The 127577-nt window shown below is 39.8% G+C and overlaps 1 protein-coding gene across 1 annotated transcript; it reads left to right on the forward strand.

Annotated features, from left to right (window-relative positions):
- Positions 1 to 68415: 68415 nt before the first annotated feature.
- Positions 68416 to 121644, forward strand: RNF19A (ring finger protein 19A, RBR E3 ubiquitin protein ligase). Its single transcript, XM_068983348.1, has 10 exons — positions 68416 to 68604; positions 93053 to 93818; positions 104787 to 104995; positions 106672 to 106816; positions 107615 to 107777; positions 110738 to 110852; positions 111335 to 111496; positions 117136 to 117349; positions 118473 to 118616; positions 119495 to 121644. Exons 2-10 carry the CDS (start codon positions 93145 to 93147, stop codon positions 120183 to 120185), a joined length of 2517 nt encoding a protein of 838 aa, XP_068839449.1. The 5' UTR covers positions 68416 to 68604; positions 93053 to 93144; the 3' UTR covers positions 120186 to 121644.
- Positions 121645 to 127577: the final 5933 nt, after the last annotated feature.

Below are 127577 nucleotides of genomic sequence, written 5' to 3' on the forward strand. Positions count from 1 at the left end.
GTGAATGAGAGTCCAAGTACTCTAGAACAAGACTTTGGGGCTCTCTCCTGGAAGCACTGCTGGGTTTCAAGTCAGAAGGCTAGGATTCAAGTCTTGGCTCCTGAGACACCTAGCTGTGTGATCGTGAGTCTGCTCTTAAACTCTCTGGCTTCTTGGTTTCTTCCTCTGTGAGGGGTAATAATACCTGCCTGCCTCCTACCTAGTCAACAGGTATCTGCAGCATACAATTACACTCCAGGTACCAAGCTAGATGCCTGGAGTAAGCAGCCTCTGATAGCTTATGCTCTACTTTGAAATTGGATGTGAATAAGTAACTGTAAATGTGACATTGTCACCGTGGAAAACCTCTGGGACTTATGGGCACATTCGCCAGGGCACCTAACCTAGGCTGGGTGGTTGAGGGTGGGGTGGGGAGGGGAGTCTTCCTTGGGCAAGCAGTTTGAGCTGAGATGCAAAGGATGAATAGCAGTCAGACAGATGGAGCTAGAAGGTGAGACCTGGTCACAGGAAAGAAATAGTGGTAAGAAGGTTCAGGTAGGGAGAATGTTACCTGTTGGACCAAGAAGATGGCAGAGAAACCGGGAGTGCAGAGCTACATGGGGAATGGAAAAGACGGTGCTTAGCCTCGTGGGCTGTAGTAGATGGATTCTAAGGGAGACAAAATGACATGTTAATGAAGTGCTAACATTTCTTGAGCCAGGTACTCTGGTCATCACCTTATGTGTGTCAGCTTATTATTTCCCCCAGCAGCCCCAAGGTCACTATTAAATGGTGCAGACAGAATTCAAACTCAAACTCCTGGCCCCTTCCCACTATAATGTGCCTACATAAAAGCTCTGCAGACTCCAAGGCAGTATGCCAATGTCACATACGGAGAGTTTAGACCCATAAGGATTCGTTTCTCCCTAATCTCTTTTGGATATTTCTATTTTTGAGGAAGGTGTTTCCCAAGGCCACAGAGAATGTGGGGGGAAAAAATGAAATCAGCTTCTGTTTAAAGAAACTTCTTTTAAAGGAACAAATGACTCTTGGTCAGGCTGTTTCTCTCTGGTCAACATCCTGGCAGGAAACTTCCAAGCACAAGAGACTTGAGAAGGAAGGAATGTTTTCTTTGCCTCTAATTTGACTTCCTGTTTTTGCTTTCAAAAATTTGCATAGATTTTCTTAAATGCTTTTAGGGAAAAGTGGGTTGTTTTTTCATCGTTTCCATGAGACGAGATTTTTGTTGGTAGAGATCAGCCATAGAAATTGCACGGGACCAGCCAGCTTGAGTTGCCTGGATGTAAACTCTGCCAGCTCCTCTCTGAAGGCTATTCTGTGCCCCTCCCTCCACCTGTTCACTTGGAAATACTCCTACCTCTGTGGTCTCACTCAAGCCCCACATATTCCTGAGGCACATGGTCAAGCTTATTTGTTGATATGCCTGTTGTTCTACCAACTGTCAGCTCCTTGGAGGCAGGAACTATCTGACTCATCTGTCCATACCAGTGCTTACCTGGTGCATGGCACATAGCAGCCACGTCATAGCTGCTTATGGAGTGAAAGAGCAAACGATGACTGCTTGAAGGGTCGCAGCCTTGATGTAGTTAGTGCCTACTCTGGACAAGCGCTGTGCCCGTGGGTTGCATACATCATCTCATTAAAGTCCTACAAGCCTGCCATGCAGTTTCTCTTACTCCCCACCTTTCAGATAAGGCAAACCGGGGCTCAGGAAGCTAACAGTGGTGCCAGGATCCAGCTCGGGTGTTCTTTCCCATCACATCTCTTAGCCTCCTCCCTTAAAGTGGCAGATGGAGGAAGTCAGCAGCTCAGAGCGTTTGCTGATCCTAGCTAGTATGGGCGAGTGTTTAGAAGCTGTCTCTTATTTTGCTTTGAGGAAACTCCAGCAGGATGAAGTCATAGAGACAATAACTGCCTTAACTGTCTGCGATCTCTCCTAGGTGAGGCAGTGTGGAGTCAGGGAAGGAAGGAGGCTGCAGGTCCACCGGGCCAGGGTTTGAATCCTGGCTCTGTCACTGCCTGTGTGGCTCTGGCAAGGTGTTCAACAGCTCTGTGTCTCTTACAGAGGGATAACCACACCTCCCGCATGGGAGCGAAGAGTGCATCAGAAGTTTCAGGTAGAGGGGTCAGGGCCCGATGAGTGCTGTGTGTGTATGGCAGCTGTCTTTAATCTGAAGATGCTGGAGAGTGCTGATGTCACCGCATCGGTGGCCGTGGCTGACCCTGTCCTCTGGCTTTAGCAAGCACAGGGCATCAGGTCAGCTCATTCCCCCGGCCTGCAACACCCTTGCCCTCACTCACTCAGATGGCTTGCTCCTCCATGAGACATCTTCTCTTACCTCCTTTAACCCAGTTGCATGGTTTGGTTGCTGTTTGTTTGTTTGGTGATTGATTGGTTGTTGGTTGGTTTGGTTGACTGGTATAAGGGGGATCTTGGAATCTTGACATAAACCAGGGGTTGACAAATTAGAATATGTAGAACAAATTTATCCCTCCCTCTGTTTTTGGCCACTAAATAACAAAGATTTTTACATTTTTAAATGGTTGAAAACATTTTTTAAGAGGATATAATTCGGGAATTTCCCTGGGGACCCGGTGGTTAAGACTCCACACTTCCAGTACAAGACGTGTGGGTTCAATCCCTGAGCGGGGAACTAAGATCCCACATGGCACACGGCACAGCCAAAAACAATTTTTTTAAAGAGGAAAAAAAGATTAAAAGAATACCATTTTATGAAAATCACATAAAGTTCGAACTTCAATGTCCATAAAGTTTTATTGGACACAGCCATGCTCATTTGCTTACATTTTGTCTACATTTTGTTTTCTCGTTACAACAGCAGAGGTGAGTAGTTGCAACAGAGACTGTATGTACCCTAAAGCCTAAAATATTCCTATCTGGCCCTTCTTAAAAAAAAAAAAAAGTTTACCCATCTCTGGTATAAGCAAACAGCAGCAGAAATACCCTACCAAACTTCATCCCCTTCCCCGTCTCCACCCTATCCCCCATACAGCCTCAGGTCAGAAATCCTTCCCCATTAACAAACTGCAAATACTCCCTGAGAACTTTACAGAGTGCACGCCATTCTTCACACATTAATTTTACTGGACAGAATCACACCTGAGCTCAGTGCAGAGGAGAGAAAAAGAAGGTAGATGTAAATGAGGAAGAGAAAGGGAGATAAAGAAGTGAAAGTGAGGGCAGTGAGACTGGTAAGCAGATTTATAAAGAAATATGTTCCACACAAGAAAACCCATAAAAAGCCAGGGAAAGGGAAAGGGTTAACAGATATGTGTAAATTCCCCTACTTTCTCTGCAATTGACACAATCCTATCATCTCTTCTTCAACAAGTTTTGACAAGATGGCAGCAAGAGGCAATAACATCAGTTAGAGAAAATGACTAATTGAGAGACTGTTGTTGACATAATCTGGTATTTATTCAACTAAGGAACTGACCAGCTGACAAAGATGAACTCAAAACTCCTAGTAAAATTTTGCTGTTGCAGTAAATGAGCTAAGGAGTCAGGTGTCTACCAGAAGTTACTGAATCCCACAAAGAAATAGTAGCAACTTCAGCAGTAAAACCTTAATGTTAAAAGATTATAATAACCAACAAGAAAAGCCTATAAAGAATAATAAGACAAGGATATTATTTTTAAAAATAGAAATTAAAAAGTCTACACATTCACTTGATTAACATAATTCTTATTTTGTTGATAGAAAGATAACCCCCAGTGGCTCAGATATGCAGATGACACCACCCTTATGGCAGAAAGTGAAGAGGAGCTAAAAAGCCTCTTGATGAAAGTGAAAGAAGAGAGTGAAAAAGTTGGCTTAAAGCTCAACATTCAGAAAACAAAGATCATGGCATCTGGTCCCATCACTTCATGGGAAATATATGGGGAAACAGTAGAAACAGTGTCAGACTTTATTTTTTTGGGCTCCAAAATCACTGCAGATGGTGACTGCAGCCATGAAATTAAAAGACGCTTACTCCTTGGAAGAAAAGTTATGACCAACCTAGATAGCATATTCAAAAGCAGAGACATTACTTTGCCAACAAGGATCCGTCTAGTCAAGGCTATGGTTTTTCCAGTAGTCACGTATGGATGTGAGAGTTGGACTGTGAAGCAGGCTGAGTGCCGAAGAATTGATGCTTTTGAACTGTGGTGCTGGAGAAGACTCTTGAAAGTCCCTGGGACTGCAAGGAGATCCAACCAGTCCATTCTGAAGGAGATCAACCCTGGGATTTCTTTGGAAGGAATGATGCTAAAGCTGAAGCTCCAGTACTTTGGACACCTCATGCGAAGAATTGACTCATTGGAAAAGACTCTGATGCTGGGAGAAATTCGGAGCAGGAGGAGAAGGGAACGACCGAGGATGAGATGGCTGGGTGGCATCACAGACTCGATGGACGTGAGTCTGAGTGAATTCCGGGAGATGGTGATGGACAGGGAGGCCTGGCGTGCTGCGATTCATGGGGTTGCAAAGAGTCGGACACGACTGAGTGATTGAACTGAACTGAACTGAACTGATGGTAACACAAAAGAAGATCTGGTTTCATCCCTGGAGCTTATGGAACTCATGGCAAGATTTCTAGACACAGACATGTGCGTGCATGCATGCTAAGCCGCTTCAGTCATGTCCAACTCTTTGCTACCCTATGAACTGTAACCCATCAGGCTCCTCTGTCAATGGGATTCTCCAGGCAAGAATACTGGAGTGGGTTGCTGTGCCCTTCTCCAGAGGATCTTCCCAACCCAGGAACTGAATACATGTCTCTTACATCTACCTATAATGACAGGTGGGTTCTTTACCACTAGTGCCACCTGAAAAGCCCAAGCACACATAGGGATTGTTAAAAAGCAGAATAAGTATAGCAAGACATTTCTACTTTTTAAGACAAAGACCAGAGATAAAGACCCTAAAAGCACAAGTGTTTGCCAAAGTCAAGTCCCTGTGGGCTTTGTTTTTTTCCAAGTATGCACTTGATACAGAGGAGAGATTTAATCTAAATAGAATTCACTGAGGGATGAGGAAAGCTAAAAAAGGCTCATTTTCTCACCTTCAAGGAACTTGCTAGTAATAAAAGAAGATAAAAAGGAGAAAGCAGAAAAGCAAAGCAGTACAAGCAAGAAGATCCATGCACTCCAGTGTTTACCGCAGCACTATTTATATACCCAGGACATGGAAGCAACCTAAATGTCCATCAACAGATGAATGGATAAAGAAAGAGTGGTACATATATCCCACAGAATATTATTCAGCCATTCCGAAGAACAGAATAATACCATTTGCAGCAACAAGACAGACCGAGAAGTTGTCGTGCTGAGTGAAGTAACTCAGACAAAGAAAGACAAATATCATATGATATCACTTATATGTGGAATATAAAAAATGGTACAAATGAACTTATCTACAAAATAGAAATAGAGGTGTAGAAAACAAACTTACAGTTACCAGGGAGTAAGCAGGGAAGGAGGGATAAATTGGAAGCTTGGGATTGACACATACTTATTACTGTGTATAAAATAGATAACTAATAAGCACCAATTGTAGAGCACAGGGAACACCACTCAGTACTCTGTAATGGCCCATACGGGAAAAGAATCAGAGTATATATAGAAACTAATTCACTTTGCAGTACATCTAAAACTAACACAGCATTGTAAATCAACTGTACCTCAGTAAAAATTATTTTTTAAAAAGGCAATACAAGCAAAAAGACAAGTACACTGCTTGCAACCCTGTGCATGCCCCGGTTCATTCAGCACGTGCTTATGCTCAGGCTCTCCCGACCCAGAGGTCCGTCATCTCCCATTTAGAAGCGTTTCTTCACAAGTTTATGCAAGACCTGTAAAAGGCACCCCAGTGGTTGATTTCTACCAATTAGATAGCAAAAGGGGGAAGAGGAAAATTAAACCCTTTCTAATCAGCACTTCTCCAAACTGCCAAGGTCACACAAAAAGAACAAGCTAGTCCGAGAAACTGTCACAGCCGTGAGAAGCTCAAGAAGCCACAATAACTAAATGTATCACCGTGTCATGGATGGGGTCCTGGAATGGAAACAGGATATTGGGTAAAAACAAAAGAAATGCAATTAAAGTATGAACTTTGACTAATAGCGTATTAATATTGGTTGACGGTGACGAATTTATCACAGTAACAGAAGATGCTAATACAGAAGAAAACTGCGCAGAATCTACGGGGGCTCTGTGTGCCGGCTTCACAACTGTTCTGTAAATCTAAAACTGATCTGAAAAGTAAGGCTCATTTTCCCAAAGAAGGAATTATTCATTCAGTGAACATTTAGAAAATGACTCTGAGTCAGGCACTCTGCCATGCATCTCACTTGAAGCCTGGAGTTCTGGTGAATTTGCATCCTCCAAACTTTCCGATTGTCTCATCACAGGAAAGGTTAAAGGAGTCATCTGTCCCCTTGACCTTGCAATAACCAATGTCAGTGTTTTACAGAAGACGATTAATTCACTGTGAGATTTAATGGGTGTTGCAGAGGGGGGAGGGGCAAGAGGGGTAGTCTTTGGTTCAACAAATTTCAGAAAAATTGTTGTTTAGTCACTAAGTCAAATCTGACTCTTATGCGACCCCATGAACTGTATAGCCCGCCAGGCTCCTCCATCCAAGGGATTTTCCAGGCAAGAATACTGGAGTGGGTTGCCATTTCCTTCTCCTAGATATCTTCCTGACCCAGGGATTGAACCCTTGTCTCCTTCATTGGCAGGCCAATTCTTTATTACTGAGCTATGTGGGAAACTCTCAGAAAAATTAGATTAAAGCAAATAAACACATTTGTTTATAGAACCTCTCAGAGCCTTGATTTTGCTTATACATATTGTAACTATCCCCCCAAAATCTATATAGTGCAGCATGTCCCCAGCTTATTTGTGGTGAAACTTTCTTATTGCAGAACCCTTTTGGGGACTAACTTCCTCCTGATCATATTTTGGAAAGCACTGTGCAACCTAAAAAGAAGATTGCAATAGCTGAAAACTGCTGAAGGAGAGGCTTGGCACCATGAGTTTAGAACAAACACAATGAAAATGACCTCACCAGTCATTACTGATTCTTAATTGGTTGCCTCAGGGATCTCAAGAGCCAAAAATTTTGCCAAACTAATTGCTGAAAATTCTTTGTTGTATGCTCAAGGCCTTAAACAAGAGCCTAATGGACTGTGTATCTTGTTAAATGTAACTGCACGAGGAAACTGTTAACATTAGACTCAGTTGATGTCCTCCGTGGCTAAACAAAAGGCATTTGTAACTCAATTCTTTGAAAAGTTACACAAATTTGAGTGGGCAATGAATATTTGGTCTAGATTAGTTAATGCTGAAATGAGTAAATCCTCCCTGTTTTGGGGAACAAAGACAATTCGGTCGCATATAGCTGCAGACACTCTAATGTACCTTGGACAGCTAGAATCTTCAGAACTCATATATGGAAACTGGACATCCTGTTCCTTTAGACATGCAACTTTCTGAATCTCAATTACGTTTTAATTTAACCAGTTTGGGCAGTTGTATCTCTTCTGCAGAGATTAAAATAATAATAGGCTCAGACCTGGCAGAGTTTTCTTGCAGATTTGTTTCAGAATAGATGACAGGCAATAAGACTTGAAACTTGACAACCCGGGCTTTGTTATGGGATACAGATGTAGCATTTTTACCAACCCCTGACTACTTTTAGCACAGTCCTTGAAGAACTGAAAAAATCTTGCTTGAGATGCATAAAAGTGGCAGAAAAGTAACTGTTAAGGAAACAGAAAAACTGTGGTAGTAGAATAAAGTAAGGAATCAGAACTCAGCAGAAAGAGTGATAGAGATGGAGGGTGGAAGAGATCGATTTGAATCCTAGGTCCATCCCATTGAAGCTGAGTTATCTTGGACAAGTGAATTTTGGAACTGCAGCTTCCTTATCAGAAACATGGGAACAATAATGTCACCTTTGCACAGTTCTTGTAAATAACAGAGATAGCGTCTGCAAAGTGCCATACCCTTGGTAAATGTTAATTCTAATAAGAAAATTCTGTGCTCAATCTTAAACAGCAGAGGGTTTAGCAAGGATTCAGGCGAGTACTGGAGCATCACCACAAAATAACTGGAAACCACATTTATAAGAAGAGGAGGGAAAATTTTTTAGGCCAGCTAAAAATGAATGCTGTATGGAAAGAACAGCTTGATTTGCATCAGCAGAGGTTTTTTGGAAGGCAGGCAAGACATAAACTTTTAGCCTTTTGGCATATCTGAACTCAATTACAGTGGTTCTGCTTAAGTCAGGTTTGTCAAATGGGCTTCTCTGTACAAAACCTTCTAAAACCAGTACTTTCCTAGACTCAAACAAGAAAACCATTGGATCCTCAAAAATGAGACAATGAAAGGGAAGCAAGAAAATGTTTGCATATTCAAATCAGCAAAGCATTATCCTTTTCTTGGCTAACAGGGGAGCTTCTCACAGTACCGCTGAGATGACTCCCTCCTTCCCTGATGCCAAAGCTGCCCAAATGTAAATACAATGATGAATAGCAGTTCCTGCAGATATAGCACCAAATGAGAGAAAGGGTGAATTTTATGGTACATGAATTATGGTATTGAATTGTAGCTCAATAAAGATGTTACTAAAAAAATATTCAGAGAATCATAAGTAGTAGATCTGCCACAATTAAGTAAAAGTAGGTTTTTCAATAACAGTTTATATATATTGAGTGCTTATTAAGGACCAGAATTTTTCTAAGTATTCTCCATCTATTAATTCATATGATCCTTGCAATTACCCTGTAAGGTAAGCACTCTTAGCCCCCACAGATAAACTGGCTTGCTTCATATCACACACTAGTAAACGGCAGAACTGGGGTCAGAACTCGGGCCATCTAAATCCAGAGCCCTATTTCTTAACCAACTCGCCACTTATGATCTTAACCACCATACATACTACACCATGCTGCTTTCTTGAATATATGGAGTCCATTATTAGAACAGAATTGCTTGGAATCCAATTCAAATACTACTATATATTCTAACAAAGAACTGCTGGGTAAGAGGAAATTAATATTTAACTCCATATAGCTGTATATTTGGTAGAACTAAATAATATAATCAAGAATAATCAGCCTACAGTCAAAGCCTGGTTTGACAAAATATGAGAGGTTATAAAATAGAGCAAGTCATTACAGACAATAATCTCTTCCTCCCCGGGCTGATAGATGTTTGTCATTCTGCTGTATGCCCAGTTAAATTTTTATCAAGAAGAAAAATGATGCAATCAGAGAAGATGATAAATTACACATCTTGTAAACATTTAGTAGCCTAAACAAAGTGATTTGGCATCAAAATAAAATATAAATATCTTCAATAACCACTGATGTGTAACTGCCATTAGAATTTCATCATGTGAAAAAAAAGGACCTTTTTCCTTTGCTTCTGTTTAGTTAGTTAGCTAATTTAGTGGGGAAAATTGAAGTCTAAAGGAGAAATGAAGGAAGATTTCAATAGCATTTATTTTTTGTCTTCACAAAAGTAAAGGCATATCATCTGTTAAATGGGACACAAAAGAATAAGGTAGTAACCATTCATGCTTTATAGTAATGGTGACATTTCTTTGCTCTTTTGTTTTAAAATTAAGTTCAAGCGTCCTGCTCGACTAACAGTCACAAACCTAATGTTTTGTGCCTTATAGGCTGCATGAAGCATAGTCTTTTCAGAGATTGATGGTGCTGTTTATCCTAAAAGTTTCCTACATACAAGGACATATTATCACTTTCACCCTGTGCCAAGGTTTCATAGGCTACTGGGACAGCAGAGTGGAGTAAAAACTACATCAGAAGAACAGGCTAGCTGGCTTGGAGGTATACCTGGATTAGAATTCACATTATAAACAAGAGCAGTATGCCTGTGAACTTCTCTCAAGGACATGGAAAAGAAGAAATATGGCAACAAGCTACTTACTGATTGAACTTCTTCCATTGCTTTCCTCCAAATCTCTGTTATCCAAAACCCCGGGCTCCATCTCCAGCGAGATGCATTTCTGATGCCTTCTGACATCTGTTCTACACTTCAGCACCTCTGAGCCTTGGTCCAAGCTGCCCAGACCCATGGAGAACTCGTCGTCTTTCTACTAAGCCCCATCTCCCCATCACCACCCTCAACACATACACACAGGCACATTCTGTGCTTTTTCTTCTTCACCTCACCACTGAACTCACTTAATTCCAGGAATTTATTATTAGCTATCTTTCTCATTCATTTATTTGATAATTTTGTTCAACCAAAATCCTCTCATTTAGAACAAGAACTATGTGCCAAACATTTTGAAAGCAACCTTTAAATGACATTTCTTCCAAGCAGTTTGGCAACTACCATGGCGAACGTGCCCATTTATATGATAACTCTGTCACACTCTCTGTCCTGGAACTAGATAGATAGAGGCTTGCAGGATCGTTGTATCCTCAAGCCCTCTGGACTCTGGTGCACAACTGGTAATAAATTCGAGTTAACCTATGAAAAGACCGGTGCTGCCAAGAGCAGCTATTCTAGCTACACATCACAGCAAGAGAAAGTAAATGCACTTTGTCTCACATTTCTGAGCCATGCTGATCCAGCTGACTTTTGACTCATACTCCTCACCCAAACAAACATGGAACATTTATTCCCAACACACAACCACATACCCCACTCAACTTCGGCCAAAAAGAGGAACCCTGAAGTCCAGAATGCTAGTTTGTCATTTAATGCACTTCTCGTTAATTGTGAATTAAAATAACATCTTAGAACATAGAGACAAGGAGACAGGTTTCGAGTCCCAGATCTGCCAAAAATCAGCGGTGATACCCTGGGCTAGCCACAGCTTTTTGGATCTAATGTCCTCATCTTTAAGATGAAAATGTTTTCAGAGGCTTCTTGAAACCATGAAATAAGGGGCCGCTGTAAGAAAGTGCTTGGAAAATGACAGAGGTCTCCAGAAATGTTGACAAACCTCTTACTGCCGTTCGAAAAACCCACAGCATCTTTTAAACCTGATTCCATGTTGATGATTCTGACCTTTAGTCTTTGCCTATCGGCACTAGAATTTAAAATCAAACTTCACAAAAGACAATCATGGCTGATCTTCATTGCAGTCACTCCTGCCTCAACCCCCCTGCAATCGGCCTTCCATTCTCATGCAGCTGTACCCTGCCAAGGCAGCCACAAACTTAACTGGCCAAGTCTGAGAACTTTTTTCCTTGCGCATCTACTGGTCACTTAATGCTTTCAGTCAATTTCTCTTTCTCCACCTCAGAGACACGACAACAGGGTGCTTTTCTTGGACTTCTCAGATTCACCTGCTCAAGTCTTCGTCTGCGTTGTTTTTCTCCTTCCACCTCGAGTCTGTGGCAGCCTTCCATGTCCTGATGGCCATTCACCTCGTAGCCTGCCCACTCTCTCTGCACGGCCTCACCCACCGTCACGGCTTCAGTGACCACAGTCTAAGCAAGTGACCCGCATTCATTCATAGCGTCAGTCCTGATAGCCTTCCATGGCTGCTGGATGCTTCCACATGGATGGCCTACCAACCCCTTGACCTTGTCACATCTAAACCAGAACTTACTCGTTCTCCCCTGTACTGACTCTTCTTTCTGCTTTCTCTCTCCCTTATCCCTCATGTGAAGTTTAATCCCTTGATTCTGGCAGTTCTTTCCAAATACCTTGGGCACATCCTAGTTGCTTCCTGGGCAGAGTTCTGCATCTGTCTTGTCCCCAGAGTGGGCTGTCCTTATTGACAAAAGGGGGAAGTACACTTTTGATTTGTGACCTGGTTTAATTACATACTGGCTTTTAAAATTTCTGAGAAAAAAATCTTCTAGGTGACAAATTTCCACTAAACATGCTTTTATCCATTGTCTTAGGTGCTAGATTTGAATTTATTATGATGATTGAGAGTAAAAAGAGAGACCAAAAGATTATATAATATGTGGTTTTCATATCAGCAGACTGGGGATGATAATGTTTTTCCCCGAGGTATTCATGGCAAAGGTTTTCCAGTTTTGTAAACTTTTGTGCTGTGCTTAGTCACTCGGTTGTGTCTGACTCTTTGTGACCCCCTGTCCTATAGCCCACCAGGCTCCTCTGTCCATGGAGATTCTCCAGGCAAGAATACTAGAGTGGGTTGGCCTGCCCTCCTCCAAGGGATCTTCCCAACCCAGGGATGGAACCCAGGTTTCCCGCATTGCACACGGATTCTTTACCGTCTGAGTCACCAGGGAAGCCTTTGTAAATTTCTACTCAGTCCAAATTGACGCCTACTTCAAGTGGGGCTCCAGAGTCCAGGTCTTACAGATGGGGGTCTGTTTTACTCCTAGCTGTCTAGGGACCCAGTATCCCCCATAAAATTCATACCCAGCCGCCCACCTCAGTGTCCCTGCCTAATGAACACACCAACCCCAGTGAAACGTTTCTTTTTTCTGCCATATGCAACCCACCCATCTGCTCTCTTGTATTTCTGGAACACCTTCCAGGTGTCTCTGCTACCATCAAACCCCTGCCTTCTGCCCCAGAGAAAAGGAACATGCCTGTAGTTCTATTCAAGAACCAGAACTTCAGATGCCCCCAAAGAATGCATGAGGGTTTGATAGGGTCATTTTGAATATGGCATTTGATGCTATTCACATTTTAACATTTGCCCCCCATTTTGTAACCCTAAAAGGTAAATCATATAACTTTCAGCCCCTCTTGATTACTAAACCATGTGCACCTTGTTTCACTTCTCCTGAAGGAGAAATTTTGGCCCACAGACCATCTCCTGCTTCCTTCTCTCCCTCCAGCTCTTCTCCCAGAGGATCTCTCCAAGCTTAATGAATAAACTCAGCCCCAGAACATTTGCCCCCTCTTTTTTAGAGTCTCTCATTACAGCTGCCTTTCACCTAAACTTTCACAACAACAACAAAATGTCGCGATACTCCAATTCATTTGCTCCCAGGAACTCTGTCCAGCAAACTGACACTGCTGAATTAACTGAAGATGCGTGTCTCTCTAATGTGTATTCTCGGACTGTTGGTCCATCACTGTCAATTCCTTTGTGCTAGATTTTTATTCAGAATTGTAGGCATCACTGAGATATAGTTTATCTGCCAACAACAAAGGAGGCTCATAGGCAAGGAGGACAGACAATCAGGAAACAGAAAAGTCCCTGTGCCGAGGTCCAGCCTCAGCGGAGTCCAGGGATATCCTCAGGATGGACGACGTCGGCGAATAAAGAAAGATAGAGAAAGAGATAAGGAAAGAAGGACACGAGGTGACCAAGCTTCAGTGAGCGAGGCCCGTTTACTTTATTTTCCTCAGGGCTTTTATACCCTGAGTTATACATACAGCAAGGTGAAAAATGCAGAGTCAACTCAACATTCCATCAGTAATAACTTTTATCGATACCAGGTTCCTTCCTGCAAGAGTCTTATTTTTTGTACATTATCTTCTGGCCCGGAGGCCTGTTGATATTTTATGACCTCTTTTTGATAAAGGTTGGTCAGCCAGAACAATAATTTTCTCTAAAAGTGTTTCTTCTTAAATTCCTAGCCTGCATCACCCTTAAAGTACAGAGTTACATTTTTATGGAGCAAAGATTCAGCGGGTTACAGCAAAGAAAGAACTTATTAACTCAAAGTCTAATGTTGCTAATGCTGCTGCTGCTGCTGCTAAGTCGCTTCAGTCATGTCCGACTCTGTGCGACCCCATAGACGGCAGCCCACCAGGCTCTGCCGTCCCTGGGATTCTCCAGGCAAGAACACTGGAGTGGGTTGCCATTTGCTTCTCCATGCATGAAAGTGAAAAGTGAAAGTGAAGTCACTGAGTCATGTCCAACTCTCAGCAACCCCATGGACTGCAGCACACCAGGCTCCTCCGTCCATGCGATTTTCCAGGCAAGAGTACTGGAGTGGGATGCCATTGCCTTCTCCTTGCTAATGCTAAGGCTATTACTTGTTTCTACCATATCCTGACTATATGCACTCCCAGGAACACAACAGATAAGGGATGTGAGAACTTGGCAGCAAGCATAGGCTCAACAATGTTGCAAGAGTCTGGATAAACCTCCCAAGTAAACTAGAATGCTAACAGGGGGTTTGAAACACTCCTTTCATGCCTAGGAGAATTATCTAATAGAGCCCTAAATTAACTCTTTGGTCAGGGACAGCCCCCTGCTAATGTCAGAAGAGTTGATGAAAGTCATGAAAAAACAGATTCTGGTTTTGGGGTAGATGCTCGAGAAGGGGGGCCCCTCGAGGCCTGATCTCACCTTTGTCCATCAGGCCTCTTCCTCATGACCTTTACCATGGGCGGGATTCTCCACCCTGGCTCCTGGCATCCCTGGATAGACTTGCTTCCCACCTGGAGAACAGCCTGAGTCAGGACAGACAATCACAAGCGGGTTAACTGGGGCACCAGGGGGATGGATCTCCTTCCATACTAATTCACAAAGATGTTTATGCCCCAGTTACCATGGGAAACATTTACTAATTTTTTTGACCTGGTTTTCAGTTTACCTTTTCTACCTGGTCTATAGCCTCCATATTCAAAAGCTCAGGGAAATTCCACTTTATTCAGGACAAGGAATGATTTTTCAGGACTACTCCTAGATGAGAGTCAGGAGCGGTGGGGAGAGTTCTCCTTTTTCCTCTCTCATCTCCCCACTCTTCCCCACACATCCCTGGGGTCCTCCTGACTGAAGTCGAATTATCCTATCAGCTCTTCAGCCTTGAGCATGGTCAGATAGGTTTTGCACTATGTTAAAATTGAAACATCATGAGAAGAGATACACATTAAATCTTATTAACTAGTCATTTACATTTTGATTAAAAAAATATTTGATTGTATTTCTTTTCTTCTTTCCCACAGAGCAAGTTTTGAGGAAAAAGAGCAAACGGATCATAAACACTGAGGAAGAACAAGTGTCATGGAAGAATCTAGAGTCCAAGTGCCTACATTACAATCTAACCAAAAGCAGGATCACAAGGGGTTCCTTTTTTCCAGTTCTGCCACATCCCCTTGGTCCCATTTGGTCCCCAAAGGACAAATAGCTCACTGCTCTCATCACAATCTAAGACATGGGAGGAAGACAACGTAAGTGGATTGCAAGTGGGGAACCAAAAAGAGATCAAGTCAGAGGTTTGGGCTGAAGCGCAATTCCCTAAGTGTAACCTTATTTTCTTATTAGTCAATAATCTGGTGCAAGTTCATGTTTTCAACCAGTTTTTGTTGTCAGAGTTACAGAAACCAAGTGATGTACAACAAACGCACAGTGGTTCTTGGGGTGAGAAGGGGAAGGAGGAAGTAGCCCAGGGGCCATCATCTTGGGACATTGAGTTTTATTTTTGATTAAAACTTGGCATAGAGATTTCTGAAATGTGAATAGAAAAACAGCCATTTCAGGACTGCAGGCAGGTTTCAGCCTTATGAACAAGGAGATCTACAGGCGAAAATCAGGGCAGGCTATATAATGTGTAGGGCCCAGTGCAAACTCAAAGTGCAGGACCATTGTTCATCAATTTGTAAAAATTCCAAAATGGTGACAGCAGAGCATTAAAACAAACACTCCTTCTAAGTACAGGCCCCTGTGGAATTGCACAAGGGACAGTTACATGGGGCCGATTCATTATTCAAATGTGGAATGTAGAACCTCTTCTCATGTGGAAATAGTTGCAGCATGATTCCAAGTAGCTAAACTATTGTCTGTAAGCATATGACTTTCACAAAGGCAGCAAGCTAGACTATTTGACTTAACCACCACATCTGTGAATACAGAGTAGGTGCTCACTAAATATTTGTTGGAGGAGGGGGGAAATGAGCAAACAAACACAAAATAATTTGTGTGCAGTAAGTAGCTGCATCATTACAGATTTGCGTCTGCTTTCAACTTTCCTCTGCAAGAAACTGACCCATTCATTTCAGTTCAGTCACTCAGTTGTGTCTGACTCTTTGCAGCCCCATAGACTGCAGGATGCCAGGCCTCCCTGTCCATCATTAACTCCCAGAGTTTACTCAAGCCCATGTCCATTGTGTCAGTGATGCCATCCAGCCATCTCATCCTCTGTCATCCCCTCCTTCTCCCACCTTCAATCTTTCCCAGCATCAGGGTCTTCTCAAATGAGTCAGTTCTTTGCATCAGGTGGCCTAAGTATTGGAGTTTCAGCTTCAGCATCAGTCCTTCCAGTGAATATTCAGGACTGATTTCCTTTAGGATGGACTGGTTGGATCTCCTTACAGTCCAGGGGACTCTCAAGAGTCTTCTCCAACACCACAATTCAAAAGCATCAATTCTTTGGTGCTCAGCCTTCTTTATAGTCCAGCTCTCACATTCATACATGACTACAGGAAAAACCATAACTTTGACTAGACAGACCTTTGTTGGCAAAGTAATGTCTCTACTTTTTAATACGCTATCTAGGTTAGTCATAGCTTTTCTTCCACGGAGCAAGCACCTTCCAATTTCATGGCTGCAGTGACCATCTGCAGTGATTTTGGACCCCCCAAAAGCAAAGTCTGTCATTGTTTTCATTGTTTCTCCATCTATGTGCCATGAAGTGATGGGACCAGATGCCATGATCTTAGTTTTCTGAATGTTGAGCTTTAAGCCAACTTTTTTACTTTCCTCTTTCACTTTCATCAAGAGGCTCTTTAGTTCTTTGCTTTCTGCCATAAGGGTGGTGTCATCTTCATATCTGAGGTTATTGATATTTCTCCTGGCAATCTTGATTCCAGCTTGTGCTTCTTCCAGCCCAGCGTTTATCATGATGTACTCTGCATATAAGTTAAATAAGCAGGGTGACAATAAACTGTTGCTTCCTGACCTGCCTACAGGTTTCTCAAGAGGCAGGTCAGGTGGTCTGGTATTCCCATCTCTTTCAGAATTTTCCACAGTTTATTGTGATCCACACAGTCAAAGGCTTTGGCATAATCAATAAAGCAGAAATAGATGTTTTTCTAGAACTCTCGTGCTTTTTTAATGATCCAGCAGATGTTTACAATTTGATCGATCTCTGGTTCCTCTGCCTTTCCTAAATCCAGCTTGAACATCTGGAAGTTCATGGTTCACATACTGTTGAAGCCTGGCTTGGAGAATTTTGAGCATTACTTTACTACCCATAAGTACAAATATTGCCCATGCTTATGGATATTCTTTAGGACACATTTACTCAAGAAAACCAAATAACTGTTCATGTTAAAGGGTTTGAGATAATCTGAGCACAGGTGGTTCTCTGGAGTTGAGAGTGTAGCCCCAGTTGGGAGCAGGCTCTTCTTATAACTCCTGAAAGGAACCCAGAGCCTTTTGTTCATCTCAACTGTTAGAAGACTCAGGAGTGGGTCTTGGGACATTAGTACAGTAACAGGCTTAAGATGATGGGCACTGCAGTCAGGCTAGCTTCATTATTACCTTATAGGGCAGGTTACTTAATCTTTCGGTACCTCAGCTTTCTAGGGCATAAAATGGAGGGATAGTAGACTGCTGTCTTCACAAGTCTGCTTAAAGTATCAAAGAAGTGTTATGTGTCAAGCCCTTAGAACAGTGCCTGGAACATGGTGAGTGCTATTTAAGTATTTGCTGCTTGCTATAAAGTGAAAAAGGAGAGTGAAAAAGTTGGCTTAAAGCTCAACATTCAGAAAACTAAGATCATGGCATCTGGTCTCATCACTTCATGGCAAATAGATGGGGGAAACAGTGGAAACAGTGTCAGACTTTATTTTTTGGGGCTCCAAAATCACTGCAGATGGTCACTGCAGCCATGAAATTAAAAGACACTTACTCCTTGAAAGGAAAGTTATGACCAACCTAGATAGTATATTCAAAAGCAGAGACATTACTTTGCCAACAAATGTCCATCTAGTCAAGGCTATGGTTTTTCCAGTGGTCATGTATGGATGTGAGAGTTGGACTGTGAAGAAAGCTGAGTGCCAAAGAATTGATGCTTTTGAACTGTGGTGTTGGAGAAGACTCTTGAGAGTCCTTGAACTGCAAGGAGATCCAACCAGTCCATTCTAAAGGAGATCAGTCCTGGGTGTGCTTTGGAAGGAATGATGCTGAAGCTGAAACTCCAGTACTTTGGCCACCTCATGCGAAGAGTTGACTCATTGGAAAAGACTCTGATCCTGGGATGGATTGGGGGCAGGAGGAGAAGGGGATGACAGAGGAAGAGATGGCTGGATGGCATCACCAACTCAATGGATGTGAGTTTGGGTGAACTCCGGGAGTTGGTGATGGACAGGGAGGCCTGGTGTGCTGCGATTCATGGGGTCGCAAAGAGTCGGACACGACTGAGTGACTGAACTGAACTGAACTGATAACCCTCTTTGGAAGGACACCATCACCTACGGCAATAGTGAGGCCCCTTCACTTTGGGAAGGTCATGTACCAACTGCTATATTTAAAATGGATAACCAACAAAAACCTATTGTATAGCACATGGAACTCTGCTCAGTGTTATGTGCCAGCCTGGATGAGGGCTTGAGGGGAATAGAGGAGAAGCAATAAATATGTTTGTGTGGCTGAGTCCCTTCACTGTTCACCTGAAACTATCACAACATTGTTAATCGGCTATATCCTAATACAAAATGTTTCTGGTATATAAAAAAAAAAATTAAAATTAAAAAAAGCATAGTGAGGCCCCTTCAAGTACCTTTTCCCAGACAGTAAACATTGATGAAGGGAGCAGGCTGAAGAGAGGCAGCAAGCTGGACGCTGCCAACTGGCAAGTGTGAATACTTCCATACCCCTCCCCCTACCTTAATGAATTGCCCTAGATTGCCAGAGAAGGAGGGTTCTTTACTTGGTGGGGTCTTGGGGTAAGGGGATATTGCAGGGGTTGACAGACTGCAGGCACAGGAACTTCAGGCCCCAGTGCTATAATGGGACTTGTATGTTTTTTATTAAAGGCAGAGTTATACAGTGGAGTCACCTCAGGTTGATGATCATAAGCAAGGGTTCTGGAGTCAAAATGAATTCAAGTCCTAGTCTACCACAGGGGTCAAAGCTAATCTGACGCTGTGATTAGAACCCAGCCCTGGATCATTATCCTTTCAAAAGCCCAACGTTGAACTGTGCATTCCATATCCTCCTAATTTTCCCCAGAAGTCCAAGTCCATGTTTGAATAACCAGGAAAGTCTTCCATTTCTTGAGGCTGAGAAGTCTCAAGATGGAACTTTACTCCCAATACATCCACTTTTCAGGAGCCCTTGTTCAGTATATAATCGTTTTTAAAAATAATTTATTATTTTTTTAATCTTTGGCTGCGCTGGGTCTTCATGGCTGTGTAGGCTTTTCTCGAGTTGCAGCAAGTGGGGTCTACCCTCTAGTTGCAGTGGCTTCTCACTGTGGTGGCTCCTCTTGCTGTGGAGCGTGGACTCTAGGGCGTGTGGTCTTCAGTAGTGGTGGGACATAGGTTCAGTAGCCGCAGCTCCCAGGCTCTAGAGCACAGGCTCAATGGTTGTGGCCCAAAGGCTTAGTTGCTCCAGGGTGTGTGGGATCTTCCCAGACCAGGGAATGGATCTGTGTCTCCTGCATTGACAGGCGTATTCTTTACCACTGAGCCACCAGGGAAACCCAGCACATAACCTTAACACATAGACTCTGAACACAGCTAACCAATGTAGTTACTATTTTAATTTGCAGGAAAAAAAAAAAAAAAAAAACTTGGGAGAAAATGTCATTTAATTAAAAAATAACAAAGTCTATGGATTTTACAGAAATTTTTGGAGCTATTCAAGAGCAGGAAGACTGAATGCTAAAAGCTGGGACTGGTCTTACTCTCCTAAGAGAATTAAGATCCTAAGAAGAAAACAAAATAAATGATGGTTCTTAGATGGAAGTGTTCAATTATTTCTCTGTCATTTCAAAATAAGGAGAAAGCAGATAAAATATCTTCTATATATAATTTACATATAGCTACAAGGTATAATGAAAGCATTAGTAAGAGATGTGAAAATGTTGGATTAGGAGAGGAGAAATGATTTAAAATTTTCAGTTACCACCAGTTGTGTGCGTTTTTCTGGCGTGTATTCTCCTGTGATCTAGAACAGTCCTATCAAGAATGCTTCCCAAGGCTGGGGATTTCTCTCCCTGGTAGTATGGAAGGCTGAGGGCTGGACCAAGTGAGGATGCAGGTGCTTTAGTTTGCATTCTAGCACCAATCACCTGGACTGCCTGGAATACACGTCTTTTCATTCTCCATGTGGGAAACTCCTACACATCTCTCAGTACTCAGCTCAACGGCTGCCTCCTCTGGGAAGCCTTCAAGGAAAGACCCCCAGGGAAAGTCTCTGAGTTCTCATTTACTTCACTTATATCTCTTTTATAGTATTTTTGCTGTTTCATAATTTTGGTTTTTCATACACGGTTTTCTGACTAAAGTATAAGTTTATTGAAGGCGAGCGGACCTGCTATCTTTATTTCTCGGGCACCTAGCACAGTATTTGACTGATTAAATGATTAAATTGAATGAAGAAGCTATGTCACCATAGGCAACTAAGTACTTCTTGGTATTGCATTTTCTTCATCTGTAAAAGGAAGGCATTTGTCTTTTTTCTCAAATTCCCATTCAGTTCCAATGCTCCTTGAATGTAAATATATTTAGTTACAGATGTTCCATCCAGCCCTTTTCTAGGGGGTAGGGCAGACAGAGTCACCTCTGTGATCTGCCATCTCCCCTTTGTACCCTCTCCACGCATCTGATTCCCCTACACATCCCAGATATGACTCCTTTTCTACAGACCCTTGCACACAGCTGCTTATCGATAGCGTCAAGGTTAAGAGCATAGATCCTGGAGACAGACTGAGAAGTGAAAGTGAAAGTCGCTCAGTCGTGTCCGACTCTTTGCAACCCCATAGACTACACAGTCCATGGAATTCTCCAGGCCAGAATACTGGAGTGGATAGCCTTTCCCTTCTCCAGGGGAATCTTCCCAACCCAGGGATTGAACCCAGGTCTCCCGCATTGCAGGCAGATCCTTTACCAGCTGAGCCACAAGACAGCCTGTCTGAGTTCAAATACTGGCTCTAGCCACTTATTAACTATATGACCCTGGAAATGTTATTCAACCTCTCAGTTTCCTAATTTTAAAATAGAGATCATGATGATGATGGTGATGACAATAATAAATGACATCTACCTCACAGGGTGTCTAGGACAGCTTCTGATCAATCAGAATGGATGCCAGCCTTAAACAACCAGCACAGCTATGCTGGGACATGGGACTTCACCCCCGCCGGAGTCTGTCGTGGCTGTTGACTTGTTTTAGAGAATGGGATGGGGGGAGTGCAGCTTTTAGTAAAAGGTACTACTGTTGATATTTTCAATAAGGCAGAGGGGGAGGCGTGATTCAAGTCAAGTCCAGGCCCTAGAACCCTAACCCCAAGACAGATTTCCAAGCACTGTTGATTTCACAGGCAATAAATAATGAGATTAGGCTGTTCTTTCTGGTTTGTGAGCAGAATATATGTCTATTTTTTATTACAAAATAATATTAGGTGATTTCTCAAGAGTTATGTTTCTCTGATTATATCTGAAACTTAAGAAATTGTTATTTTAAATAAAAGATACTTAATAATAGAGTAACCTTCTCTATATTTTTTCCTATAAATTATTTCTTAAGATTCTCATAAGCCTGTGAGGTACATAGAGAAGTTATTATCTGTTCCATTAAAATAGTGATCACTAATCTATTGCATATAAGAGCATTAAACATGTAAGATTTTTGGCAATTCTTTGGAAACTTACATGGACATTGATGAAACAGTAATATTCTCTGGAAAGGTAAGACAGTAACTCAGATTCTCCATCAGTTTCCTGGAATTTAATTGTAAATCTCGGATGATTTTAGAGTCTAATAACTTATATTAAATGGAGCCATAGCTTAGAAATTGCTGCTGTCACAAATAATCTATTACTTCACTTACTCCAAGAATATGAGGTAAGTGACTTTTTAAATTCATAGAGCAAAGTAGAAATAGACATGCCAAGTTCATAGATTAGATATAAAATGATATAGCAGCATCCCTTTGAAATACAAAGCTATTAAGAGCTCTGTAGACCATCTCTCCTATATGGAAATGAACATGATGCTCAGTCACAAATTAGAATTCCACTTAACAGAATACATGGTGCAGAATGAATAATCTTCACTCAAGCAGTCGACAATTATACTCTCAATCCTCTCTCACTGTTCATTATATTACTACAGACTTGACTTTCAAGGGGAATGCTTGACAACAGTTAAAACTACTATCTTAAAAATGTGAATTTGGGTACAGATAGAGATCTATGGGATAGATATTAATAGATAATAACTGGATCTCCTGTCTTGTATTCTAGCTAAGTGTTTATTTGCTGGTGATCTTATTTGACAAGTCCAGTGAAACAGAATCATATCAACTCATCACTAAATGCAGTTCTTGTGATGCTTTTTTATTCCTGAGAGCAAATGAGGTAAGCAAGCTTTTTTTACTGAACAGATTGATGGAATAACATTTTGGAAAAATTATAGGAAGTAAACAGATGGGAAATGGGGGAAAAGTCACATGGGTAAGAAAAGCCACAAGTTTTCACCACAAAACTATAAGACATAAAGGACAGTTCTTTGGGGAACTCCATAGGTCACTTGATTCAACAACAGTGATGCATTTTCGTTCCAGCAAAGGTTCCAAACTTTGGGAGTACAGGGAGTTTTATGACATATGGTTCTCGGTACCAGCTGTGACAGAGAAAAAGGGCTGTTGACAGAATAAGTCTGACTAAGATAATGAGATCCTTAGCTGGCTGCATCTAATAGCCTCACAGGAAATTCTAAGGTGGAAGTCAGCCAACAAGCCCATCTTCATTTGCCCTTCCCTTTGAGTTGGCACATACAGGAGACACTTACTTATTTCTCTGAAAAATTAATTCCTTTAAAAATGTTTAATGGGAGCATTTCACATGATAGTCCAGCCCGTATTTCAAATTAGGTAAAAGCTTTAAAATAACGCCTTATCTTGCTGGCTTATTACCTCCCCTGCTTATCCTCATTATCTCATGCATAGCATTATGTCATGACGACGAAACGTAGAGGGAACATTTAAGAACAGAAACCATTTGTGACGGGAGTGCAGGAGAGAAATGCCCCACAGGGAACTCTGAGTTCACATAGAGAATGATGGTTAAGTGGCTAGGATCAAGCCACAGATGGTCTCTCATCAGGAGTGTCAGGGATTGAATCATTGTGCCCTCTCCAAATCTACGGATTGAAGTCCCAACTGCCAACATGATGGAGGTGGAGCCTTTGGGAGATAATCAGGCCACTGTCGTTTGAGTCTCCATAAATAGGATCAGTGCCCTTACAAAAGAAGCCAAGAAAACACTCTTGCCACTTCCTCTATGTGAGGTTACAGGGAAAAGGCTGCCCTTAAGGAGACAATTGGGCTTCCCAGGTGATGCAGTGGTTAAGAATCCGCCCGCCAAAGCAGGAGATGCAGGATCCCTGGGTCAGGAAGATCCCCTGGAGGAGGGCATGGCAACCCACTCCAGTGTTCTTGCCTGGAGAATTCCTTGGACAGAGGAGCCTGGCCGGCTACAGTCCCTGGAGTCACAAAGAGCCAGAGACGACCGAGAAAATTAAAAATGAGACAATGAGCTCTTGAAAGTGAAAGCGTTAGTTGCTCAGTCTTTTCCGACTCTTTGCGACCCCGTGGACTGTGGTCTGTCAGGCTCCTCTGTCCATGGGATTTCCCAGGCAAGAATACTGGCGTGAGTAGCCTTTCCCTTCTCCAGGGGAATCTTCCCAACCCAGGAATAGAACCCAGGTCTCCTGCATTGCTTTCTTATCCATTCATCTGCTGATGGACATCTAGGTTGCTTCCATGTCCTGGCTATTATAAACAGTGCTGTGATGAACATTGGGGTACACGTATCTCTTTCAGTTCTGGTTTCCTCGATGTGAGGTGGATGAAACTGGAGCTGATTATACAGAGTGAAGTAAGCCAGAAAGAAAAATACCAATACAGTATACTAACACATATATATGGAATTTAGAAAGATGGTAACGATAACCCTGTACGCGAGACAGCAAAAGAGACACAGAGGTACAGAACAGTCTTTTGGACTCTGTGGGAGAGGGAGAGGGTGGGATGATTTGGGAGAATGGCATTGAAACATGTATAATATCATATAAGAAATGAATCGCCAGTCTAGGTTCAATGCAGGATACAGGATGCTTGGGGCTGGTGCACTGGGATGACCCAGAGAGATGGTATGGGGAGGGAGGTGGAAGAGGGGGTTCAGGATTGGGAACACATGTACACCCGTGGCAGATTCATGTTGATGTATGGCAAAACCAATACAGTATTGTAAAGTAAAAAAAAAAAAAAAAAAGTCACCTTGATGACAATGTGGAGGACAGACTGGAAGGGAAAGACAATGGACTTTGTGATATTACATGGAAGATTCAGGAGATAGGCTGAGGGGATAGGAGTACCGGGGAAATAGATTCAGGACTAGTCCTCAGATCTTGCTCTGTCTGTCTCTGAAGTCAATATCTACCAGGTTAGTCAAATGTCTCAATCATGTCCTTTAGGGCAGTTTGCTTTCCTCCGGCCCAGGAACCAGTCCAGGATCACCTATTGTATCTGGTTACTGTCCCTTTAGTCTCCTTTAATCTTGGAAACATTTGTCACCTTTCCTTACCTTTCATAACACTGGCAGTTTTGAAAAGGCCTGTACTTTTATGGACGGTTCCCTGGTTTGCGTTTGTCTGATGTTTGCTCGTGATTAGATTCAAGCCGCGCGTTTCCAGCTGGACTAGCATGAGTGCCATGTCATGGCCTCCGCAGAGTCACATCTGGAGGCCACAGGACGTCTGCCTGCTCCTCGCTGGTTGTTATTCGTCTTGATCGCCTGGTCAGGGTGTCGTCTGGTTACTCTGTTGTACAGTTACTACCTCCCTTTGTGACCAATAAGCAATTTGTGGGGAAATACTTTATGAGCGTAAAAATGCTCTGCTGTGCAGCAAATGTCCCTCACTGGATTTAGATTCTCTGATTATTCTTGTCCAGATCTATTTTCACCATGTTGGTTGCCAAATGGTCATTTTTCCAAAAGCTCCTTTTTTAAACTAGACATAGTGCTGCCTGAAATCTATATATATGAATATGAAATATATATATATGATATATAGCTGTGGTTTTGTGACTAAATTCTCACAGAACTGCTCTGTGGGACTTTCAGAAGTCTCCTTAAAGCACAGGTGTCAGGGGTGGGGGGTGGTAGATGTTCCTCCATTGTCCTTCCTGATGCCTGTAACACAAACATGATAGCTGGAGGCCTGTCAGTCAGCTTAAACCACCTTGTGTCTTGCAAATAAAATCCTCAAACAGAGGATGCCAGAGCAGAAAGAAATTTGAGTCCCAGTTGATACCGTGAAGCTTCCAACTAGCCCTGGACTGGCTATCTCCAAACTTCTGCCTTATTTAAGCCATTATTTGGGAGGATCTCTGTTATAGATGAGCAAAAGTTTCTAGCTAGGTATGTACCTAGTAGTTGAATCTTTCAGAAATATGAGCTTTAAGCTTAGATGACCTTTCTGTGAACCTTGCTAGAAAAGGAATAGAAGCAGGTTATAACTAACGCTAAGACAATATATTGAGAGCAGAGATAAACCGTCTGGTTCATTTCGGTTCTCCAGCAGTTAATGGATGTTGGCACATAGTAAACAGTGAATAAATATTAGCTGAATGCAAACTACATAGAAAAAGTCCCTTCCCTAAGAAACCTCACAATCAGGTAAATAAGTAAATAAATAAGGTAGGAAGCATGGTGAAGGAATTGTTTGGGGTTTTTTTAGGGTATGCTTTTTTTTTTTTTCAGGTTTATTGTATTAGGTGTACAGCTCTATGTGTTTTGACAAATAATATACAATCATGAGTCAACCATAATATGGAATATTTCCATCACCTCAAAAAGTTGTCTTGTGTCCCCTCTCCCTAGCCCTAGTCCTTAGGAACTACTGATCTGACTACTGTCCCACTAACTCTGACTTAATCAGAATATCAAGTAAATCAGGATCCTTTCATATCTGGCTTACGTCATTTAGTTTGATGCCTCTGAGAGTCATCTATGTTGTTGCATGCTTTAGAACTTCATTCCTTTTTATTCCTTTTATCGGTCCACTGTAAAGATATACCACAATTTGTCCCATCTATTTCTTAGTTGATGAATATTGGATTACTTCTAGTTTGAGGCAATTATAAATTGAAATGCTGTAAATATTTGCATACACCGAGGCCACAGCAATTTAAACCCTACTGAAAGTGCATGAAGATTCCTTTTTTCCCTAATTCTCAGCAATACTTGTCATTTGTTGTCTTCTTGATAATAGTCATTCTGACAGGTGTGAGGTAATATCTTACTGGGGTTTTGACTGGTATTTCCCTGGTGATTAGTTCTGTTGAGCACCTCTTCATGTACCTGTTGACCATTTGTATGTCTTCTTCGGGAAGATGTCTTTTCAGCCCCCCATCCATATATTAATTGAATTGTTTGTGTTTTTATTTGTTTGCTTCACTATTGAATTTTATGAGTTCTTTCTATATTTTGGAAATTAATCTCTTAATCAGATACATGACTTGCAAGTATTTTCTCCCATTCAGTAAGTTACCTCTTCATTTTGCTGATCGTTTCTTTTGCTGTGTGGGAGTTTAATATACTCCCATTTATTAATTTTTGCTTCCATTGTTTGTACAAATTTTGGTGTCATATTTAAAAGCTTTTTGCTGTGATCGTTATCAAGAAGTTATTGCCCTATGCTTTCAACTAGGAGTTTTATGGTTGGAGGCTTTGTGTTTAAGTCTTTAATCCACTTTGAGTTAATTTTTGTGAGTGATATAAGATACAATTCAATTTCGTCCTTCTGAATATGGTTGTCCTGTTTTCCCAACACCATTTATTGATGAGACTATCCTTTCCCCATTGAATATTTCTGGCTCTCTTGTCAAATGTTAGTTGATCATATATGTACAGGTTTATTTCTGGGCTCTCGGTTCTGTTCTATTGATCTATGAGTCTATTTTTCTGCCAGTTCTGCAATGATTACTACTGGTTTGCAGCATAGTTCGAAATCAGGAAGTGTAAAATTCCTCCAGCTGTGTTCTTCTTGCTCAGGACAGCTTTGGTCTAATAAGTTTTCTTTGGTTCCATACAGATTTTAGTATTGTTTTTAATATTTTTGTGGAAAATGCCATTGGAATTTTGTTAGCGGTTCCATTAAATCTATGGGTGGCTTTGGTTAGTGTGAACATTTTTACAATATTAATTCTTCTAATCTACGCACATGAGATACTTTCCCAATTATCTGTGACTTTTTCCATTTCTTTCATCGAACTGATAGTCTTCCATGAACAGATCTCATCTTTTTGGTTAAATTTATTCCTAAGTATTTTATTGTTTTTGATACAACTGTATATGGAATTATTTCTTTTTCAGAGAGTTTATTGTTCGTGTAGTATAGAAATGCAACTGATTTCTCTATGTAAATTTTGTATCCTGAAACTTTACTGAATTCATTCATTAGGTCTAATAGTTTTTTTGGTGGAGTCTTTAGGGCTTCCCTGGTGGTGCAGAGGTTAAAGTGTCTGCTTGCAACAATGTGGGAGACCTGGGTTCAATCCCTGGGTTGGGAAGATCCCCTGGAGAAGGAAATGGCAACCCACTCCAGTATTCTTGCCTGGAGAATCCCATGGATGGAGGAGCTTTGTGGGCTACAGTCCACGGGTCGCAAAGAGTCGGACACGACTGAGCGATTTCACTTTAGGGTTTTCTTATATATAAGATTATATCATCTACAAACAAAGACAGTTTTGCTTTTTCCTTTCCAGTTTAGATGCCTTTTACTTATTTTCTTTGCCTGCTTGTTCTGGTCGGGACTTCTTATGTTGAATAAGAGTGGTGAGAGGGGGCACCCTGTCTTCTGCCTGATGAAAGAGGAAAAACTTTCCATCTTTCACTGTTGAGTATAGTGTTAACTGAGGGCTTGTGATATATGGTCTTTTATTATGTTGAGGTATGTTCTCATTCTGCCCACTTTGTTGAGTTTTTATCAGAAATGGTTATTGAATTTTGCCAAATGTTTTCCTTCATCTACTGACAAGATTCTATGATTTTTATCTTCCATTTTGTTAATGCAGTGTATTCCATTGACTGATTTGTGAATATTGAACTATCTTTGCATCCCCGAAATAAATCTAACTTGATCACAGTGTATGATCCTTTTAATTATTATTGAATTTGGTTTGTTAATATTTTGTTGAGGATTTTTCATCTGTGTTCATAAGGTATATTGGCCTTTAATTTTCCTTTTTCTCTTCCTTAGTTTTAGTGTCTTTTTTTTTTAGGATCTTTTTTTTTTCTTTTACTTTACAATATTGTATTTGTTTTGCCACACGTCAACATGAATCCGCCACAAGTATACACGTGTTCCCCATCCTGAACCCCCCTCCCACCTTCCTCCCCATACCATCTCTCTGGGTCATCCCAGTGCACCAGCCCAAAGCATCCAGTATCATGCATCGAACTTGGACTGGCGATTCGTTTCATATATGATATTATACATGTTTCAGTGCCATTCTCCCAAATCATCCCACCCTCTCCCTCTCCCACAGAGTCCAAAAGACTGTTCTATACATCTGTGTCTCTTTTGCTATCTCACATACAGGGCTATCGTTACCATCTTTCTAAATTCCATATATATGCATTAGTATACTGTATTGGTGTTTTTCTTTCTGGCTTACTTCACTCTGTATAATAGGCTCCAGTTTCATCCACCTCTTTAGAACTGATTCAGATGTATTCTTTTTAATGGCTGAGTAATACTCCATTGTGTATATGGACCACAGCTTTCTTATCCTGATGGACATCTAGGTTGTTTCCAGCACCCTGAACGCACCCGATCTTGGCTCATCTCAGAAGTTTTAGTGTCTGTATCTGGTTTTGTTATCCTATTGGACTTGTAGGATGATTTTGCAAGTGTTTCTACCTTTTGGAATAGTTTGAGAAGCATAGGTATTAACTTGCCTTTAAGTGTTTTGTGGCGTTCTTCTGTGAATTTATTTGGTCTGGACTTTACTTTGTTGGGAGCATTTTGATTGTGTATTCAATTTCATTAGTAGCGATTGATCTATTCAGATTTTCTATTAATATTTATTCCTGATTTACCATTGTAAGATTGTATGTTTCCAGGAATTTATTCATTTATTCTAGATTGTCCAGTGTGTTAGTGTATAAATATTTGTAATAGTTTATCATTTGTATTTCTGTGGTGTCAAGTTGTAATTTCTCTTTCATTTTTGACTTTATTTATTTGGACCCTCTCTTTTTCTTTGTGAGTTTGACTAAAGATGTCCATTTTGTTTATCTTATCCAAGAACCAGCTATTAGTTTCATTGATCTTTTCTATTGTTATTTTAGTCTCAATTTCATTTATTTCCACTCTGATCTTTGTTATTTCCTTCCTTCTACTAACTTTGCACTTTGTTCTTTTTCTGCTTCCTTCAGCTATAAGGTTAGATTGTTTATTTGAAATTTTTCTTGTTTCCTGAGGTCAGCCTGTATTGCTATAAACATCTCTTTTAAAACTGTTTTTGCTATATTGATAGGTTTTAGAATATTGTATTTCCATTGAATATGCCTCAAGGTATTTTTCATGCCCTCTTCAACTCATTTGTTGGCCTACCATTTGTTTACTAACATGTTGTTTAACCTCCATGTGTTTGTGTTTTTCCAGTTTTCTTCTTGTGATTGACTTCTGGTTTCAGACTGTTGTGGTCAAAAAAGATGCTTGATATGAGTTCAGTTCTTCTTAAATTTATTAAGACTTATTTTGTGACCTAACATGTGATCTGTCTTGAAGAATGTTCCATGTGTACTTGAAGAAAATGTGTGTTCTGCTGTTTGTAGGTGGAATATTATATGTATGTATTATATGTATGTATTATATGTATGTATAAATGTCATCTGATCTAAGGTGTCACATAAGGCCAATGTTTCTTTTTTGATTTTCTGTCTGGATGAGCTATTCATTGATGTAAGCGAGGTGTTAAAGTCCTCTACCATTATTGTATTACACCAATTTCTCCCTTTAATATTTAGTTGTTCCTATATAGGGTGCACTGATACTTATAAGCATTATATCCACTTGTTGGATTGACCCCTCTATCATTATGCAATGCCCTTCTTTTTTTTTAACAGACTTTATTTTAAAGTCTATTTGTCTCATATAAGTATTGCTACCCCAGCTTTCTTTTAGTTCCTATTTGCATGAAATGTTGTTTTCCATCCCTCAACATTCAGTCTGTTTGTCTCTAGATCTGAAGTGAGTCTCTTTTAGGTGTCAAATATATGAGACATGTTTTGTTTTCTTTTGTTTAATCTGTTCAGCCACCCTATTTATGTCTTTTGATTGGAGCATTTTTTTCTATTTCTATTCAAAGTAATTATTGATAGGTGTGTGCTTATTGCCATTTTGTTCATTGTTTTCTGGTTGTTTTTGTAGTTCTTCCTTACTCCTTTTTTCTTCTCTTCTCGTCTTCCCTTGTGATCTGATGACTTTCTTTAGTGTTATGTTTGGATTCTTTTCTTTTTTGTGTGTGTCTATCTATCATAGTTTCTTGGTTTTTGGTTACCATAAGGTTCATATTTAACAATCTGTGTACATAGCAGTCTATTTTAACTGGATGGTCACTTAAGTTTAAGCACATTCTAAAAGCAGTACATGTTTACTCCCTTCATTTTATGTTTTTTGACATCATACTTTACATTTTTATTTCATGTAACAGTTATTTTAGATATATATGATTTTACTACTTTTATATTTTAACCTTTATACTGGCTTTACAGTGATTGGTAAATCCCCTACTTTTACTACTCATTTGCCTTTACCAATGAGATTTTTTTTTCTTTCATAATTTTCTTGTATCTATTTTTGGCCTTTTCTTTTTCATTTAAAGAAGCGTCTTTAAAATTTTCTGTAAGGCTAGTTTGCTGCTAAGTCGCTTCAGTCGTGTCCGACCCTGTGCAACCCCAGAGATGGCAGCCCACCAGGCTCTGCCATCCCTGGGATTCTCCAGGCAAGAACACTGGAATGGGTTGCCATTTCCTTCTCCAATGCATGAAAGTGAAAAGTGAAAGATGTCTCTCAGTCATGTCCAACTCTTTGCAACCCCATGGACTGCAGCCTACCAGGCTCCTCCATCCATGGGATTTTCCAGGCAAGAGTATTGGAGTGGGGTGCCATTGCCTTCTCCAAGGCTAGTTTAGTGATGATTAATTCCTTTAGCTTTTGCTTGTCAGGGAAACTCTTTATCTTTCCTTCAATCCTGAACAATAACCTTGCTGGGTAGAGTTGTTAAGTTTTTTCCTTTCAGTGCTTTGAATATATCATACCAGTTCCTTCTGGCCTGTAAAGTTTCTGCTGAGAAATCAGCTTACAACCTTACGGGGGTTCTCTTGTATGTAAGTAGATGTTTCTCTTTTGCAGATTTTAAGATTCTCCATATCTAACATTTTAATTATAATGTGTCTTGGTGTGGGTTTCTTTGGGTTCATCTTTTTTGAGACTCTGTTTCCATGGCTTAGAATGTCTCCCCTTCACCACCTTAAAGAAGATTTTATCCATTATTTATTCAAATAGTTGTTTCTGTCCCTTTCTTTCTCCTACTTCTAGATGAGAATATTAATATGCTTGATGTTGTCCCAGGGGTCCCTTAAATTATCCTCCCTTTTAAAATTCTTCTTTATTTTTGCTGTTCCAATTAGGTGATTCCCTCTGCCCTATCTTTGATCCATTCTTTTCCATCCCCTAGCATGTTGTTGACTCCTTCTTGTGTATTTTTCATTTCAGTTACTGTATTCTTCAAGTCTGATTTTTTTATATATTCTATCTCTTTGTTGCAGTTCTAAGTTCATCCATTCTTCTCTTGAGTTTGATGAGCATTTTTATGGCTATTAATTTGATACCTTTATCTGGTAAATTTATCTGATATCTTTATCTGCTTATCTTTGTTTCATTTAGTTATTTTTCTAGGGTTTTATCTTGTTCTTTCTTTTTGGAAGATATTTGTTTCCTAATTTTGCCTAACTCTCTGCATTTTTTTTCCCCTATGTATCATGTATATCATCTATATCTCCCAGACTGGAAAGAGTTGGCCTTATGTAGAAGGTGTCCTGTGGAGACCACTGGTGCATGTCCCCTGTAGAGGCTGTGTGAGCCTTTCTGTTGTGTTTGGGCCACAACTTCTACCCTGCAGGTGGACTGGTAGGTGGGGCTGGCCCCCAGTGTGACCAGCTGTGAGGCCCAGCCACAACTTTTGTGAGCATGCTAGTGTACAGGGCTGAGGCAGGAGACACTTGGGAGGTTGCCAGTGTCAGCCAAGGCCACCCACCAGGTGAAGTGGGGCTCACCTCCCAGGGTGGGAGCCACATTGGAGGGGCACTGATGCCAGCTAGGGATGCCCATCAGGTGAGGCAGAGTGAGAGTCATGTTGGAGGGGTCGGTAGGGTGGCAGTTTGGGCAGGACAGGTCCTCAGGGGAATACTGGGATGGGATGCATAGCATTAGCTAGGTTGGTTAAGAGTGACTGGAATGGTGCCTGCCAAACCAGCTAGGTGGAAGGAAAGTTTTAAAAAAAGGAGCAGCACCTGCCAGCGCTTCTTTCCCCCAGAGGAAGTTCCAGCAGATCCCTATCCCTCTGGTACCTTCCTTAATATTAACCGGTGGATTGTCTCATATGACACCGATGCTTTTCAAGCTATTGCCTCTGTCCTGGGACTTGAAGCAGGTGAGTTTGTGTGTGTGCCCTTCAAGAGGTAGAGTCTCAGTTTCACCCAGCCCTTCAACTCTCCTAGATGTAACCCCCACTGGTTTTCAAAGCCAGGCTTTATGCAGCCTCATATTCTTGCTGCAGGTTCCCTGGGCTGGGGAGCCTAGTGCGGTGCTCAAATCCCTCACTCCTTAGGGTGGACCTCCATAGTTGTGATAGCATTCCCATACTAGGAGTATGGGTTCTAACTAGGCTGCATCTCTGCCCCTCCTACCCATCTCATGGTGGCTTTTTCTTTAAATTTTTAGTTGTAGAAAATCTGTTTGGCTTACTCCCGGTCATTCTTAAAAAGTTGTTCTATATGCAGTTGTAGTTTTGGCGTGTCCGTGGGAGGAGGTGAACTCAGGATCTTCCTATTCTGCATTTTGGTCTGAACTCAAGAAATAAACCAGAAGGAGGAAATTTGAACATATTTGGAGAAGGGGGATGTTGGAAGTTAAGTAATATAGCAAGATTACAAAAAAGGTAGAAGGAGATTGGGAAAGGAGTTTATGAAGACGAGAATGAATTCTTTCTCCCTCTAAAACAGAAAAGAAAGAAATTAAAACAAAATTTATTGGTTTGTAGGGGTTTGGGTTACTTTAATTTTTAAATTTTTACTTGTTTATTTTATATTGGAGTAAATTTGATGTACAACATTGTATTAGTTTCCCTGGTTTATTCAGTAGGTCTTTGTTGATTATCTCTCTATTTTGTATATAATAATGTATATATGTTAATCCTAGCTTCCTAATTTATCTCCCCTTCCTTTCCCCTTTGCTAACCATACGTTTGTTTCTCAAGCCTGTAAATCTATTTGTTTTGTAAATAGGTTCATTTGTATATTTTTTATATTCCACATATAAGTGATATCATATGATACTTGTCTTTCTCAGTCTTAGTATGATAATCTCCAGGCCCATCCATATCATTGCAAATGGCATTATTTCATTCTTTTAATGGCACAGTAATACTCCATTCTTTATCCATTCCTCTGTTGATGGACATATAGGTTGCTTTCATGTCTTAGCTATTGTAAATAATGCTGCAATGAACATTGGGATATGTGTATCTTTCTGAAGTATGGTTTTCTCTGGATATATGCCCAAGAGTGCGATTACTAGGTCATATGGCAGTTCTATGTTTAGTTTTTTAAGGAACTTCCATAGTAGTTGTATGATTTATGTTCCCACCAACAATGTAAGAAGATTCCCTTTTCTCCACACCCTCTCCAGAATTTATTGTTTGTAGACTTTTTGATGATGGCCATTCTGACTGGTGTGAAGTGATACCTCATTACAGTTTTATTTACATTAATAACATATTTGAGTTGAGCATATTTGCATGTGCTTTAGGACCATCTGTATGTCTTCTTCAGAGAAATGTCTAATTAGATCGTCTGACCATTTTTTGATTGGGTTCTTTGTTTTTCTGATATTGAGCTACATTAGTTATTTGTATATTTTGGTGATTAATCCCTTGTCAGTTTCTTCATTTGCAATATTTTCTCCCATTCTTTGGATTGTCTTTTTGTTTTGTTTGATTTCCTTTGCAGTACAAAAGCTTTTAAGTTCTGTCAGGAATATTAAGAAACAATTGCGAACAAGCAACAGAGTTTTATATGAACCATTTTCTCCTGATTATCTTGATGCTAAAGCAGAAAACAAAATTAAAACAAAATTTGTATTTGAGGTAGTGGCAAGTTATATGGTCTCACACTTCTGGCCTCCAAAGGGACACAACATTATCTGATGAAAGGAGGACGGCAGGGGTGTAAAATAGGTTGGAGAAGAATAGATCTGGAACAGATGCTAAGGAGGATGGGAAAGAGAACTAACTAGTAACAAATGAAGAGCAAGCTAAACGGTGCCGGGACCCAAGTGAGTCTGGAAACCTTGAATTGTAGCTGTTTCAGTTGCACAGTTGGGCAACTTTCCCTACTTCTATTGCTCAGATCAACAGTGTACAAACAATGAAGGCCAGCCCAAGGAGGGACTTGGCAGTGTAAAAAGGGTGAATTCACTGAGAAATAAATGAGAAATTTAGACGGAAAAAGAGTCCATGAGGGATTCATGGATTAGGGCAAGAAGGAAAGGCTGCAGGAACTAGGGATGAAGTTGAAGAGCAAACTTCAAATCCAATGATTATTCTGTGCTTTTTGTTTATGGGATCAAATTACATATTCTATATGGCCATTAGGGTGTATTTGGTTGCAAGTAAAATCTAACCCCTCAAATGACTTTCAATAATGGGACATAACAAAAAATCTAGAACTAGGAAGCTCTGTGAGTAGTTAAATAAATGGCACAAAGTATCAGGAATCTGGGCCAGTGTCTCTGCTCTCGTCTCCGTTACTCTCACAAATTGTAAAATGGCTGCCAGAAGTCACCACAGGATTCTTGTCTTTGTAAAACACTCCCCCTAGCCAGCCTTGGTGTGACTGCTGCTGCTGTGGCTGTGGTCTCCCCCTAACACCAGATGGAGTAGGCTTCTGCTAACTATGACAACAGTGAAGAGTAGTCTGTGAGAATCACAAGTTATTATTCTTTAGAATAGCCATCAAACAAAAACTCACTACCGTTAAGTACCCAAGTGACTGCACTAGTGCTTCAAGTATTTTTCCTAGAGATCTTTACATCAATGCAGTAAGGAATAATTTCCCTATTTATCGGGTGTGGAAAATGAAGCCCACTGAAGGGAAAGTACTTGGCTGGGGTCACTCAGGACTTCCCCAAGTTCAAGGCAAGTGCTAATTACCCTGATGGAGATTATGACCAAAATGCATAAAATCCTTTGAATCTTTACTCAAACATTCACCTCCTCAGGACAGCTAAATTTCTACTGTCTTTTCCCTTTATCTAAGAAAAAAGATACTTCTACCTACCTAACCTCTTGTTTTTCTCATTAATATACATCCAAATACATGGCAAATATTTCTGAAAAAATAGTTTCCATGTTAGGCCTTCCATGTACTTGACTTTCCTGACTTCAATTCACAGTCATATATTGGCTAATGCTTCTAAGTTTCCTCCATGTGCTGAACCTGGATCCTTTGTGTTTCAGCTAAACGAACATTTGAGGTTGAAAAGGGAAGTGGGCTGGTAGACCACAGTCTGCCTTACACTGTTTGGACAAATTTAACAGTTCACTGTATTTTACCTTTATTTTATTAAAAGAGTATAAAATATAGATAACAGTATTGATGATAGGAATAAGAAGCATTAGTCTTATAAACTTAGTATAGTTATGACAGAAGGAGCAAATCTTCATTCTCTTCCGATGCTTTCTAGACTTCAACTGATTAATTTTTATCAAGTTGTGATGGAAAAATGCAAAATTGAGAATATGAGTAAAATGATAGAGCCATATTATCAAAGATTATATCCACACACACACACACACACACACACACACAGAAATAAAATCCTCCTTTCAAATATATAATTCTATTAATTAGCATTCATGCAGTTTACTCTAATTCACATTTTCACGAACTCATATGTGAAAAGGGGACTATCTACTTCTCTTTATATTCACAGTTCTCATATCTTGTGGTCTTCTTTAAATAACTTATCTCATTTCTTCCTAACACCCACCTTGATCCTTTTACTTTTAACAGAAGTCTTACGCTGCTGTTCCTCTATGTTTGTCTCTGACTCTTCCTCTCTGTCCTGAGCTGCAACTCTCACACTTTCATTTTTTTTCTATCAGTCGCACTTGCTTTCCTTTCCCCTAAAATGTTCCTAAATGTCTCAGTGATTTTTCTTCCCAAAGTGATCCTAAGTGCCTCTAAGCAAAGCAAATAGGAATACAGTCAACATAAAGAAGTAAGAATTAGAAATAGAAATAACTTACGTGTTGGCAGTTTCTTAGTATTTTTTTCCATGTGGATTATTTCTTATTTGTGCTCTTTAGACCATAATAACTATTAGAATTCCTCTGCCTGGCACAGTCTTGAGAATCTTATTATAAGCACTGAATGTTGTATTAACCAATAAAATTTAGTGAACAGTGCACACAGAGGACCTAAATTCCAATCTAATATCTGCCTTTGGATAATAATTAACACCACAAGAGTTTGCTCATTTTAGACTTAGTAGAAGGAAAAACAAATCTAAATTCACAAAAAATCTGAATCATAGACCATTTTTAAAAGCTAAATTTCTGGGACTTTCCTGGTTGTCCAGTGGTTGGGAATCCGCCTGCCAGTGCAGGGGATATGAGTTCCATCCCGGGTCTGAGAAGATTCCACATGCCCTGGGGCCACTAAGTGGTCACTAGCCCATATGCAACAACTACTGAACCCAAACTCTAGAACCCGTGCTCTGCAACAAGAGAAGCCACCACAATGAGAAGCCCATGCACCACAATGAAGAGTACCCCCCCTTGGCACAACTAGAGAAAACCTTTATGCAGCAGTGGAGACCCAGTGCAGCCAAAAGAAAGAAAAGCTAAACTGTTGCATTGTTTTCCTATATCTATCCCCCGGAGAAGGGAAAGGCAACCAACTCCAGTATTCTTGCCTGGGAAATCCTATCGACAGAGGAGCCTGGAAGGCTATACAGTCCAAGGGGCAGAGAGTCAGACATGACTTAGGGACTAAACAACTTGAACTGCTAAGTAACTTGAACTGCTAAGCAAGGTTTGCTAAGTTTTGTCTACCCTAATAATTGAATAACACTTCAGGTAGTTAGTAAGATCAGTTTAAATATAAGGGCTTCCCTGGTAGTCCAGTGGTTAAGAATCTGCCTGTCAGTGCATGGGACATGGGCTCAATCCCTGGTCTGGGAAAATCGTACATGCCACAGGGCAGCTAAGCCCCTGTGCCACAACTGCTGAGTCCATGCTCCGAAACTCATGAAGCCCGCATGCCTAAAGCCTGTCCTCTGCAACAAGAGAAGCCACCTCAATGAGAAGCCTGAGTACCATAACACAAGGTAGCCCTGCCTCATCACAACTAGAGAAAGCCCTTGAGCAGCCACGAAGACCCAGATCAGCCAAAAAAGAAAAAAAAGAAAGTAAACGTAAATAACAAAAGTGTATATCTCCTTGAAAACCTTTCTACTTTTAAGTAGGCTAACATCCTAACCACACAGTCACAGTCTCACTTGGGACTAATTTTTTCTTGTGATAGCATTGAGAGTTATTCCTTCTAAGAATGGTTTCGCTAGAGATTTACATTTTATTTTAATCTCAAAAATTAGGGTTACATCTCTGATAAAATTAGAAAGGGTTAGAAAGGGATTCACTGAATGAAATAGCATATGTGATTTCAACTGTGAGGGACAGGGTCAAAGATTGTCGTAGGTGGTATTAATCTTCAGTCTATTGCTTCTTCATTTATCATAAGTAATTAGGTGGTACTTTATTATGTCATCAAGTTCGTGGGCCTTAATTAGAAAAACAAATCTGCATTATACGGAGAATTTGTAGATTTTGAAACACTTAGATATAGCACTTGGTGGTGGCTTAGTCGCTAAGTTGCGTCCAACTCTTGCAACCCCACCAGGCTCCTCTGTCCATGGGATTTCCCAGGCAAGAATACTAAAATGGGTTGCCATTTCTTCTCCAGGGGATCCTCCCGACCTAGGTTTCAAACTTGGGTCTCCTGCGTTGCAGGCAGATTCTTTACCAACTGAGCCACCAGGGAAGCCCAGATATAGCATTTAACTGATGCCAACTCCCTCCCCCCAAATTCTTAGGGAGAAAATAAAGGAAGAGCAAAGTGCCATTCAAAACCCACAAGATTTGGAGTAAAATGACCAGTCCGCATCTGGAGCACAATGTACTGTGATTTTGGACAAGTCCTCTAACCTCCCTGAGCCTGTTTTCCAGTTGCAAAATGATACTACCAACCTCAGAATGTTATTTTGAGTGTTAAGTTCAGTCATGCATAAGAAAATGTTTGAACCCTGTTTAGTAGCATTTCAAATGCTAGACTAAAACTGGAGGAATGTTTAATTTGCATTTGATTGTTTTTAAAATGAAATTGTTCTCATCTTGGTCTAAGAGAAAAATTTCCTGCAACACTTGGCATCTTTTGAAAAACTAATAATAAACTCTTCCACCCATGACTGACTCACAATCATTTTATACTTTTGTGAAAAGAAGGAAACATGGTTTCAAAAGTAGTGATTTTAGTCAAACTGTCAAATCATCCCTACTTTTGGGTCAGGAAAACATCTCCATGTGAATGCAGTGTGGAGTTTAAAGTGGTTTTTCACTGAAACATCAACAATAATTTTAGCTATGTTGTTAAAAGTTAAATTTTCATTATGTTTGGTTTAGCATGAACTAAAGTTTTACAAAGAGTACTAGGATCATAACAGATGACAGGAAAGCACTGAAGGAAAGAATTGCTTTTGATGTCTCATGCAGGAAACCAAGACAGTGACTCTTGACTAGGCTAGATCATCTAACTCCCGATGGTGATAGGTAATATGTATGTTGTGTGTTAAGTTGCTCAGTTGTGTCCGATCCTTTGCTACCCCACAGACTGTAGCCCACCTGGCTTCTCTGTCCATGGAATTCTCCAGGCAAGAATACTGGAGTGGATTGCCATTCCCTTCTCCAGAGGAACTTCCCAACCCAGGGATCAAACCCTGGTCTCCTGCACCGCAGGCAGGTTCTTTACCGTTTGAGCTACAGGGACGTTCTGATAGGTAAATCATCATCAATAAATAATTTGTTTAGTCTTCACAGGACTCTAAGCACTGAATGGAGAATAACAAAGAAGGAGAAATGTAAATATGTAATAACACATCACCTATCAGAGTTTTGAAATATAGAAATTGTGCTCAGGCTGAAATGCCAGTCACTTTCCCCTGCCAAAGTCTCCTCAGCCTGTTGCCTGCAGATTAGAAGAGCCTTCCATGAAGAAGAGCCATCCTGCCCTGCTCTCTGACCACTTAATTTGGCCAGGGACAGATTCTTGGCCCAAAGTGAGTCAATCATATTTTCAGAGATGGAAAGGCTGAATTGGAGGGTACTGGCACTGAAGACGCAAGGTCATGAAGAGTTGTTGTCAAAATCGACAGCATGGCAGCCCAAAGCCAGTGTTACGAAGGAAAAGAAACTAAAAACTTCACAGAGAAGCGGAATAACTCATCTGCAGAGAGGAAGATGGAACAGCTGTAAAACAGCTGAAGGATGAAGAGACGTTAGGGAACCAAGTAGCTAGAAGGAGGGGAGAATGAGAGAGAGAGAGATCTGACCGTGCTTCCTTCAGCTGGGTTCTGAATAATGTCTTAAAATAAATCTCCTTTCCTTTGTTGTGCTGTCTCCAGTGTGTTTTGGTTTCTGAGAATCAAGGGACACTTTACTAAGCCGTCACTGATTGGACGAGAGCCCAAAGTCAAAAGATAAACAAGAAAGGCACTTGAACAGTCAAATTACATTTCCAAAATGCTATGGACTAAAGCTCACAAGACACAAAGAGTCTTTGATTGCTTATTTAATTTCTTATAGCAGCTTTATTAAGATAATTCACTTACTATAACACCCTTCTTTAATTGTATGTTTACTTTAAATTTTTTTTAATCCCACCAATCCAAATCTCATGTCCAAGTCTACCAGTATTCTTAACAACCAGGAGAGAATGGCCAGTAGAAGCAAGCACACTAGGGCAATAAAAAGTGACAGTTGACGGCATAGCAGCAAAAGAGGAAATAGAAAAACTATAAATAGGAGAACAGTAATTCCAAAGAAGAAAAAAAAAATTAAAAGAGCAATCTGGGGCGTGTAGTGTGTTTTCATCAGGCCCTTCTAGTTCCGAGGAGCAGCTCAAGTTACATCTAATATTAGGGGAAGGAGTTGTAAGGAATGAAGAAAACAAGAATCTCAACCCCACAGGCCTCGTGGGAACTACCAAAGGCCAAATCACCAAGCCTTTGGAAGAACAGGCGCTGCAGCGAAGCCAGACCTCAGGAAGACTGGAACCAGGACTCCATGGAGAATCCAAGGTTACCCCAGGACTTCGGCATTGGAGTTCGCACATCGTCACCTCTATGATCAATTACCTACGGCCTCAGTTCTCCCCTCTGGCTGCTCTTGGCAGTGGCTCGCAGCTTCTCTGCTTCCCTCCAATCCACTTCCTCAACCCCTCTTTGGAATTTGTAAACTGCCAGCTCTTGACCTATGGCAACCTGCAGACTCATTCTGTTTGGCCGGTGTGGAGGTTTCACGTTTAAAATTCAAAGGTCCTAGGGTGGGGCATGAACTAGGCAGTCACCCAAATCTTTGCAAGCCCGGCTACCTTCCCCACGCCCTCTCCCCTCATTTGCATAGCCCGTCCCCCTCCTGCTGAAGGTGTCGGAGTGGGTGACTTCTGCTCTCGACCTCTTTTCTATCTCACAGCTTAGCATCACATTTGCTTCCTCGGAACTTTGGCTTATTCTACCCCATCGGCTCCCTCTGTACATCTTTTTAGCTCCCACTACTCATCAGTAATTTCCAGCTCAAATCCCCCAGAGGTAGAGATCTGAACCACAATCTCCAGTTTTGGCTAAACTTTTCCCATCAGTTAATTTTGTAGATGCTGGCCAGCCTAGAGCACGGCTGCTTTAGGACTTCAGGACGGGAGTTGAGTCCCTTTCATCAGCGGTGACTGAAGAGTTGCAAGGCCTGCAGAGAACAGAGCGCAGCTGTCTGGGGCTGACACCTCAGCATGGTCCATGAGCAGATACCTGTATTGGGGCTGAGGGAAAAGTGGCTGCAGTAATTGTGTGACCTAACTCTGGAAACCTTAAAAAGCCAGAGAGAATCAGGTTCCATGTAGCTTCCTTAGATACAGTCTATGACCCTCACATGGAGTCTTTAGTAGTAGTATCAGTCGCTCAGTCATGTCTGACTCTTTGAGACCCTACAGGCTGTAGCCCACCAGGTTCCTGTGTCCGTGGGATTCTCCAGGCAAGAATACTGGAGTGGGTTGCCATTGCCTTCTCCAGAGGATCTTCCCGACCCAAGAACTGAACCCAGGTCTCCTGCATTGCAGGTAAATTCTTTACCATCTGAGCTACAAGGAAGTCCTGTAGCTTGGAGTCTTTAAGAAAAGGTTAAATTGTGTTCAGTGTTCTCTAGCTAAGGAATAAAATGATGTGCATAGTACATTCTGGAAGCATTTCCATGGAAAATCATGAAAGTAAAAATAATGGAAGGTATTTAATGTGTATTCAGATATTTGAGAAACCTTGGATGGTTTAAAAAAAGAGAAAAAAAAATAAAAACCTCATTTTTCACTGAAATAAGAATTAGTCCCACAAACTTAAGAACAAAAGCTGCAGAAAGTTTTCTAATCCTGGCTCTGCCATTTTCCAGCTAGCAAATTCTTTAGTAATTCAGTTCCTCGATTCCCTCATCTCTAAAATGAGGGTAATAAAAGTACCTGTCTTATAGAATTATGAGATTAAACAAAATAATCCAAATAAAACCTTTAGTGTGGGTACCTGGTGCATAGTTGGTGTTCAAAATTAATTAATTACTGCTGCTGTTATTTTGTTCAGTTCAGTTCACTTCATTTCAGTAGCTCAGTCATGTCCAACTCTTTGCAACCCCATGAATTCGCAGCACGCCAGGCCTCCCTGTCTATCACCAACTCCCAGAGTTCACTCAGACTCGCATCCATCGAGTCACTGATGCCATCCAGCCATCTCATCCTCTGTTGTCCCCTTCTCCTCCTGCCCCCAATCCCTCCCAGCATCAGAGTCTTTTCCAATGAGTCAACTCTTCGCATGAGGTGGCCAAAGTACTGGAGTTTCAGCTTCAGCATCATTCCTTCCAAAGAAATCCCAGCTGATCTTCAGAATGGACTGGTTGGATCTCCTTGCAGTCCAAGGGACTCTCAAGAGTCTTCTCCAACACCACAGTTCAAAAGCATCAATTCTTTGGCACTCAGCCTTCTTCACAGTCCAACTCTCACATCGATACATGACCTCAGGAAAAACCATAGCCTTGACTAGACGGACCTTAGTCGGCAAAGTAATGTCTCTGCTTTTGAATATAACATCTAGGTTGGTCATAACTTTTCTTCCAAGGAGTAGGCGTCTTTTAATTTCATGGCTGCAATCACCATCTGCAGTGATTTTGGAGCCCCCCAAAATAAAGTCTGTCACTGTTTCCACTGTTTCCCCATCTATTACCCATGAAGTGATGGGACCAGATGCCATGATCTTTGTTTTCTTAATGTTGAGCTTTAGGCCAACTTTTTCACTCTCCACTTTCACTTTCATCAAAAGGCTTTTGAATTCCTCTTCACTTTCTGCCACAAGGGTGGTGTCATCTGCATATATCTTGATTCCAGCTTGTGTTTCTTCCAATCCAGTGTTTCTCATGATGTACTCTGCATATAAGTTAAATAAGCAGGGTGACAATATACAGCCGTGATGTACTTGTTTTCCTATTTGGAACCAGTCTGTTGTTCCACGTCCAGTTCTAACTGCTGCTTCCTGACCTGCATACAGATTTCTCAAGAGGCAGGTCAGGTGGTCTGGTATTCCCATCTCTTTCAAAATTTTTGACAGTTTATTGTGATCCACATAGTCAAAAGCTTTGGCATAGTCAATAAAGCAGAAATAGATGTTTTTCTGGAACTCTCTTGCTTTTTCCATGATCCAGCAGATGTTGGCAATTTGATCTCTGGTTCCTCTGCCTTTTCTAAAACCATCTTGAGCATCAGGAAGTTCACAGTTCATGTACTCTTGAAGCCTGGCTTGGAGAATTTTGAGCATTACTTTACTAGCGTGTGAGATGAGTGCAATTGTGTGGTAGTTTGAGCATTTTTTGGCATTGCCTTTCTTTGGAATCAGAATGAAAACTGACCTTTTCCAGTCCTGTGGCCACTGTTGAGTTTTCCAAATTTGCTGGCATAATGAGTGCAGCACTTTCACAGCATCATCTTTCAGGATTTGAAACAGCTCAACTGGAATACCATCACCTCCACTAGCTTTGTTCATAGCAATGCCTTCCAAGGCCCACTTGACTTCACATTCCAGGATGTCTGGCTCTAGATTAGCGATCACACCATCATGATTATCCGGGTCGTGAAGATCTTTTTTGTACAGTTCTTCTGTGTATTCTTGCCACCTCTTCTTTTTTTTTTTTTTTTCCACCTCTTCTTAATATCTTCTGCTTCTGTTGGGTCCAGACCATTTCTGTCCTTTATCGAGCCTATCTTTGCATGAAATGTTCCCTTGGTATCTCTAATTTTCTTGAAGAGATCTCTAGTCTTTCCCATTCTGTTCTTTTCCTCTATTTCTTTACATTAATAGGATTTTTATAATGGTTGAGATTTTTCTCTTTGTACATATGTATTCTATTTGACATTCTGTTCTAGCTCTGTCATATGAAGTATGTATTGTATTTCCACACGAAACAAACTGCTTCAATTGACTTGCTATACTCTATAACAACAGTGGTTTTTTTTTGGGGGGGCGGGGGGGTGGAGCTGGTTCTGAGCTTATTTTAACCTTATTGCTGGTCTGCTATCCAGACTAGCACTATTAGCTTATCTTGGTGCCTAGACTGAAAGGCAACCCAGGCAAGGCACCCTTCAGAGCAGGCTCCAGTCAGACAGCTGTCAATTTGAAAGTAAACACCTTTGAAAAACAACAAAGGCTAGCGCTGATGCCAAAGGATTTATCTAAAGTCAGTCTGTTTGGATTCTCTGGCCAGTTCTAAGATGACTTCCTGCCTGGAAATAAGACAGGAAAGTGCTGGAATGGGTGCACGCCAAAAGGACTGAGGCCTGAAAGAAGTAGAACTCAACACAACTGTGAGAGCTTTAGAAAAGAAATTAATGCTAGTCCCACCTTAGACCAATTAAATTCTAATTCTCAGGGTTGGGGGAGAGGATAGAAGAGGGAAAGCAGCCATATTTGTTTTTTTACTTATTTATTTTTGGCTGCACTGAAATTTGTTTATTCCTTCCTCTGTGCAGGCTTTCTCTAGTTGCAGTGAGTGGAAGCTACTATTCTTTGTGGGGCATGGGCTTCTCATTGCAGTGGCGTCTTCTGTTGCAGAACATGCACCCTAGAGCACTCAGAGTTCAGTAGTTGTGTACAGGGCTTAGTTTTTCCACAGCTTGTGGAATCTTCCCAGACCAGGGATTGAACCCATGTCCCCTGCATTGGCAGGGGGACTCTTATCCACTGTACCACCCGTGAAGTCCTACTCAGCCTTTTTTTTTTAAAGCTCCTCAAATGCTTCTAAAGTGTAGCCAGGGCTGGAACCCCACTAGTTCAGTTCAGTTCAGTCACTCAGTCGTGTCCGACTCTTTGCAACCCCATGGACTACAGCACGCCAGTCTTCCCTGTCCATCACCAACTCCCAGAGTTTACTCAAACTCATGTCCATCAAGTTGGTGATGCCATCCAGCCATCTCATCCTCTAGGACTTCTTCTAATTGGCTTCTGCCATTGGGCAAGCCCTCCTCAGAAGACAGCCTCTGGGCAAGAACAGAGGAAAGGAGAAAAAACATTGCCCAAGGACCTGCTCATCGTTGCAGCCTCCTCAGGAGTCGGCCAGGCCTTAACCCTCTGCTGAGCACTGTGTGGAAACAAAGGGAAAGGAGGCAAGAAGATTGTGACTAGCACTGACTGCCTTCACAGAGCTTTCGACACAGCTGGGAAGTCAACATTAGCACTCAAGAGATGGTCGAGGGACCTCCCTGTTAGTCCAGTGGCTAAGACTCCATGCTTCTGATTCAGGGGGCATGGGTTTGGTCCCTGATTGGGAAATTAGATCCCACATGCTGCAACTAACTACTACTAAGTCGCTTCAGTTATGTCTGACTCTGTGCGACCCCATAGACGGCAGCCCACCAGGCTCCCCCATCCCTGGGATTCTCCAGGCAAGAACACTGGAGTGGGTTGCCATTTCCTTCTCCAGTTTTCTTTTAAAATTGGAGGAAGTTACAGTTCAGTACACACAGGCAAAGAGTTCACACTTAAAGATCCCTCATGCCACAATGAAGATTGAAGATTCGTGTGCCACAACTGAGACCCCGTGCAGCCAGCAGAAGAAAGAAATAGTCACAGAACTGCAAGACATTAAATACTTTGCGGCTGTGATTGAAGGGACATGCTCTGAGAGTTCAGCCAAGGTTGAGAGGAAGGTCAACGTGGAGGAGAAAAAAAACCTCCTGAGAATGAATAAGACCTTGGCATGAAGGGAGCCTGGGGAAGGCAGTTACAAGAACAGAGAACAGAAGGAACAAGTCAAGGAAAGGGTACAGGGTGACACGAACAGTGACGAGACCGCTGTACTGAGGGTGCAGGATATCCTGGGGAGTAGTAGGAAATACACTTGGATGACTCAGGCAGAGTGAGGCCAAATTATGGAGGGCTGGTGTACTAGGCTGAGTAATTTAAATGTTATGCAATAGGAATGTGGTCCCAACAGGAATGGGGTCTTCAGTAATGATAGGCAACGTTTTTGAGTAATCAGATGGAATATTGGAGGGACCAGAGATAGCAAGACTAAGTAGTATTGAGGGTTACAGTTATCCTAATGTGGGAAATTAAAAATTAAAAAAAAAAAAACACTGAAGGTCTATTGGCCATAACAGAAACAGATGAAGAGTAAATCCTAATAATTGCTTTACAGTGTGTGCTTATTTTGACCTTTGTCAGATTATATAATATATGCACATTATATAATTTGAGAAATCACAGAAAAGTAAAAGAAAAAATGCATAATCTCTCTAAACCCAAGCAACAACTTCTCTGGCATTTCTTTCTAGTTTTTCATATACTTTTATGTGGTTGTGATCTCACTGTCTAAGCAATTTTGTATCCCATCTTTAACATGTGTGAGAATTTTCTACATCATTAATAGCTTTAAACTTTTATTATTATAGCTGTGTTGCCTCTATTAATATGGATGTACTGTGATTTATCTATAGGGCAATAGATGTCAATTTTTTTTTCAATTCTTCCCCTGTTAAAAAAAAGTGCTGTGTAGAAGTATATCTCTATGTATTATTCTGTCCATCCTGGTGGTTAGATCCATAAGACAAATTCCTAGAAGACATTAATGAATAAAAAAAAATTTTTTTTTTACTTGCTGAGAATTTCCTTTTCCAAGTATTGAACTAATTTGCACTCCTGCCAACAGAGTAGAGCAATACTATTTTTTTTACTCTAATTATCTTTCCTAATTGCTAGAGTTAAAAAAAATGAAATTTAACTTGTATTTTTTAATTTGTGAAGTTGAACTTTTTATGTGCCTATTAACTGCTTATATGAATGATTTGTCCTTTCTCTTTTCCCATCTAGAAATAGTAAGAAGGAACAAATTTTAGAATTAGCAAAATACCTAAGGATGAAAAAGAGTGAAGATTCAATGTTCTTAGTCAAAGATAAATAAGAGAAAGCAAATAAATAAAATGAAAGATTAGATAACAAACTAGAAAAAAAATCCACCACATGGCAGAAAACAGTCTGTTTTCTGAAAATACAAAGAGCTTATACCAATCAATAGGTCAACAGTCTAACAGAAGAATGGGTAAGGACATGACAAATGGTTCTAGAGAAGGAAATACAAGTGGATTTTAAACACAAACTGATACCCAGCTTTTCTGACAATAACATATGCAAGTTAGAATGAAAATGAGATTGCATTTTCACTTAGATTTGCAAAGGCCAAAATGTTTAATAAACAGACGTTGTCATGGAGGATATTAGACAACAGGCACTCTTCCACTGTTAATATACTGCTAATTTACGTGATCACTTTGGGGGGATAATTGGACAATAGATTTCAATGTGGAAAAGAGACATGTCCTTTGAACCAACAATTCCGCTTTTGGAATTTATCCTACAGATGATTCACAATATGCATGAAATAATATAAAACCCAAATCATCATTGCAAATTTGGTTGTAGGAGAATAATATTGGAAACAACCTAAGATATGTTCAATTCAGTTCAGTCGCTCAGTCATGTCCGACTCTTTGTGACCCCATGAACTGCAGCACTCCAGGCCTCCCTGTCCATTACCAACTCCCGGAGTTCACCCAAACTCACGTCCATTGAGTTGGTGATGCCATCCTGCCATCTCATCCTCTGTCGTCCCCTTCGGCTACTGCCCCCAATCCCTCCCAGCATCAGGGTCTTTTCCAATGAGTCAACTCTTCGCATGAGGTGGCCAAAGTATTGGAGCTTCAGCTTTAGCATCATTCCTTCCAAAGAACACCCAGGACTGATGTCCTTTAGTATGGACTGGTTGGATCTCCTTGCAGTCCAAGGGACCCTCAAGAGTCTTCTCCAACACCACCATTCAAAAGCATCAATTCTTCGGCACTCAGCTTTCTTCACAGTCCAACACTCACATCTATACATGACTACTGGAAAAACCATAGCCTGGACTAGACGGACCCTTGTTGGCAAAGTAACGTCTCTGCTTTTGAATATGCTATCTAGGTTGGTCATAACTTTTCTTCCAAGGAGTAAGCGTCTTCTAATTTCATGGCTGCAGTCATCATCTGCAGTGATTTTGGAGCCCCCCAAAAAATAAACTGTGACACTGTTTCCACTGTTTCCCCATCAATTTGCCATGAAGTGATGGGACCAGATGCCATGATCTTAGTTTTCTGAATGTTGAGCTTTAAGCCAACTTTTTCACTCTCTTCTTTCACTTTCATCAAGATGTAATACATGTTTGGACTCTGAGGGAGAGGGAGAGGGAGAGGGTGGGATGATTTGGGAGAATGGCATTGAAACATGTATACTATCATGTAAGAAACGAATCACCAGTCTATGTCCGATGCAGGATACAGGATGCTTGGGGCTGGTGCACGGGGATGATCCAGAGAGATGATATGGGGTGGGAGGTGGGAGGGGGATTCATGTTTGGGAACTCATGTACACCCCTGGTGGGTTCATGTCAATGTATGGCAAAACCAATACAGTATTGTAAAGTAAAATAAAGTAAAAATAAAATTTAAATAAAAAAAAGAAGTGATATATGATGTACATGAAGTATCTGTACAGTTGAATATTATGCATCCATTAAAAAGGACAATGTGCCTTTGTGGGTACTGATATAGCATTTCTCCAGGATATATTGTTGAAAAAAAGTAAGATGCAAAGACTACCACTCTGTAAAAGGGGTGAGGAGCATAGGTGTTCATTTGCTTGTATATGCAAATGAGGAAACTGAGAGAGGCCGAGGATTTTCCCTTTATCCTTTTGTTCCTTTTGAACTGTGTGTTCTCTATCTACAATGGGAAAAGGTGACTGTTAAGAGGATGACGATGGGTTTCGTACACTGTGTAAAATCAAGGTTCAAAAGGGCAGCTGCTTGGATTCTCTCCAGGTTGTGATCTGGATAAAGCTGTACTGTTAGAGTCTCTCTGGACGGTAGGTAAGCCCAAGTTCATAGTGGCTGTCAATGTTGACTTCCCTGTTGAATCATCACCATCTAGCCCAGATGGTAGGTGCTTTGTAAAATTGTCTTAGATGACTAAAAGATTCTAAAGAATAGAAAACTGAAGCATCCATAGAGAGAATCAGAGAGATCCATGTGAAAAAAAGACTCAGAGACAAAAGCATTTATGAGTGTAAAGAAGGTAACTTGCAAAAGTGTTGCAAGGGAATCAGACTTCACAAGGAGTGGCCCAGAGCCAGCCTGCCCCTTCCATACCAGTGCTGTTGTAGATAGCAGGGTCAAAGCTATGGAGAGGAAGCTGGAGGGGTGGGCGGGGCCAGATTGCCATGAGTCCTAGACACTGCGCAGTGGAGGGAGAAGAATGAATGAGAGAAGTCAGAAAGAAACTGAAAGCCCAGACTACTTTGGCTTCAAGAAACAGAGATCTAAACCAAAGCGGGAATTTATTGGCTTGTGTAACTGGAAAGTCCAGAGATTTGACAATATCATCAGGATATTCCTTCTCATTCTCTACTTCCCCCCCACCCCCACTACATTTCTGTGCTGGCTTCATCCTCTTGTAGACTCTTGACACATGCTGGCTTCTGACAGCTCCAGTTTTATAATTAACAAGTAAGTGGCCCCAGTAGTTCCTAGGAATTCTAGTAAAAATCTCAGAAATGATATTTATTGGACAGCTTGAATCACTCACCCATCCCTGAAATAATCCTGTTCAAAATACTAGTAGACCAGGCAAGTGTCATATGATCACCCCTAAGGAGATCAAACCAGTCAATCCTAAAGGAAATCAGTCCTGAATGTTCGTTGGAAGGACTGATGCTGAAGCTGAAGCTCCAATACTTTGGCCACCTGATGCAAAGAACTGACTCCTTGGAGAAGACCCTGATGCTGGGAAAGATAGAAGGTGGGAGGAGAAGGGGATGACAGAGGTTGAGATGGTTGGATGGCATCACCGACTCGATGGACATGAGTTTGAGCAAGCTCCGGGAGTTGGTGATGGACAGGGAAGCCTGGCGTGCTGCAGTCCGTGGGGTTGCAAAGAGTTGGACACGACTGAGTGACTGAACTGAACTGAACTAAAGGGTTAACGGGAGAAGGCAATGGCACCCCACTCCAGTACTCTTGCCTGGAAAATCCCATGGGCAGAGGAGCCTGGTAGGCTGCCGTCCGTGGGGTCGCGAAGAGTCAGACACGACTGAGCAACTTCACTTTCACTTTTTACTTTCATGCATTGGAGAAGGAAATGGCAACCCACTCCAGTGTTCCTGCCTGGAGAATCCCAGGGACTGGGGGAGCCTGGTGGGCTGCCATCCATGGGATCGCACAGAGTCGGACACGACAGAAGCAACTTGGCAGTAGCAAAGGGTTAGTTCAGTTCAGTTCAGTTGCTCAGTCGTGTCCAACTCTTTGCGACCCCATGAATTGCAGCACGCCAGGCCTCCCTATCCATCACCATCTCCCGGAGTTCACTCAGACTCATGTCCATCGAGTCCATGATGCCATCCAGCCATCTCATCCTCGGCCGTCCCCTTCTCCTCCTGCCCCCAATCCTTCCCAGCATCAGAGTCTTTTCCAGTGAGTCAACTCTTGGCATGAGGTGGCCAAAGTACTGGAGTTTCAGCTTTAGCATCATTCCTTCCAAAGAAATCCCAGGGCTGATCTCCTTCAGAATGGACTGATTGGATCTCCTTGCAGTCCAAGGGACTCTCAAGAGTCTTCTCCAACACCACAGTTCAAAAGCATCAATTCTTCGGCGCTCAGCCTTCTTCACAGTCCAACTCTCACGTCCATCAGTTCAGTTCAGTCGCTCAGTTGTGTCCGACTCTTTGCGACCCCATGAATTGCAGCACGCCAGGCCTCCCTGTTCATCACACCACTCTAATCTTATGAACTAAAAGTGAGGGAGGGGTAACTCCTCCAAAGAAATCAGGATGCTTTTTCCAAATACAAAGATGCTAAATAAGTAAAATCAATAATAGCACTCCATTCTTCAGCTCAGTTCAGTTGCTCAGTCGTGTCCGACTCTGTGATCCCATGGACTGCAGCATTCCAGGCTTCCCTGTCCTTCACCAACTCCTGGAGCTTGCTCAAACTCATGTCCATTGCATGAGTGATGCCATCCAACCATCTCATTCCCTGTTGTCCCCTTCTCCTCCTGCCTTTAATTTTTCCCAGCATCAGAATCTTTTCCAAGGAGTCAGTTCTTTGCATCAGGTGGCCATTCCACTCTAGGCAAAAACAAAAGATCAAATGAATATTGTTCCATTCTTTAGAAATAAAAATTGGAAAAAAATCTTTGGATAGGGGAAAAAGTCAAGATCCTACATGTGGTGGGGGAAATTATGGGAGCAAACTCTGGAAGAAATGGGAAGGGATAGTGTTCAGATGGAAGTATTTGTGGTAGAGAACTAATTATGGATTCCAAGGGCTGGGAAGGATCATGGAGGCTGCCCAAAGAAGCTCCCTTAACTTCTCTTCTGGGAGCTTCTACACATAAATTAGGACCCCTTACAAGACCATTTGAATTCTACTTGAACATACTCATAATGGATAGTTCATGATTGTGGAAAGGATTTAATTTTGTTTTCATCAGATTTGATTCTTTAAAATGTCTGCTTTTGTTTGAGTTAAAATTTAGTTTTCAGTTTGCCCTCTGGATTAATGAACCTCAAGGCTACTCTTTTCATTGGACAGTCCTTTAATCATTGGGAGACACATTCCTACACTAGTCTTTTCTCTTTCAGCCAAGCACACCAGTTCTTTTGACCACATATCAGGCAACATGGTTTCCAGCTTTTTCTACAGCCTAATTGTCTTTCACTGGATTCATGATGATTTATATTTGTCTCTCTTTATCTTTATTGCCTCTCTGTATCTGGACACTATACTTTGTTAATACAACCTAGGATTTCATTGGCTTTTTTTTTGCAACACTGTTCAAACTCACCCATTTTGAGCTTGTTACAAATGAAATCCCCAGGTCTTTTTTCTCATGAATTGTTGCCAAGTCAGGCCTTTTGTAACTATACAAGCAGTGCTGTTTTTTTTTTAGCCAGAAGAATGGAGCTTCCTAATTTTTTTCTTTTCAATTTCTTTTTGTTTCTTTCAGGCTCCATCCTGTTACTTCCCTGCCAAAATGCGATACTTTATAACCAGATGGTATGAGACCTATAGATCTTGCTGCAATAGAAGAACCCTCTGGCATTCCATTCACCCAAATGGTCTTTCGGCTTATTCATGGGTCAACTCTCATGCTTGATTCCTAAATAATCTGGCTTTTATTCTTTGCTGATGCTTTGGTCATATGTTACATCATTAATAAGTGGGCAGCCTTTCTAACTCATAGCTTGTGTGTATGTGTGTGTGTGTGTATCAGATGATGAGCTTTGACCTGTGTTTCAGGTCAGTCACTGCCAGCTTTGTGCCAGCTGTTCTAGATGAGCAGACACTGGTCCCAGTAAGCTGACTCTCTCTCCCACATGGCCAATGAAATAGTAGCATCTAGGTCAGCTCCAGAAGGATTTATAATTACTCACATCTGGCCTGTGCTTTAAAGCAGAATTCTCAGAGCCCTAACTAACCATTACCCCAGAGCCAAACTGTCTAAGGAGCCTTTGATTCCTGATTTCTAGATGCCCGCTGGCCCCACCCCAATCCTTACTAGAACTAAAGCCCTCCTGATTCCCTTTTGAATCCCTCATCTGGTTCATAGAAGACTCTTTTCAAGGAGAAACACATCTGCTCCAGAATTTGGAAAGGCCTCCTTGATCTAATATTTGCATACCACTTATTGTCTTAAGATGCTAATATCTAGAAACTTTCTCCTATACATCACCCCAGGTGCCCCGGAATAGAGCCTTTGCATACAGACACTCCAAAGTGATCTAACATTCACCTTGTCCCTAGGACTTGAGGATTTTGACCGCTGACCTCTCCCGGATGGAGGCTAGCTCATTTTCTTTAATTCACCTCTACTGCTGTCTCACTCAGCTGGTAAAGAATCCACTTGCAACGTGAGAGACCTAGGTTCAATCCTTGGGTTGGGAAGATCCCCTGGAGAAGGGAAAGGCTACCCACTCCAGTATTCTTGCCTGGAGAATTCCATGGACTGTATCGTTCACGGGATTGCAAAGAGTCAGACACTACGGAGTGCCTTTCACACTTCACTGCTCTCTTAGCCCCAACTCCGCCCTCCCAACAGCTTGAGCCTGCTTCTGCATCAGGAGATGTTAAGTCCTTGAGCCTCTGGGAAAGTGCCAGTTATGATAACTGAAGAAAATGTGACACTGAGGGTGTGGTCACAAAATGGAGTTTCTTCTCTCTTCTCTGATCCAGAGAAGAGAAGGCGGCTACCTTGCGTCAGGACTAGATACCAGCTGCCTTTCAGCCTGTCTCTTGTAATGCATGCATTCAGGACCCAACGCAGTCACCCTCAAAGAAGAAGGCCTGAGGTCTCAGATTCTCACTGCGGTGTAGGACCCACACTTCAGACGTTTGAAGGGCCTACCTGTTTGCCGGGATTTATTTCTGTTTTCCCACAGGTCTCTCTAATAGCTCATTGTCAGATTGTATCAACAGCAATAAAGAGAAGACATATTTGTGCTTCTGGCTCACATATTCTGTGTCCCTGAAGAAGAAATGCTGGCTTGAAGAGCAATGGTAAAGCAAAACCATCAGCGATGCTCTCATCACCTTTCTAAACTTGTTTTGTGTGATGCCTTTTTCGTATTATTTTAAAAAGGGGAACCAGATGTTTTCCTAAGGGGAAGTTTTTAACACCTTCTTTCTGAAAAATAAGGCCCTGGAATTGAGGGACCATACACTCAGGATTTTCCAGGTTATGACCGCACTAAAGTACTAATGGATGACATTATCTATAGGAGAGAGGTTTTCATTAATCAATGCAGTAAATAGTGTGTAAGAAGTAATTACTAAATCTAACAGGAAATTTTCTAATTCCTAGGTACTGAAACAATCTTCCTTACCAATCCAAAATTAGTAGATCACAAAATTAAAATATTTTTTCTTTAGATTTGCTAGTCAGTCTAAGATTAAAAACTGAAAAACCAAGCTTTGATGTGTGGGACTTTTTCAGGATGAAATAGAAAGTACCTGGAAGAGGATCCAAAGGGAATCATTTAACAAGAAGTAATGCTGACATATCTGCTGAGGAACTATTCACCAGAAACTTTAGACCGGATCCAAGAATGTCAGTCCCCTGGCTCCTATGCTGATTATCTTGGGACAGAACACAAGTTTCAAAAGAAAAAAGTGAAACACGAGATAGCATTCAGAGAAACTCTGCCAATCCTGAGTTTGAAGATATTAGCAAAAGTAGTCAGCATTTTTTTCACCAAAGTACAGCTTTATGTTTAATACAGACTGTTTAAAGGATTTAAGAGAAATATCATTTATTTCAGAGTAAAAAAAAATTGAGAATGATGGAGAGTAAGGTCTTGGATGAGGGAAGAAGGGAATAAAATCAAGAATTCATGGGAAAGGATGTAATTGGCTCTTTTCCTGAGAGAGGAGGGAAGGTGAAAAAGACTTGAATAAGAGGCAGAGAGAGAGAGCACAGAGAAAGGGAAGGTGAGAGGGTTAATGGCTCCCTCAAGGCCTGGATGTTTGCAGTAGAGCCAGGAGGGTGGGAAGCTGCCTTTTCCTCTCTCTAGACTAAAATCTGCTCTGTTCCCTGCTGTATCGCCTGCCGCTTAGCACAGTGAGTGGCACATTACTGAGTCTCAGTTAGCCTTCATTGAATAAAATGAATAAAAGAGTGTGGGCATTGGGCAGTTAGAAGAGCGGGGCCTGCTGGGGAAAGTTATGTTAGGAATCAACCAGAAATGAATAAAGGGGTTGCTAATCTGAGGTTGGGTGGTATGCGTTTGAATCGAATCTGCATTTCTCTGAAGTTCAGAAGCAAGAACAGAAAAGCAGGCAGGAACGGGTGTGACCGAGAGAGTGAAATGGAAAGGGGATAAGAGGACCTAGTGTGCGTGAAGGTTCCGAGGGCCAGGCTGGAAATGGGGTCAAAGGCGACGGAGAGACCGAAAGCAGCACGAGATTGCCAGGGTCATGAGATCACAAATACTTCTGCATTCTTTAAGCAAAGAGACTTTTCATAACATACAGTTTTGTAACAGGCTAAGGGAATGGCAACCCACTCTAGTACTCTTGCCTGGCAAATCCCAGGGATGGAGGAGCCTGGTAGGCTGCAGTCCATGGGGTCGCTAGGAGTCGGACATGACTGAGTGACTTCACTTTCACCTTTCACTTTCATGCATTGGAGAAGGAAATGGCAACCCACTCCAGTGTTCTCGCCTGGAGAATCCCAGGGACGGGGTAGCCTGGTGGGCTGCCATCTATGGGGTCACACAGAGTCAGACACGACTGAAGCGACTTAGCAGCAAGGGTCCAACTCAAATTTTTACTTTAAATCCTGTGAATATTCAGACAAGAATTGTGTCATATAGCCCAAATTCGTGTAACCCAGTTTGTTCAAGTAAATGAATAAAAAAGGGAGGAGAGAAAGGAGGACATCACTGGCATCTGTTATTAAAATTATGAGCTATTCATATTTCATGTGTCTATCAATGTATATAAAATTTGGATATGTGTCCCTGGTGGCTCAGAGGATAAAGCGTCTGCCTGCAATGCAAGAGACCCAGGTTTGATCCCTGGGTTGGGAAGATCCCCTGGAGAAGGAAATGGCAACCCACTCCAGTATTCTTGCCTGGAGAACTCCATGGACAGAGGAGCGTGGTGGGCTACAGTCCACGGGGTCGCAAAGAGTCAGACACGACTGAGGTACTTTACTCACTCACTCACTCACTTAATAATACAAATATTAAACAGAATATTTTATAGAATATTGTATTTAATAATACAAATAATACAAACAGAAGGGAAGGGGGCAGGGCACAACCTTTGAAAGAATGACGTAGCTTAAGGACATGACATTAACTGATTAGGATCATATGAGTCCAAGATGGCAGACAAGTCAACTTCCACCAGACCTTGAGCCTCAGTAACACATCAGCAAGCTAAACGACACACCCACAGGCACCATGACAGTTCCAAGGCTAACCATCAAAGACAAAAAAGTGGGTGGTGGCCCCATTCCTGGCAATCTCCACCCCTCCCCCAAAATAGGTGGAATAATTCTCTCACTCATCAGCCTATGAAGTTACCCAGCCCATGAAAGCTAACTACAGCACATTTTGAGGCCACTCTCATCTTCTGAGATGGTCTACATCCTGTCTGTGGAGTGTGTTTCTCTCTAAATAAATCCACATCTTACCTGTCACTTTGTCTCTCACTGAATTCTTTCTGCAACAAGACATCAAGAACCTGAGCTTCATTAAGTCCTGAAATGAGGTGTGTGATCTCAGGTAGAAGACTGTGGGTTTTGACTGGATTTGAGTCTGGCACATGGGTTCAAGTCCCTCTCTGAGGTGAATGGTTTCACATATAAACATTCCATCATAAACCTTCTGAGATATTTTCTGCACTTTGTGTCAATTGTGGTTGACAGCTGTAATTGGAAAATCTGTCGGTTCACTGAGTTCTGTTCCATCTTCTGTGTGGTAGGATGGGACCAAGAGCAAGTAAATACTGAAGTTGAAGACCCAAGGGACAGGCTGGATATGTGAAGCTACTGAGGGCAGAGTACCAGAACAAAATTTCTAGGTATAGGCATCGTGTTCAGAGCCCACTTACTAAAAGGAAAAGGCCTAGAAATGATACCATTTCACCAGGATCAAAGACTTATCAGTTAAACAGAGGGACAAATTGGCAGGTACCATATAGAAAGTAAAAATCAAAAATTACTGTGTATTTGCCTCTTTGGAAGGCCCCAGAATCAAACCTTTTGCTCAAACCCATCAGCTGTTTAATTTCTCTGCCTTTAGTATCAGACATATTTTCCTTTCTAGGACTTTCTATTTAAAAGATGAATCTTTGGAATTAGTTTTATTGTCTCTTCCTTGAAATGTTATGTTTCTTTTAATTTTGTTTGTTTCCAATTTTGTTCATGTTTCTCTCTCTCTCTCTCTCTTTTTTTTTTTTTTTTTGCAAATATATATACTTGTATACTTAGGAATCACAGGTTGGAAATTCTTCACTTATGGAATATCAATGCAAAGGTACATTAGAAGCCTAATTAAAAGAAACAATGACTCATTGTTAGATAGGAGTGAGGTGGGAGTAGAGACTGAAGGGAGAAGAGAATGAAAGGAACTTCCATTCTCCTCCAGATTTCCTAAGTCTTAAAAATGTAATGTTTCAAGGGAATCCATTGTTCATTTAAAAGGAAAACAAAAACTCCACACTTGTTTTTCTGTTGGGTCTATAAATCAGTAAAGATTAAGATGGAGACAAAATAAATACCTCTTTGCAATTGATCATCTACTTTAGTCATACAAGTCCTTAAATTTGATGGTACTGCAAATTTATACTTCTAAAAATAGTGTGTCTCAAGTATTCTTTCTAAATTCCAAAGTGCTTGCAATGAAATTATTTCCCTTCTAGTCAACGCTGAATCACAGAGAAGATCATTTAAGAGAGCTTGTGTGAAGTGTGGAATCAACATTGTACAAAATCTGTATTGGGCTCCCTCATGTTCTTGGTAAAAAGCAAATTATAATACAACTTTAGTGTGTGGCAATTTTGATTTGAACAAAGCCATCTCAAAATCACAGCACTGTAGCAATCGTTTTCCCTTCATGTCCTTGAGATACATTGTTTAAAATTTTGCTTTTATCACAGGACATAAAACCCCTTAGAAACAGTTTGAAACTGAATACAGATCTCTGGCCCTGAGACTACAGATATTTTTCTCCCTTCCTTAGTTATCCAACTAGTTTAAAATCTTATTCTCTTTGATCATTGACAGGAATGTTGGCTTGGCACAGTCATTTTAGCTCGAAACTTGTGATCATTATTATTTTATTTTTTTGCAAACTCCCAAGTATGAATTCCAGCAAGTTAACAAAGTTTGATTCTCCCCTTTAGCCCTAAATATCAGTTGATGCATTCAAGGTATGGTATGTCATCTCTTTTCCATCTTTTTACATCACACAGATTTTCAATTAGCTATTTTGGAGTCTAGCCACATTTGCTAGGAAATAACTGTTTAAATAAGTCCTCTGCTAACATATTTCTGATGGGATTCCCCTGGCAAAGGTAGATGGGATTTTTAAAATTGGAAGCATACTAGAAACAGAATTGTTTTTGGTAATTTCTGATGAGTTTCCTGGCTAGCATACGTGGAGCTGAAGTGACAGTTCCATTGAACAGCATGAATGGCAGAAAAGGGTGAAAGACAGCACCTGCAAAACAGCTGTCTACTCCCAGCGAGGCTGAGTTCGGCCTTGGTTTTCTCTCCCCAGTGCTCTCTCCCTGCATAAATGTTTGGTATCTTCTTACTTTCTGCCAAAAATACTAAGCCCAATTTGAAAGGAAAAGAAAAACTTAAAACTTGCCCAAATGGTGTTACAGAGAGGAATAAAATTTTCTTTCTTCCTTACAAATCTACTTTACTATAACAAAGACTATCTTCAAACAAAAGCCACTGAATCCAATATCCACTCATCTTAAAATAATTAATAATACAACTGATAAGAACTAATATTTACTAGATTTGGACTATAAAGAAAGCTGAGTGCTGAAGAATTGATGCTTTTGAACTGTGGTGCTGAAGAAGACCCTTGGACTACAAGGAAATCCAACCAGTCCATCCTTAAGGAAATCAGTCCTGAATATTCATTGGAAGGACTCATGCTCAAGCTGAAATTCAAATACTTTGGCCACCTGATGCGAAGAACTAACTTACTGGAAAAAACCCTGATGCTGGGAAAGACTGAAGGTGGGAGGAGAAGTGGATGACAGACGATGGGATGGTTGGACAGCATCACCGACTCGATGGCCATCAGTTTGAGTGAACTCCGGGAGTTGGTGATGGACAGGGAGGCCTGGTGTGCTGCAGTCCATTGGATCACAAAGAGTCAGACATGACTGAGTGACTGAACTGAACTGAATATATTTACTGAGCTATTAGTAAGTGCCAGGCACAGTGCTAAATACTCTATATTTTTTTTATTTCATTTAATGCTCCCAGAAACTCTAAGGAGATATTTTCATTGCCCTGTTTACAAAATGAGGAAACAGATATAATGGAACCTTGATCATGAGCATTTATCTGCCTGTACTAGTAATTTTAGACCTTTTGCTGGAAGGACTCTGAGAATCCAAGTGCACATGTTAATTTTTTCACCCATTGAATATTAATACCTACAAGTATAATCAAAATGGGGGTGGGGGCCACAAGATGAGTTACAGTACTTTCAAACCTTGAAAAGAGCGTCTTCAGTAATTCCGCTTATACTTACTATACCCCAGAGAAACTCTTGCACACATGCAAAAAGAGATATGTATGAGAATGCTCATTTATATAGCAGTTAAAATGAATAAACCAGATTTTCATGTATTAACATGGATAGATCTTAAAAACAATGTTGTTTAGGGAAAAAAAGGCTGTAGCATGATATGAATTTACATACCATTTATGTTAAAAATCTGTTTAGTAAAACTTACATTTGGAAGAAAAAAACAAAATATGTTATTTGGAAGTAAGCATTTTTGTAGTAAAAGGATAAAAAATGTGAACCAGAAAAGTAGAACTTTCAGGATAACAGTTACCTTGGGTGAGGGGTAGGTACAAAGTAGAGTTCAACTCTATAGTGTCTCATTCCTTTTGCTTTAGAAAATGATACAAATATGAGGAAATGGTAACATTTGTTCTATCAGGAGCTCCATGAGTTTGTTACATTATTTTCTGAAAATTCTTTGTATTTTAAAAATAATTCCAGCAGATAGATAGGTAGCGTGATGCTGCTGTATGACACAGGGAGCTCAGCTCAGTGCTCTGTCATTACCTAGATGGGTAGATTAGGGGTGGGAGGAACACTCAAGAGGGAGGGGATATACGTATACATATAGCTGTTGTTGTACAGCAGAAACTAACGCAACCCTGTAAAGCAATTATACTCCAATTTTTAAAAATTCAAAAATTTCATCTTAAAAAACATAAATAGGTATATTCATGCTGGAAAGGGGCAGGGATCACCATATAGAACATTACCTCCATAACACATTTTTCGGAAGCAGATTTAACTAGATGCCCAGTTTATTCAAAAGTGACTCAGTATACCATCCATAGAACAGCTAGCTTTGAGTCGTATCAATTCAGCGCAACGTCTAAACTAGTTATAAGACATATTCTTCAGTCATTTCATTAAGGTGAATTTCTTTATGTGGTTTATATTAGCTGCAAACCACAAAGAGCCAGCCCCAAAGACCCCTGCAATATTATCAAGGCCAACAAAAAGAATAGTCATCTGGGGACTGTTATAAGCCACATGCTTCCGATCACAGACTCCTCCTTATGGTCGTCATTATTACCTGGACTGTACATCCCCAAATCTGATTTCCTGAGCTCCCATCTTCCTCTCCCTTTCTTCATCTCTCAGAGCACAGGGTTTCACTGTGAAGGTAAACACTCCTGATTGCTGTCTAATTAGGCCGCATGGTTTCCTCAGTGAGCGTTCTTCATTACACTATTTAGTATAAGGTTCTGGGTCATAGCTAAAAATATTTCAGCTTGAAAACTAATCTAGTCACTTGTTTGCTTTTGTTTGGAATCTTTTCACTTTCTAGATAATACTGTGGTTGAAGAATGCTATACTCAACATTACTTAAAGTGCCATTCATTTGTTAACATTATATTTTGTAAGTTAGAAAAACATTCTTTGTGTACATTTGCAAATGATTCCTTCCAGTTATATAACTAGCATTCAGTACCAGTTTGTGGGCATATGTTCATACACATTTTTTCTTTTTATACCTGCCTTGTTTCAAAAAGGATAAAAGCTGGGTTACAGGTACACGTAACACCAGAAAAATTAGATCCAAATTCAGTGAACAAGTGGAAATAGAGGATTTAAATCAGAAGTGAATTAAGTATGTAAAGTGTATCCTGTTCAATCACAGACTGGAAGGATGCCACATACATGGCTCCAAGCTTCCTCACAGCCAAGCAAAATACTTTCAGTCCCACAACTGGATATCCAGAAGACATAACAAATGGGTATAATAAACAAGGGAAACATGACTACACCATGTGCTAAAACTAAAGAAAAACATTTTCCAGAGATTGTCAGTAAGTGTAAATACAGCAACAAATTTCATGGTGCTTTCTTATAAATCCCTTAATGTAGGCCCAAAGCATGATACCAAAGCAAGTTCATTAAGTATTTGGAGGGAAGAAAAGGAACTATGGCATGGGACTGGAGGATGGAAAGGTAGGAAGGTGGTAGTCTAGGCACAATTCAGGGGCTACAGCAATGCAACCGATGGTCTTGACATGAGGCTTATCACCAAGATGACTGTACAATTCATTGCCTAACCCAGAACCCTTCAAGAGTGAAAGGTGGTACTATTAATTAAGCTCACACACAGGTAGCAGCCAGGAGTGTCCTGAGCCAACTGGGATATACAATTACACTAAGTCCTTGCCTATCATCCACTGACATCCTGCTCCCATTGCAGCCCACGACTATGGAGCTAGCCAGCCAAACTAATTCTGTCCAACATGGAGTCTAACCAGCTCAAGTCATAGAGGACTCAGGGATTATGGTCCAGGTCAGCAGCACGCAGTCAGCTTGCTTAGGAGTCAGCCAAACGGGGAAGATAATCACGAAAGACTGAAGTAAGCAATGGATGATGGTGCCCTGAGAATCCAGTCTCCAACAAGTAACGGTTAAAGGAAATGGCACATTTGGATAATGGGTAGGAGGGAGAATGAATCAGGTTTCAGGTAACTGAATAGATACCACGAAGAGGAAAGAGATACAGTCCTTTCTGAAGGGCCCAACAAGAGATCTAATAGAAGAAAACTGCTTGAAGTTGGAATGTTGTCATAATGGCTGAAGCATGTAAGCTACAGTTCTCAAACATGTGATATGAATTATCTAGGGAGCTTGTTAAAAAGTAGATGCCAGGACCCCCCCAGGAATCTAGCTTAGTAAGTATCCCAGGTGATTCTAGTAATGATGGTTCTGACCATCAGAGACTTTGAGAAATACCACCACAAAAACTGGTTGAACAGTCCTTTGGGGAGTCTAGCCTTCCCACAAGGAAAGGTATCTTGGGTGGGATTTGGAGACGACACAGTGCCAGCTCCCCTGTGCAAGGTCAGGTGTAAGAGGCAGAGCAGTGGGACAGGTGGCTCACAACCACTCAGCCTTCAGCCACCCGAAGGACTTTTCCAGTGAGAGGCCTCGGTTCTCGACTTGGAAGAGAAAAGGCCCTCTCTTTCTGGATTCTCTATATGGTCCTAACAGTTAAGAGAACCACCCAAGCTGGGACACAGATGACCTCAGTTTTAAAATCCTAACAGGACTATCTCCCACTCTAGTGAGTTTCCCCTTACCTGGTAATAGTAGCTAACACTTACTGATGATTTACTGTGTGCCAAGCCCAAGTACTGTATCTGCATTTCCTCATTTAATCCTGAGAACAACACAGTGGGGTTCAGTTCAGTTCAGTCACTCAGCCGCGTCTGACTCTTTGTGATCCCATGGACTGTAGCTCGCCAGGCCTCCCTGTCCATCACCAACTCCTGGAGTTCACTCAAACTCATGTCCATTGAGTCGGTGATGACATCCAACCATCTCATCCTCTGTCGTCCCCTCTCCTCCCGCCTTCAATCTTTCCCAGCATCAGGGTGTTTTCCAAGGAGTCAGTTCTTCGCATCAGGTAGCCAAAGTATTGGAGTTTCAGCTTGAGCATGAGTCCTTCCAATGAATATTCAGGACTGATTTCCTTTAGGATGGACTGGCTGGATCTCCTTGCAGTCCAAGTGACTCTGACAGAACAACATAGTGGGGTAGGTCCTGTTTTCACTGTTTGATGGTGGGGTGCGTTAGCAGGGCCGCTGGGAAGCACATCCTCAGGGCAGCGTGCACAGTGTGGTCTATGTTCCTGGCACTCTCTTCACAGCCTCACACACTGGGCCCCACATTGTGGGTCACAGACGTTCGGTAAGCAGCTAGAACCAAGGCTCTAAAGCCTCACTGATGAATAAAAGAAGGGAACTGTCTAAGAAGACATTTCTGTGACCCTGCCAGGAAGAAACTGAACCAATTTGGAAATCAATATATGTATTCACAAAAGGACAGGTGAGAGTGAGGAGGCAGGAAGTGGCACATTCCAGTGAATCAACTGTGTCAACTAAGAATCTCCAAGTCTTCCTGGCTGAGGTCCCAAGACTGCCTCCCCAAGCCATATTAAATGACGATGGAGAACAAAGCGCCCAGGATCCCCTTCCTGGTTGCATTTTTTCCCAATAAAATGATGCTAAAGCTGAGCTTCTTCCCTCCAAAGTCCTGTCCAGTGCTCCTACACGCTTTTATCACTCTTTGGGTCCTTGTATTAAGAGTGATTTTCTATGTGTCTGTTTCCTTGCCAAATTTACAAGTTTCCTGAAAGCAGGGACAATGCTTTAACCGTGTTTGTATCTCCCATTGCCCAGGGAAGGCATGCCATGTGCGCATGGCTAGGCATCGATTGCTTCCTTCCTCTCTTCCTTATGTGTCAGGAAATAAGCTACCTGACTTCAGAGTTTAGTGGAAAAGACCTACAAATAATAATGAGTGCTTTACATAGAAAGTTATAGATGTAAGGGTTGCTGTGGAGCCAGAGAAGGTGTGCTTAGCTTAGCCTGTAAGGACCAGTGATGGTTGATATATTGAGGCAGATGGAGAGAAGGGAGGGGGCGTTCTAGGCAGAATAGATAGCAAATGCAGAGAAAAGTAGATGCTTAAGTGTCAGAGAGACAGAGGAGCCGAGGGAGAAAGGAGAAAGGTTTTGTGTGAGCAGTTTTGTGTGGCTAAAGAAATTTTCACTTTGTGTCACCAATGGAGGGGGCTGGGGGAGAGGTGGGGGAAGGTTAGGAGCTCTGGAGCTGGACAGCCTGCATGGTCCAAAGTTAAGCTCTGCCATTTATCAGCTATGTAACTTTGTGCGAATGACTTAACCTCTTAAGCCTCAGATCCTCATTTGTTAATGGTATATTAATAGCACCTACCTTTGGGGACTCTTATAATTAAATGGCCTAATACTTATAAAGCACTTAAAATAGTGCCTGTCATGTAATATGTATTCAATATGTAGGAGTTATTATTGTTACCTCACTGCTCTCTCTCTCATTCCCTACTTTTACTCCATTCCAAGTAAGTCTTATCAATTCTTCCTCTAAAACAAATACCAAAACCATCCTTTTTTGTCTCCACCTTGGTCCAAAGAACTCTGACTTCTTTCCTGAATTCTGGTAGTAGCTTCCTAAGAGTTCTGTTTCCATTCTAGTTCTGTTATAATCTGATCCACAAAAACAAGGACAGTGATCTTTTCCAAAGGTAAGCTGGGGGTCACTCCACTTAATCTATTGTTTTTCATCACACACTGCCCCAAATATTTAGAATTCTTATCATGATCTTAAAAGGTCTTAATAATCTGACTCCTTGCCTCTCTAAACCTACATCATATTCCCTCTCACTATACTTTAGCCTCTGTGTGTGGGTGTGTCCGTCTCTTGGTCGTGTCTGACTCTTTGCGACCCCATGGTCTATAGCCCGCCAGGCTCCTCTGCCCACGGGATTCTCCAGGCAAGAATACTGGAGTTGGTAGCCAGTCATTCTCTTCTGTAGGGGATCTTCCTGACCCAGGGATCAAACTCACGTCTCCTGCATTGCAGGAGGATTCTATATTGTCTAGTTGCCTGGAACTTGGCAAGATTGTCTTGCTAGAAACTTTGCATCTGCTGTTCTCTCTGCCTTCCCCAGCCCTTAATTTGTTTTCCTCCTTATCTTGTAGAAACCAGCTCAAATGTCAGAGGAGTGGACTTTAGTTTGATACCCCAAACTGAAGTAACAAGCTCCCTGGTTTCTACATTACTCTGGTAAATTTATTTCCTTTTATGTCTTTTTTGTTATTTATTCTACCTTCCCCAAATCTGCCCCCAGAATATGTGTTCCATGAGAACAAATGCAAGACCTTTTTCATTGCTATAGTCCTACTTTCTATAATAGCAAAACCCTCTGCCTGATATACTAGGCACCCAAAAAGTATTTACTGAATTAATACTGAATGAATTGGAAGAGAGTAGGTAAAGAAGGGAGAATGCCAAAAATTAATTATTACACTTCTTCAGTAATCCATTGAGAAATTATGAAGCCCTAGCACATGGGGTTGCAAAGAGTTGGACACGACTGAGCGACTGAACTGAACTGAACTGAACTGAGCACTGGATTTCAATCTTGGTTCTGCATTGGAATCACCTGGAGAGTTTTAAAACTTTTGAGTGCCGTCCTCAGTACTCCTGATTTAATTAGTAGATGCATCCTGGACATTAGGATTTTTAAAAACTCTGCAGGAGATTCTAACATGCAGCCAAAGTTGAAACCACTGCTCCAAATGAAGAAAGGGGATATAGAAGAGAGGGTGAGTGCAGGGCTGTTTAGAACACACAATAAGCAGGACTTGGTGGTTAATTATGAATTGCAACTGATCAAAAAGAGGGTGCCTAGGAAGCATCCTAGATTTCTGGCATGGTCCTGGGTAAAAGATAGAGGCAAGTTTTGAGAAAAAGATAGGAAATTATGTCTTGGACAGGCTAAATTTGAACTGCTTCGGGGGATTTGAGTGGAGCTTTTCAATAGATTGTTTAATAGATTTACACTTTCCTAGTGAAGAACAGGGCTTCCCTGGTGGCTCAGCAATAAAGAATCCACCTGCAGTGCAGAAGATGCAGCAGACATGGGTTTGCTCCCGGGGTTGGGAAGATCCCCTAGAGGAGAAAATGGCAACCCGCTCTAATAATTCTGCCCAGAAAATCCCATGGACAGAGGACCCTGGCAGACTACAGTCCATGAGATCGTAAAAGTCAGAGACTGAGCAACTAAACAACAAGAAATGCAGGAAAAGGCATCTCCAGAAGCTGTGACAATTAGAACACAAGACCATTCCCACTCTGCAGAGCCTCTCTACTCAAAACTCCCTTCCAAGCCAATGCCCCATCTGTTCTGCAATGTTGCTCAACATGTTGACATAATTACAAGAAGAATTATATAATGTGTGGGTACCATTCTGGCAGGGACAGAGTAAAAGGACAAAGTAGGTGATTAAATGGTTAATCCCACTTAGGGGACTATAAGTAGAAAAAATATGGGAAACCCTTGTAAGTTAATGATTACTCAAGAAAGCAGGTTTGCTGAGCCACAAAACCAAGCAGGCTTGCCTAGCAACAAAACCATGCAGCAGAAACACTAGACAGACGTCCAAAAAACAAAATAATGGTGGCATGAGAGCCACATACTGCCTAGTGAGCACAGTAAGTTAATGATCCCCAGGTCATGTTCTCTATACACATCAAAACAGCAATTTGTGCACCTAGCTTGACCATGCAGGGATAAGAAAACTCTCCTGAATAACGAGGAGGAGTTGATGATGACGGAAGCACAGCATCCACTCAGGAAAGACAAAGAAGCTCTTCTCCTCCTCCCCAGTTTTTCTTTGATTATGAAAAGTAGCCCAGTAAGTTCTCAGGGCACAGCATTTCTCATCTGCCACTTCTAAACCTCATTGGTTTTCTACGCTAATAAATCACTTGTCCATCACTTTGCCTCTCAATTCTCTTCTGCGTTGAGACATAAGAACTATATAGCACCAGAGCTCTTCCGAGCCCCTGAAAGACACCGCGGTTTCAATTCTATAAATCCATTTAACTTACTATTCTTGTGCTACCTATAGGCTTAAACTATTCCACTTAATAAATTGCTGGCAGCCTTCAAATAGCACTGAAAGGAATATATAACAGCTTTAAAACATCGGATAAATGAAAACGAACATATCCATGATTACTTCAAGATTTGTGGTCAAAGATACTTAGACCTAAACTGCCTAGATTGCTTAGTTTTGTAATTGGTAAACATTTACTGGGTTACCAAAGATACCAAGTACGCTCTGAAAGACGACTGCTCCTTTGTGTCTAATCGGGCACACTAAAACAAAGATTGATAGGGTGATATATTTAGTTAAGTAACAGATGGCAAAAAGACACACTGTCCAGCATGTATCACATCCCTATTTCTCAGTATTCCAAAGAGTGACTGAATCTTGAAATCAGCTAGGAAGGAAAGGCCTGAATGTTTATTCAACTAAGAACTGATAACCAGTCATGTGGAGGTTAAAAAATTCAAAGAGGGTATGACTAGCTTTTAGGACGGGATGGACAGAAAAAGTGGATTAAAGTCATTTAGAAGGTATCAAATAGGACTGAAATGTGAATTCTGAATACTTAAGCGACTTCATGATTACAAAGAGGTGGAAAAAAAAAGAGGCGAGTGGTATATGTTCTCCGAATCCTCACACAGGGTGTTAAATTGTGGCTAAAAAGCGCTGCTTTTAGCAGTGCCCGCGCTCTATTAAAAGAAGGTGAGAGGGGGAACTCTGAGAGGACGTTTCCTCCAGCAGAGCGAAGCAGCTCGCTGCAGCACCCCCTCCCTGCTCTCCCTGGGATTTGCCACTCTAGCAGGTGAACCGCGAGAAAACAAAAGGACTGAATAACGGCGTGCGGAACGCCGAAAGCCGGGAGGTCCCCAAGTCCATCACCTCCCTACACCTCGAGAGCGGCTTTTAAGCAACCCGCCAACCCACCCCCCCCGACACCCGTCCTGAGACACCTGCCCCACAGCCCGGGAGAAGTCCTACGGGCTGAGGGGCAGGAAGGGCCGCTGACGGCCTCGGGCGGAGGTCAACCAGGAGGTGGCGGGAGCGCCACACTCCCGACCACCCGAGGCGCAGGCGGGACCCTCCCGTGAGGGTAACCGGGCGAACGCGCGAGAGCGAACGCCCGCGTCCCCGCGCGTCCAGCGACGGGCCGGGGTGGGCGTGACGCCATGACGCAAGGCACGCGGGCGGCGCTCCGGGGCGGGGCGAGGCGCGGCTGGGCGGGGAGGGGGCGGGAGGAAGGAGTGGGAGGAGGGGGCGGAGACAGCGGGGGCTGAGGGAAGCGGGGCCGGGGGGAGAGAATGGCAGTTGCGGCGCTGATTCCCGGGAACCGCCGTCAAGACAGAACTGCGGAGGAGGAGTTCGGGAAAGCGGCCGTCGGGACCCCTCCTCTGCGTTCCTCCCGCCCCAGCTGAGAGGCGCCTGGGCGGCTCTGAGGAACCCTCCTCCGTGTTTCCTCTGGCCGCCGCCGCCGCCGGGAGATGGGCCTGCTCGCCCGCAGCCCTGCGCCCTGCCGAGGAGTTGAAGGTACGGGCGGGTCCGGGGTGGGGTGAGCGGGGGAAGGCTGCACCCGGGAGCCGGAGGGCAGGGGCGCGGCTCCCGTTTCCGACGCGGGACTCTGCGGCCGCTCCCTGGGACGGAAATGGACTCGGAAATCCCACGGGAAAGGCGCCCCTTCTCGCGCTTCGCGCGGCAGGGCCCGGGCGGTGCCGGGGCAGGGGGGGGGGTGGGTTGGTGACGGGCGGGTTGGGGGTCAGGCCTCACGCTGGATCCGCGCGTCCCCCCGGCTCGGCCCCGGCGCTGGCGGCCGCGCGGGCGGGAGGCGAGGCTTGGGATCCGCCCCGCAAGCCCTGTCCTCTTGGCCCTGGCAGTCTGGGGCGACGGCGGCCGACCCGGCGGTGTTGTGACGGGGGTGGAGGCGGCGCTCCCCTCCAGCACTTCCCCGGCCCCCCGGAGCAGGCGACGCGGAGGGCAGCAGCGGCGGGGAGGCGGGGGCGGGGGCGGAGCGCATTCCTGATGGGTGAAATCGGCTTTTAACGGGACCGATTTCCGGGCCTCACTGCAAAATTCGGAGCCGGGGCCAACGCCCCCCACCCCACCCCCCACCCCCCACCCCCCACACCCGGTGCAGCCGGGGGCCCCCCGGGGAAAAGAGAGAGGCATGCCCCGGGGAACGTTCATCCGGGGGACGGCCACCCCCTGCAAAAGCAGAAATTAAACCGACGAATACTGGTGTGGCCTTGGGATAAAGTATGTCTTACGAGGGTGTCTTCCAGGATTGTCTCCTTCATGCTAAACCTTGAGAGACTTCTCTGTCTTCATCCAGCAAGTAATGCCACTGTTTTTAGTTTCCAGTTTTTCCTATCATTTTTATTCCCCTCTGTCGTTCCCCATCCCCTTTCATTAATAGGAAGGAAAGTAAGTTTAGGGTTCATTAACCTCGAGACAAGGGCAGTAAATAAAAGAGGGAAAAGAATGGCTATATATGGGAGAAAAAAAGATCTTATTTTTTTTCCCCATTAGCTCTTGAAGATAGAAATATACGAACGATGCTTTATTCTGGTTAATATTAACTGTTCAAAATGTTGCTGAAAGTCCTGTTGGGTGGACGTTAGAAAGGACAGCGTTTAAATGCTGCTGCAATTTTCAAACCCAGGTGTTGGCTGCAAATGCTCGTGTTAAATGTTAGTAAACAGTGGAGGAATAAAGCAATTCTTTCCTCTGATCGGTTGCTTTAAAATGTTCCTGATTTTTCCTTTCCATTCCTTTTTTTGGGGGTTGGGGGTGGGGTAAGAACATGTCTGTGTTTTTATTTATACATATGTATTTTTTATTTTAACTGAATTCCTTGACCCATTTTGTTATGTGAAGTCTGATGGTATGCCCAAGTTTCATTTTCAGTTTTGCATTAACCATCTTAATAAGCATCTTTCCACTTCGGTTTATAAGTCAAGCCATTTTTACCGTATTTGCCAGTTTATGCTTCCTTAACACCCAGCTGTCAGAACTGAATCAAAATGTAAATATTTCTATTTAGAAAATGGCGATGATCTATTGTTAACACTTCTTTTCAGATGTTCGTTGCCTGCTACTTACAATTCCATAGTAAAGATTTTTAGAGTCTTGGGACTTAATAAATGAACCAAATTATGCAACAGCAATAACAACAACAACAAAACCCCTATTTGTTAGCTTTATTCCTCTTTTTATTATTGTATACAGTGTAACTGAAATTTAAATTTCATATATCCTCAGGAACTGTTTTAATATCTTAACAAAGGGTCTTTCTGAGGAAAAATTACATTTGGCCACCTATTGTTAGTGTGTGTGCTTAGTAGCTCAGTCCTGTCGGACTGTTTGTGAGTGACCCCATGGACTGTAGCCCACCAGGCACCTCTGTCCATGGGGATTCTCCAGGCAAGAATATGGGAGTGGGTTGGTAGTTTTTCAGTATCTGTAACTTCAGGAGGATTCCAGTAAGGTTATATTTTAAAACTGTAAGATTATCTTAGGAGTTGAAACACAACTCAATTTTTAGTCTTCAGATAGTAGCTATTTGAAATATTGGTGTTTCCTTTGGATGGTGTTTCACCTGATCATTAGAGTTTATATAAAGAACAGCCCAATTTTACTGTCTTTAGACCAGTATTGGAATTTTTAAAATTTTGGTGGTATTTATAGAATTTTTGGTGCCTTTTTACTAGATTAAGTGAAACAATGTTTTTTTCCTACTTAATATGTGAAAGATGCTAAGTGTTTATTTATAAAGCTACTTCAGCATTTTAGTGGAAAATAAATAAATGCACATCACAAATTTGAAATAGAGGAAGTTGTAATATTTTTGTAGCTGTTGATTAAGACACGTGGGGTCGCCTCTCTTTAATGGGATCAGATTGAAAGATATTATTTGCATGGGGTTGTTAGATGGAATTAAATATAGGTAATTTGAATCAAACTTAACATTTGAAAGAATCTCTTGTATATTATGGCAGGTTCTGATTTTAAAGCACTTACACTTATCGCAGAAATTCTTTGGTTTCTCATCATCCCTGCCCACCCTTCCCCTACCCCTCCCCAGTTTGGAGGGCACTGAGGATTGAAATGTAGTTTCCTGAATTTTCCAAAGGCGAGAAGGAACAAATATTTGTGATAACATGTAAAAATCCTTAGTCAGGTGCTGGGCAGAAAGTAAGCTGGGGATAAATTTTGTCGCATTTATATCTGAATTGCCTTCTTCCATTTCTTCTCTACTCAGGTTATAAAGGAAATCTTAGAGAATTCTTATTTGTTTTTCTGATGTTTCTGACAAGTGACAATTGATTGTCAAACTCAGGTTGTTTTCCTGCTTACCTGGCTTTATGGTCTTGTATTATTTAAGGCCCATATAAAAATTAGGCCATTTTGGACTGAAGCCCCCCCAAAAAAGTTGCATTTCTAACTTTATATTTGATTGTATTTGCATTGTATATGGCAAACTAGCACTAGTAGTTTAATGATGGTCTGAAAGGACTCATGATCGTATATGAAGTACTTTAACTTAAAGGTTTGGGTTTGATCTTTTTTAAAAGCAAAATGTTATTTTACTTATGGAGATCAGCTAAATTTTCCTTAGATAATTTTTTTTTCTCCAGTCCAGAGTAATTATTGTTTTTCTTTGGCCTTTTAGTTTTTAAGTTATGAGGTATCAGTTTGTATATGTAGCTTTGTATCACCTTGAAGCAGCTATATATAACCACACCTGCACAGCTAAAACCGAGGGATGGTATTCATTTTCTAAACACATCTGTATTTCAGGTGATGGTAGATTTCAACCAAAAACATCAGTGAAATCATTTTGGGTGTTTCAAACTTGGAAACTTTGTTTCTCAATAGCTATGGTATGTTGGTAATACTTTCAGTATTAAGAAAAATTAACACTTTTTGATAAAGTAGTTTCTGCTTGCTCTTTGTAGCTGTCAATAAAACCTGAACAATTATTTTGTTTATTAGTAATATTTTCTTGAAAGTTATTAGCCTAGAAAACATTATACATTTTTGTCCTGTTGATGGTACCTAATATTTTGTTTTAAAAGTCATGTACTCAAGAAATGCTACTTGTTAATTTTTAAAAATTTTCTATATGGTAGTTTTTTATGTGAAAGTCTTAGTAGGACAAAACCAAGAGTTGTTTAAGTCCTCAAATAAATTTGTGCGTTGAATTTTGATGCAAAATCCTCAGAAATCAGCCTGATTTGTTGAAGCTGAAAGAAAACTTTAAAACTTGGTGTCCAAAAATCTGAACTCAGCCTCTTAAAATTATGTACACTTAACATTTTCAACCTCTGTCCTCTCTGGAGACCTGTGAATACTTACATAATAATGTAAGTAATATATCTCAAAAATAGATGACCAATACTATCAATGTACTGATGATTCATATTTTGTGATTTTTAAGTCAGGTATTGGCATTTGCTCCCCAAATGGTGTTCTGTTATTCTTATGCATTACCATAAGTGAGATAATACATACGACATGTGTAGTGAAAGGTAAGAGATAATGTAAACTCTGTCATGGCAGGGACCATTATCTTTGTTTATTCTTTAAGTCTCAGCACTTAGCATAAGGCCTGACAGTGATAGATGTTGGATAAAATATTTGCTAACTGGATAAAGTATGTATAATGTAATTATATCATACCTATAGTAGGGCTATCTAATGAAAATATAATGTAAGTCATAAAGATTTTCTTTTAGTCACATTTAAAAAGTAAAAAGAAACAGGTGAAATTAATTTTCGTAATATGTATTATTTCAAACAACATATACAAAATACCATCTCAGCATGTATTAATGAATGACTTTACATTGTTTTATTCATACTAAGTCTTTGCTCCAGTATGTGGTTACACTAGACAGCATAGCTCTAGGAATATTTTGTTTGAAATGTTTGTTCCTTTGCACAGAAATCCCTTGGTCTTTTTGATACTCTTTTTCTAACATGTCTTTTGAATGCAAATACAGAACCACACGTATCATTGAATTGAAATTACTGAGTTGAACTGAAAGTCAAAATACCTGACTTCTTATGTTCGTACAACTTTCTCAAAGTGACTCTGCCTCACTTTCCCTGTTTATAAAATGAGGGAGAATATGCTATCATCTATTTCATTTTATTAGTATAAATTATGTCTTTGAAGGTTCCCTGGTAGCTAATTAGTAAAGAATCCTCCTGCCAATGAAAGAGATGTGAGTTCAGTCCCTGGGTTGGGAAGATTCCCTGGAGAAGGTAATGGCTACCCACTCCAAAATCCAATGGACAGAGGAGCCTGGCGGGCTACAGGCCATGGGGTTGCAAAGAGCCTGACATGACTGAGCAGCTGAGCATGTGTGTGCATGCACACACACATACACCATGTCTTTGAAACATTTAACTTCTCAGACAAGATTGTTACAAAAAAGATTTTTTCATTACTAGTAACTTGTCATAGCAGATCTCAGTGTAAAAACAGAAGGAAGAAGTACCCATGAGGCTACTGTATGTGGAGGTCCTGGTGACTCCCACACTGGAGTAAGTTACAGTGGATAAATCAATACAAAATGCTCTTATATTGAGTCAAGAGAGGTGACTAGGTCTACTCCAGAACAAAATATTAAACCTCTTATCTATTTAAATATTGCCTGAGCTAGTTTATCCTTCACTTTTTGTTTATATGAATAACCAACACTTCTTATATAGGCATCCTTAAAATCATGAAATAAAGTCCTTTGGAAGTAGATGGTGGGAACTGATTACGTGCATATAAATGGGGAAGAGAACTCTGTCATCACAGGATATGTACAGTATAGCACAATGACTCATTCTTTTATCTAAACTAGCAGTTGCAGTGGTTACCTGGTAAGCAATTATGCATAGCCAAATATAGCTAAGTCAAATACATAGCCAAACCGAATAGATATCTCCTGATAGCCATATGCTTTCATTAAAAATAATGATTTATTAAAATTATAGATGAACATCCCTTAACTTTTTACATAAACATAACACACTTTTCTGATAATTTCTGGAATCCTGCAGTAGATTGTGTGGTAGCCCTCAAAAAGATATGTTCACATGCTAACCTCTCAAACCCATGAATGACACCTTATTTGAAAAAAGAGTCTTTGCAGATGTAATTAAGGATCTTGAGGTGAGGAGATCATCCCAAGCTATCCAAGGGGTCCAAAATTCAATGACAAGTTGCCCTTAGAAGGGAAAAGCAGAGAGAAATTACAGACAGACAAAAGAGAGGGCGATAAACAGAAGAAGTGGAGATAGTTTGACCGTGGAGGGAGAAATTGGAGTGATGTGGCCCCAAGCCAAGGGATGCTTGTGATCACCAGAGGCTGTAAGAGGTGAAGAACAAATTCTCTTGTGCCACCCCAAAAGGGATTATAACCCTGCTGGATCTGAGGCTTTTAGCCTCCAGATCTGTGAGAACATAAATTTCTGTTGTCTTATGTCACCCGCTTTGTGGTAATTTGTCACAGGAAACTAATATACAGTCAAAAATAAAAAGATCTGTGCTTATCTTTATTTTGTATCATTTATTGTGACTATCAGAGATTAGACAGCCCTTCCTTTGGAGTTCTAATCCATTCTTAGAAATATCAGAGGAAGTGTTTTAATACCCTCAAGTCTGAACAGGCCTAATAAATAGTTTATATTCCGTAACATACATTGTTATTGTCTCTCATGTCATTCTTCACTCCTGCCAATTTGCCTCTGTTTGCTTGCTCTTGACTTTTTAAGATACAGTTTTTTATACTTAGGGGAAGGGTGAAAACATAATACTGATGGGATAAACCAACAGGTTTTGTCTTATGAAGGTGTGATTCCTTCTGCCTTCCCTGTCTCCTTTACTGGATCCTCCTGTAAACCCTGTAGCTTAAGGATGGAGTGTCACAGGGCTCAGTCCTTCTTTATTTACTCCTTTGGCGAGTTCATCCCTACTTGTGATTTTACACACCATCCAGGTAACAACTTTTCTCAAAATTTTATCTCTAGGCCAAACTTTTTCCTGAATTCTGTGCTTGTCATTTGGGTATTTGGATGTACATTCTCCCCTAAGATTTAAAGGGAACCCCTGCTCTTAGCTTCTCCCTAAAACTTATTCTTTTCACAGCCTCTCCATTGCAGTGGACAGCAGTTTCAGCCTTCTGGTTAATCAGGTCAGAATCCACTTGGGATCCATGTCAGTTCTGTCAGTTCTACTTTCAAGACATGTCCTTTTGCCCATCATCATCTCTCTCCTAGGGTACCACAGCCGCCTTTAAACTGTCCTCCATGTTACTATCTTTAACTCTTCTTGTTCTGTTCTTCTGCTTTATTGACTATGCCAAAGCCTTTGACTGTGTGGATCACAATAAACTGTGGAAAATTCTGAAAGAGAAATACCAGAATACCTGACCTGCCTCTTGAGAAACCTGTATGCAGGTCAGGAAGCAACAGTTAGAACTGGACATGGAACAACAGACTGGTTCCAAATAGGAAAAGGCGTACGTCAAGGCTGTATATTGTCACCCTGCTTATTTAACTTATATGCAGAGTACATCATGAGACATGCTGGGCAAAGGAAGCACAAGCTGGATAGCAATAACCTCAGATATGCAGATGACACCACCCTTATGGCAGAAAGTGAAGAAAACTAAAGAGCCTCTTGATGAAAGTGAAAGAGGAGAGTGAAAAAGCTGGCTTAAAGCTCAACATTCAGAAAACTAAAATCATGGCATCCAGTCCCATCACTTCATGGCAAATAGATGGGGAAACAGTGGAAACAGTGACAGACTTTATTTTTCTGGGCTCCAAAATCACTGCAGTAGGTGACTGCAGCCATGAAATTAAAAGACGCTTCCTCCTTGGAAGAAAAGTTATTACCAACCTAGTTCAGTTCAGTCGCTCAGTCACGTCTGACTCTTTGCGACCCCATGAATCGCAGCACACCAGGCCTCCATGTCCATCACCATCTCCCAGAGTTCACCCAAACTCATGTGCATCGAGTCAGTGATGCCATCCAGCCATCTCATCCTCTGTTGTCCCCTTCTCCTCCTGCCCCCAATCCCTCCCAGCATCAGGGTCTTTTCCAATGAGTCAACTCTTCGCACGAGGTGGCCAAAGTATTGGCGTTTCAGCCTCAGCATCAGTCCATGGGTCGCAGAACACCCAGAACTGGTCTCCTTTAGGATGGACTAGTTGGATCTCCTTGCAGACCAACCTAGACAGCATATTAAAAAGCAGAGACATTACTTTGCCAACAAAGGTCCATCTAGTCAAGGCTATGGTTTTTCCAGTAGTCATGTATGGATGTGAGAGTTGGACTATAAAGAAAGCTGAGGGCCAAAGAATTGATGCTTTTGAACTGTGGTGTTGGAGAAGCCTCTTGAGAGTCCCTTGGACTGCAAGGAGATCCAGCCAGTGTATCCTAAAGGAAATCAGTCCTGAATGTTCATTGGGAGCACTGATGTTGAAGCTGAAACTCCAATACTTTGGCCATCTGATGTGAAGAGCTGACTCATTTGAAAAGATCCCGATGGCTAGGAAAGATTGAAGGCATGCGGAGAAGGGGACGACAGAGGATGAGATGGTTGGATGGCATCACCAACTCGATGCACATGTGTTTGAGTAAACCCAGGGAGTTGGTGATGGACAGGGAGGCCTGGCGTGCTGCAGTCCATGGGGTCGCAAAGAGTCAGACATGACTGAGGGACTGAACTGAACTGAATTCTATTCTTAACACTAGAATTATCCTTTTAAATGACTAATATCCAGATTCTAAACTGTCTTGTTTAGAAGCCCCTTAAGCCTGCTAAGTTTTCCCATCTCGCTTAGAAATAAAAGTCAGTTCTTAAAGTGGTCTGTGAAGCCCTACACAAGCTGAGCTGATAACATTCTGACCTGTCTCATATATTCCTTGCTCATTTCCCTTAGACCTCATTCTGGCCTCTGGGCTATTCCTTGAACAAATCAGGCACATTCAACCTTAAAGTCTTTGCAGTGGCTGTTGCCTTTCCCTTGGATGCTCTTTTCCTAGATTTCCTCATGGCTGCTGCTGCTGTTAAGTCGCTTCAGTTGTGCCCAACTCTGTGCGACCCATGGACTGCATGCAGCCCACCAGGCTCCCCGGTTCCTGGGATTCTCCAGGCAAGAACAATGGAGTGGGTTGCGATTGCCTTCTCCAATGCATGAAAGTGAAAAGTGAAAGTGAAGTCGCCCAGTCGAGTCTGACTCTTTGCAACCCATGGACTGCATGCAGCCCACCAGGTTCCTCCACCCTGGAATTTTCCGGCAAGGGTACTGGAGTGGGTGCCATGGCCTTCTCCGTCTTCATGGCTAACTCCCCTCAAGTCTTTGTTTAAGTGTCATCTTCTCAGTTAGTTCTCATCACCCTTAAAAAAATTGTCGTGGGGCACTTCCCAGGTGCTCCAGTGGTTAAGAATCTGCCTGCCAGTGCAGGGGACACAGGTTTGATCTCTGCTCCAGGAAGATCCTGTGTGCCTCAGGGCAAACCCATGTGCCACAGCTCCTGAGCCCACACTTCACAACTAGAGAAGCCACTGCAATGAGAAGCCTGTACACTGCAGTTAGAGAGTAGCTCCTGCTTATTACAACTAGAGAAAGCCCAAATGCAGCAACGGGATTTCAGCACAGCCAAAAGTAAACAATCTTTAAAAATTGTGATCTGCACCACTCTTACATACTCTCTGGATTACCTTGACTCTGCTTAATTTTTCCCCCACATTTTCTAACAAAGAATGACAGTAAAATATTTAGGTGACATGTTTAGAAACTGTTAACTTCTATATAAAAGTATGGAATAATTTTTAGTAGTTTATCTATAATTGCTGATCTAGGATGATTTGTGGACATGAGATGGGAGTTGGGCCTCAAAGAGTAGTAGGAGTTTAAATAAGCAGAGCAGTGTGGCATGGGTGTGTGTGCTCAGTTGTGCCTAATTCTTTGCTGACCCCATGGACTGTAGCCCACCAAGCTCCTTTGCCCATGGAATTTTCCGGGCAAGAAAATCCCTTGGGTTGCCATTTCCTATGCCAGGAGATCTTCCCGACCCAGGAATTGAACCTGCATCTCTTGCATCGGCAGGAGGCAGGGGGCTTCTTTACCACTGTGGCGCCTAAGAAGCAGAGCAAAGAAGGCAGAAGAGCGTATTCAGGCAGAGACAAAAGACATAGGAAGTGTCAATGGAGGTGAAACTGTGTTTTATTAATCTATTTAACAAGTAGACCAGTTAGCTGGAGTGTGTTTTTATGTCAGAGAATGGTAAGAGACTGAGGTAAGATTGTGGAAGACTTTGAATTCCATGCAAAGTTTAAAATTCATTTATCTGTGGGAAGCAAATGGATGTTTGTAAGCAGAACTTAACAAAAGGCCAATGTGATCAGTCAGAAACGAGGTGATTAATGAAGGTCTTGTTCAGGGAAGTAAAATAGTAGAAAGAGGACTGAGTTTGTTCTGGCACATTAGCTGTATGGATAAATCAAGTAATCACTAGACCAGCAATGTATAATAGAACTTTCTGCAATGATAGAAATATTCTAGACCTGCACTGTCCAGTATGGTAGCCAGTGGCCATATATAGCTATGCGTTCATGCTAAGTCACTCAGTCATGTCCAACTCTCTCTAACCCTGTGGACGGCAGCTGGCCAGGCTCCTCTGTCTGTGGGATTCTCCAGGAAGGAATACAGGAGTGGGTTGCCGTGCCCTCCTTCTGGGGATCTTTCCAACCCAGGGACTGAACCCGCATCTCTCATGTCTCTGGTAGGCAAGTTCTTTACCACTAGCACAACCTTGGAAGGGCATGTATGGCTATAGAGCTTTTGAAATGTGACTAGTTTCACTGAGGAACTGGAGTTTAGTATTTTTTTTAATTAATTTAAACTTAAATAGCCTCATATGGCTAGTGATGATGTGTTCAACTGAGTAACTCTAGACTACAGTTTTCTCTTATAAAGTTTAACATTAGATTGGAACATTAGTGTCACTAGAAGTATAGGTTCCACAATCAAATGAGGTTGTTCTGAGGAACTCATGTGCGTGTCTAGCATATTCACCTGTGTATGACTAGTATTTGTGGAATAGTTCCAGTTTGTAGCCTTTTCATTTTTTGAGTCTCCATGACTTATTTGAGATTCCCTCTGTCTCTTGATTGCTGATTTTTAAATTGGGGTTTGTTGATGTTTCCTATAGCAAAATATTTATAGTAAAAATATCTAATATGTCTAATTAAATACTGTGTTGTATAATTATACTTAAACCCATTTTGTTTCTTTTGAATTCTTAATGAGAAAGCCATAACAATGATAAACCTTTATGATTGTTTACCTGTTGTGTAATTCTTACCTAGATTCTCCTGCTTTCTTTGAAAATACTCCCTTAGTTGTTTTCTTCTCCTATAAAATTAATAAATATTTCATTTGTATCTCAGTTCTGACTTTATTTTGGGGGGACATATTTAGAGGGAAGCTCTATAAATGCAGTGTATCTGGAGCAAAATAGACACATTTTGCTTACCATGCCTCTTGTTTCCCAGGAGATGCTATTGCTTCTGAGAATTACTTTATAATTGGAAGAAAGTTTTAAAGATAGTTTTTAGGACTTCTACCACATAGCTCATCCAATCTGTGCTCTACCTCGTCATGTACACATGTTGTAAAATTACACACACACACACACACACACACACACACACACACACACACACACACACAATGATTTACCCTAACCAGAGGTCTCTGCCTTCCCCACTCCTCATGTTCTTTAGGAGAAAGAGACAAATGAATTTCCAAAATTGGAGAGGCAGGATACTGCTCTTATCAATACTTTTTTAAGTAACTTACAGAAAAATTGGTTAGGACAAAATTAGCCCAAATACTTAATATTTGTAATTGTCCAAATAGTAGTAGTATTTAGATTAATGATGAAACTGGTAAAATTAAGTTTGCAGTTTATTCCACTGGATTTACTAAGACCAAAGAGTATACCAACACTTTGGAGAATTTGGAGATATTTTTAAAAGAACAGAAACAAAAATTATCTCAGAAACTATTAATTGTCCACTTTTAATCCTAGAGTATGTATGTATTGGGCTTCCCAGGTGGCTCAGTGGTAAACAATTCACCTGCTAATGCAGGAGATGCAGAGATGCGGGTTCAATCCCTGGGTTGGGAAGGTTCCCTGGAGAAGGAAATGACAACCCACTCCAGTATTCTTGCCTGGGAAATCGCGTGGCTCAGCGGGCTACAGTCCCTAGGGTTGCGAAGAGTTGGGGACAACTAGGCACACATGATGTGTGTTACAGCTGTATATGTGTTTGTATATTAGAATCAGTCTTTTAGAACTAAGAGACCTTAGACATTACCTCATCCAATCACTTTAGCTTTCAAATAAGGAAGTTGAAATTCAAAAGTACACAAACTTGACTAATATCTCAAACTAGGTTAATATCTCCCTTCTGTTGATGTATAGCAGTGAGTATTTTAACCAGTCAAAAAGACTTTTTTTTTTTTTTTGACAGCTCGGTCTTTTTTTAACCTGTTTAAAAACTTTTTTTCATGTGTCTGGGCACTCCATCACACACATCATTTTGCGCTATGCTTTTCCATCCTTTTCCTTATTGCTGTGTTGTTTGCTCTTCTAAATAGTTCCTGGAAGGAGCTAGTCAAAATGTTCTACGTATTTTTTGTTGGAAAATGGAATGAATAATGCCTTTTCTTTCTGCAGTAGTTTAAACTGTCTTTTGGGGGAGGTTTTGTGGCATATGGGAATAGTTTATTCTGAACTTTCACTTTATGTTTGTAGGAGATCATAGACATTATCTAGAGGCAGAGCTCAAGGTAGTATATTTGAGTCTTGATAAGCATTCACTTTCCAGAAAACTTGCTGGAAACAATGTGCCTATGTTAATCATCTGTTGAGCTTCCTCCACCTCCCCTGTGTATAAAAGTAGTTAATTTGAATTTACTTACTCCATTTTTAATGTTAGACCACTTATTGTAGGTTTACAACTATATAAACATAAGGGTGAAAACTATATTCATCTTGGAGAAATTTATGTTCTATAATGATGTATTCCAAACTTGCAAGTGGCTAAGTATTCTGATTACATTAGACAAGCTGCTTCAGAGCCAACAGTTTGTTTCATTTTATTTCTAACCTTAAGCATGATAATCTTATTTTAAATAGCTTTATCCAGTAAGTGGCTTAGTTACATTTGTATCATCTTCTCAAATATTTATAATGGCTAATATTTGTCAGGTGGTTAATATGTCATACTAAGGACTTCCCTGGTGGCGCAGACAGTAAAGCGTCTGTCTACAGTGCAGGAGACCCGGGTTCGATCCCTGGGTCAGGAAGATCCACTGCAGAAGGAAATGGCAATCCACTCCAGTACTATTGCCTGGAAAATCCCATGGACAGAGGAGCCTGGTAGGCTACAGTCCATGGGGTCGCAGAGAGTCAGACGCTACTGAGCGACTTCACTTTCACTTTCACTAATATGTCATACTAGTGCTAGATTCTTTACATATTTTATTTAATCCTAGTATAATTCTGTGGACTGTAGGTTATTTGTTATTCCTACTTTACAGTGTAGTAAACTGTCTTAGTAATTTAACGCAGTGTCACACAGCTAGTTTCAGAATCTGAACTTGAACCCAAACTTGGTGACTCTGAAGTCCCATGAGGTACCACTTCACACCAGTCAGAATGGCTGCGATCCAAAAATCTGCAAGCAATAAATGCTGGAGAGGGTGTGGAGAAAAGGGAACCCTCCTACACTGTTGGTGAGAATGCAAACTAGAACAGCCACTATGGAGAACAGTGTGGAGATTCCTTAAAAAATTGCAAATAGAACTACCTTATGACCCAGCAATCCCACTGCTGGGCATACACACCGAGGAAACCAGAATTGAAAGAGACGCATGTACCCCAATGTTCATCGCAGCACTGTTTATAATAGCCAGGACATGGAAACAACCTAGATGTCCATCAGCAGATGAATGGATAAGAAAGCTGTGGTACATATACACAATGGAGTATTACTCAGCCGTTAAAAAGAATTCATTTGAATCAGTTCTGATGAGATGGATGAAACTGGAGCCGATTATACAGAGTGAAGTAAGCCAGAAAGAAAAACACCAATACAGTATACTAACACATATATATGGAATCTAGAAAGATGACAATGACGACCCTGTATGCAAGACAGGAAAAAAGACACAGCTGTGTATAACGGACTTTTGGACTCAGAGGGAGAGGGAGAGGGTGGGATGATTTTGGAGAATGGCATTCTATCATGTATACTATCATGTAAGAATTGAATCGCCAGTCCATGTCTGACGCAGGATACAGCATGCTTGGGGTTGGTGCATGGGGATGACCCACTGAGATATTATGGGGAGGGAGGTGGGAGGGGGGTTCATGTTTGGGAACACATGTAAGAATTAAAGATTTTAAAATTAAAAAAAAAATAAATTAATTAATTAATTAAAAAATTAAAAAAAAAAATGAAGTCCCATGCTTTACTCTCTGAATAAAAATAAGCTATTATTACCTTATATTTGTTTTCAGAATTTTCCTTCCAAGCTACTCTTAAGTTATTCCCTTATTTTATCTCATCTTGGGTAAGGTAGTTGTATCTGAAACAAAAAAATCCCAAATCTTATGGCGGAATTCTATAAACGTTAATTTTTTACTCACACAAAGAACCATGTGGGTGACTCAGGTATCCCAATTCCTTCCATCTTGTGACTCAGCTGTCCCCAAAGACCTGCCTGGAGTCAACCACTGGAATTACTACATTCAGCCGGCTTGCAAGGAAAGGGAGAGAGCTCAAAGGATGATTGAAAGGATGATTTAGGGACTAGTTCTGGAAGTGGCATGCATCATCATCCTCACATTGCATTGGCCAGAACTGGACACATGGCTGCATCTAGCTGCAAACGGAAGGAAAATGAAACAGGCTAACACTATCTCTACTTAAACACTATCTCTATTTAAAATGGAACAGCACAAAAGAAGTGAAATGTTTGATGGCCAGTGAGAAACAGTCAGCAATGGTGCTACCTAAAAGCCTTTTAATTACTGGAATGTGTCCTCAGAAACATGAGCATGTTATATACAGATCTAAGAAATCTGGGTTCTTGGGATAGAGATAGTGTTATTGACTTACCTTATGAGGATTGATGAACTTAAAAAAATTTTCAGTGGTAACTGCCGTTTTAAGTGAAGATGACATAATAGCTCTGTAATATCTTTATACACAGCTCTCCTTTGGTATTTGATTCCCACCAAGTTAACAGAGCTTGATAAAACATTTGTGCTCAGAGACGCATTTTAAAACATAAAACCAAGCCTCCACAAGTTTGACTTTATGAGCCAGAGATTTAACTGCCAGGTGTACTAAAAATTTTCACTCTTAGGAGAAGATATCTCTACCGCATAATGTCCACAATACCCAGTTTATAATAGACAACTGCTAGACATGTGAAGAATTGGGAAAATGGGATGTCACGACCATTGACCCCAGAATGATAGCAGGCCCTAAAATTAGCAGAATTAACAGACTTGAAAGCAACTGTAATATATTCAGTGACCTAAAGGGAGATGCATGATCATGATGACTGAATATAGGTGGGCAGTTTGAACAGAGAAATGGAAATATAGAAGAATAGACAATCTAGAACTGAAAAATACAATTGAAGTAAAAATTTTACTGAATCGGTTTAGCAACAGACTGGAGAAGGCAGAGAAAAAAGTTGATGATCAATAAAAATTTGCAAATCCAGAGAATGGATAAAAATACAAAAAATGAACAGAGCCTTGGCAGAAAGAGAGAGAAGAGAGAGACAGACAGACACTAGAGTAAAAAAATATGTAAAGAAGTAATTGCCAAAAAATTAAATCAACTTAAAATTGAAGAAGTTCAATGAACCCCAGCTATGATAAATACAGAGAAAATATCATCTAGGTATATTTTGATCAGACCTGCTGAACATCAGAGATGGAAAGAAAATGTTAATACAGCCAAAGGAGAAAAAACACACATTACTACAGAGGAATTAAAATATCAGTGAATGATGACTAATCAGAAATGATTGGTGATCAGAAAAAAATGGAATGACCTATTTTAAGTTCTGAAAGAAAGTTATCAACCTGGAATTCTGTATTCAGAAAAGAATACTCATGAAAATGAAGGTGAAATAGGACATTTTTCAAATAAACAGAACTTGAGAGAATTCATTGATAGGAAATCTACAACATGAAGAAATGTTTAAGGAAGTTCTTCAGACTGGAGGGAAATAATATCAAGATATCAGATGAAACTTGGATCCACAAGAAGGAATAAAAAGTACCACAAATGGTAAATGTGTCAATAGATTTTATCCCCAGAAAATGTTTTGTAAGCATATAAAGTAATGAAAGAATTTATAGAAGAACTGGTAGATGTGATTAAATAAACATTTTAAACCTCTTTACTTTAAAAATTACAAAATTAAAGAGCAAATATTAAGAGGGAATAAATATGAAAGTTTTAAAATTGAAGAAGACCATTAATATTCCAGTGTGAAAAATGGTCAAAAACATATGAACAGGTAAATCATTGAAAAAATAAAGAGAGCTGTAAGTGTGAACAAATGTTTGATTTGTTTAGTAACCAAAGGAATAGAAATGAAAGTAGCTTACTTTTTTTTCCCCACGACTTAGAAAAAGCTATTGAAATAATATAGAATGTTGATTAGAATCCAGGGAAATAAGCACCTTTCCAATTGGTGGAAGCAAAAATTGGAACAAATCAGTTTGGTTGTTTATATCAAGAGCGTATTTTGGAGTCGCTACTACCTAGATAGCCACAAGTATTTTGGAAGTCCCTACCACCTAGATAGCAGCAAAAATTGGAACAAAATAGTTTGGTTGTTTACTTCAAGAGCGTATTTTGGTAGTCCCTACCACATAGATAGTAAGAAATTTATACACTAAAAACTAGCTTATCAAATTAGGTCAGAGGTAGGTGGAAAGGAGATAATTATTCCATAACCGGTGTTGAGAACACTGGCTAGCCATTTAGAAAAAAAATAAAACTTTGATCTCTACTTAGTTCTAACATGAAAATAAATTGAAATGGATACATGATGTAAGCAGTAAACAAACAAAATATAGAAGTACCAGAAAGAAATATAAATGAATTTTTAAAATGTGATCTTGGAGTGAGCAGGATTGTTCCAATAATACAGAATCCAAAAGTCATAAAGAGAAAAATATGTGAATTTGAACACACACAAACACACACACGAAAGTTTTCATTTCTACATTGGAAAATTGCCATGCAGGTTTTTCTTTAAAAATTTTTTAATATATTTGACACATAATAGTAGAGTTCCTTTATATAAAAAAACCTTATACCAGCAGCAGAATATGAACATGTGGTTAGTTCACAGAAAGCGAAATGTGACTTATAAACATGTGAGAACCATGTTTAATACCAGATATTCATTAAAATTTTTTCTTTTATTCATCATCTTCTCTCAACCTCTCAATATAAGTATATATTGCTGAAGAAGTTTAATGGCCTGTTATGCTTTGTAACATAAAATAGTTTTTTAATAGAATCTAAAATAGAAAGTCTTACTTCTTTATCTCCTTTCTTGACTCTCACTTGAATATGAAATAGCTTGGGCTTCAGTAGTGACCAGAATTAATGATTAATAGAAACTGTGCTGGGAGTCTCTTTACCTGCTCCCTTCTCACTTCAAACAAACAAAAGCTGCTTTATACTTAGTCCTCTTTCTGTTTTCGTTAACAGTGCTAGTGTTTTGTGCTACTTTTATTACCATGTTCTAGAGGTGCTGAACTGGGGGTCAGACATCAGTAAAAGAAATTAGAATCAGAAACTGGATACTTATAGTGTTTATCAATACACAATTATTGGGTTTTCTCCACTTTTTTACTTTTGTGAGAAGTAATAGAAGAAACCCAATTTTAGCTAAATAATAGGCAAAAACAGATATTCCAGAGTTGAGTGGGATTTTCTCTTGGGAAGTAATTTCTTTATTGTCTTTTTTTTTTTTTTTTTTTGCCCAGCCTACTTTCTGCAAAATATCGTTTCATGAGTTTTAAATCACTTAGGCATGTGGGTGCTTAGTAGATGCTACTAAAATGTTGGTGGTTGGGAGATGTTTATTGGTGGAATGTTTTAAATCTGTAATTCTTGAAGTTGTATATTTAACGTGATCTTATCTATCCTGTAGCACTTGTGGGGTAAAGATTCTTTTTACAGTTTAAAAAGCTGTATGTAGTAAGGTTGTATCACTTAAAAAGAACCTTACAGCAGTAACAAGCCAAAAGCAAAGATATGAACAAATCCTCAGTTCCCTTACTTCCACTTATGTGTGTCATGCATCGTGATTTATTTATCCAGTGTGTCTTAGGCACCTACTGTAAGTTACAAGTTGTGTTAGGTCCTAGAAATATAAAACTTGTCTTACATTTCATTTCAGCTAACATTTAGGATAGTGCCAAATTTTAGCCTGTTCCAGTTTCACTTTGTTGTCATAATATCTATTTGAAATAAGTGGAGATCACATATTTTGTAGTGGAGATCACATATTTTGTAGTGGAGCTCACAGACTCAGGAATGGACATTATCTAAGATTTTTATAACTAGCAGTGTCTGACAAGGTCTTGACTCCCAAATTCCCTTCTTTATACATCCAGACTGAATGTTTTTATTTGCTGCTCCAGACCCTCTCCTCATCCTCCCCTTGCTTGCTCTGTGCCCCATAGAAGGCTGACTTACTCTAAGGACTGCCTCCCTTGGCTTCCTTTGTTGGTTTCTGGTTGGGTTTAGCCAGTGTGAGGCATTGGTGGATATTAGAGATCTCCAGAGGAGAGAAGCTCTATGTTTATTCTTCCGACTGCCGTTGGACAGCTCCACCCCCCGTCCCTTTTTTCCAAAGGGTAACAATGGCTTTCTGAGTACTCTGCCATCACTGTTGGTTCCTTTAACCCTATCCACACCTTTGCAAACGAGCACTTCAGTTACCTCTTTGAAAATGCTTCGAGTTTTGGCCAGGATCCTAAGTGATATATACAGCTTTTCAAACATAGGCTGCTCTTTGTATGGATTTGAGCTTTCTAATTGCTCATTATTTATCCTGTGTTTATAAATTGAGCATTTAAAATCTACAACACAGTTTCACTTAAAACAATATTGTAATTATTGATTAGATACTTCACCTGGAATGTTTAACTTCCATAATTTTTATGAAGTATAAAAAATAGCATTCTGCCAAACTAGATTATTTTTGATGTGTCAGTACAAAGTTACCAGGACTTATACTACATCTTTGGTCCACAAGGCTTTGGCATACGTGGTAGAAATACCAGTTGTGGACCATTCCTATTTCTCGTTGCTGTTCAGTTGCCAAGTCGTGTCCGACTCTGTGGACTGCAGCACGCCTAGCTCCCCTGTCCTCCATTATTTCCTGGAGTTTGCTCAAATGCATGTTCATTGAGTCAGAGATGCTATCTAACCATCTCATCCTCTGTCGCCCCCTTCTCCTTTTGCCTTCAATCTTTCCCTGCATTTGGATCTTTTGCAGTGAGTTGGCTCTTTGCATCAGGTGGCCAAAATATTGGAGCTTCAGCATCAGTCCTTCCAATGAATATTCAGGGTTGATTTCCTTTAGGATTGACTGGTTTGATCTTGCTGTCCAAGGGACTTTCCAGGGTCTTCTTCAGCACCATAATTCAAAAGCATCAATTCTTTGGTGCTCAGTTTTCTTTATTGTCTGACTCTCTCATCCATACACGACTGCTGCAAAAACCATAGCTTTGACTATACCGACCTTTGTTGGTAAAATAATGTCTCGTTTTTATATGCTATCTAGGTTTGTCATAACTTTTCTTTCAAGGAGCAAGCATCTTTTAATTTCATGGCTGCAGTCACCATCTGCAGTGATTTTGGAGCCCAAGTAAATAAAATCTGTCACTGTTTCCATTGTTTCCCCATCTATTTGCCATGAAGTGATGGGACAAGATGCCATGATCTTAGTTTTTTTAATGTTGAGTTTTTCAATAACTTACTGAAAGGTATTGATAAATAAGTTAGCTATCAGTAACTCTGACTATATTATTTTTAAAAAGCTAATCCTGCAACTATTAATCTGGTATTTGTCTTGTTCCAGATCTTAGAAGAAATGTTTTCAGTTTTTCATTGTTAAAAATGTTTGCTGCGTGTTTGTCATATATGGCCTTTATTGACCATTTTCTGAAGAGTTTTTATCAGAAATGGGTGCTGAACTTTGTTAAACACTTTTTCTGCATCTATTGAGATTATCTTATTTTTATCTTTCAACTTGTTAATATGTTGCATCACATTGATTTGCATATGTTGAAGAATCCTTGCATCCATGGAATAAACCTCACTTGGTCATGGTGTATGATCCTTCTAATGTGTCGTTGGGTTCTATTGGCAAGAATTTTGTTAAGGATTTTTGTATCTGTGTTCATCAATGATATTGGCCTGTACTTTTCTTTTTTGTGTGATGTCTTTGTCTGGGGTGATGGTGGCCCTGTAGAATGGGTTTGGAAGTGTTCCTTCATGAGGTTTTTTTTGTCTTTTTTTTAAATGGAATTTTTATTTTTAGTACCTAAAGTAATGAAAAACAAGGAGCCTTGTTTTGGAGACCAAGCACACAGAATTCTGTTTTTAAGTGCAAGAGTTTAGCAGACTCTTTAGTATTAATGGTTCTTGATCAGTGTGTGCAACTAAATTACTGAGAACATTTGCAAAATATACAAGTTCTGGACCACATTCTCAATTTGATTGGTTAATTCTAGAGTGGAATATGGTTTTTTTTGTTGTTTGTGGGGTTCAATTAGGGTTTTTTCTTTAACCTGTAAGCAATAGATGCTCATGATACAATTGTAAGTTACACAGAAGGTACAAAGTGAATACTAAAGATTATTCTCCCCAATGTAGCTGCTATTAATGGTTTAATATTTTTCCAGAAATTCTGTAGGTACCTGTAAACCTCTGTGGGTGCATTTTTTTCCCACAAATACTTTCATACTATACATACTACTGTTTTGCAGTTATTATTGCTCATTCAGTGTTATATAGAGAGATCTATTCCTTATCATTATCTGTGAGTTGTGGTTGATTCTTTTATTTTTACCAGTTCCCTGTTGGACACTTATTTCCAAGTTTTGTATGGGGTTTTTTTGCCTTATTTTATTTCCTTCTGTTACCTAGCCTGCAGTGAGCTTCCTTGCACACTTTCTTTGCACACTTGTGTCCTTATAATTTCTGAAGGATAGATTTTACGCGTAAGATTGCTGGTCAGAGAACAGTTCCATTTCGAGTTCAGTTCAGTTCAGTCGCTCAGTCCTGTCCGACTCTCTGCGACCCCATGAATCGCAGCACGCCAGGCCTCCCTGTCCATCACCAACTCCAAGAGTTTACTCAGACTCACGTCCATCGAGTGGGTGATGCCGTCCAGCCATCTCATCCCCTGTCGTCCCCTTCTCCTCCTGCCCCCAGTCCCTGCCAGCATCAGGTCCTTTTCCGGTGAGTGAGCTCAGTTGGCTCCGCAGAGTCGCGCTGCCTGCTCCTCTGAACAGAGTGAGGTGCTGTGTGTACGCGCTCGTCCCCCCTCCCCCGCCCCCCTGGCCCCCTGGCCCCCGCTCCCCCCCCCCCCCGCCCCCGCCCCTAGCGTGTGAGGTGCTGTGTTGGGCGCAAGCCCCGTTTAGCTGTCAGCCTGCTGTGCACAGGATGCTGCCTGTTGTTTGAGTTTCATTTCTGGCGTGTTGAACACTGTTTCCTGTCTTCCTAATGTTTGTATTTTTTTTCCTCCAAACTCTTCCTCCTGTGTCCTTGCTCATTTTACCACTGAGTTGTACATCTTTTTCTTACTAATGTGTAAAAGCCGTTTGTATACTAACGAAAGTTGTTCATTGTTATATGTAAAATATTGTTATATTTTACTAATTTATCATGTCTTCCTATTATACTTTTTACCATATAAAAATATTAAATTTTTTAGTATTCAAGTTTGTTTATTTTCCTTTAAGGCGTATTTGTTTATTTGCACACTGTTTTGGAAAGACTTCTTCAGTGGGATCACCATATGTTCTAGTTTGTCCCCATTATTCTATTTTAAGGGCTTCCCTGGTGGCTCAGATGGTAAAGAATCTGCGCACAATGCAGGAGACCTGGATTTGATCAGGAAGATCCCCTGGAGAAGGGAATGGCCACCCACTCCAGTATTCTTGTCTGGATTATTCCATGGACAGAGGAGCCTGGCGAGCTACAGTCCGTGAGGTCCAAAAGAGACAGACATAACTGAGCAACTAACCCACACACATCCTATTTTAAATATTAATAGCACCTTCATTCACTCTTACTAGGTTCTGACGTGGATAATAAATTATGTGGGTATCAAATTTCTAAAAGTATGTTTGAAAAATTCTCCCAAGTGACCACTGGTTTAATGTTTTAAGTGATAAATTCTTAGGATCCCCAAGATAGTCTGTTTTTTGATACGTATATTGAATCCTGGAGTAGCATTTTGAGATGCAAGGGAAATTAATAACTATAGAGAAGAAAATATGCAGAAAATTGTAGTCTACCATTACACTGTATTTCCCTCAGAATTAAGGGAGTATGCAGCCAGATGATGGGAAGGTATAAACTGTTGGACATGAATAAAGTTTGCCTGAGTGAAATGGTTTTCTAGATTTTGTGTTAGAAAAGTAAATGTGACTTTCTTAAGAATATGTGTGACTGTCACCTCAGGGAGCTTTTTTTTTTTTTTAACCTTTAATTCTGATATAAAGATCACCCAGAAAAACGCGTTAACCATGAGTCTGTAGGTCAGTGATTTATCACAAAGTGAATATACCTTTGTAACTACTGTACATGTGCCATTTCTCAAAAGGTAGCTATAGTCCTGACTTCTGAAATATATTAGAGATTAACTTTACCTGTTTTTGAACTTTATTTAAATGGAATTATACAGCACACAGGCTTCCCTGGTAGCTCAGCTGGTAAAGAATCCGCCTGCAGTGCAGGAGATCTCTGTTTGATTCCTGGTTCAGGAAAATCCCCTGGAGGAGAGCATGGCAACCCACTCCAGTATTCTTGCCTGGAGAATCCCCATGGACCGAGGAGCCTGGTGGGCTACGGCCCATGGGGTTGCGAAGGGTCGGCAGAACTAAGCAACTAAGCACAGCACATACGCACACATCCTTTTATGAGAGACTCATATTTGTTTTATGAGTAGCAGTATTTTGTTCATTTTCATTGCTTTCTGGTAGACTAGAGTGGAATGAACATACCACAATTTATTTATCCATTCTACTGTTGATAGAAATATGGGTTGTGTCCAGTGTTTGGGCTTGTTATAACTAGTGTTGCCATAAATATTGTTATGTGAGTGTTTTAATGCATGTATGCATTCATTTCTCTAGTGCATTCATATCTAGGAGTATCAGTATGTAATAGATACTGTTACATATTGTAGTAATAGAATTTCCATATGTCCAAATTTGGTAGATACTGTTGAACAGTTTTCCAAAGTAGTTATGCCATTTTACACTCCTCTCAGTAGTCCACATCTTTGCTAACACTTGGAAATGTCTTTAGAAATTTTAGCCATCCTGCCAGGTGTGCAGTGTCTTCCAGTATGGCTTTGATGTGTACAACAAATGACGTTGAGCACTTTTTCATATTCTTTTATCAAGAGCCTGTGAATGTCCCTCCCGCGTTTTTCTATTTTTCTACTTTGTCTTGATTTCTATATTCTTTATATATTCCAGTTACTGGTCCTTTATTAGTTTTATGTGGCAAATGTCTTCTCCCACTCCCTTAATACTATCTTGTGATTTTATTGTAGTACAATTAACAGTCTTTTACAGCAGGTACTTTAGTATGTTTCATTTAAGAAATCTTTTCATTGAAATAGTCTCTTCTACTGACTGCTAGAAGTGTTAGGATTTTACTTCTCACATTTCAATCTGTTAACCATCTGGAATTGATTTTTATGGAGAGGGTTACCTATAGGTTAAGTTCCTTTCCTCAGATGGTAACCAGTAAAACAGTACTATGTTGTTTTTGTTTTGTTTTTGACAAGGCCATTCTTAATGCTCAGCAGGGTCACCTTTGACAGTAAGTCAGGTGTTCATGTGTATAAATGGGACTTTTTTCCTGGACTGTGTTTTGTTCCCCATTGGTCTTTATATCCATCTTTGTGTTGTACCACACTGTCTTCCTAGTTACTGTAACTTTATAATGAGTCATTATTTCTGCCAGTGTAAGACAGTCTGGTCCCTCTCCACATACACACTGTTCTTCAGAGTTGTATAAGCTCTTCTCAGCCCTTCGTATTTGCCTGTACATGTTATAGTCAGTTTTTAAAAAACTCCTAAAGACAGTGGGAATCATTGAGGTTTGAGTATGATAAAAAATCAGAAGTTTTATACAAGATTTTAATAATAAGGTCAACTCAAATTAGATTCTTAAGATTAAATAATATCTTTGTTATATCAGCATTGGTTTTATATCTCTTGTAGACTGATCACTGCTAATGTGCTATGTGCTAAGTCTGACTCTTTGCGACCCTATGGACTGTAGCCCGCCAGGCTCCTCTGTCCATGGGATTCTCTAGGCAAAAATACTGGCATGGGTTGCCATGCCCTTTCCAGGGGATCTTCCTCACCCAGGAATTGAACTCGCGTATCATTACGTCTCCTGCATTGGCAGGCAGGTTCTTTACCACTAGCACTACCTTAAACTGGCCTTATTTTAAAAAATCAAAACCAAAAACCAGTGATTAAAGTACATACTTGTTTGACGTTTCATAGAGAGTTTGTAAGTTTATTAAAAAGACATGCACATGGTGAATACAATTAAATAATCTTGGTGTTTTGTTTTCTTCTGTTTTTCAGAACATCCATGATAAGTCTTCTATAAATTGAACTCTTTCAAGAATTCTCTGAAGGAACCAAGTAGGATTTTCTAACATCATGACTTAATCTGAATGCAAGAACAAGAAATAGATTTTATCTTTAAATATAATGAAGGGCTGTGTGTAAACACAGACCCTGACTCAATTCTAATGAGTATTTTAGACATGAGTTTACATCGGCAGATGGGTTCAGATCGAGATCTTCAATCTTCTGCTTCATCTGTGAGCTTGCCTTCAGTCAAAAAGGCACCCAAAAAAAGAAGAATTTCAATAGGCTCTCTGTTTCGGAGGAAAAAGGATAACAAACGTAAATCAAGGGAGCTGAATGGCGGGGTGGATGGAATTGCAAGTATTGAGAGTATACATTCTGAAATGTGTACTGATAAGAACTCCATTTTCTCTACAAATACCTCCTCTGACAATGGGCTGACTTCCATCAGCAAACAAGTTGGAGACTTTATAGAGTGCCCCTTGTGCCTTTTGCGGCATTCTAAAGACAGATTTCCTGAGATAATGACTTGTCATCATAGATCTTGTGTGGATTGCTTACGACAATATCTGAGGATAGAAATTTCTGAAAGTAGAGTTAATATCAGTTGCCCGGAATGTACTGAACGGTTTAATCCCCATGATATCCGCTTGATATTAAGTGATGATGTCTTGATGGAAAAATATGAAGAATTTATGCTTAGACGGTGGCTCGTTGCAGATCCTGATTGTAGGTGGTGTCCAGCTCCAGACTGTGGGTAAGAAGGTTTTGTTTGATTTTTCTTGAGTTTATTTTTTTCTCTATGGATAAAATATGAATTTTCTGTTACTTGAAAGTCTTAACATGCCAAGTAGTAATTCACTCAATAGGCAAAAATAGATTGAGAATATACTGTGTGTCAGGCACAGTGTTAGATGTTCATTTCTATATCGTCTTTCCATCATGTATTCACATAGGCTATTTTCAGAAAAGGATAAGATGGTAGAGTACAGGACCTAGTCATATTGATTTTCCCCATCCACTTGGAGAATTTTTACTTGGTATAATAGAGAAAATGGTCAGACATTTTGTTGGTTGCTTTCGGTGGGGGAGTTATTTGTATAAACTTAAATGACCCTTTCAAAAGGCCTCTTAATGTGTGCCACAGGATGAGTATTCCTGTAGGAATATGTAGGTACTTACTAGTCTCAAGATCTGGAGGTTATATAATACTTCATTTGCCTCAAGTTTGTGAACTACAAATATTTTCCCAATATTTAAAATAAAATACTTTTGCTTGTATCTTTGGTTATTATGGTAACAGCAGCCCCTGTTAACAGCACTTACCATGTATGGCTGTCAGGACTAGGAAGAAACAGTCATAGGCTTTTCAAGAGTAATGAAAGCTGTGAAGACTAGGTAAGATTTAGCATTCCATTAGTAAGCCAGAGATTATAGTTAGGAGTTTGGGAAAACCCAGAACTTCCAAGATTATCTGGGTATCATCAGAGACAAGACTGGAATGTAATTTATCAAATCACTTTATCAAATGACAGTTTGAGGACTCTGACTAATCAAATTCATTATAAAGCTTACTGAGCAGCAAATTTCATGTTGCATCTAGTCTGTGAATCCTGTAATTTTAAATAAGAAAGTAATAATATGTTTATAGCCTGTGCAAATTCCAACCAGTTTTCCCAGGTCTCACTAGCACTTGACTATCCACCAAGGATTTCTGGGTAACATAAAGCATTACAAATATTATCTAATTATTTAACATTTTATGAATTCATTAGTTGTGTGAAAGACTTAGAGGTACTATTCAGTATCAGATATGTATTATGATCTTCTATACTGCAGGATGCTCATACTGTAACATAAATCACAAAATAATATATTAAAATGCTATCTAAACTGGGCCAAAGTTGCTGTGCTTCCAGGTCTATGTAGAAGCAAACTCTGGGACCTGTGAAGGGTTAAATTCTCAAGAAAAAGATGGGAAGAAAATAGAGGTAATGAACAGTACCTTTAAAGAATTTGAACAAGCAGAGAACAATTCAGGTGCGGTTATATCACTCTTGATCCTATGGACCCCTGTAGAATAGTTTTCACTATGCAGGTGTGCACGTTCAGTAGAGTAGATTTAAGTCAATTGCAAATTTTAGGTTAAAAAAAAAAGGCTTATCCAAGTCATTATAGCAAATATCCCTATAGCAGGAGTTCAAACAGGGAGAAGTATATTGCATTTCATCTGGAGAAAGTGTGATTTTCTGTCTTTCATGGAACCCCAGGATAAGTTGTGCTTCACAAGTTCCTTTAAGCATTTAATACTTTAAAAGAAAATGATGTAACAAATTAAAAGGATGCTTATCTGTAACAGCCTGTGACCAGGAGAGATTGAGAGAATAAATCCAAGAGCATAAGCTTTCTGGTCACTAAATAGGTGTGTTCTCTTGTGCTGGGTTGATGGATCATGTCATCATAGAAGATAGTATCAACACTATCAGCCTGAAAGAACACAGTAAGTAGGGCTGACATGGATTTTTGCTTGTGTAAGAACTTGATCTGGGGGGAAGCATGCCAAACCAACTGGGAAAGGATTGATATTCACTATATAGAATTGTGAAAATTAGCTATTTGAGGGGAAAAAATTAGATTGTCACACATATAATAAATCAAAACGAAGTCAAAACAGATTATAGAGGTAAGTTATATAAATAAAAGGAAAAAAATTAAACTATAGGAAAATATGGGTGATTGGTTAGCTCACCTACTATTATATTGATTAAGTTGAACACACATTTACCCTATAACTTAGAAGATCCATTCCTAGTTAAAGACCAGAGGGAAACTCTTTAACTTTTGTGCCAGGAGACATCTATTTAGGAGACATCTTTAAGAATGTTCTTAATAGCAAACAAACAAAAAAATATTCATTAACAGTAAAGTGGATAAAATACATTTAGTTTCATGGTTACCTCTTGTGAGGAAAAAGAAGGGATATGAACTTCAAGGGATAATCAAGGAACTTCTCAAGCCACATTTAAGTAAGGTAACAATAGATTCTGGTTTGCCCAAGGTAGTTCCAGTTCATGATTATGATGAAGTGAAATGAACCTAGATAGTATCAGTATATTCAAAAGCAGAGACATTACTTTGCCGACTAAGGTCCGTCTAGTCAAGGCTATGGTTTTTCCTGTGGTCATGTATGGATGTGAGAGTTGGACTGTGAAGAAGGCTGAGCGCCGAAGAATTGATGCTTTTGAACTGTGGTGTTGGAGAAGACTCTTGAGAGTCCCTTGGACTGCAAGGACATCCAGCCAGTCCATTCTGAAGGAGATCAGCCCTGGGATTTCTTCGGAGGGAATGATGCTAAAGCTGAAGCTCCAGTACTTTGCCCACCTCATGTGAAGAGTTGACTCATTGGAAAAGACTCTGATGCTGGGAGGATTGGGGGCAGGAGGAGAAGGGGACGACCGAGGATGAGATGGCTGGATGGCATCACGGACTCGATGGACGTGAGTCTGGGTGAACTCTGGGAGTTGGTGATGGACAGGGAGGCCTGGCGTGCTGCGATTCATGGGGTCACAAAGAGTCGGACACGACTGAGTGACTGAACTGGACTGAACTGAAGTGAAGTGAAGTCGCTCAGTCGTGTCCAACTTTTTGTGACCCCGTGGACTGTAGCCCACCAGGCTCCTCCGTCCATGGGATTCTCCAGGCAAGAATACTGGAGTGGATTGCCATTTCCTTCTCCAGGGTATCTTCCCGACCCAGGGATCGGACCCAGGGATCGAACCCAGGTCTCCCACCTTGCTGGCAGATGCTTTAACCTCTGAGCCACCAGGGAAGCCACATGATTATGGTACTGGTGTACATTTTAATAGCATTACCTTTCTTTTTCAGGTGTTCCAGTTAGATTGCAAATTAAATGATCACCCTGCTAATACTGTTCTTAACTTGTGTGGTAGATGCAGGGGGTATTCATTTTATTATTCTTTATAAATCCTTTGATAGGTATGACATTTCTCCATAAATTTAAATTTTTTTCATAATCTTATACTTTTAAGTATTTTGCACATTTTCTTGTTGAGACTTCAGTGGTAAAAAGTAAAATGGCTTAGTATTTTCAGTATTTTGGAGAAGACATGAATGTTAACTCAAATATAAACTAACATAAAATAATAGAAACACTTACTTTAATAGATTGTTTTATTATGAAAACCACTTGATTTGTTATATAAGTTGAACAAGAATTAGCCTTGATTAATTTGGCTGTAAATTAATTTTTGGTTTTGGTGGTTGTCAGTCTTACCCACAAAAGACAAAGAAAATGCCACAGAGATTATTTTCATTTGTTTTCGATTTATGCTAATACACTAGATTGTTGAGAGCATATTTTGTATACTTGAGTATGTTGTAGATTTTCTGGTTGTGTTATATGGAAAAGGTCACCTTGTGACAAAATTTATACGTATGCTTTGATAACATGGAATACTTCGTGAGATTGTGCAGTATTAAAGTTACAGTTGTACTTAGCACGAGTGTGGACAGACTTGATTTTGAATATCATATCACATTGTTTTAAGAATTGAGAAGGTTTTAATACTGTTGCTAGAGTAATGCCGAGCACATAGTAAGCTTTTTATAACTCTTACTTATCTCCATTTCTAAAGTTTTATTTTTATTTTTTTAAAATCAGATAGTTATTCAACTATTTAATGTACCTATGTGCCAGGAACTGGGCATTTTTAATAATTAACAAAAGATGAAAATCTCTTCGCTCTTGGAACTTACTAAAATCTTTGGATTTGCAGAGGGAAATTTTTTTATTTAAACTACATTTATTGCTGAAATCTGGCACAGGGGATACTGATAAATATCTGGCTGTTGGCAGTTATTCATAGCAATGCTTAACCCACAGTATATATTAGGACTGCAGGCATGCTTATGCATGTAGTATTTTAATCCCTTTCATTGTATTCAATACATTAAACTTAAAAGACTCTTTCCAGAAATGCTAGATGTAAAATTTTGTCTTTGCTCTTGCATTTGATACTTATCAAAATGACCATTTTCTGTATCTGACACCAATTTTACTTCACCCTGTGAATTATTTAACACACTGAGAAATAATTCTTTTTAGCACAGAGTAAAAAGAAAACTTGATCTGGTTTCTGTTTGAGATCTCTGAGGGTTTCTGACTTAAAATTCTTTCTACTCTTCTGAGGACCAGAGAAGATTTAGCTTGTTTAAAGGACAGTATGTATTTCTGAAAACCTCTGTTGAGAAGGGATCTGGGAGGCCAAACCTCTGTGGTGATTTAATCAGGGTAAAGTTAGCTGGACTGCTTCTTGAACATGCCGGTCTGTACAAGTTCAGAGAAAAATCTGGCCGTGGCCGTGGCTGAGGAAAAGGATTGTGGTGAGGGACATGTAGGAGGAGAAGCATAAAATCTGTCTTGGATAAAAATATCTATTACCTTCTGCCTAGGAGACTTAGTTTGTACATTGTCTAGGTAAATGGCAAAAAAATTGGCATTTTGGTGTCTGTCATCACTTGTTTCAGTTGGCTAAGACTACCCTACTATTAGCACACATTATCCATGTCATCTCCTGTGACTACTTCTGACTTTACTGGGGAGCTTTGAATATGCAGGAACATTTATTATACTAGAATATAAAAAGTGATTTAATATTTGTGAGCAGGAAGACAAATACAAAAATAAAAGTATTTTTTTCTTTATAACCACAGGTTCACCCCATGATCGATAAAGTGATTGAATGAACAAATCTGACTATATGCATTAATATAAATTATATATTTTAGGAACAGTTAATAAACCATTTTAAAGTAATATGCTCAACTGTAATCAGGTTTGTGAAACTTTGAGTGGATTTTCTGACATTTAAATGGCTCTAAATACTAACTTACTCTGGTGGAAGAAACTGATAATAATGGATAAAAAAGAATTGCACCATGGGCTTAGGAACTAAAGAATATGTATTTTTAGAATTTTATGCTGTCTCATTCCCATCCTCTTCGGGTTTTAGCTATAACTTGCCCAACTTTCAACATGCTGGAAATGCTTTTGTAAGCTAACCTTTTAGAAATTTTATAACAGAAAACAGATCCAACTTTGATTTTCTCCCAAGGAAACAAATACATGTGCCTTAGAAAACAAGAACTGAGTTGATATATAAGACACAGGAGACATATCAACTTTCTCTTACTAATTAGTCAGCTAAAGAAGTTAGCTTTAGATATGCATCCTAAATGGCTTGGTAACACCCCATCCTGAAATTAGACAGACTTCTGCAAATAGTTTGGGCAGTTCTCGACAACTGTAGAGCTTCCCTGCAGCATGTACAGGAAAGCAGAACAGAAAGCATCCTATCTAGGAAAGCAGATCCTGAAAGGAGGAACCAGGAAATGAGCCTCGCTTTGTCTAGACTGTCTCTCAAATACATAAATTAAGTCACTCCTTTTCCACGGAATAATAATAACTTCTTGCTAGTGGAATCATGAGCCTTTTGATTTGAATGTAAAACCTGACTTTTCCCCTTAACTGGACCAACTGATTTCAGTGTTTCTGATTATATCTTTTTGTTCTTTAAAGATTTTGTTAATTAAGGCTTTGTGCTTTTGGGGAGAAGTTACCTTGGACTCCTGGATTAAAGTTTTTTTCACCCTCATTTTTTAATTAAAACATTTATTGAGATTATTATAACTTTCTTAGGATTACATTTCATGATAGGTATAGTTTGTTCTTCTTATTTGTTCCTTCATAAAGAATTTGCTCTAGGTGGAATATACAACCCTAGTTGGTATTCCTACTTCCTCAGTGTTTTTTTTATGGAACCTCTAGTATTGTGAAACACTCCCAGGAAATAGATGTCTTGGTCAAATAAATTTAGAAAACAGCGTTTACTATTTATGTACACAATTGGTATGTTAGTAGTATCAACACATATACACTATCGTGTGTAAAGGGGATAGCTGGGGAGAAATTACTGTATAACGCTGGGAGCCCAGTCTGGTGCTCTGTGATGACCTAGAGGGTGGGGTGGGGGTAAGGGAGGGAGTCTTAAGAAGGAGGGTGTGTATGTATCATTAGGGCTCATTCACATTGTTGCATGACAGGAACCAACACACATTGTGAAAATTAACAAAAAATAAAGAAAAAACTATCTTAGCAAATCCTATAGTAAAAAAAAAAAAGTACTTTAATTTTGCTCAGTGTGTCCTAACTTTACCACTGAGTTCTGTCTTAGTATGGATCACCTTTAGTAATCCAACAAATAGAAAATATTTCTGAAAAAACTCTTCTGTTTCAGTTCCTTTCTCTCTTCCCCACTTTCTTCCTATCCCTCCACCCCTGCTAAGTAGAAAGGTTTAAGCATTTCAAGTAACTGGAGACCTTTAGCTGAAAAATAGAGATGGAAAGTTAAGATTTGAGTTAAATAAGGAATCATAAAAGGAAATAGAACTGTCTTCTGAACCATGGTTTGGGTACTGTATAAGCTGGAGATCTTTTAGTTGGTTAAACTAATATTATTCAGTTGTTTCTATGAACTGCTGAGCGTGTTACTTTCACAAATAATACCTAATGCACTAGAGCATTGAAAATTTTCATTGAAGCAAATACTTGACCATTTGCTTCCATTATAATTTGAGAGTTATTTTCTAATGGAAAAAAAGCATGGCTCCCACACAATGAAAATCATCTTCAGGAGTCCTGTCATTCTGTTTTCAAAATATGTGAATGTTCGGGACATTTAATTCCTTGATATATTATACAATAAAATGATGAAATGTGCTTAACAGTTACTGTTAGGATTGAATATGTATGAAGATGGAACACTTACATAGTAAACACTCAATAATTATTAGCATAAGAAAAACTTTCTAGACAAAATACCCTTTTATGATTATCAGAATTCACAGTCATTAAACTATTTGGTTAGTTAAAGGTAATCCTGTTTTTTAGCAATCAGATATTAAATGTTTGACATCATAATGCTAGGACTGAGTATTACTCTAACATGTCAGCTGTTAGTTTTCTCCTGATAATTACTGCATATTTTTAAATGTTCTAAATAGATAAGCACTATCTACGAGCAGTCATTTTCAACAAACTTAAGTCTCTAGACTCAAAACTATAAGAAATTTTCATCTTAAAGGAATTTATAAAGCTGTTTGAAAATTTGATTATTGAGAAGAAACTATGTTTTTGTGTCCTCACTTTTCGTGCTATAGCATGTTTTTATGGATGTTTTGCTAGATTTTGGAACTTGTGAAATTTTGAAATGGCAAAATTGACATTCTGCTTTTAATTCTCCTCATCATGATGTGAAGAATTTCCAAAAAAGGCTTTTTCTTGAAAGACTATCTCTCAATAGCCTACGTCACTAATTAGAAATTGTCAGTTCTTAAAAGTTCTGCTTAGTGATATACTAGTATACTGAACGGCCTCTACAAAGGTTAGAATTATGATTTAGCCCAATTTCTGCTAAACTGCTTCATATATTTTATATATATTTGTTTGCTCAGAAAGAATATTTTCTTCCTAAATTTATCTAGTTAAAACAATCTTGACATTCATATTTACTATAAATCTGTTTCCCTGTTTAATAAGTTGAAAGCTCTTAAGTTTGTATCTAAATTTGGCTTTCACAGTCATCACTAAATATTACATTTTCTTCTTGCAGCACAGTGTACACTTATATACTTAAGTTGTCCAGTAAAATTTCATCATTTAAAGTAATTAGATTTCTACTGTGTTATATCTTAGAAAGGCTTTCTGCTTTTATTTTAAAATGAATATTCACATATTAATGTTTAATCTAAATGACATACATTATTTATATGGATGTAGAAATGAGAGTGGTCATTCAGTTCAGTTGCTCAGTTGTGTCTGACTCTGCGACCCCATGGACTGCAGCATGCCAGGCTTCCCTGTCCATCACCAGTTCCCGAAGCTTGCTCAAACTTATGTCCATCAAGTCGGTGATGCCATCCAACCATCTCATCCTCTACATGCAGAGAGGTACTAGAAATGTCACTGAAGCAGTCATTTGCTCATTTGGCCTTCTAAAAGGTCAAGGCCAAAGCTGAAGCTGTTCTTGGCTGAATACTGAGGCTAAGCCATACTTTTGTTGTTGAGTCACTAAGTCATGTCTGACTCTTTTGTGACCCTGTAGCCTGTAGCCCACTAGGCTCCTCTGTCCATGGGAATCTCCCAGAATACTGGTGTGGGTTGACATATCCTTCTCTAGGGGAATCTTCCCAACCCAAGGATCGAACTGGTGTCTCCTGCATTTGGAGGCGGATTCTTTACCATTGAGCCACCAGGGAGGCCAAACTTTAGTGAATCCCTATTAGATGTTTAAGAACTTCCCTGGTGGCTCAGACAGTAAAGCGTCTGCCTACAATGCGGGAGACCTGGGTTCAGTCCCTGGGTTGGGAAGATCTGGAGAAGGAAATGCCAACCCACTCCAGTATTCTGGCCTGGAAAATCCCATGGATGGAGGAATCTGGTAGGCTATAGTCCATGGGATCACAGAGTTGGACACGACTGAGTGACTTCACTTCATTAGATGTTTGGAAAAACTCAGTTGTAGGCAGTTTATGTGTAACTTTAATTCAAGTAATAAGTGGAGTCTGGTAGTTTAAAATTTTCTTCTGCTTTTGTAAATTGTGATTGACTTAAAAAAATAATTGGTCTAACCATATGCCCTGCACACACAGGTCTCCCCATTCTGTCTCTCCTCTTCTCTCCTTTCTTCAAGAAAAATTAGGGTAGAGAAGAGATTTAGAAGAGAATACCATTTTCTTTTCACCAAAATTACTACTTTTACAAAGACTGCTTAAGGTTATAACTTGGGAAAAAATAAAGAGTCTTTGAAGAATTGTTTTCTTTTTATTGAGACTGCAATGAATAAGTCCTCAGGGAAATCTTAGAGCTCAGGGAAGCAAAATTTTCCTAGATTACCCTGTGTTGATTTAAACTGCCTTAATTCATTCATGTTTGAACATGTTTATGATAGATGATGGTAATTAGAAAATGGCCTATCAGAAGTAAATTAGAATTTAATATATAAAATTTAAGTTTAAAGGTGAGATTCTAAGGGGGCAAGAGGTCCAAAATTAGAGAAGCTTCCTTACTCTTAATATTTTGCATAATTTAATAATCTTGAAATTCAATAAAAATCTCTATTACAGCTAGTATTTAAATTTTATTGCCAGTAACAAGAGAAGCCCTGAAAACTCCCCTAAATTTCTAGGCAAAAATATTTGATATTTACAAAAGCCTCTTATACATAGATGACTTGTTTTCTTTCAAAGAGAACCAGAAACTCTACACTTTTTAATTGAAAGGTCTGTGTAGATAAGTGATAGTACTTATGTGTAGTTGTAAGAAATAATACAAAAAAAAAAAAAGAAATAATACAGAGGTATTCTGTATATCCTTCAAACAGTTTTCCTCAATAGTACAATTTTACAAAGCTATAAAGCAACATCACAACCAGGATATCAATATTGACACAATCTTCTTGTTTAGATTTACTTAGTTTTACTTGTACTCATTTTTGTGTATAAATTTGGTTATATATCGTATCACCTGTAGGTTTGTGTACTCACCACCATAGTCAAAGTATTGAACAATTCCATCACAGAAGGATCACTCATATTAAAAGATCTTGCTTTTTAAATACATCCACCTTGCGTCTGCCCACTCCTTTCCCCCACCCCATTTCTATCTTCTGGCCACCACATATCTGTTTTCCATCTCTAAAATTTTGTTATTTCAAAAATGTTATATAAATGGAATCATAAGTATATAACTTGTTGAGATTGACTTTTTTGACTCAGCATAATACCCCAGAGAGATTGATCCAAGTTGTTAAGTGTATCAACACTTTTGTTTTTGAATACTATCCCATTATATATATGTATCATAGATTGTTGAACCATCATCTGTTGAAGACATCTGGGCTGTTTCCAGTTTGGAGCTATGACAGAGCTGCTCTAAACATTTGTGTATAGGCTTTTGTATAAATGTAACTTTTCACTTCTCTGGGATAAATATCTAAGAGTGCCCAGAATTTATTTAAGTCAGAAATTCTTAAAGTGCCAAAAATTTTAACTCAGAGAAGAGATATTAGTCACAAATCTGCTGTTCTCAGTCTTTTATCTGCAGCAAAAACCCCACACATTTCCTGATTGAGAATTGAGAAATTAATTGGGACCAGAGACTATTTCTCCATGTATCTTAAAAACAAAAATACGAGAATTTATGCATAAATACAAGATACACACAAAATGTATGAATTGGCCTCATAAGTATATAAAGAGGAAAAAAACCCTAATACCAGGGAAACTGCTGTTGAAATTTTTGGTGTATTTTTAGTCTTTTGTATGTGCATACAATGCTAATTTAATAGAATTTTTATAAAATTAGGAATAGGCTATATATACAGTTTGGTGTCCTAGTTAAAAGTTGAAAATTAAACTTTAATTTTAATGTTTTTTAGCCATTTCTATGTCTTTTGTGAACTGTTTATTTTTTCCCATTTTTATATTGGTGGGAAGATAGTTTTAGGTTTCATGAGTTTATGACTGTCAGCTCATGCATAAATATAAAACTTTTTCAAGAATAGCATTTAAATTGGATAATTTTTTTACTTAATGAATATCTCTTATTTTACATCACATTTTAAATCATTTTTCTTATTCTTTACAGGTATGCTGTGATAGCATTTGGATGTGCTAGCTGTCCAAAATTAACTTGCGGGCGAGAAGGCTGTGGAACAGAGTTTTGCTACCACTGTAAGCAGATTTGGCACCCCAATCAGACCTGTGATGCTGCTCGACAGGAGAGGGCTCAGAGTTTACGTCTGAGAACTATACGGTCTTCATCCATTAGTTACAGTCAAGAGTCTGGAGCAGCAGGTATTTACAGCTAACTTCTTCTAGTAAAATGTTTGATACATACAGAACACCTGTTATTTTAATTCAAAAATGCAATAAATATTCAGTCCCTCGTCTCCTTTTAATTGTGTTCTACATGTTAGCGCTTCTGTCCCAGAAGCACTCATTTTTTTCTGTAGAAGAAAGTGGTATTGAGTTGGAAAGATTTTATTGTCCAAAAATAGAAAGGAAAAAAAGAAGTGTCACAGATGATTTATATGACTGATAGCTGAAGGTGGTCCAAAACTGTTGTTTAAAATAAAGGTGTTTTATGCAAAGCTTAGCAATTATTTTAAATACTAATATTCCTTAGAGATTATTTCTTATTGTACTAATATCACACAGTTACCGATTTTAAATAGTATTTTTTGGATCCTTTCATTTACATGTTTTACGAAATACAGTTTTTATTTCTCGATATTACCAATTCCAGGATCAGGGATTCAAAATCATACCTTGGTGAGGAGTACACTAAGAAAACTTTGTCTTTGGCTAGAAATTTAAAGTTGCCTGGAAATCTATACATGAGCAAACATACATCATAAATCTCAAAAATTAGAAAAAGTCTGACCAATGTACATTCATAGAATTTTCACTTTTTATTGGAAATTCAGTCATTTTTAGAAAAATACTTTTTTCATTGATTATTAAAAGAAAAAACTTGGAAAATGCAGAAATTTATTAAGAAAATAATTTATATTCCTACCAGCAGCAAATTAAAAGAGTCATGTACTTTATGCTACTAGAAAAAGAAGTCTTTCTCAGTATTTAAAGTTGAATTTAAAATTAAATAAACTTTAAATTCAACACTTGATATTTTATATAATGGACATGGATTTTCTTGCTCGTTCACTGATTCACTTGTTTTATTTCCTTGCTTGAAGATTTTAGGGTAGAACTCCAAAGGTATTATTCATAATAATTTGTAGGTATTGTTTCAGAAGCATTTCGGGGAAGAGCCAAATATACCTGAACTATCCTCTGTAGAATCAGCTAAAGCTATCCTGGCATGCCTTACTGTTTATAGCCTTTAGCTACTTATGTGTGTGCTCAGTTGCTCAGTCATGCCTGACTCTTTGCGACTGCGTGGCCAGGCTCCTCTGTCCATGGAATTTCCCAGGCAAGAAATTCCCACTGGAGTGGGTTGCCAGTTCCTTCTCCAGGGGAGCTTCCCAACCCAGGGATAGAACCCACATTTCCTGTTTCTCCTGCATTGCAGGCAGATTCTTTACCACTGCGTGACTGGGGAATATCTACATTTTATTTAAGTGCAGATGGTTAAAAAAGTTCTAGGACTTGAAGTGCTGCTCATTGAAGACAGCTGTGGGGGAAGAACAAAGACAAACCTTATATAGTTTCCAGTTTGCCTAGAGCTGCCTTTGGTTCTCATTTCTTTTTTTATTATTTTGCTATTCTTTGTTCTCATTGTTCTGCTGCTGTTTGAAAAATGTTTACAACTTGAAAATTTAATGTAAAAGTGTTCCTTTTCTTGAAAGGGGAGAAAAAAGTGCTTTATATACTGAAAATAGCAGGCTAAAGCTATCAGTTAACAAACTATACACGTTAAGAATTTTTGGCAATGCTATAGTTGATTATCTACTAGAAATTATTATTTTCAGGTAAGTTTTATATACTAAACATGTCTATTTTCCTAATAGCTGATGATATAAAACCATGTCCACGATGTGCTGCTTATATAATAAAGATGAATGATGGGAGCTGTAATCACATGACATGTGCTGTCTGTGGTTGTGAGTTTTGTTGGTTGTGTATGAAAGAAATCTCAGATTTACATTATCTAAGGTAAGCTTATAGAAGGGGCTACTTATATCTAAATATAATTTTATATTGTAAGACAAAAGGACTTTTTTTTTTGAAAAAGCATTATCCTTAGTATTACTTAAAGAAATCTATTTTATTCTAGCTACTTAAATTTAACAGGAAGCCAATTATTATGCCAGTCGTTTGCGATTAATAGCTAGTCAAAAATAGGAAACGGAAATTTTTTCCTTTTTTTGTTTGGCTTTGTGTTTTGTTTTGTTTTGGCCATGCCACACAGCTTGTGGAATCTAGCTCCCCGACCAGGAATTGAACCTGCGTCAGTGAACTCACCAAGTCCTAACCACTGGACCTCCAGGAAATTCCTGGCTTTGTTTCTGTTAAACTAAAAAGTTAGCATTTAATATCTAATTATGCTAGGTCACAAATATTTCCATTTGATTTTCTCTTATATAAATTTCCTTATTTAGGTTACAGAGTGAATTTATGATATATTCAGATAATTTTCTGTCTTAAAACAGATAAAATAAGCGTATTTTGCATTAATTTACTCTTCAAAGACGAACCTAAGGTTTTGAGGCCAATGGAAGACAAGGAATAAATGTTGAATCTTAATCCCAGCTACTAATACCCTTTTAATATAATTTATGGTGGTTCTTACGTTGATGTTTTAGCTTTTAATAAACCCAGAATTCAAAGAAAGGGGAAAAACCCCTCATTCCTAAATTTGAGAATTTTTATAGTCATTGCTGAATATACTGTAGTCAGTTGTTACTGTGATGTTTTGCAGCAGTTACTTTACATTGTAATTTTTTCCTTTAGTCCATCAGGATGTACTTTTTGGGGGAAGAAACCCTGGAGCCGAAAGAAGAAAATATTGTGGCAGCTGGGCACACTTGTTGGTGCTCCCGTAGGAATTGCCTTAATAGCTGGCATTGCTATCCCTGCCATGATCATTGGCATTCCTGTGTATGTGGGCCGGAAGGTAAAATGCTTGACTCCTTGTTAATTTATTATCTCATCTTTAATCTTAAATTTAAGACTGATGGTTTTGCTTTGTGTTTGTTTTGTTTTTTGTTTGTTTGAAAGACAGGTCATTTTTAGCATCTTAAATATCAAATAATTACTATTTTTTCATAAGATAATACATTTTCAGTGTTTGGCAAGCTTGTATGTCTGCATGAAAAGTAGACTTACTTGAAAATTATGTGAATCTGAACACTTCAGCACATTTGCATTATAAACTTTACATATAAAATATTAAAGGATACACATCTGACATTTTACTCATGTGTGTGTCCTTGTACATTCAGGTCTATGAAGTTAATAGATAAATAATCTATGCCTTCAAGGCAAAAGAATAATCAGTTCCTGAGTTATTTCCACTTCAAAGTTTTTTTTCTTATTGCTATTAGTAAATATGCAGTTTTATAGATTACAATCATTTTGTGAAAGTCTGAATGCCCAGTATTTGCCACTGTCTTGAGCGATGAATTATACTTCATTAGCTAAGCAAATGATTTTTTATTGAAAGGTTAAAAGAATAATTTATGAAGTGGTTAAGAAGTTTGCTGCTCCATAAATTAGTAGAATCTCAGAATTGAGAACTAACTTCAGAAATTATCTAATCCCAACTCTGCACCAAGCAGAACAAAGTACAGGAATATTTAAAAAGGGAACTAACATTTGTTGAGTTTTAACTGTGTGGTAGATGTTTTATATACTTTGACTCATTTTGACCTCAATTTATGTTAGAATATTGAAGTTTTGAAAAATTTATGTAATTTATCCTAAGTTACACAGGAAGAAGCAGAGCTAGGATTTAAACCCAGATGCCCAAATTCTTTATGTAAGATCCCTGATAAATTTCAAGCTAGCCACTTGGGCACTTCAGTAGTGGGGAAACCACCAACAGCCCATCGTGCTGTCAGGGAGCTGTACTGAAATTTCTTACGTTGAGTCAGAATCCATTTTCCTTTAAATTGTTTCATTTGATTCTGGATCTGACTTTTGGAACAAAACTCAAGACAAGGCTGATCCTCTTTCATAGAACAACCAGATTTTTTTTTTTTTTTGGTAAGGTTCATACTTTTATAGTCAGAAATAATAGTACATGTTATTTTTTAATTAGCTTGAAACTTTGGCCAAACAGAGATATTTATGGGCCAAATGTTTATTTCAGAAGGTTTTAAGTAACTAAACTTAATTGTTAAAGTCCCAAACATCATAACAGATTTTAATTTTTCATAGAGTTGTCCAAGCAAGGTTTTGCTAAAAACAAAACTATTCAGATACTTTGAAGTAGAAGGGGAAGAGAGACTGTTGTACTGTACATACCTGCAAATAATTTATAGAAGAGAGATTATTTACCTCATTGTTCAGTCTTAGGTGCAGTAACAAGTCTCCTTTTTTCAAATGTGTCCTCAAATGGTTGCAAGTTGATGCATTAGTTTTCCATTGAAATCATGTTCTCTGTGGTGTTTACGGATACAGACCAGCCCAGGAAAACCTATAAAATTGATAAAGTACTTAAAAGTGAGCTTTTTTTTTTTTTTACAATAACAAATAGAAAATGTAACACAAAATAGTAAAGCAGAAAAAATTGAGCCAGAAATTAGTAGGATGATATGATCACTGTAATTGAACATTAGTGCTTGAAGATGTGGAATTTTCTGGAAGACTCAGCTGCCTGCTTTTACAAATCTGTTCCATCGGTTTTTAGCTTTGGCTTTTTTCTGCTTCACTGCTAAGTTTTCTAGGAATGGGAGTGGCAAGGAATACTGGAGAATAATGAAAGGTGCCTTGGGAAACTTTGCCATCTCTGCCTGTATGGACTGTTTGGGAAGTATAGAGGCCCATTCCTTGAAACATACAGTCCATTCTGGAAAACAGGATTCTGACTAGAATATAGAAATGTTCCTTGCCTTCTTTGCCCATCTTCCCACCCCAGCTTTCTCACTGTTTAAAACATCCCACCTGATTCATTGTACTTTACAGCCTTCAAAATAACCACATGATAATGATAGACTATGGTGTTTCATCTGTAATATTGTTTCTAAGTCAGGTCTTTTACTTTAGAGACTGCCTGTACACTTTTGAGGCTATTTTGAATCTGTCTTGAAACAGGTGGGAATGTACTTTTATTAGTTTTAGCCCTTGGAAATCACAAGAACAAAGATACTGAGCTATTTCCTGAAGTTCATATATCTCACAAGCAACTTCCATGGTGATATTAAGTTCTGTTTATTAGTAATACCTATACTCTGTAGAGATGCCAAATAGATAGGACTGCTGTCCTCTGGCAGGATTATTTGTTCTTTTTGTCTCTCTGTTCCCCTTATTTTGAGCTGTAAATAAGAGTCCAGGAGCCTGAGTCATTTGATAATATTTTTCTTCATAAAAAGGGATCTGAGAAAAAATTCATTCTTTTTAGTGATGTTTACTTATTAGTACTGCTTTTTAAGGTCAAGTTTTTTCCTTTTTTCCAAAGACTGTGTAAACCTCTTCCAAGAACCAGTTTTTACTTAGGGATGCTTATTTAGAAGGCTGTGGAATGATACATTTGTTAGAAGTAATCCTATTGGTCAAATATCCAGCTCCTAACTATGTTGAAAATAATGTTCTTAATGTTGTCTTTGTTCAAAACATGATTTATCCTATTCCTGAATAAGATTATAAGGACTACTTTTACTCAAGACTGTTTAAAAATAAACACAAAGTAAAACCTATTAAATCACTGTTCTTTGTAAACAAATTATTAATAAAGAGCAAATGATAAGAATATGATTTAAGAACAATAATATATTTACCTTGAATTTGGACACTTAACTATGAAGTTATGAATCATTTTACACTTCCAGCAAATGTAGGTCTATTTCATTTAAATTAAATATGTAATATGATTTTTCTTTAATCCATCATCTCCATTTTTATTTTTAATTGAAGATTCACAATCGCTATGAAGGCAAGGATGTCTCAAAGCACAAACGGAATCTGGCCATAGCAGGTGGCGTGACATTGTCCGTAATCGTGTCTCCTGTTGTAGCTGCAGTAACTGTAGGTAAGAAATCCTTAAAAGTAGTTATCACCTCACATTTTATAGAATTAAAATTTTGTGGAAGAATTTTGAAAATTAGAGCATCTTATTGTTAAAGATAAGAGAGTTACTTTTATTTAGGGACAGTAAGCTGAGCCCTTAGAAAGCCTCTCATTTAGTAACCAAATTGGTTACAAGTAATATAAACTTAAGAGGCTAGCTGTAGGGATAGTTGGTAAATTACTAATGGTTCCCCACCAAGAGAAAGTTTAGAGCTCTGGCACATGAAAGATTTTATATATATATAACCTCATATGTGTCACCTGATGGGCTAGAAGCTTTGAATCTGCTTGCATCCTTTAATAGTTGGGTAAATCTGCTTTGGTCAAGAATTACAGACCCCTAACACTTTTCCCCTGTACACTTTGTCTTGAAAAAACTTTCTAAAATGTGTGTTTCTGTGATTTATTTTTTGGTTTGTAATGACTGATTTAATTCCTCTTTAGGTATTGGTGTTCCTATTATGTTAGCTTATGTCTATGGTGTTGTTCCAATTTCTCTCTGTCGAAGCGGAGGTTGTGGAGTCTCAGCAGGCAATGGAAAAGGAGTCAGAATTGAGTTTGATGATGAAAATGATATAAATGTTGGTGGAACAAATACAGCTGTAGGTAAGTCCTTTCAGCAAAGGAAGAAAATGTACTTACTGGTGGTAAATGGGAAGCTGTAAGTAATATGCTTTGCTCTCTTATTAGTCCTAATAGTATTCACCCAGAAGTATATCAGAGAAGAGCTGCTGAGGAAAGATTCACAGATGAAAGAGGGTGGAATGGTTCTGGGTACCTGTAACCTCCAAAAGAAATCTAGTATCTTAGAAAGTCTAGACTTTTAATCTTTAATTTTGCGTAAAGCATTACAAATCAGTAATAAAAGGGTAGAAGAGAACTGCAGTTCATAAAAGAAGAAATGCAGATACCCAATGAGTAGAAAATACCTTCAACTTAATGTTATTCAAAGAAACAGGCATTATTTTTTTAAAATGGATCATACAAAGGCCATTGTAGACTACCAGTAGGAGTAGAAGTTACACTTTTTAAAGTGTGGAAGTTTTTCTTAAAGAAATTCCAAAAGTTCTTATTAAAGAAGTTGTTTCATGGAAGTACAGGCATACCTTGGAGGTGTTACACATTCTGATCCAGACTACTGCAATAAAGCAAACATCACAATAAAGCAAGACATGAATTCTGGGGTTTCCCACTGCGTCTAGAAGTTATGTTTATACTATAGTCTATTAAATGTGCAATAGCATTATGTCTAAAAATAAGTGTATATATCTTAATTTAAATATACTTTCGGAGAAGGCAGTGGCACCCCACTCCAGTACTCTTGCCTGGAAACTCCCATGGGTGGAGGAGCCTGGTAGGCTGCAGTCCATGGGGTCGCCGAGAGTTGGACACGACTGAGTGATTTCACTTTCACTTTTCACTTTCATGCATTGGAGAAAGAAATGGCTACTCACGCCAGTGTTCTTGCCTGGAGAATCCTAGGGACGGCAGAGCCTGGTGGGCTGCCATCTATGGGGTCGCACAGAGTCGGACACGACTGAAGCGACTTAGCAGCAGTAGCAGTAAATACACTTTATTGCTTAAAAAATTTTAGTCATCATGTGAGTCTTCAGCAAGTCATACTCTCTTTGCCCATGGAGAGTCCTGCCTTGATGTTGATGGTTGCTGACTAATCAGGGTGATGGTTGCTGAAGATTGGGGTAGCTGAGGCAGTTTCTTAAAATAAGACAGTAAACTTTGTAGCAATTGACTCTTCCTCTTCCCTTCCCAAATGATTTCACATGCAGTGCAGTTTGACAGCATTTTACCCACAGTGAAACTTCTTTCAGAACTGGAGTCAGTCCTCTCAAATCCTGCTCCTGCTCCATCAGCTCATTCTATGTAATGTTCTACATCCTTTGTTGTCATTTCAGCAGTTTCCACAGCACCTTCACCATGAGTAGACTCCATCTCAGGAAGCCACTCTCTTTGCTTATCCATAGGAAGCAGCTCCTCATTCACGAAAGTTTTATCGTGAGATTGCAGCAGTTCAGTCATCTTCAGGCCCTGCTTCTAGTTCTCTTGCAATTTCCACCGCATTTGCAGTTCCTTTCTCCACTGAAGTCTGCTGCTGCTGCTGAGTTGCTTCAGTCGTGTCCGACTGCAACCCCGTAGACGGTAGCCCACCAGGCTCCCCCATCCCTGGGATTCTCCAGGCAAGAACACTGGAGTGGGTTGCCATTTCCTTCTCCAATGCATGAAAGTGAAAAGTGAAAGTGAAGTTGCTCAGTCGCCACTGAAGTCTAACCCCTCAGAATCATCCATAAGAGTTGGAATCAACTTTTTTGTTATTTCTTTACAACTCCACTTAATGTTGATATTTTGACCACTTGCCACGAATTGTGAAAGTTCTTAATGGCATCTAGAATGGTGAATCCTTTCCAGAAGGTTTTCAGTTTTCTTTGTTCAGATTCATCAGAGAAATCGTCGTTTCTGATGAATGGCATCTATAGCCTTAGAGAATGTGTTTCTTAAATCATAAAGTGTTAAAAGTTGAAATGAACCCTTGATCCATGAGCTGCAGAATGGATGTTGAGTTGGCAGGCATGAAAACATTAATCTTGTCATACATCTCCATCAGAGCTTTGGGTCACCAGATGCATTGCCAGTGAGCTAGTAATATTTTGAAAGGAATCCTTTTTTTTCTGGGCAGTAGGACTCAATAGTGGGCTTAAAATATTCAGTAAGTTATGTTGTAAATAGATGTGCTGTCATTCAGGCTTTGTTGTTCCATTTATAAAGCACAAGCAGAGTAGATTTAGTCTAATTCCTAAGGGCTGTAGGATTTTTGGAATGGTAGATGAGCACTGACTAGCTTCAAGTCACCAGCTGCATTAGCCCCTAATAAGAGTCAGCCTGTCATGTGAAGCTTTGAAGCCAGGCATTGACTTCTCTCTAGCTATGAGAGTCGTAGATCGCATCTTCTTGCAATAGGAGGTGTTCCCTCTATATTAAAAATCTATTATTTAGTATAGCTACCTTCCTTAAGTATCTTAGCTAAATCTTCTGGATAACCTGTTGCAGCTTCTACATCAGAACTTTTCGCTTCACCTTGCACTTTTATGTTACAGAGACAGCTTCTTTCCTTAAACCTCATGAACCAACACTGCTAGCTTCAAACTTTTCTTCTGCAGCTTCCTCACTTCTCTCAGTCTTTGTAGAATTAAAGGCAGGGCCTTGCTCTGGATTAGGCTTTGGCTTAAGGGAATGTGGTGGCTGGTTTGATCTTCTGTCCAAACTACTACAACTTCCTCCGTGTCGGCGATAAGGCTATGCTGCTTTCTTATCATTCATGTGTTCACTGGAGTAGGACTTTTAATTTCCTTCAAGACTGTTTCCTTTGTGTTCACAGCTTAGCTAAATGGCACAAGAGGCCTAGCCTTTCAGCCTGCTCTGACGTTCAAAGAACGTTCCTCACTAAGTTTAATCACTTCTAGCTTTTGATTTAAAGTAAGAGATGTGCAGTTCTTTTCACTTAAAAACTTAAGGGCCATTGTAGGGTTTTTAATTGACCTAATTTCAATATTGTTGTGTCTTAGGAAATAGGGAAGCCAAGGAGAAGGGAGAGAGAAGGGGGAACAGCCCATCGTCAATGGAGCTGTCAGAACACACACTCATTTATCAGTTGTTAGTACATATGTGTCATATATGGGCACAGTTCATGGCACCCGAGAACAATGACAGTAGTAACATCAGAGATCATTGAGCACTGATCACCGTAACAAATACAATAATAATGAAAAAGCTTGAAATGTGACACAGAGACACCAGGTGAGCAAATGATGTTGGGAAAATGGCCCTGATAGACTTGCTCACAGCAGAGTTGCCACAAACCTTTTATTTTTTGACTTCCCTGGTGATTCAGACGATGAAGTGTCTGCCTACAATGCAGGAGACCAGGGTTCAATGCCTGGGTCGGGTAGGTCCCCTGGAGAAGGAAATGGCAACCCACTCCAGTATTCTTACCTGGAAAATCCCATGGACAGAGGAACCTGGTAGGCTGCAGTCCATGGGGTCGCAAAGAGTCTGACACAACTGAGCGACTTCACTTCTTTATTTTACTTGTGTAAATATATATCTTTGAAGTGCAGTAAGCTGAGGTTTCTCTGTAATCAGGCATGTGTGCAAAGATAATGTTCTATTTCCTACCTCCCATTTTCTCTTGGACTCACTCCAATTAGATTTTGGTCCCTACCAGTTTAAAATTTCCTCTCTACCACTCCACCAAAGCAGAGTCACCAGGTACCTCCATGAAGCAAATAGAGTGGTCAGTTCTTGATTTTCATCTTACTGTGACATGATAGAGCATGCCCTCCTTCTTAAAACATTTTCTCTACTTGTCTTCTCTTATCTTGCAGCCACTTCTTCTCAGTCTTGTTTGCTGATTCATTTTCCTCTCCTAACCTCTGAATTTTGGAGTTTCCCAGGGCTCATTCTCAGATTTATCTATATTCTCTAGGTAATCTCTATTAAATAATATATATAGACAGAGGACTCTTAAATTTATATCTAGGCTAGAACTGTCCTCTGAACTTCAGTTTGTACATGTAACTCTTCTTTTTAATCTGCATTTGAGTGTCTTAATAAGAATTGCAAGCCTGACTTCTCTATAACCAAACTTCACTCTAAAACTTGTTGGCCTCTCAGTCATCCTTACTTCATTAAGTAGTTTCTTTATTCTTGCTATTGCTGTGCTAAAACCTTTACTTAAGATTACACTCCCCTTTTCATCAGCAGATTCTCCTGGTTCCTTCAATGTTTAGCCATAATTCAGCCATTTCTCACCATCTCTGTTCCACTAGTACAAACTACTCTCTTCTTGCCTGTGTTATAGTAGTAACCTCTTACATGATCCATTAGTTAGGTCTAACTTATGTCCGGAATTCTCTCAGTGCTTCTGACTGTACCAGGGGTGAGGGAATGGAATCCACAGCCCCTACCATGGCCCATAAGTCCACCTGTGGTCTTTCCTGAGCTACATCTTTGAACTCTTCCCTTGTCACTCTGTTTTATACCTCCTGTCCTTGATGCTGAGATGCCAAACATACTTCCACCTCTACGCTTTTAAACTTGAAGTTTCCTCTGCCTGGATTACCCTTCCCCCAGATAATTCCATGGCTCACTCCTTCACTTCCTTTTCAGAGAGGGCTTCTCTCATTACACTGTATAAAACAGCAAACAGGCATGCAGGCTCATACACACACAGACGCATGCACTCCTTATCACTCCCTCTGCCTTTTACTCTTTATTCTGGTTTATTTTTCCTCATAGCATTTGTCACCATATAATTGTATTTATTGCTCTCCCCAGTTGGAGCATAAGCCTTTTGAGGGCAAGATGTTTGTCTCTTTGATTCACTATGTCCCAGCACTTAGAAACAGAGTTGGGTTATATAATAGGAGCTCAAATATTAGAGCAAATAAGTAAATTCTCCAGTATAAAGCATGTGAAAAAGTACTAAAAGATTGGAATATAATGGTATCAGACCTCATAATAACTTACAGACAATTGGAATTATGGAATATATTCAGAAGTCAACTTTTGACCCATTCTTACTGACCTCAAGACACCCTTACTGAAAGCCATCACATAATTTTCCTCCAAAATCAGCTAAATTTTTCAACAATTAGGTTCTTTATAGAATTCTTCAATCTTTTAGATTTTCTTCTAAAGTGCAGGCGTACTTCATTTTATTGCAATTTGTAGCTCATTACGTATTTTTACAGATTGAAGAAAGTTTGTGGCAATCCTGACTTGTCAGATGATGGTTAGCAATTTTTAGCCATAAAGAATTTTTTAAATCAATGGTATACACAATTTTTAGACATAATGCTGTTGCACACTTGACCATAGTATAGTATAAACATAACTTTTATGTGCACTAGGAGGACCAAAGCTTCCTGATTCACTTTATTGTGTTATTTGCTTTATTACCATGGTCTGGAACGAAACCCACAGTTCCTCCAAGATAAGCCTGTAGCGACCATTTAAAACTGAGGCCCAGTCCTTAATCCAGCTTGGCTCTGTGAGGTGTTTTCCTTTACTGTTAGCCCATAGTTGTATGTCCCTGACTCCAGACATTTTTTCTATTCCTGTGTATGTTTTACACTTTATATGAAAATGGATCCTATCTGAAAATCACGACAGACTCTTAAGGAGAAGGAAATTAATAATCACACTAATTTCTTTGAAACATTTGCATTTAGACACAACTTCAGTAGCAGAAGCAAGGCACAACCCCAGCATAGGGGAGGGAAGTGTCGGAGGCTTGACTGGCAGTCTGAGCGCGAGCGGGAGCCACATGGAGCGGATAGGAGCCATCCGGGACAACCTGAGTGAGACGGCCAGCACCATGGCGCTCGCCGGGGCCAGCATCACAGGGAGTCTGTCGGGAAGCGCCATGGGGACCTGTTTCAACAGGTGAGGAAACTGCGCGCGGCTTCATTTTGCTTTACCTGTGAACTGGTTAGCTGAGAATTTCGAACACAAAGCACGATGATTACATATAATCCTACTGCATCAGGGTTGAAAACAGTAAGGTTTCAAGTAAGTTTTAAGGTTTCAGAAAATGAAATTTAGTCGTAAACAGTGAATGAGGAGATCTGATGAGGTAAAAACCAAATCTTAGGGATAACATTATGCCATTTTTTTGTTCACTACACTTGTCAGATTTTATGAGTCAGTGCTGGAGCTTCTCTGGTGAACACTGTAAAAGCAGTGATTGAGCCTGTAGTTACATCTGTGGGGGGCAGCCACAGCTGGATGTTCGGAAGTGAGACACTGGCTAAAGCCTGAGGGGACGGGTGGTGTCAGGATGTCTGGAGTGCATGGGCTGAGGCCAAAAGAGTCTGCCTGGGCCCTTTTCTGTATTAATGGGTATTTAATTCTCACAAAGTCTTTTACTAAAAGCTACATAGATAAGTAGGATAAGTTAAGCATTTTTATCTTCTCTTGTTTTTTCTTTAATTCACTTTTATTAGCTTTAGGGGTTTTTTAAATGTAGGGGAAAATACATGAATTAAAAGATAAATCAGTTATAGTTATTTTTAGGTAGTGTACTTTTAAACACAAACTCTTAAGTTATAGTGGTATATATTACTATTTTTTTAGGAGTCAAGTGTTAAATTTAGAACCGTTTTTAATATACAGATGCCCAGAATTTTTTGATTCATTGATCTTAGAATGGTTTTTAATGTATTCAGATTTGGTGTTTTGCACTGAAATAGGGGAAGCAGAGTGCCATACCCTAAGTGAGAATAATGGAGCATGTTTAAGTTAAAATCCTTTCTATTCTGTTTGTGTTACTCTGTAACTACCTTACTTGGCAGACAGCTAATTTTCCCGTTTTATTCGGATGACTGGTACTATTCAGTGTACTGCAGTAGAATTTGAATAATCAAATAAAAGGAAACTGAAGAAAATAATGTTTATAGTTGTCTCTAAATTAGCTTCTTGTTACTTAATTATTTGAAGATAAGCATTCTCATAGTAGTGCTGATATTATGTATAATTTTTGTCTTTTTCTGATACCCCACTCTTTAAGGTTGGAAGTACAAGCAGATGTACAGAAAGAACGGTACAGTCTAAGTGGAGAGTCTGGCACAGTCAGCTTGGGGACAGTTAGTGACAATGCCAGCACCAAGGCAATGGCAGGATCCATTCTGAATTCCTATATCCCACTGGACAAGTAAGGAAAAAGTTGTTGTAGAGTCAAAAGTATTTTTAGATTAATTTGTATCCCTATCATTAAGCAGAAAGTGAAAGTGAAGTTGCTCAGTCGTGTCCGACTTTTTGTGACCCCATGGACTGTAGCCTACCAGGCTCCTCCATCCATGGGATTTTCCAGGCAAGAATACTGGAGTGGGTTGCCATTTCCTTCTCCAGGAGATCTTCCCTTCCCAGGGATTGAACCTGGGTCTCCCGTACTATAGGCAGATGCTTTACCGTCTGAGCCACCAGGGAAGTCAGAATTATGGTGAATAATTGTTATCTCTTCTGTTAGGTTCTCTGAAAAATGTAAGTGGTGAGAGATGTCCAGAACAGGCAGATCCATAGAGACAGAAAGGAGATTAGTGGTTGCTTGGGGTTGAGGGGAGGGGGAGAATGGGTACTGGCTGCTAATGGTACAGGGCTTCTTTGGCGGACAACGAAAATGTTCTTGAGTTCGATCGTGGTGATGATTGGACAACTGTGAATATACTACAAACCACTGAATTGTGTACTTTAAACAGGTGAATTTATGATATGCAAATTCTCTCTCAATACAACTGTTCTGGAAAAAAAAATGGAGAAGGTAGCATAGTACCTGGAACAGTGTAAGAAGTGAGCTTAGTTGCTTTTGGTTTTTTCTTTTTTCCCCTAATTGAAGCATTGTTATAAAGACAGTTCTCTTATTTCGAGCAGCTTTTTTCCATGAGTAGGATGTATCCTGCATTAATTTGTTCTGATGCTTTTATACAGTCTTTAACATTTCACCCAGAAATCCTCCCCCTTTGATACATTTGTATTTCATTAAAAAAAAAAAAAGGAAGTCAGAAATTTATATTTGTTTCACTTATGTTCCAGAGAAGGCAACAGTATGGAGGTTCAAGTAGATATTGAATCAAAGCCATCCAAGTTCAGGCACAACAGTGGAAGCAGCAGTGTGGAGGATGGCACTGCCACCCGAAGCCATCCTGGGGGTTCCTCCAGTGGCTTGCCTGAAGGTAAATCCAGCGCCACCAAGTGGTCCAAAGAAGCAACAGCAGGAAAGAAATCAAAAAGTGGTAAATTGCGGAAAAAGAGTAACATGAAGATAAATGAGACCCGAGAGGACATGGATGCACAGTTGTTAGAACAACAAAGCACGAACTCAAGTGAATTTGAGGCTCCATCCCTCAGTGACAGTATGCCGTCCGTAGCAGATTCCCACTCGAGTCACTTTTCTGAATTTAGTTGTTCTGACCTAGAAAGCATGAAAACTTCTTGTAGTCATGGTTCCACTGATTATCACGCCCGCTTTGCTACTGTTAACATTCTTCCTGAGGTAGAAAATGACCGACTGGAAAATTCCCCCCATCAGTGTAGCATTTCTGTGCTTACCCAAACTGCTTCATGTTCAGAAGTTCCACAGTTGAATCATATTGCAGAAGAACATGGTAACAGTGGAATAAAACCCAGTGTTGATTTATATTTTGGCAGTGCACTAAAAGAAACAAATAACAACCACTCACATCAGACAGTGGAATTACAAGTTGCAATTCAGACTGATATATAGACCTATAAATGCTGCAAAATAATTACCACTTGAAAAACCTTGTTTGGAGCTGGCTGAATTACAGATGGCTGTTTTAAGTTTCAAGTTGCCAGCAAAGGCCGGGTTACATAAGCATAATGCAGATAACGTTTTCTGTGTTCAGCAAAGCATTGTGTTTCATGTGGATCTTAATTACCAAACTATGAAATGAAAGCTTTAAAAGTGCATTATCGTAAGGACAATAATTCTTAAGAGAATTATGTTTTGTGTGTTTGCCACAAATCAGTGCTTGAAGCACGTACTTGTGTATTTAGATAGAAATTTGGCTTAATTTATAATCAATATAAAGTACTAATGCAGTTCTACAGCATTCTTACGAAAAGAACTTGAGGCTTAAGGATAAGTGGTTAGTGACATTTTATTGAAACCACTAAGGGATACTGTTTAAAGAACCTTGCAGGTTATTCTCAGTATATGATATTCTTTGTAACATTTCTGTTCATAACTGGGCATAAATTTCATTTCTTCTTCATATGCAATGTGGATATATACAGCTTAACGCAGCCCATTTGCTACCATGTGGATACTTAGACACCTTGAGCAAGATTGTGGCAGTTTTGCACAACTTTGAAATAGAAATACCTGGTACTCTATTTAGCTTGTATATTGTTGCCATCTTAGAAGACAAGTGTAAAAGTAGGTAATTAAGTTTGCTGACAGCACCAAATAAGATATACAAAGCTGCGAAATAAAATTCCATTAGTTTATAAGTATTACAAAAAGTCACCTTTCCCAAGGGGAACTTTGCACCCCATTGATCCTTGGTGCCTTGGGAATAGACTGGATTTAAGGGCCTACGTGCTTGAGAGTTTTGCTGTATTATTTTCTATAATGTCCTCCTTAGTCACCTTGGATTATGTAGAAAAATACAGGATAGAGAAACATCAGTATAATTACAATAACAATGCTGAAAAAGTATTAGCCTACCAAAGACACACTCAGGCTTTAGTGAACAACTTTACATAATAACCTCAGTTTTTAGCACATATCTTCTCCGATCATGAAATCAAAGCATGGCGCAGAGTTTGTACCAAGTACTAAGGAGGGGTCCGTGTATGGCTGGCTTTATTTTCCTTTGCTTTTGTTTATGGAACATATTCAACTGACATAAACAAAAGTTGGCCAAAATATTGCCTGTACTGTTAACTTCCAGTATAATTCACTTAAATAAAACAGGCTCACCTCAGTGATCAGCAGTTAAAATATTCCATCTTATATGTTTCTATTGAGTATTACCATTATGGTGCTACTAAGCGTTTTCTTTTGATAAAAGGAAAAATGCCATGGGCTGCAGTCTTCTTTCATCACTTTTCTCACCAGGCCCATTAATATGCTTATAACACTAGTGCCAGTTATTTTATTTGATAATGCTTATTATGGTATTTGTATATTTGTCTGCATTCCAATTTTGTTCAATAGTGAGTGTGTAAACTGCATACATGAAATAAATGTAAATACTAATGTATCGCTGCTGTATGGTTTGTGCACAGGCGTTTTTATAAGAACAGGAACATTCATTTGCCGTGTGGTAAATTGATAAATATTGCAAGCCACTGAGAGGATTCTACATTCTTGTCTCAGCCCAGAGGGAGGCATCTGCTGAAGTTCTCAACAATATTTGAAAGTATCCTTTCTTCATGTGAAAGACCTGCCTTCCTTCAGAAAGAAGCTGCTTTCTTCATCCACAGAATTTCATTTTTTTTTTAAAGTAGATTCGTTGAAAAGTAAATAGGTCTGTTACTAAATTATGAAGAGAGAAGCATTATAAATCCTCATCTGAAAAGTAAAAAGATCTTAACTTTTAAGAGATCCTACTCTGGCAACATTAGGTTATGAAACTACAGTCAGTTAAATTCAAGCTAATAATTGCAGCAAAACACTTTGTATTCTTACAACCTCTATAAAATACATAGATGGTTTTTCTGTTTTCCTGTTACATAGTTAATACGTCATGAAAGTAACATGTATGAATATGTTGACTGCCTTCTTGACATTTCATAAAAAACTAAAGATTAAATGGAAAGCTAAATGATCTTAGGAGGAATATGGCAAAAGCGGTGCTGCGTCAGGAGGCCTGTGTGTGCAGCTCATTCCGTCCCCTCTCCTGTTTGTACCCAGCCAGTACCACCTCAGTCTCACTTTAAAAATGGTCTAAACCTTTCAATTGACTTCAGAAGTTCCTTCAAACTTGGGTTAATTAAGGACCAAATCAGATTCCTCTGGAGCTCAACCTTGGGCTACCATAGCATGAGAGAATACTCCAGAATTAAGACAGGCCTTAACTCATTACCTCCAGTATTCTTGCCTGGAGAATTCCATGGATAGACGAGCCTGGTGGGCTACAGTCAATGGGGTCATAAAGAGTCGGACACGATTGAGTGACTAATACTTTCACTTTTTCACTTAATTCATTAGACTCTTTTAAAGACCCTTTATACTTTGCTTTTTTTAAGGCCTGTGGGGAAAATCACATCGTAGTGAGAGAATACACTGATTACGATCATATACCCTACTGGTCATTGTGTGTGCTACCAGTTTACCTGAATTCTCTTACATGTACAAATTAGCTTTTTATATTAAATTTACACAGTTCATTCTTTTGCTAGAAATCAGGTTAATTTGTAAATATGAAAGATTTTCCATAGCATATTCTCTAGTTAAATATAAATTTTGGAAAGGTTCTTCATGATGATGGAGAAGAAAGACTCCGAGATCACCTCCTCCCACAGGTACACCACAATTACAACTATTTACAGAGTAACCATCTATGGAAACCCCCTAAAGACTAGCAGAAAAGAGTCTCTACAGCTAAAGATACAAAGGAGGAGCCACAACAAGATGCGTAGGAGTGGGAGAGACTGGTGTAGTCCAGACTCGCACCCCCAGGTCCTTGGCCCCAAATGGGAAAAACATCACATACGCAGAGGGCTCCCCAAGGAGCGAGGCGGGTCTGAGTCCATGCTGGGCTCCTCGTCCGGGAGTTCTGCACTGGAAAGATGAGCCCCCAGGACATCTGGTCAGGGATTTAAAAACAGGCTAAAAAACTGAGCTTACTTTTCTGAAAAACTGGGCTTACCTTTGAGACCTGGGGGGCTGGGTGGGACGGGGTGCTCCTACAGGGCACATGCAAAATCTCAACACGCTCCAAGTCCCAGAGCAGAGGGAGAAATTCTAAAGGAGCCCAAGTCAAACCCATTCGCTTTTGCACAGTGAACGAAGTCATCTACCATGTGAAAAGGCAGCCTACTGAATATCAAATATCAAATCAAATTTCTTACCAATATAAAAAAAGATTCCATTTAAAAGATTGGCATTTTTCTGGAAAAATGAACATTTTTCCAGAAAAGACATACAGATAGCCAAAAAGCATGTGAAAAGATGCTCAAAATCACTAATAATTAAGGAAATGCAAATTAAAAGCACAAGGAGATATTACCTCACACCTATCAGAATGGCTGTTATCAAAAAACAAGTAAGTATTGGCAAGGATGTGGGTAAAAGGGAACCCTCCTGTACTGTTGGTGAGAATATAAATTGGTAGAACCACAATGGAAAACAGTATGGAGGCCCCTCAAAAAATTGGAAATGGAATTACCAAATGATCCAGCAATTCCACTTCTGGGTATTTTTCTGAAGGAACAAAAACACTTTTCAGATATATGCACTGCTGTGTTCATAGCAGCATTATTTACAATAGCCAAGATGTGGAAGCAACCTAAGTGTCCATTAGTAGCTAAATGGATAGAGAAGGTGTGATATGTGGATATGTGTCTGTGCATATTTGGGTGTAGATACCTATATACATGTGTGTGTGCTTGCGTGTGTGTCTGTATGGAATATTAGCCATAAAAATGAAATTGTGCCATTTGCAACAACTTGATATAGAGTATTATGCTAAGTGAAGTAAGTCAAATACGGTCTCATTTGTATGTGAAAACTAAGAAAACAGACTCATCGATACAGAGAGCAAATGCGTGGTTGCCAGATTTGGAAGAAGAAGGGTGCTTTGGGCAAAACAGGTGATGAGGATTAAGAGAGACAAACTTGCAGTTGTAAAATAAATAAACCCCAGAGATGTAATATACATCATAAAGAATATGGCCAATACTGTTATAATAACTATGGAGAGAGATCATTACTAGGTTCATCATAGTGATGATTTTGTAGTGTATGTAAATGTCAAATCACTATACAGTACACCTGAAACATAATATTGCATGTAGACTATATTTCAATTAGAAAAAAACAAACTTAGATTACCAAAGGATAAGATAAATGTTGAAAACCATCAGAGCTATTAATTTATACATAACATGAGCAAAGTACGTAAACTACTGTCATTTTGCCAGTTTTAGAATCAGTTAAGATTCTCAGTTATGTTTTATATGGCTCTTTTAATGGACTTGTTTCATTTATTTCCCTTAAGTATAAAGCCTTTATTTACATATTGGTTGTTTCTGGAAGCCCAAAATAGTATTCTAAATCTGGGGAGAGTTATAGTACTTTAGTAGCCATCATTTAGCAGATAAATAATGAAGGAGAATTTGCAGTTTATACATTTAGTTCAAATTGAGTCACTACATTTCCTATGCCAGTCAGAATGTCTGTGACTTCAATTTATTTATTCATTCATTCAATGAAGAAAGTAAATCTGGAGAGAGAGCATTATACCAAATAACCAGATTCTCTGATTTCAGCAAGCTTATAGTCAGGAGAGTGGCATAAATAATAAACATGTACACATACATTAAAACATTGTCAGATAATGGATGTTATGAAAATATGAAGTTAGGGGAAAGTGACTGGAAATATTGGGTATGCTGTTTTATCCAGGGCAAATTAGAAAGAAGTCGTCTTAGGTGACACTGGTGCAAAGATTTTTTTAAAAGTGAGGGACAAACTATGAAGACAGACCTATTGGATGAGCATTCTAGAAAGAAATCTTTCCCCAGGTGAGTTAATGGACAATTTAGACATCAGTGTTGGAATTTGTTTGATATCTGGAAATCTGTTAGCCACCTTGTTTTCCTTGGAGAGTGTCTTGACCGTTTTTAGCACTTTCCCATAAACATTTGAGAATAAGCATGTTGCATTCCACCAGTTTTGCTTGGGATTGCACTGAATCTATAATTATCCCTTGAGATCTTTCACATCTTTTCTTAAATCTTATCCCCAGGTACTTAATTTTTTTAGATACCATTTTCTGTTTGTTCAGTTCAGTCATGTCCAACTCTTTGTGACCCCATAGACTGCAGCACACCAGGCTTCCCTGTCCATCACCAACTCCCAGAGCCTACTCAAACTCATCTCCATCACGTCAGTGATGCCATCCAAGCATCTCATCCTCTGTCATCCCCTTTTCCTCCCGCCTTCAATCTTTCCCAGCATCAGGGTCTTTTCCAATGAGTTGGTTCTTCTCATCAGGTGGCCAAAGTATAGGAGTTTCAACTTCAGCATCAATCCTTCCAGTGAATATCCAGGACGGATTTCCTTTAAGATTGATTGGTTGAGTCTAGGTTTGATGCAGGATACAGGATGCTTGGGGCTGGTGCACTGGGATGACCCAGAGAGATGGTATGGGGAGGGAAGAGGGAGGGGGCTTCAGGATTGGGAACACGTGTATACCCGTGGCGGATTCATGTTGATGTATGGCAAAACCAATACAGCATTGTAAAGTAAAATTACAAAAACAAAAAGATTGACTGGTTGGATCTCCTTGCACTCTGTTTGTTAGCGTATAGAACCACAGCTTAATTTCTCTGTAATGATTTTGCTTTTTTTTATCTCTAGAGTCTTTGAGATTTCTTTATACACAATCATAATCTGTGAATTTTTTTATTTGAAAAACACTTTCACAGAGCTTTAAAGTGTCAAACAGTTTCTATGTACTTCTAAAATATTTTTCCTTACTCTTTGGAACAACCCTATGAAGGAGATGCTCATTATCCCTATTTTACAGATGAGGAAACTGAGATACAGAGTTATTAAGTGTTTTGCCCAGAATTACATAGCTGGTAAGTGGCAGAACAAGGATTCAGATCTTTTTGATCATCACATCATATATTTCTCTTTCTGGCCCTTCAATATTTCAACCATTATGATACTTATGTTTCAGTTACATTTGTAAATATATAGATATATATATTCAGTTCAGTTCAGTTCAGTTCAGTTGCTTAGTCATGTCCGACTCTCTGCGACCCCATGAATCGCAGCATGCCAGGCCTCCCTGTCCATCACCAACTCCTGGAGTTCACTCAGACTCACGTCCATCGAGTCAGCGATGCCATCCAGCCATCTCATCTTCTGTTTCTCCTCCTGCCCCCAATCCCTCCCAGCATCAGGGTCTTTTCCAGTGAGTCAACTCTTCGCATGAGGTGGCCAGAGTACTGGAGTTTCAGCTTCTGCATCATTTTTTCCAAAGAAATCCCAGGGCTGATCTTCAGAATGGACTGGTTGGATCTCCTTGCAGTCCAAGGAACTCAAGAGTCTTCTCCAACACCACAGTTCAAAAGCATCAATTCTTTGGCGCTCAGCCTTCTTCACAGTCCAACTCTCACATCCATACATGACCACAGGAAAAACCATAGCCTTGACTAGATATTATAGATATCTATTATAGATATCTACTGGGAGAAATATCAATAACCTCAGATATGCAGATGACACCACCCTTATGGCAGAAAGGGAAGAGGAACTAAAAAGCCTCTTGATGAAAGTAAAAGAAGAGAGTGAAGAAGTTGGCTTAAAGCTCAACATTCAGAAAACAAAGATCATGGCATCTGGTCCCATCACTTCATGGGAAATAGATGGGGAAACAGTAGAAACAGTGTCAGACTTTATTTTTTGGGGCTTCAAAATCACTGCAGATGGTGACTGCAGCCATGAAATTAAAAGACACTTACTCCTTGGAAGAAAGGTTATGAGCAACCTAGACAGTATATTCAAAAGCAGAGACATTACTTTGCCGACTAAGGTCCGTCTAGTCAAGGCTATGGTTTTTCCTGTGGTCATGTATGGATGTGAGAGTTGGACTGTGAAGAAGGCTAAGCGCCGAAGAATTGATGCTTTTGAACTGTGGTGTTGGAGAAGACTCTTGAGAGTCCCTTGGACTGCAGGGAGATCCAACCAGTCCATTCTGAAGGAGATCAACCCTGGGATTTCTTTGGAAGGAATGATTGCTAAAGCTGAAACTCCAGTACTTTGGCCACCTCATGTGAAGAGTTGACTCATTGGAAAAGACTTAGATGCTGGGAGGGACTGGGGGCAGGATAAGAAGGGGACGACAGAGGATAAGATGGCTGGATGGCATCACTAAATCGATGGACATGAATCTGAGTGAACTCTGGGAGTTGG

The sequence above is a fragment of the Capricornis sumatraensis genome, chromosome 11, assembly GCF_032405125.1.
Source record: "Capricornis sumatraensis isolate serow.1 chromosome 11, serow.2, whole genome shotgun sequence".
NCBI classification, from domain to species: Eukaryota; Metazoa; Chordata; class Mammalia; order Artiodactyla; family Bovidae; genus Capricornis; species Capricornis sumatraensis.

What these genes read in the sequence shown, in the direction of transcription:
- RNF19A (XM_068983348.1), top strand. Translation starts at nt 93,145, where the DNA reads ATGCAAGAACAAGAAATAGATTTTATCTTTAAATATAATGAAGGGCTG. An exon ending in TGTAGCTGCAGTAACTGTAG is followed by an intron (nt 110,853 to 111,334) that starts GTAAGAAATCCT and finishes ATTCCTCTTTAG; the next exon opens with GTATTGGTGTTCCTATTATG. An exon ending in TGGAACAAATACAGCTGTAG is followed by an intron (nt 111,497 to 117,135) that starts GTAAGTCCTTTC and finishes ATTTGCATTTAG; the next exon opens with ACACAACTTCAGTAGCAGAA.